The 134,425-nt window shown below is 34.4% G+C and overlaps 11 protein-coding genes and 1 long non-coding RNA gene across 20 annotated transcripts; 5 read left to right on the plus strand and 7 right to left on the minus strand.

Moving 5' to 3' along the window:
- The first annotated feature begins 11,850 nt into the window (after positions 1 to 11,850).
- Positions 11,851 to 15,994, plus strand: LOC110668746 (protein FATTY ACID EXPORT 3, chloroplastic). 3 transcript variants are annotated; one of them, XM_021830107.2, is made up of 7 exons: positions 11,851 to 12,288; positions 12,669 to 13,065; positions 13,354 to 13,524; positions 14,327 to 14,373; positions 14,482 to 14,519; positions 15,010 to 15,114; positions 15,534 to 15,994. In XM_021830107.2, the coding sequence occupies exons 1-6, from the start codon at positions 12,040 to 12,042 to the stop codon at positions 15,098 to 15,100; spliced, it is 993 nt and encodes a 330-aa protein (XP_021685799.2). In that variant the 5' UTR covers positions 11,851 to 12,039; the 3' UTR covers positions 15,101 to 15,114; positions 15,534 to 15,994. The 3 variants fall into 3 exon arrangements, with proteins under 3 accessions (XP_021685799.2, XP_021685800.2, XP_021685801.2); XM_021830108.2 differs by having other exon boundaries at positions 15,568 to 15,994; XM_021830109.2 differs by having other exon boundaries at positions 11,883 to 12,288; positions 12,672 to 13,065.
- Positions 15,995 to 17,689: 1,695 nt separating this feature from the next.
- LOC110668715 (vacuolar-sorting receptor 1) lies at positions 17,690 to 24,715 on the minus strand. The gene is made up of 12 exons (XM_021830040.2): positions 24,024 to 24,715; positions 22,160 to 22,852; positions 21,372 to 21,460; positions 21,201 to 21,270; positions 21,031 to 21,114; positions 20,655 to 20,731; positions 20,475 to 20,556; positions 19,908 to 19,990; positions 19,753 to 19,819; positions 19,107 to 19,235; positions 18,369 to 18,475; positions 17,690 to 18,002 (listed from the first exon to the last, which is right to left on the minus strand). Exons 1-12 carry the CDS (start codon positions 24,316 to 24,318, stop codon positions 17,901 to 17,903), a joined length of 1,878 nt encoding a protein of 625 aa, XP_021685732.2. The 5' UTR covers positions 24,319 to 24,715; the 3' UTR covers positions 17,690 to 17,900.
- A 1,554-nt stretch (positions 24,716 to 26,269) lies between these two features.
- Positions 26,270 to 27,231, minus strand: LOC110668719 (uncharacterized). The gene is made up of 2 exons (XR_002497576.2): positions 26,934 to 27,231; positions 26,270 to 26,805 (listed from the first exon to the last, which is right to left on the minus strand). It is a non-coding gene; the product is annotated as an uncharacterized LOC110668719 (long non-coding RNA).
- Positions 27,232 to 28,631: 1,400 nt separating this feature from the next.
- Positions 28,632 to 33,209, minus strand: LOC110668716 (uncharacterized). Of its 2 annotated transcripts, XM_021830042.2 has the most exons (6): positions 32,659 to 33,034; positions 30,758 to 31,691; positions 30,415 to 30,510; positions 30,130 to 30,266; positions 28,822 to 28,979; positions 28,632 to 28,738 (listed from the first exon to the last, which is right to left on the minus strand). In XM_021830042.2, exons 1-5 carry the CDS (start codon positions 32,910 to 32,912, stop codon positions 28,847 to 28,849), a joined length of 1,554 nt encoding a protein of 517 aa, XP_021685734.2. In that variant the 5' UTR covers positions 32,913 to 33,034; the 3' UTR covers positions 28,632 to 28,738; positions 28,822 to 28,846. The 2 variants fall into 2 exon arrangements, with proteins under 2 accessions (XP_021685734.2, XP_021685733.2); XM_021830041.2 differs by having other exon boundaries at positions 28,632 to 28,979; positions 32,659 to 33,209.
- Positions 33,210 to 33,365: 156 nt separating this feature from the next.
- Positions 33,366 to 34,436, plus strand: LOC110668717 (uncharacterized). Its single transcript, XM_021830043.2, has 2 exons — positions 33,366 to 33,735; positions 33,834 to 34,436. Exons 1-2 carry the CDS (start codon positions 33,571 to 33,573, stop codon positions 34,344 to 34,346), a joined length of 678 nt encoding a protein of 225 aa, XP_021685735.2. The 5' UTR covers positions 33,366 to 33,570; the 3' UTR covers positions 34,347 to 34,436.
- A 1,757-nt stretch (positions 34,437 to 36,193) lies between these two features.
- On the plus strand, positions 36,194 to 38,076 carry LOC110668721 (uncharacterized). Its single transcript, XM_021830046.2, has 5 exons — positions 36,194 to 36,442; positions 36,548 to 36,605; positions 36,709 to 36,744; positions 36,992 to 37,162; positions 37,656 to 38,076. The coding sequence occupies exons 1-5, from the start codon at positions 36,336 to 36,338 to the stop codon at positions 37,872 to 37,874; spliced, it is 591 nt and encodes a 196-aa protein (XP_021685738.2). The 5' UTR covers positions 36,194 to 36,335; the 3' UTR covers positions 37,875 to 38,076.
- LOC110668720 (5'-3' exoribonuclease 2) lies at positions 38,048 to 56,355 on the minus strand. Its single transcript, XM_021830044.2, has 23 exons — positions 56,012 to 56,355; positions 55,823 to 55,925; positions 55,506 to 55,582; positions 55,264 to 55,434; positions 55,072 to 55,191; positions 54,920 to 54,982; positions 54,630 to 54,797; positions 53,924 to 54,088; positions 53,327 to 53,404; positions 49,930 to 50,007; positions 49,508 to 49,618; positions 49,299 to 49,367; positions 49,115 to 49,210; positions 48,775 to 48,845; positions 46,547 to 46,675; positions 46,390 to 46,466; positions 46,262 to 46,302; positions 46,016 to 46,090; positions 44,921 to 45,060; positions 41,987 to 42,091; positions 41,838 to 41,913; positions 41,689 to 41,765; positions 38,048 to 40,965 (listed from the first exon to the last, which is right to left on the minus strand). The coding sequence occupies exons 1-23, from the start codon at positions 56,213 to 56,215 to the stop codon at positions 38,634 to 38,636; spliced, it is 4,626 nt and encodes a 1,541-aa protein (XP_021685736.2). The 5' UTR covers positions 56,216 to 56,355; the 3' UTR covers positions 38,048 to 38,633.
- A 1,985-nt stretch (positions 56,356 to 58,340) lies between these two features.
- LOC110668722 (SWR1 complex subunit 2) lies at positions 58,341 to 64,475 on the minus strand. Of its 3 annotated transcripts, XM_021830050.2 has the most exons (13): positions 64,316 to 64,475; positions 64,077 to 64,193; positions 63,866 to 63,935; positions 63,235 to 63,306; positions 63,066 to 63,109; positions 62,725 to 62,980; positions 62,015 to 62,090; positions 61,783 to 61,902; positions 61,587 to 61,652; positions 60,639 to 60,681; positions 59,419 to 59,484; positions 59,249 to 59,297; positions 58,462 to 58,599 (listed from the first exon to the last, which is right to left on the minus strand). In XM_021830050.2, exons 2-12 carry the CDS (start codon positions 64,145 to 64,147, stop codon positions 59,288 to 59,290), a joined length of 894 nt encoding a protein of 297 aa, XP_021685742.2. In that variant the 5' UTR covers positions 64,148 to 64,193; positions 64,316 to 64,475; the 3' UTR covers positions 58,462 to 58,599; positions 59,249 to 59,287. The 3 variants fall into 3 exon arrangements, with proteins under 3 accessions (XP_021685741.2, XP_058000195.1, XP_021685742.2); XM_021830049.2 differs by lacking the exon at positions 59,249 to 59,297 and having other exon boundaries at positions 58,341 to 58,599; XM_058144212.1 differs by lacking the exon at positions 59,249 to 59,297 and having other exon boundaries at positions 58,341 to 58,599; positions 64,077 to 64,188; positions 64,316 to 64,469.
- Positions 64,476 to 65,870: 1,395 nt separating this feature from the next.
- LOC110668764 (uncharacterized) lies at positions 65,871 to 74,823 on the minus strand. The gene is made up of 4 exons (XM_021830136.2): positions 74,395 to 74,823; positions 73,913 to 73,966; positions 69,534 to 69,659; positions 65,871 to 66,536 (listed from the first exon to the last, which is right to left on the minus strand). Exons 1-4 carry the CDS (start codon positions 74,731 to 74,733, stop codon positions 66,351 to 66,353), a joined length of 705 nt encoding a protein of 234 aa, XP_021685828.2. The 5' UTR covers positions 74,734 to 74,823; the 3' UTR covers positions 65,871 to 66,350.
- A 15,600-nt stretch (positions 74,824 to 90,423) lies between these two features.
- LOC110668723 (leucine-rich repeat receptor protein kinase HPCA1) lies at positions 90,424 to 96,349 on the plus strand. Its single transcript, XM_021830051.2, has 19 exons — positions 90,424 to 91,047; positions 91,409 to 91,529; positions 91,653 to 91,724; positions 91,873 to 91,947; positions 92,059 to 92,130; positions 92,224 to 92,385; positions 92,490 to 92,564; positions 92,732 to 92,803; positions 92,917 to 92,988; positions 93,101 to 93,169; positions 93,266 to 93,340; positions 93,427 to 93,498; positions 93,589 to 93,723; positions 93,802 to 94,271; positions 94,365 to 94,517; positions 94,618 to 94,757; positions 94,845 to 95,064; positions 95,285 to 95,520; positions 95,634 to 96,349. The coding sequence occupies exons 1-19, from the start codon at positions 90,960 to 90,962 to the stop codon at positions 96,138 to 96,140; spliced, it is 2,886 nt and encodes a 961-aa protein (XP_021685743.2). The 5' UTR covers positions 90,424 to 90,959; the 3' UTR covers positions 96,141 to 96,349.
- A 690-nt stretch (positions 96,350 to 97,039) lies between these two features.
- Positions 97,040 to 104,305, plus strand: LOC110668724 (probable galacturonosyltransferase 7). 4 transcript variants are annotated; one of them, XM_021830056.2, is made up of 11 exons: positions 97,042 to 97,497; positions 97,682 to 97,725; positions 97,823 to 97,867; positions 98,069 to 98,131; positions 100,218 to 100,302; positions 100,392 to 100,441; positions 100,554 to 100,855; positions 102,219 to 102,576; positions 102,667 to 102,810; positions 102,952 to 103,212; positions 103,450 to 104,305. In XM_021830056.2, exons 1-11 carry the CDS (start codon positions 97,359 to 97,361, stop codon positions 103,726 to 103,728), a joined length of 1,770 nt encoding a protein of 589 aa, XP_021685748.2. In that variant the 5' UTR covers positions 97,042 to 97,358; the 3' UTR covers positions 103,729 to 104,305. The 4 variants fall into 4 exon arrangements, with proteins under 4 accessions (XP_021685747.2, XP_021685748.2, XP_021685745.2 ...); XM_021830053.2 differs by having other exon boundaries at positions 97,043 to 97,497; positions 102,667 to 103,212; XM_021830058.2 differs by having other exon boundaries at positions 97,395 to 97,497; positions 97,820 to 97,867; positions 102,667 to 103,212.
- A 6,243-nt stretch (positions 104,306 to 110,548) lies between these two features.
- Positions 110,549 to 114,265, minus strand: LOC110668768 (protein SCARECROW). Its single transcript, XM_021830140.2, has 2 exons — positions 111,568 to 114,265; positions 110,549 to 111,227 (listed from the first exon to the last, which is right to left on the minus strand). Exons 1-2 carry the CDS (start codon positions 113,532 to 113,534, stop codon positions 110,720 to 110,722), a joined length of 2,475 nt encoding a protein of 824 aa, XP_021685832.2. The 5' UTR covers positions 113,535 to 114,265; the 3' UTR covers positions 110,549 to 110,719.
- Positions 114,266 to 134,425: the final 20,160 nt, after the last annotated feature.

Consider the following 134,425-nt stretch of genomic DNA (forward strand, 5'->3'; position numbering starts at 1 on the left):
ACACAGAGGAGACCTACACTTTCTTCCATATAGTGCCTCATAGGGTGCCACCCCTATGCTGGAATGGTAACTGTTATTGTAGGCAAACTCCACCAAAGCTAGCTGATCATCCCATTGACCTCCAAAATCCAAGACACTCATGCGAAGCATGTCTTCCAGTGTTTGGATTGTCCTTTCGGACTGTCCGTCTATCTGAGGGTGGAAAGTCGTACTAAAGTTTAATTGTGTGCCAAGTGCCTCCTGCAACTTTCTCTAAAACCGAGAAGTGAACTGGGGCCCTCTGTCAGATATTATGGAAGCTGGAACTCCATGCAATCTGACTATCTCTCGAATGTAGAGTCGGGCATACTGTGCCACAGAATATGTAGTCTTCACAGGCAAGAAGTGAGCTGATTTGGTTAGACGGTCTACAATTACCCATATCGAGTCATATCCTCGCGTGGTACGAGGCAACCCAGTCACAAAATCCATGGTAATCATTTCCCACTTCCATTCTGGGATAGGGAGCTCTTGTAGCTTCCCTGACGGTCTCTGGTGTTCAAACTTCACCTTCTGACAAGTCAAGCACTTGGACACAAAGTCTGCTATGTCTCTCTTCATACCATTCCACCAGTAGCTATCTTTCACATCATGGTACATCTTGGTGGAACCTGGGTGGACACTGTAAAGTGTGTAGTGTGCCTCTCGCATGATTTCATTCCTGAGGTTGTCCACATCGGGCACACATATCCTAGAACCTTGCACTAGGGCGCCATCATTGGCAAATCCAAACTCACCACCTTCACCTTGTTGTACTCTTTCTATGATCTTCATCAATTGTTGGTCTCTGTGCTGGGAAACTCTAACTCTATCTCTCAAGTCTGGCCTCACTGAAAAATGAGCCAACAATACCCCCTCATCTGAAAGATCTAGGATTAAACCTTGATCCATCAACTCATGTACTTCTTGAATCAATGGTCTCTTTTCTGTTGAAATGTGTGCCAAACTGCCAGAAGATTTTCTGCTCAATGCATCTGCCACTACATTAGCCTTCCCAGGGTGGTACTGGATGGTGCAATCATAGTCCTTCTGAAGCTCCATCCATCTCCTCTGTCTCAAGTTTAAATCCCTCTGTTGGAAGATGTACTTCAAACTCTTATGGTCGGTGTATAACTCGCACACTTCACCATACAGGTAGTGTCTCCAGATTTTTAGTGCAAAGATTACAGCCGCCATTTCCAAATCATGGGTGGGGTAGTTCTGTTCATGCCTCTTCAGCTGCCTTGAAGCATAAGCCACTACCTTTCCATTCTGTATCAATACACACCCTAGGCCAACTCTGGAGGCGTCACAGTACACGGTGTATCCTTCACCACTCATAGGTAGTGTCAACACAGGGGCAGTGGTTAGACACTCCTTAAGCTTCTGGAAACTCTCCTCACAATCATCTGTCCAAATGAATGGAACATTCTTCCTGGTCAACTTAGTTAGGGGAGCCGCTATCCTGGAGAAATTTTGCACAAAACGCCTATAGTAGCCAGCTAGACCCAGAAAACTTCGCACCTCAGTGACTGTTGTAGGCCTAAGCCAATCGATTCTGACTTCAATTTTCTTGGGATCCACTTGAATGCCGTCACTAGAAACCACGTGTCCCAAGAATGAGATGCTTTCTAGCCAAAATTCACATTTTGAAAATTTGGCATATAGCTGGTGCTCCCTCAAGGTCTGCAACACCATCCTCAAGTGCCACACATGCTCTTCCTCGGTCTGAGAGTATACCAAAATGTCATCTATGAATACGATGACAAAACGGTCCAAAAATGGCTTGAACACCCTGTTCATCAAGTCCATGAAGGCTGCTGGTGCATTAGTGAGTCCAAAAGACATCACTAAGAACTCATAATAACCATATCTTGTCCTGAATGCCGTTTTGGACACGTCCTCATTCCTGATTCTCAACTGATGGTAGCCTGATCGCAAGTCTATCTTGGAAAAGAATCTAGCTCTTTGGAGCTGATCAAACAAATCATCGATCTGAGGAAGTGGATACTTGTTCTTCACAGTCACCTTGTTCAGCTGTCTGTAGTCGATACACAACCTCAATGACCCATCCTTCTTTCTCACAAATAGAACAGGAGCACCCCAGGGTGAAGTGCTCGGACGTATGAAACCTTTGTCCAATAGCTCCTGTAGTTGCTCCTTTAACTCTTTCAATTATGCTAGTGTCATCCTGTATGGCGGCATTGATATGGGGTTTGTACCCAGCACAACATCAATACAAAACTCTATTTCCCTTCCTGGTGGCAACCCTGGAAGCTCCTCTGGGAAGACATCCATAAATTCTCTGACAACAGGAACATTTTCCATGCTGACACCTTCTACAGATGTATCTCTCACCAATGCCAAATACCCATGGCATCCACGCCTCAACATTTTTCTAGCGCTAATTGCTGACACCAAATTATATGGAGCCACGCTCCTGTCACCATCAAAGCTAAACTCTTCCACACCAGGTATGTGGAAATACACCTTTTTGTTCCTGCAGTCTAAGGTGGCATGATGAGTTGCCAACCAATCTATCCCCAAAATTACATCGAAATCCATTACCGGTAGAGGAACCAAATCTGCTGGGAGGATCTTTCCATCCACTACCACTGGACTACCCAGAAAAACCATATCTACATCTATGTTGTCACTAAGTGGGGTAGCTACCGACAAAGGGCACTATAAAGTTGTAGGGTTTCTACCCAACCTCATGGCAAACACAGGGGAGACAAATGAGTGCGTAGCACCCGAATCTATCAAAACACGAGCTTCATAGGAACAGACCAAAAGAATACCTGCCACAACTGCATTTGAAGCCTGAGCATCCTGGTGGGTCAGGGTGAAAACCTGAGCTTGACCCCTACCCTGAGTGGCGTAACCACGACATCGACTTCTACCTCTGACCGCCTCCAAATCCATGTCCCCCTTGTCCTCGGCCTGTGGCCATCGAATCGATCGCCGCCATGTTGGAAGCACCGGATACAATCGCCGAGGAACATTTGCAATGTAACCTTGTGACCCCATCTGTGGCTCGCTGAACACGGGGCATTCCCTAGCAAAGTGACCTGGTTGGCCACACCTGAAGCATACTCCTGAACCCATCATACAAGGTCTTGAATCTCCTCTTCACACTTGTGCACAACGTGCCAAGGAGGATCTGAACTGCACCAATCGCTGCATTCTGAATCGTTACCACCGCTGGATCCGCACAGTGCAGATCCTCGGATTTGTGTCTGAAACCACTTCTCTTATTCTTGCTTCTTCCTCTGTAATTAGTTTGGCCACCACTGTCTGTAGTAGCCATGTGGGGAACACCTGAAGAACCTCTGCCTCGCTTTTCTTTTCCTTCCATTGTCATCCACGGATAGCAAATCTCTATCTGTCTGCTCGATCAACAACCACGTCAAAAGATCGACGACATCATGGCCAAGTTTGCATACCTCCTGTCAAGCCCCTTTAGGAATCTCTTCACCTTCATAGTTTCTGTAGCTACTGCTGTAGGGGCATATCTGCTCAATTCCAGAAATTCTGTAGCATATTCATCTACAGACCTGCCATTCTATCTTAAGGCCTCAAAGGCCCACTGTTTCTGATCTCTGAAGCTTTCTGGCACAAACCGATTGATAAACAGTTCCACAAACTGAGCCCACGACAAACCCTCCATCCGAGGTAATATGTAGTCATTCATCCATTGTCTAGGCATAGGCCCCATGACATGCTGCATACACTCTATTAGTCTTCTATCAGTCAATCGCACTGCTCTCGCCGTCTCATAGAATCCAAAAACCGATATGCATCGTCTGACACATCATAAGTACCAGGCACCAACTTCTTAAAATTTATGATCTGTTTGTAAGGTTCTCCTCTTGGTGCGGTGGACTGCTGCGCACCAACTTCTTAAAATTTATGATCTGTTTGTAAGGTTCTCCTCTTAGTGCGGTGGACTGCTGCTGCTGTGGAGGGTGGACCATATACTGCGCCATCATATCGATGGTTCTCTGCAGACCAGCTAGAGTAGCTGCCATGGGGTCCATGGGACCCTGTGCCATAAAAGACTGATCCTGTACTGGTGGCAGCTGCTCTTCTACTTGAGCAGCTCTAGGCCTCCTACTCCGCCTCCTAGGGGCAGGCGCCTCATCCTGTGCTGACACCTCGTCAGGCACATCTGGTTCTGGTGCAGTGGCAGCTCTCCTGCTTCTACGCATTTTCCTGAAATTCAGCAGCATTAGCCCACAAAATTCAAAACTGCACATTACACAGCTCTATAGACACATATTTATACACAATATATGGAGCAGAAACTAGAAGCAAAGATGACAATGCAAGACGAATGTGGACCCTATTTTTCCGCATGTGACTCCTAGTAGACTCTTCTCAACACTTAGACAATTATTCCCTAAGAATCTGGAGCCTAAGCTCTGATACCACATTTGTCACTACCCAACCTATGGGCCGGACCGGCACTAGGACCTGGGCCGGCCTAAAGCCCCCGAGGCCCGTAGTAAGCCTAATTGTTCATTAATCCCAACTCTAAGGCCCATTTGGGTCCAAATTCAAGAAACCAAACGGACAGAGTCCGGCCATAAAATGGAATTTCCAACGGGGAGTTTTCGACTCACCCGACTTGTAAACACAATAAATACTCAATTGGGGAGCTCAGCTCACCCTCCACATACTCATCAGCATAAAAATAAATGGGAGCTCAGCTCCCTCATCCAATCCATCAAACATGCATAGAATATTAAGTTTACAGGTCTAAAATAATAATTTAGGTTACAGACCCAAATCAAATAAACATTTCTAACACATGCGGAAATTCTAAGATTTAACAAGTTTATACAAACATTAATAATCGACCTGCGAGGAAGAAAGAAGGTTAACCTAAAAAATATCCTCCTGTGGCCTGGAAAAATATTGAACAGGAGTGAGCGTTCGACTCAGAGAGTAAAATATCAATTTTAACCATAATCTCTATAACTATCTAAAACTAATGCAACCTGTGGAATGAAATGCAACATCAACAATATTTTCACATCATAACAGTAAAAAGGTAATTTGGAGCACTTACACACCCAATAATATCAATCATAATATATGGGAGCTGATCCCCTATACAGCTCTCTTAAATCCAACCTGGTGCCAGCGAAGAACTCAGCTCGGACTTCCACTTAATAACCAAATCGGGGTCCTAGCGAAGAACTCAAGCCGTGTCTACCCCGAAGGACCGGGTCCCAGCGAAGATCTCAAGCCGTGTCTACCCGTCCTATCAATAGTCCACGCCACATCACACGCACGCCAACGCACGCACACTGCTCCAAATTACCACAACAACATCCATGGCACGCTAACAGTTATGAATGCAACATAAATCGTGCCTAGAGTTTATCTACATAGATATATGCATATAAGTGATGCATGGGCATGCTTGAACATATAATAATATCGAAATTACAATTAAAATTAATATTTTACTCACAGACTTAACAACGGTCACTGTGGCGGCTGGGCGGAGGAAGAAGGCTGTCCCGGCTCACCTGACAATTACATTATATTTATTTAATACAAATGACTCAATACAAATCAAGAAAAGACCAATTACGTCCTAAGTCGTATCGAAAATCCGGCAGAGTCTCCCCTATACCTAGGACCTACCCAACCTGCACAAGGGCTCAAAACACACTTCTATACTCACAATCCATATATCCACAACTCAATCACATCACACAGCCCCTCCTGGGCCCATCAAATCAGTCATCCATCACAATATGTAAAATTTTAATTTAGTCCTTATAATTGATCATTTTTGCAAAAACTGCCCAAACAAGTTCTAAAAATTCTAAAACTTTGCCCCGCGGTCCTTAGCAATATTACTAGGCTATTGCAAAAAGAATCATAATTTTCTAAGCTACCACGAATATTTTATGGATTTTTAATCCTATTTAAGCACTAGAAAATTACGAAAAAGCAAGGTTCGGGTTTACCTTTGCCGATTCTGACTTCGGGGATGCGCTCGGGACGTCTGACAATGGGGGGATAGCCAAAACCTCGATCCAATTCGGAGACTTTTCCGGTAACGGGTCTGTCTGGCCGGAAATTCACAAACCCGGACAACTGTTGAATTTCCGCGAATTGAAGATACCTACACGAAGCCCATAACATGGGGGTTAGCACATAAATTTTTCAGAATTTTCTAAGCTCATTTAATGCACGGAAAAATACTGCGAAGTTCCGTGGGACCCACTGAAAAATGGTGTCGGAAAAATTTGAAATTTATGTCGCCGCGAAGCTCTCGACGAGTGGAGCGCGCTGGTACTCTCGGTTTTCTCGTGGGGTTCACGGTTTGTGAGAAATCTAGCCCAAAAGTCGAAATGGGCTAAAACTTCCCGAGCAAAAATTGGACAAACTGCTTGATGGATTTCGGTGTTCTTGGTGTCTATGGAAAGTTCTCGTCGAGTAGATGATTTTAGACACAAGACCCAGTCCAATTGGTGGCCGGATCGGCCGGATTTTGGCCGGGGAAGTCGAAACGTTGCGCGCGCAGGGGAGGGCGTTTCGCGCGCGTTTTCCGGCCGTTTGGGGCGGCGGCCGGCCGGGAGGTCAGGGTCGCGCCGGCGTGGTGGGGAGGCAGGGGGAGGTGGCTGGCCGACGGCAGGGGCAGGAGGAGAGAGAAAAGAGAGAGAGAAGGGAGAGAGGTCGACGCGCGCGGGGAAGGGAAGAAGAAAAAGAAAAAGGCCGGTCCGATTTGACCAGTCCGATCCGGTCTGATTCGATTCGGCCGGTCCGATTCAAGATACAAAATTTTAAATATTTACTCTGCCTCGAGACCGAAAACGAGGTCCAAAAATTTCAAAAAAATTTCAGAAAACTCAGAAAAATACGTAGACTCCAAATATATTTTTAGTTTTGCCACGTGGTCTTTAAATTAATTTTTAAAAATCATCAAAGTTTATATTTTCGAAAAATCGAACCCGATTTTTAAAATCCGAAAAATCTCAAAAAAATTCCTAAAATTTAAATAAAATTAAAATACCAAAAATGCTCATAAAATTTAAAATTTTGGGGTGTTACAAATTAATTTTTTAATTACTTATTAAAAAGTTAAAATATAAATATGTACAATAAGTATATACAAATGCAACAACGGATGTTAAATTTTTTTTCTTTTTTTTTAAAACATGCAAATATTTTGCATTACCAAGGGCAAGATTACAAGTAGGAGTGTGCAAACGGTCGGTTCTGTTCTAAACTGAACCGAACCAATAAAACTGAAAATCAAAAATTAAGAATTTTGAAAATTGAATCAAACCGATAACTAAGAGGGAACCGAACCAAATCAAACTGATAAATATTAGTTCGGTTTGGTTTTAAATCGATCAAATCGAATTTTGTAAGATTTCATATTTTCAACATTAAATCTCAATAACAAAAACATTAAAAAAAAAAACTTAGAAATCAGAACTAAAAAATTTTGGGGTTTCATAGAGATATATATATATATATATATATTTATTTATTTATTTATTTATTAGGTTCAATTTTTTTTATAAAAATAACCGAACCGAACCGATTAAACAAAATTATTAAATTTTATAAACCAGATTGAACTGATTGAATTTTAAAACTGAACCGATTGAACTGAATTGACTTGATTTGGTTTGAACTTTCGATTTAGATCGAAATCTACTCACCCCTAATTACAATAAATGGTTATAGAAATGTCACGACCCAACCCATGGGCCGGACCGACACTAGGACCTGGGCCAGCCTAAAGCCCCCGAGGCCCATAGTAAGCCTATCTATTCATTAATCCAACTCTAAGGCCCATTTGGGCCCAATTTCAAGAAATCAACCGGACAGAGTCCGGCCATAAAATGGACCTTTCAACGGGGAGTTTTTTTTCACTCACCCAACCTGTAAACACAATAAATAATCAACTGGGGAGCTCAGCTCACCCTCCACATACTTATATCATCATAAAATAAATGGGAGCTCAGCTCCCTCATCCAGCTCATCAAACATGCATAAAGTTATGCGTCTACAGGTCCAACATGATAATAATATTACAGACCCAATCAAATAAATATTTCTAATACATGCTGAAATTCTAGAAGTTTATAGAATTGCACAAACATAAATAGATGACCTGCGAGGGAGAAAAGCAGGTTAACCTCAAAAATATCTTCCTGTGGCCTGAAAAAATATTAAACAGGAGTGAGCGTTCGACTCAGAGAATAAAAATCAATTTTAACCATAATCTCTATAACTATCTAAAACTAATGCACCCTGTAGAGTGAAATGCAACATCAGCAATAAATTCATATCATAACAGCAAAAAGGTAATTTGGAGCACTCACACACCCAGTAATATCAATCATAATATATGGGAGCTGATCCCCTATACAGCTCTCTTAAATCCAACCTGTGCTAGCGAAGAACTCAAGCCGGACTTTCGCTTAATATACCAATTCGGGGTCCCAGCGAAGAACTCAAGCCGTGACTACCCCCGAAGGACCGGGTCCTAGCGAAGATCTCAAGCCGTGTCTACCCGTCCTATCCATAGTCCACACCACATCACACGCACGCCAACGCACGCACACTGCTCCAAATTACCACAACAACATCTATGGCACTTTAACAGTTATGAATGCAACATAAATCGTGCCTTGAGTTTAACTACATAGATATATGCATATAAGTGATGCATGGGCATGCTTGAACATATAATAATATCGAAATTACAATTAAAATTAATATTTTACTCACAAACTTGACAGCAATCACTGTGGCAGCTGGGGGGAGGAAGAAGGCTGTCCTGGCTCACATGACAATTACATTACAATTATTTAATACAACTGACTCAATACAAATAAAAAAAAGACCAAATACGTCCTAAGTCGTGCCGAAAATTCGGCAGAGTCTCCCCTATACCTAGGACCTACCCAACCTGCAAAAGGGCTCAAAACGCACTTTTATATTCACAATCCATATATCCACAACTCAATCATATTACACAGCCCCTCCTGGGCCCATCCAAACAGTTATCAATCACAATATGTAAATTTACAGTTTAGTCCTTATATTTGATCATTTTGCAAAAACTGCCCAAATAAGCTCTAAAAATTCTAAAACTTTGCCCCGCAGTCCTTAACAATATTACTAGGCTATTGCAAAAAGAATCATAATTTTCTGAGCTACCACGAATATTTTACGGATTTTTAATCTCATTTAAGCATTAGAAAATTGCGAAAAAGTAAGGTTCGCGTTTACCTATGCCGATTCCGACTTCGAGGACGCGCTCGGGACATTTGATAATGGTGGGGTAGCCAAAATCTCGATTCAATCCGGGGACTTTTTCGGTAACCGGTCTGTTTGGCCTGAAATTCACAGACCCAGACAACTGTCAAATTTCTATGAATTGAAGATACCTACACGAAGCCCACAACACGGGGGTTAGTACATAAATTTTTGAGAATTTTCTAAGCTCATTTAATGCTCGAAAAAATACTGCGAAGTTCTGTGGGACCCACCGAAAAACGGTGTCGAAAAATTTTGAAATTTATATTGCCGCGAAGCTCTCGACGAGTGGAGAGCTCTGGTACTCTCGGTTTTCTCGTGGGGTTCACAGTTTGCGAGAAATCTAGTCCAAAAGTCAAAATGGGCTAAAACTTCCCAGGCAAAAATTGGACAAACCGCTCGATGGATTTCGGTGTTCTTGGTGTTTATGGAAAGCTCTCGACGAGTAGATGGATTTAGACACAAGATCAGGTCCGATTGGTGGCCGGATCGGCCAGATTTCGGCCGGGAAGACGAAGCGGCGTGCTTGCGCGTGCGTCGCCGCGCCTTTTCGGCGTTCGGACTCTGGCCGTGGTGGTGGGACTGGGCCAGTCGGGTGGGGTGCGAGGAGGCGGCGCGCGCAGGGAGGAGGGAGGAGAGAGAAAATGGGAGAGAAGGAGAGGAAGGTCGAGATGCGCGGAAGAAAAAGAGAAGAAGAAGAAGGAGCCGGTCTGATTCGATCGGTCCGATCCGGTCCGGTTCGATTCAGCCGGTTCGATTCGAAATAAAAAATTTTAAATTTTTATTCTGCCTTGGGATCGAAAACGAGGCCCAAAAATTCTGAAAAAAATTCTAGAAAACTCAGAAAAATATGTAGACTACAAATATATTTTTAGTTTTACCACGTGGTCTTTAAATTAATTTTCAAAAATCATCAAAGTTTATATTTTCGAAAAATCGAACCCGATTTCTAAAATCCGAAAAATTTCAAATAATTTCTTAAAATTCAAATAAAATAAAATATCAATATTTACCCAAAAATAATAAAATTTTAAGAATTAGGGGTGTTACAAGAAATATAAAAATACTAGAGGTTCAAAACAAGCTTAGAAACCAACCAATACAGTAACAAACCTAGCCCGTACCCACCTATAAGCCCTAGGGAGAAGGAGAACTAAATCTGTCACTTCATCTCAGTGTTGCCACTCGCCTTTCTACATCAAGCATGAACGATGATATGGAAGACAAAGACTCCAGTGGTCATAGGCTTAAAAAGTATATGCAAACCACCTAAAGACCTCTAGAGCTCTCTCCAAAGCCGATGTCGGACCTCTGGTCATCACTAAACAACACCGTAACAATGTTAGGAGAGTGACATGGTTTTACTCACTAGCCTCTCAATCTCTTTTAGCCACGGGATTAGCCTCAAGCAGACAGGGAAAGGGGCAAAAACCCTGGAGGAATTGATTTCTATACCAAGCTCAACCCTCTCCCACCAAGAAGCAGTAGTTTCTAGACCCATATACCATTAACCTACATAGTTGTAGCAACCTATTTTTATGTTCAAACCCAGACATCTGCATGTCTCCCTTGACAACTAAGCTTCAAGATTGGCTTCTCAAAACCTAAAACTATGAACAAACAAACTCATAGTGGGGAGGGTATCCAAATCTAGGCCGGAGAGGAGAGTCTTCCCTTGCCCTTAAAGCCAATTGAAACACTAAATAAATTTGACTAAATTGAGAGAATTGAAGGACAAAAACCATGAAAAATTGAGAGAAAATTTTCTCTCTAGAGAACTAGAGGGAGAAAAAAATTGCTACATTAACCCTTTGTTTGAGAAGGAGTTTTTTTAAAGTAATTGAAGTTTTTCAAGGTTTAAAAACCTTAAACTTTTCTTTAGGATGATAAATTTTTTTTTAAAGTATAGTTTTTAGAAGTTTTTAAAAACCTCCAAAAATCTTCATTTTCCAACCCACCAATTTGGTGGGTTAAGGAGGTTTTCTCTTTAAAATTTTCAAATACTTTAAAAAACTCTCATTCATTCCAAATACTAAAAAATTATAAATATCTGAAAATTATGAAAAACTTTACTTTATAAAATCTTACTATACTCTACTTTCTCCAAAACGGAGAGTAAGTAGAGTGACCTTAAAAAGAGTATTAATGCTTATAAATATCTGAAAATTATGAAAAACTTTACTTTATAAAATCTTACTATACTCTACTTTCTCCAAAACAGAGAGTAAGTAGAGTGACCTTAAAAAGAGTATTAATGCTTATAATAATATATATTTGAAAGGAAATAATTATATATATATATATAGAATAAAGCCGTATTTAAATATTTTCTTTTAGATTGAATTCCAAAATGAACGATAAAATTGGATGGACATGAAATTAATTGAACTTTCAAGTCTCAAATTTTACTAGTGATTTATTAGAAGTCAAATAAGGTTTGATTTGATACGTATAGCGAACCAACACCATCAATAAGGATTCAGTGGGCTCCCAAGCTTACGTGTCAACAAAGCATTACAAGGTTCCTCTCCTCCTCTACTCCACTTCCCAGGCAAGCGGAAAAGCCAAAGAGTTAGCCGTGCGCACATTACCCATCCGGCGCCATTTAGCAGAACCTATGGCATTTTAATAAACTGAAGCCCTAAACTCTCTCCTCTCGTGAACTTCGCTTCTTTTCTCTCTTTCTCACTTATTGGCTTTCTCTGTGGAAGAAGAAACAGAATGACTGTTGCAGTGGAATTGTTAGCTATTCGAAACCCTAACTATTTGCGGTTAAAGAGGGCTTCTTTATCTTCTACTAAGGCCTTGGGTGGTCCTTCACCTTTGGTTAAATCGAGGGGTTACAAAGTCTCGATTGAGGCTCCTGCAGTTTTTACTTATAAAGGTCTTCGGATTGGCTTTCCTTCTCTGGAGCGAAGGAATTCGTGGAGCCGACCGATTGTTGCATTTGCTGCCTCCCACGAAGAATCGGTATTCTCAAACTTCCGTTATTTGCTTATATGTATACTTTTTTGTGCGTGAAATTACATTAGCCCTTTTGAAATTTCAGGGAGTTCATCAAATTGTTTTGGGGGAAAAGGGTATTGTTTTGACTTTGGACTGAAATTGTGTGGAAGCAACAGTATTGCATAATGAACTTGTGTATCGGCGCAAAATTGATTTTACTCGATTAAACGTGCGAGCCCCTTGGGTTCCTTTGGACCCAAAATATTAAAATTAAATTGTGGTGCAACCAGCTTGTTACTCAACTCTTATGAATAAGCATTTTTAGCTAGAATTTACGTTATTTTCCCCATAATTTTTCTATTGTTTTGTTAAAGTATTTTTTGTGTTTTGAATTAAATTTTTAGAAGCATTCAGAAATTGAAGTGGAGAAGGAAAACAATGGTGTTGAATTGGGGGCTGAAGAATCACAAGAAGCTTGGAAAGAGACTCTGGCTTCTTTCAAAGAACAAGCCTTGAAGGTGCAAAGTGTCTCGCAAGAAGCATACGAGGTATACTCCAAGAAAGCAATGGTCATTTTGAAAGAAACATCGGAGCAGTTAAAAATTCAAGCAGACAAGGCTAAAAGTGATCTGGCTGTGTTAGCAAAGGAGGTGAGTGAGGACGGTAAAGAATTTCTCTCAGTAGCTGCTGAGAATTCTCCTGAACCAGTGAAGGAGGTTGTGGAAACGTTGGCTTCCGCAACTGATGATCTGGCTGATGATTTTTCTCAAATTCGTGACTTCCATGTTGGAATACCTTATGGTATGAAGAACATATTCTAATATCTACTTATACTGGGCTTGCTAATTTATGATTACTCGTTTGTGAGGAATTGGAAGTCATTAGACGTTCTATATATCTGATGTAGATGTGGAATGGCCTGGGCTAGCAGACCGAGTCCCATCTGGTTGAGTCTTACGGCCATATCCAATCTCTTCTGTGGAGATGCTGCTCTAAGTCTAACTTTAAAATGAAAAATATAGGGATCTTTGATTTGTTTTCCCCTCAAATTAATTCAGTATTTTTCATGGCGTTCTTTTCGCTCTGCAGGTTTCTTTCTTTCCGTTGGTGGCTTCCTTTCCTTTATGTTGACGGGCAGCATTTCTGCTGTTAGGTTTGGTATCATTCTTGGTGGTGCTCTTTTGGCTTTAAGTGTATTGAGTTTAAAATCATACAAAAAAGAAGTGCAACCACCTACTTCAATCTTGAAAGGAGAGGCAGGTTAGAAAATGGCTTGTTTCTATTTTAAGACATGAAGGAGAAAACATTTGGGCTATTATTTGCGTTTTTGATGACTGATGACTGGCTTCTAAACTGTTTCTGCTTGGATAGACTAGTTTTGTTTGATCATCTGTCATATATTTTGTGATAGGTTTTTGAATGCCTTGCATTTGCCATTTGATTATACATGTCTTAAGTTAAAAGGTGGTTAATGTTATTAACATGTTCTGTCAGTAGAAAAAAATGCCTGAAGCGCCAATGAAAATTCTGACTAATGCTTAGAATGGCCCTAAAAATAGAATTAGATGTTTATATCCCTTCACAGCTTCGCAATACAGGATGTCCAGCATTAAGTCATGAATTTAAAAGGATGCAATGTGTTTATGCATAGCTGTAGTAATTGTCTAATAATTAGGTTTTTCTATGTAGGTTTTTAGGTCTTTTGTGTATTTATTTACATTACGAATCTCTTACAAGTTTCTGGTGTTATGGAGGTAGGGCAACTATATTTGTCTCTTTTGTGATTATCTGCTTCCCTTGGAACTCCTTTTCGCACATGGAAGAATAGCTATTATTTAGGATCATTACATGATTACCAGAGTATGTGTATTATCATCTACAGTTAGGTAATTTTACGCTTGGATCTGAGACTGATTATCATGTTTTCTAGTTTGAACTAAAATTAAGCTTGGCTTGGTATTATATTTTTATTTGTTTCAGTGATCTCTGTATCTCATTTATTTTTATTTCTTTTATTATAGATTTGACTAAAAGTTCTGTTACTGTTTTCTTTTGTCTACAGGAATAACGGCTATAATCTTTCTTAGGGAGTTACTGTTGCTGTCTCGGGTAAGATTTCTTCATAATTAATTCTATTATTTGTTTCCTTTGGTACTTGATATATTTGTGGCACAGTAGTTTCTTTTAACCTCTGTTTCTTTCTTTCCTTCTTGGCAGAAAGCTTCTTTTTTGACCTTATTCTCAACCGTCATCAGGTTCATAATGTTCTCATGTTTCTTAACTTTTGTATTCTTGTATTCAATTTACTACCTTCAAACAGCGAAGCTCTTGTTTGGTGTTTGGATTGCTGATGGAAAGTGTGGCTTATAGAAGTAGGATGAAGTATGAATTAAAAATAGCTATACCTTGTCTGGTTATAGGGTTTGACGAGGACTTAAGGTGCAGGAGGTTTTAGATCAGGGTTGTAAGAGGAAGATGATCTAGAATTTGCACTCATCGGGCATCCAACATAAAGTTGGGGTTGCAGAAATTGTTTTTGTGATGGATTTTTTGTTCTCTAATAAATAGAACTCATTCATATTTATTCAATTTTGTGATCAATAAATTTTGACTTATTCAGTGTGCATGCGTGTGTTTGTGTATGTTTGCCAAATAGAATCATAATGTTATTGCAATTACATGTTCACAATGGCTTGTTTTAAAATATGTTAGTTTGGGTATCTGATACCTAGCTTTCCTTTGCAGTGGTGCAGTGGTTGCATTCTTTCTATATAGAATAATAGTGAATGGTAAGCTGAACAAAGGATCAGACATGGGACAAGGGGCTGAAAATTGATGCATTTGTTCCAGGTTAGTTGGATTCACATGTACACATACGTGTAAATAGACTTGGGTGCAGTTCGGTTCTGTCTTGGTTTTGTTTCATCTAATTTGATCAAATTTAATGAACAATTTAAAAAAAAAAAAAGAAAAAAGGTGAAAAATCCGGCTTTGATGTGACCTGATTTAATTCAAGACAGTTTCAGTCAAGTCTGGGTTTGTTTGGTTTCAGTCCAAACCTGGACTGGGCCCTATGTATATAAACACTGTAATCTTTCGTCACAAAACACCACAAAAATAACAATAAAGAAAAAGAATAGGAAAAGGGAAGAGAACAACACTTCCTCCTTTTCCTGTATGAAAAGGTAAGAATTGCTCAACTAGCTGTAAATAACAGGCTCTGAACAAAACAATATCATAAATTGGTATTCTATGTTTCCCTATTTCAGCGCAGTCGAATTGACATCTCTGTTCTCCCTCCAGATGAAAGGCTAGAAGATTATGGTAGCTTTGAAGAACAGTGTGAGAATATAGAGTGGTTTTGGAGCATTAGAATATGGAAAGGTTGTTTGTGTATTGGGACGTGGAAAAAGAGTTAGAATAATGTGATGGATATTTCCAGAAATGTGGGCCTAAAATTGATGATGTTTTTGCATTTATATACTGTAGGTGTTCATTTCTTCGAAGGTTGCTTAATCCAGTTTTTGGCTGTTAATTACTAGGAAGTAAATGCAGAAACTCCTTGCTCCACAAGGCCAATAGTTTTCTAATAATTATTATTGTTATTTTCATTACTGTTGTAATAGTTGTTACTAAACCGGATTAAATTTCGGTTTCAAAGTTGCCAACACAATAAAGTATTAAATCTGATTTAGAATTTGCTATAATAATGGTGGATTTTTCATTTTTATAGTGTTCTTTGAGAGGAATTAATACAAAATTATTTTTCGAAGGGTCTGATGGTTACGTTGAAATGGGCAATGCACTAAAAAATAGTGCATCGGTTACTTAAAAAATAAAAAGTATTAACTCCTTGAACTTTGTGCTATGGAATTGATAGTTTTGTAAGTGAAGGTGAACGTATACCTGAAGGCTATTATGTTCGTTGGAAGCTTTTGATTAAGTTTTGAATGGGATTATGGAGAGTAATACGGTCATTGCTGTGTGTCTAGTTGAGTTTAGTCGGTATTGACCATGTAACCGCTGAAATGTTCAATTGAAACTGATCAAATATAGGATGTGGTAAATAGAGGGCCATGCAGCGATTGCTCAATGTGTACCAGTTTGGGAGTCCAACTTGATTCAAGTATCCTTTGAAATCATAGCAGTACGATGAGATTAGGTATCTTCAATAATAACGATGTTTAGTTTCTTATTATAAGATAATCAAAATTATTTTTTTTCACTAATTTTATATTATATTATACTAGCCGAAATCCATACAACGAACCAGATAGTCTGCTTTGGCAGAGGACTTTGCATAATTGAGATCTCACATCTAATGAACCAAATGGAAAGAATGAAAAGTTTTTAAAATATTTAATTAAATATTATAAATAGAAAAAGGACACTAAGAGAATAAAAACCATGAATTTTAGAAAAAGGACATCGGTAAATGATAATAAATCCATCTCTATAAGCTGATTTAATCAAAGAGCACCCAAAGCTAAAGATTTAATTGCAACTCTCTTTACAGTCCAATTCCAATATAAATACCAAGCAAAAAATAAACTGAATAACCTTTCCCATCAGCTAACGGTAGGTTTTGCCCCAGCCATTTACCAGGGGAGCAGACAATAACTAAGAGATTTGCATCTAATTGCACCAAAAGGAAAGGACGAACAGTCTCTAAAATATCTAATTAAATATTAAAAATAGAAAAAACAAAAAAAAACCCCCTCGGCCACGCAGGGCACATAACCTTCTCTTAGCAGCGAAAGGATTCCTGCCTCTTTCTGAGAGACGATAAGAATGTACAGTTAACATGCCGCCAGATGGGAGGCAATGACAAACAAAAAAAAAAAATTGTGGACGGCATCGTTTTTAATTTGGAGTGCGTGCAAAAACATATAGGACAAGGGATAAAAAAAAAAAAAACCAAGTGGACCACCAAGCAAAGAGTGAAACCAAAAAATGTCAAGGAACAAAAACACGTGGCAAAGGATCGATGTATAATTGTAAATTCTCCAAATCAATTGCTAATTTCTTGTTCATTGAGAAGTTAGTTATATTAATTAATATAAAATAAATAATGAATATTAATCAAGACATTTTCTCACTGTGAGTCAAATTCCAACAATTAAATTTGAATATTAACATCTAATTTTCAAGTAATTTCATTTTTTATCATTAAAATAAAAAAAAATTTAATTATGAATCAATTTAATATTAATATAAAAATAAAGATTATAAAAGATTTTTGAACATAGCTTATAATTTATTGTTACATAATTAATTACAATAAAATCAATTACATATATTAATCATTATAACTAATGTGGAGAATCTGACTCAAAACCAAGCAATGCAGAAGCTAAGCACAGCCAGAACCAGTGGGGGTATGTAAAAGTAAAGCAGCATGAAACGATGTTACATGGCACCAAAATTGAACTGAAAAGCTGCGCAAATCCTGAACCATTATTCTGGTTTACATCAGATGGGAAATTTACAGTGGTCCTGGAATTATGCGTGCCACTTATATATAACTTAAATTTACATACAAGTGTGACAGGCTACATGATAAAAACTACCATGTAATCGCTGATTAAATAAGCTACTAAAGCACCTCAGAATTTGAACATTGTTATCTTCTTCCATCAGATGTCGCTGCCGGGAGCATGGTGTACAGGAATATCTCCTTGATTATCCAAGGGCATGTATTGCGCCATGATAGCCCGTATCTCTGAATCCATGTATCCCTGGAAAACAGTTTCATAATAAATGAAATTCAGTACTGTTGCTATATTTAAGGTATGCATGTCTACTTATAAATTTAAAATATTAATTCAATTTATCTGAAACTGGGGAAAAGAATCCTCAAAAATCGATTCAATGCCACCCCAAATCTAATTCACAACAACAATCACATGCTTGATAGATTCTCACCGTCAACTACCCCAGAGTATGGTCCAATTTTTCCCACCCACCCCAAAAGGAAGCGGAACAAAGGAGTGGGACTCTTTCATCATTTCATGCCATTGAGTTGATCATAACGTTGACAGTTGGAAAATTATGATGCCAAATAATTAGAATTTTTTTTAAAAAGGATGTAATATGCATCATACCCGGATTCTGTACTTGTAGATAGCATATCCAGCAACTCCAGCAGCAGCCAAGCCAAGAATAATAATCCAAACAAAGCTCCAACCGACTTCTGTGTTGGCATCTTTACCTGAATTATTACAATAAAGATTCAGTGTGGCACACAAAAGAGAAACAACTTTTTATTAGCAATAACCAAGTAACATCAAAGATCAAAACAGACCAGTAAAAAAGGACTCCTAACTCCAACGTAACATAAAATTAGAACATTTAGATGGGTTCTATCCAAGATAACCATATTGTCAAATGGCATATCCATTAGCAGCATATTATAAAAGGCGTCAGGTGTGAGGAACACTTCTAGTAAAAATTTTCCAATAAAAACTAAATGAGTATGCTTAATTAATAGAGGAGATCTATCTTCATCAAGAATGAAAAAAGAAGTAGTATTCAGAAGATAAGGAAAGAAGCATAGACAACAGAAAACGAAATCAAAACATAAAATAATGCAATTGTATACTCTAATAACCATGCACTTACATCCAAAGCAACCAAATATAATAAGAAAAATTTCTGCCATAGTTTGAAGTTAGAATCACACGATCCACAAAGGAGGTGCAAAATACACGATATTAGTGAGCACATGTCCAGCAGATTTTTAGTTGCACAAGTAACAAGAATGATTAATTTCTATTGGTTGCCAAGAGTTTTCCAGAATGATTTATAAACAAGAGTAATGAAATTGCACTGAGAATACTCACTTATGCATATGTCATGTTCTCGCATGTACAATAAACCACTACCACAGCTGCACTCATAACTGCCCCATATATTCTTGCATTTGCATTCTGGACATTGGCAGGCTGTCTTCTCTTTGCATTCATCCACATCTGAAACACAGCCACAAGTTGAAAGATTTGAAGTCAATCAGTATATAGTCCCATAGGCAAGTGTCTTATTATCTATGTCATTTCACCAAAATTTACACGTGATATTTAAGTACCAGTGTCCTGCTCCCAGATAACTGAGAACCTATTTGTGCTATTTAAAAATATCAAGAAAATTTAAAATATGCAAAAGAAGGCTATACTTCCTCAAAGCATTTTTTTTATTATTTTTTTTAAGTTTGTCAAGAAATTTAGTGATATGAATATTGAATAGGCCAAACAGGTGGATCCAAGAAGAAACCAAGTGCGTGTGTATGAAACATGCTTTCATAAACTTGAAATGGGAATTTTGTTACTGTTCTAGTACTTGTACCAAAAAATGTGTTATCACTGGATTGGTGCAGAAACTCTCACACCAAATAGTATTATGTGTATAATTTGGATTGGTGCAGAAACTCTCACACCAAATAGTATGATGGTTATAACAGCAAGTTTAGAAACCAAGTGGAGAAAAGAGTACCCTCGCAGGAGTTGACCCCATCACCCTTGAATCCTGGAGGACACTTGCAACCTTGTGAATGATCCTCCTAAAAAAATGAGAGGAACTATTAAATGATCCTTCTAAGTGAGCGAGGGATGTAAAGTAGTACATCATATTCAAGCTGGACCACTTACAACACAAGCAGAAAAAGTCCTGCCATCTTGGGCTTTCTTCCAGCATCCACCATTGTTAATTTCACAACGTAAAGAATCTGAAGCTGTTGAATCAAACAAGCAAACATTATATGTATGGAAATGAAACACATATGATTCTCAGGTGTACGTGTGATTATAAAAGCTTGAAAATTTTGAATAACATATATAGCAAACCCATGTACTCAAAAGAGTTGTGTGTGAATGTTCTATCAAGTTCTATCTTAAGAATTCCATAACCCAGTGGCTAAAGCCAGTAGTTTCCTATGTCTTTAGAAAGAAAGAAAGGAAAAGAAATTCATCATATGATGGAAGTTTTTCAGCTAAGCTTGTATTCATAAAAGGACTCGAGTATTTAACTTCCAAAACATATAGATAAAACCTTAAAATCTGCAGTGAAAACACCCATAGCACCCCACACTTTCGATAAAGGGCACAGCATGTACTAAAGGCCCTTTTGCCATGTCACTCCTTGCAGGTTATGTGATTTGAAGGTTCCATGCACTTCTAAGTCAAATTTTAAGTTTTAACTGCATTAAAAGCATTTACCTTCACAACGGGTATAACCATCACCAACAAACTTCATTCCACGTACCACAGGGCATTCACATACTCTTCCCCGAAAAGTATCCTACAACACAGAAGGCCCAAACCAAAAAATAAAAAAAAAGGTGGTATTAACAAATCCCCCGAGCATAATAAATGCCAGTGTTTGAGATATCTATATACCTTGCATGCAGTAAGGTTAGCAGCATTGTCCTGCCAGCACCCACCATTGTTCTCCAAACACTCATTGGTTTCTATGTCTGCAAATAATCATTCAAAATGAAACAATTAAAACCATTTGTACAAAAATCTCCATCCCACAAATCAGCTGTTACATTTTATGTCTGCTCTACAAATTAGTTGACCTAAAACATTCCAAATAGGAAGGCAACTGTTAAAGGGATACACGGCAATGTAATACTTCTGATGTGTTGGAAGAAAATGGGAGAATCCTTTGCCACACTGAAATAGCACAGGTATCAACTGCCAACTCCTTGCATTTATAAACATATTACAAAATTAAACTCAATTGTAAGATCAAAGTCCAAGAGATAATAACCTCCACTTAAACATATGGCTGGCTCTGTGGTCTCTTTGAAACCTGCACAAATAGCCTTAAGAACTGGCCCTCTATCCAAGTTACCTGAAACCAGCAACAAGGACAGATCACAATTGCAAATTCATGCAATTAAATAGATAACTAGAACAGCTTATATATCTGCTTCAAACCTCTATACTGTCTGTTGTTAACGACAAGAGTTGGTAGTATAGTCACATCACCACGAGAGCCTTTCCCAATCTGAAGTCAGAATCATTAAGCCCAAATATACAAAGATTAAAACAGTACCCAAAAGAATCAAACTTATCTTCACAAAGAAAGACAGATCTTCTAAGTGTAACCTGGGCATCTTGTTCAGCTTTTAGAACTGGGTTTTCCACATCTGCCTCAGTGTCACCTATACACTTGTCTATCTTCTTGAGGTCAACACCTAATGTAAAATGAGAAAAACAAATATTACATTCTAATTCAGAAGCTTGCGTGGTCGTAGTATGCATCATAAGTCAATAATTCAGTAATAAATCAAATAACTGCACTTTTCTTATCAAGTACAACATGCAACCAGGCATTGGATAAAATAGAAAATCATGCAATTTTTAGCACAAATAAGAATAAGGAAAATTTGTCATCTATCAGCAAGGACAAAAAGTTGAAATAATTAGTAATGAGAAATAAATAACATCAACAAAGTATGAAAATTATAGCAGTATCATGCATCATGCATGGCCCTCTGGTGTCAGTAAACTTTAAAAAGTTCAATCAAATATTCAGAACAGATAAGCTCATGGTGAGATCTCAAAGGTTATTCAGCATCACCATTGCACAAGAGTCTGAAAATCTAACTAAAATGCTACAAAACAACAACAACAACAACAACAACAACAACAACAACAACAACAACAACAATAATAATAATAATAATAATAATAATCAGTAACAGATATTGAAAAAGTCATAGAAAATCTTTGGGAAAAATGACATAGAGCCCGCCGTGCCCCCTCACCCCAAAAAAACAAAAAAAAAAAAATCTCCTCCCCTCCTTTCCCACATAAAAGAAAAAAAAAGTATTTTCACAACAATTACTAAATGATACATTAACATCCACTAAATGATGGGACCAATGACCTACCAAGAGATTGGATGACTTTATCTGCACATTCTTTAGTGTATTTCTTGTCTTTCATTGGACAACGGATTGCAAAGTCAGTGACATAATCCCACCAAAGCCATGGCTTTCCACTCTCATTGGCCACTTTAAAAAAGCAAGCTTGACGCAGATTTTGAACCACGACATCTTTTCCATCATATCCTATACTAAAGTCCTGCTCAGGATCTGGAGCACAGTACCTACCGTGGTTTATGCACTGGGATTTGCATTGTTTGCTCAGAATGAATGCTTCTGGGCAATACCATGTTATGTAGTGTGGGGTGAATTGAGTGTAACCCTTCTGTTCAAGTATCTGAGCTGCACCTTTGAAATTCCTAATAAACTCCATCTGGCTGTCACACTTTGGTCCACACTCATCATTGCTATTTGTCCAGAACTCATATTCAACACGTTCATCAGGATGTGGAAGAGCCTCTGTCCAATCAAGATTTATGTTAACCATCTCCCCAGCAGACAAAGCCTTCTTGATACTGTCTCCCAAGGACATACTGATAAGGGCTGATGGAATGTTGATCTTTTGCAGATAATCAGCATCTGCATTTTCTTCTTCAGGGCTGTCCATTGTAATCAATGGTTCATCCTTGTCATCTGAAACCAGAATAGCAGCTGCTCCACCATTCTGTGCATTCCAGGCCTTCAGGGTGAAGTAACAATCTACAAAGACAGATATTTCAGAAATATGAGAAGATACATTTAAAAGCAGCCAATAACAATTTAATTAATTCCAGGGATGCCCTCATCCAAATAAATAGCTGGTGCCCTGGAATATCAACTACAGCAGACCGCCCAGAGTCCATGCAATGATGAAAGGTCATACAATTGTGTCATGTTTGATATGTTGCAGTGTAATCAAAGAGAAAGAAATGAGGTGTACAATAGGATGAGCCATTCCATTCCTATGTTAATGTAGTAGAACTGGTTATATTTAAACCGATCAATGAAAACATTAAATGGAAGTTGAATTTTACTTAAATCACTAGAACATGATAATTTTGCATCTATTAGTGAAAACAAGAACAGAGTGAAATAAGAATAACACAAAAGAGGTGAATTGACATTTAGCATCTCGTTGAGAGAACAATCGGCTCTCTGTCTTTTTTTCTCCTCCTAATTGATGATGTCAAAACATTTTTAATGCATTTTTCTTTGTTAACATTTTTCATAATATCTTAAGAAAATTTTCTTTGCAATATAACCAATAATGTCAGCCTTACAGATTTGCCACCGTTACAACTATTAACATAATGGGTATTACAACTATCTTAAGTTCATTTCACACATTTATTACAACCATAATTTCATCAAAATCACTTTGCAACTTTCATTATATCATGTATACTTAAGGTACTTTGAACCTCAATTGAGGTAAAAATTTCACATTTAGGAAGAGAATATCAAGGCAGTAAATTTCATGAACAGAACACCAAAATGAGGGAAAAATCAGTACTCAAATTTAAAGTAGAAGAATATTTAGCTAAATACTTCCTTCCTCTTAGAATTGAAAAATTAAGACAATTTTCTAGAAAATTTCTTAGAAGAGATTTGAGGGTCTAGCAGTCAACTGAATGGCCGCATAATTAAACACTAACTTATAACATGTCATATATGGCCTAATTACACTACCGCTGAAAATCAAATAAATCAGAGCAAATTAACTTATGAGCGCAGATAACATAGAACTACAAAATCCCAAAAAAGGCTATACAAAAGAATCACACATCTCCTGGGAAAAAAAAAAACAAAAAAAAGAATCACACATCTATCCATATGTAGAAAGATTTAAACTTTTAGCATAACCGTCAAATACGAAATTGGATATGCTCACCTCCTCGATCGGCAAGAAGGAAAGTGGGTAGACCTCCAGGCCTTGATTTGAAGGAGATATCAACCTCATCGAATCCCTTGCACGCCTTCTGATTGGCTTTTGGATAAACAACAGTCCCAACTAAAGTCCCTCCATACTGAGGAACCCCAAAATTCCCAATAGCACATTCATACACCCCCTTCACTGAATCTGGCGAAGTAACTTTCAAGCTGTTCTTCTCTACAACAAACCTACCAAAACAAGACCCACACAACAAAAGCCAAACACAGAGGAAAAAACCTAGCTTTTCCCTCATCCTTGCACTAAGCTAACTCTCTCTTCCGATCAAACGCAACCAATCGAAGGAATAAAAAGGCCTAAGTTAGTTTTAACGCCTCTGCCTCGAAAAACGCGAACAATGAAATAATCAATTGGTATAAATATTAACGGAATCTTAAAGATTAAGAAATGAGAAAAAGACAAAGGTGAAAGCGTCAAATTCAATGAAACGAGCTCTTCTAAATAGATAAAAGCTCGATAATTCAAAAACCCAGATAGGAAATACGAAAACTTTGATCAGGGGAAAATCTTTTATTGGGGTCAAAGTTTCTGGGTCTTGCGCTGAATTCTCAACAGAGAATCACTTTAGAGGGCTTTTTCTTATTAGTTCTACAAACTACAAAGCATTGGCTTCTTTCGTGGAGTATGTAGTTAACGACCTGTCTCCTAGTGGTTGATAATTAATAATTAATTAACAGTCCTTTCTGGCGGATCGAGAGATAACACATAACACTAAGGATTTTTGATTTCTATGTCAGTAACCATTTGACGGCTCAGATTGCATCAGATGAAAATGTAGGACCCATTATAGCGATATTTCTGCATGGAATCCACGTGCTCTTAAGAGAAGTGATAGTACACGTGGACCTGCGATGGGCTTTCTCATCACGAGGCCCATAAGAACTTGTAGAAAATACAGGCCCATAAAAATTTTTAATATGCTAAAATAACATATATAGTAATCAAAATGCTAAATACATGTTAGCATAGAAAAAACGTTAAAATGGAATATTAAAATCACATGAAGAAAATTTCAAGCTTTAAATAATAAAAAGGGAAAATCACACGATATTTTACCATATTTTCCTTAAAAAAAAAATCCATCATTTTCTTGTCAAGAAAGGGAAAAAAGTTAAGAAAAATAATGAAAGGATTAATGCATGGGATCTACAATTCAATCCAATTGGAAAGAAGTGATAGGAATTAAGATGATCAAATTAAATTTCCCTTCATATAAATAGTCGCTTATTTTAGGCTAAATATAAAAAAAAAGTAAAACTTTTTTATCAATTATCAATTTTAATTAAAATCTTTAATTTTGTTAATTTGATTATAAACATTTTTAATTATTTTCAATTTTAGTAATGAATTTAATTAAAATCTCATTGATTTATAAAAGCGATTCAAATTTTTTTATTTATTATCAATTTTAATTATATTTTTTAATTTTATTAATCAATAAAATATAATAAATGAATAATATATCTAACACTATTATTTTAATTTTTAATTTTTTCCTTTATGCTTGTACTTTTACTTATTTTTTTATTATTTTATTTTAAATTTACTAAAAAAAATAAAATAATAAATTTTTACACATAATATATGAAAAAATAATATATTCAAAATAAATGTAATTATAATTTTTTAAAATACCAAAATTAATTAAATAATTTTTATTAAAAAATAAAAGAATTAGCTAATATTAATAATATATATAAATATTTAAATTATTTTTATTAATAAAATAATTCAATTAAACTAATTATTGATTTTAAAATTAATGTGAAAGTTTAATATTAAATTAATAATTAAAATATTTGGCTAAAGTTTAAAAGCCTAAATAAGAGTAAATTACTATGAGATCTTATAAGTTGTCAAAAATTAAATATTTAGTCTTTATTTTTTTATACACGTTTGCAAAATCAAACTTTCTGGTCCTTTTATAAAAATAAAAGTTAATAAACTTATTTTAACCTTTAAAATTTATATTGTTCTTGTTTTTAATATTTATATTGTACTATGCTAAAACAAATTGACTTGTATATTCTTTGACCAAAAATCCAACAAAATGACTAATTATTTTGATTTACAAAATACAGACCTTTTAATTGGGTTTTAAGAAATAGAACCAAGTAATTAATTTTAATAAAATTACAGGTACCTAATAATAATTTACCCATAAAATAAATGGCGAAACGTCAGGATAAATGAATGAGATGCTGTAAAATGGAACCCAGATAATGAAAGTTCATCTCGAACTCTCTGAGTCATAGAAAAATTCTATTACATACTACATATTGTTCTTTTGCATGCAACGAAAATAGTCTTTGGAATTTTCTTTCCAATTGAAAGAATTTATGGAAATGGAAAACTAAACAAAAGAGCCTGCACCAGCGGGTGATCAAATCTTATAACCTTAGGATCAATGGAAATGGTGGTGGTGGTGGTGATGGTGGTCTCCCATCTCGTCCAATCCGAAGCACCTCAAAAAAGGGTAACAAGCAGCGTATAAGCATCCTCCAATTCCCCTAAATATGGAAGATACAAGGAAGCAAGGACAGCAACAACACGCCAAGAAGGGATCGTCGTATGGGCTATCTCCATGATGGTGATGGTGATGGTGACGACTCATGTTCGTCTCTTGACTAATTCAAAAAAAAAAAAAAAAGCACACTACTCGAAAAACGGAGGAGAAATCAAATCTATCGCCTAAATACCCATTTAAGGATATATTTTCTTCCTGGAATAATCAATTATGCAGAAAATTTTCAGGAAGAAAGAATTCATATATATTAAAGGCGGATTTTAGAACACTAGAGATGAACAATCAATGAGCATAATCTAATAAGGAAGATCGAAGTTTCGAACCTCGTAAATTTGTAGCGAAAACACCTCTCCGTTGACGATGCTCTCTCTGTCGACAAAGATCTTCTGCTTCGATAAGCAAGGATGAGAACTGAATGGTTTTGTAGGGTTTTTGGTTGGAGAATCCAAAACCCAAAATCAAAAATTTCAATTTGTGGGGGAAGATTTGAGTTTTATTGGAAGAAAGGAGATTAGATAGAAATTAAAAAATACATTTTTTTACCATATTTTATAGTGGGGGATCGGTCCCTAGTAACGGGCTTCCCGTGTGTAGCTGTTCCCTAATCGGGTCGCCGGGTTTTTTTTTTCGTTGACCACATTTTTATTTAGTTATTTAATCATTTTGTTTAAAAATACATTAAATATTCACTATATTTTTATTTTCATTTCGTTGACTCTTTAATTTCTTTGATATTTTTTTTATATTTTAAATATTATTGTGAATTTCATTAATCCTTATACTTTGAAGAACAAATTATACAGTTAAATTATTTTGTCCTCAAAGGTAATTTCTATTAGAAAATTTGATTTAAACTAATGAAGAAATTAAAAAATTAAGCTATGTTTATTTCACAAATTTTTTTTATATTTTTTAGGATTTAGATATTAAAAAAATAAATTAATAAAAAATATTTTTTCAATTAAAAGAAAAATCAAGTAATTTTTTAAAAAAATAACATCCTCATTTAAAAAACAGAAAGTTATTTTTATTCTTCAAATTTTAATAATTTTATTAAAATATAAAAATATTATACATATATAATATAAATATATATCATTAATTTAACATTATAATTAAATAATAAAAAATATTTTCATAAAAAATAATTTTTTAAAAAAATATTTTTCATTCTATATAAATTATTTTTTTTGAAATAAATGAAGTCTAAAATTACAAAAAATATAAATACTAATTAATATATTATTTAAAAAATTAAATAATTAATTTAATTAAAATATAAAACTAAATAATAAAATTTTCATTTTTTTATATGAAAGATCGGCTGTATGAGCTGTGCTACATATAACAAATGGACACGGCAAAATTCTATTCTAACAGAATATATATATATATATATATATATATATAAACAATAATTGTATCAATTATTATTTGGTTTTACAATTTGGAGCTTGACATATCAATTTGAATATAATGGCCATTTTATACATTGTGAACATATATTTATTAGCCCCATTTTGTTGAAAATGAGAAGGAACGGTGACTTAACAAACAAGAATGCTAACTAATAATTATAATAATAATCCTTTGTAACATTTTCCTGCTTTTATTTTATGTCATTATTATTTTTTATGCCTTTCTGTTTTTAATTTATTTCCTTTTCTTTTAGCATTTTATTCCAACCACTACATGTATAATCTATTATATTTTATATAAAAGAAATATTATTGTGATGGCTGACCTGATTAAAGACACATAGTTCCACCAAATTACAGAGTTTTGATTATGTCCATTCGAAGGCTGATGGCAAAGGATTGGCTTGTTATCCTAATTGCAATAAAATTATAGTTTAATGGCTAAGTTACAACAAAATTGCAGTTTTGTGACTACAATTAGGGTAAAGCTTCAATGACCATTTGTATAATTTATCAGAGGTTGGCATGTGAGATTTCTTGCTGAAACAATAATGCAAGTAAAATATGTGCACACCTCATAAGTATTGATAAATTCAAGGCATCTACCATGAGAATCAAAGGACACATTTATTTGTTTCATTGACTAACAGTTAGCTGTAATCTTCAAGTCGCATCAAACTCTTCTATCTAGCAACCTTCCATCCACAAAGCTTTGTACATAAAACACAAATTGCATATGAAATTTGTAGAAAAATTCCTGAATATGCAACTGTAGCTATAGCAGGGAATTCACCTTTGTGCTGGGCGGTGATATTCATCTACTCTCGCTTATCCTCCTCAAGATCTTCTCCCAGTCCCTTCCTTTCTAGCTTAGTTGCAATATCCACACTGCTTGTTAAAGAGATACCCTCCTCCTCGAAGTCCTCTCCTGTCTCCTCCAAATATGCATATCTACAAGCACACAACAAATTAATAGCAGCACATTATTTGATTTTTTTGTATTTTTCTTGGTTCCACCATAGGAAGAACACAAATAGTGTATGATTATCACCATTTGATCACAGCGATTATCTACCCCAAAATGGAAAATGAACAGCAGATATTTGGCCTCAGAAAATAATATAGAGGAATTCTACTACGGTTAATTTGATTGACAGTTCTTTTGCTTAATACTATATTATTTTCAAGAAACAGTATACCATCCATCACTACTTCTAGATAAGTCATGTTCTCTAAAACCTACCTCACAAACTTAGATAATAATTCCATCCTAATATGGCGACTCAAACAACAATGTTGACAATCCAATTATGTTTTCATGTTCTATCCAGATAGATGAAAGCCATATGCCTTCTATTTACTGTAAAAAGCAGAAATTTGCTTTTGTATGACTATAACTGCATAATTGACAGTAATAAAGTGAGAAAGGAAAAATAAAATAACAGAAGGCCAGCTTGTGAGAAGCATGCAAAGATATCACTGTAAATGGAAAACACAACATGTTTCTAGCATCAGCTTGACATTGTGGTTTCATTTTGGAGAAAGTGCAACTCAAATTCGCATGAATATTACTTGTAAGTTCATTAAATAGCATGATTAAAAATTTTGGCCTTCATAGTTCATATGTGAGCATATTTGTCATTTTTTTTTCTTCGACACCAGGAAGTCCATTGGCACTTGAGAAACTTTACAGAGGGCAGGGTCTCTCCCATCCCAATAAATCAATTCTTCCCAACCTGATGGATTTTGAGACTGAGATCCTTAAGTTGGAATCTGAGGTATATTTGTCATTGTTGCTTCTTATAGAGTCCTATACGATTCTCTAAATCCTCTATTAAAGGAGATGGCTTATGCTTCAAATGTTATAAAGGAAATCATTCCATTACAGTTTTTCCCAAAAAAAAAAAAAAAAAAGAAATAGAAGTCACGATATTTGGACAAAGTAGGTAGTGCGATCTCAATTACGGTTTAGAATATCAATAACAATCCAGGCATATCCATTATCATTGAGAAAAGATTTAAGATCTTGTTTGAATCACAAAGAGGCTAAAAAAGTAGAAGCATTAGATGCTAACAGAATAGGTGATGTCAACGCAAGTACCTGGTTGGGTTACGTGAAGGAGCCCAGAGGATACAAATCACCACCAAAAGAGAGTATGCAAGCAGAGTCCAGAAAGCAGGAATGATCCAAGCAACTTGCCATAGCTCACTTAGTGGGTCAGTTGCATTAAAGTAAAGCTATGCAAATATAACCAATAGGAGTATTACTATTTTTTGAAATAGAATATTAATGAAAAATATTCCAATCAATTTCATCTGTCATTGCACATCCAGAAATTGTTAATTCTCAATAAACTAACTGGTGATTGGAATAAGTGAATATCACCTCAAAGCCAATCCAAGCAATGGAAAGCAGAACAGAGACTGCAAGAGAATTGGTAAACTTTCGGTATAGATCTAGTTTAGCTGTGTTTCTCCTCATCTGTACCCACCAAAAAAAAAAACGAGAGAAAGGTTATGGAAAAAGTAAGACCGTTTCAACAGGGAAAGGTTATGGAAAAAGTAAGACCGTTTCAATGTGTAGTGTGAAGATTATTCAATAATAACAAAAGTGTAAACCCACCCACCTACATGCCACATTTGCAAACTTATTTCATTAATCAGACATCACATCAATAAAATAAATACTCCTTTGAAACATTTAGATAATTTTGAAAGAAGATAATTACCTGAAGCTTCTCTAAAGTTTTTGATAGAGATGAGAAGATCCAGACGATAAAGCAGGAATCTAGGAAAGCAACAGGAAGCACTAAAAATAATTCTGTTTTCTTAGACAAGTCATTGATGTTCCCTAGATGTTCAACTAGCTCAAGTGCCTCTGAGGCAATAAAATATATCAGACCAAGAAGAAGTACTCTTGATGTTATACCACCAAGGGTTGGCTTTACTACACCATAACCCATGGAGACAACCAAAAGGAGGAGGCGAGATAAGGTCTTCTTCACAGTCCTAAAGGTGACAGCCCACAGTGTAACACCCATCGGCCTTGATCCAGTTGAATTAAAATTAGCATATTCAAAATACCATACAGCCATTTCACACATTCCAAGTGCAATGACTGCTGTGATGTGGTAGTGCAGCTGTATGACGTCCTTCCAGAATTGAACAAACCTTAAGAACCAGATTAGTCCTAGTGCAAGGTAAGCCAAAGACATGATTCCATAAAATGTCATCAGAGGAGTCATCTTCCCAGGTAAATAACCATTAGGATTCTTCCATACAGTCCTTCCCTTGATCAAGGTTCCCTTAAGTTCTGGATTGCAAAACATGAAATAAAGGTAGTACATTCCAGTAGCATTTATTTCCACAGTTTCAGGTTTCATTATAGCTTCTTCATTTTTTCCCGCAAAGGAGGTTCGAATGCGTTTGGGCCAGTCTTGGTTGTCTTGGTCTTTCTGGATAATTACCTCTCCTAGTGTACAGGACCCAGTCTGAGCAAGAGTAGGGTGACAGCATATCGCATTAGTTTTTAGGAATGCCCCTCCAATCCTTTCTCTGTCTTTCACCTCAAATATGATGGCTTCTACCAATCCAGTGCTCTCCTGCATTTCGTTCTGCTTACTGGCAGCCTCCTTTGTCCTAACAAAGGTGACATCTTCAAACCTGCAATCAATAAATGACAATTTTTTGTCATTTAAAAAGGGAATGGGGCGTAGATGTTAAAATCAAGAGGATTTTACAAGTTAGAATCATTAAAATGAGTCAAAATGTATGTAAAATTGAAATAAAGTAAAATCGAGATAAAATCGTATTTTTAAATAATGAAATCGTATTGAAAAATAACATGATTTCACAAGTTTACGATTCTATAATTTTAGGATTTTATATATATGAAATTTTAAATTTTAAAATATTATCTTTTAATTTATCAAAATATTGTCATTTGTTTATTTTAACATCATTTCTAGATTTTTCTTTTAAGCTTTTAAATATAGTAATAACTAATATTTATGCTACTTCGATTATCACGCATATATATTGTAATTTTTTTTATATTAGTTTTTGAGAAACTTATGTTATATTGTTATTATCATAGATATGATTTAATTTGTATACATTATTCATCGAATGTTTCTATTATTTGTATTTACATTTTTTCAAAGTTGGAAATTTAGAATTATGCTTTCAATAGTAAGTTTGTGTGTGTGTGTGTGTGTGTGTGTGTGTGTGTGTGTGTGTGTGTGTGTGTGTGTGTGTGTTAATTTTTTAAATTATTAAATAATTTTAATTATTCTCGTATTGATAACTTGGTGAAGAAAATATTATATTAAAATTAAAGCATAAATCTTGTGGAACCATACTTATAATTCAAATGTTCTTTAAAAGGAATTCCTATAATTCAAGTGTCATTTATCATCATGATCATAAGTTCACAACTAATTACTAAATCTTACTTTGAGTTTCATTATCCCATACTATCATCAATAACTGGCATTCAAATACTTTATTATCTATTTTATCACAATTTGAAATCGCAACTAACATATTATTAGAACCAATGAACAAATAATATCATGAGAAATTATTAATAATAATAAGCAAAAGGGGAAGAGGGAAAGGAAGAAAATACCTGATGAAGGATTTTCCTTGGAGGGGCTTATCAGAGGAAGAATCAGAGGAATCATGAACCTTAGAAGAGTAGAGGCCTTCACTGCCGCCATGGGAGAAGAAGCCATTGGACCGTGGAATAAACGCTTCGTTTTGGTACTCATGAATCGATGCACTTACCTCTCTGATTGAACAACAAATTGTGCAAAATAACAGTAAGCCTACCAAAAACTTCAGTCTACATCGCCTATAGGACCAGATTTGTCCGTCTTCCATCTCCGATTATTCTATTCTTCTTCTCTCTTTCTTTCTCTGACTCCAGTCTCTTCTTCTATGACGCTAATGGCTGCTAATTGGTAAAAGCTCCAACTTTTTACCTTTTTTTTTTGTTTTTCGGTCACGGGCAACGGCGAAGACAGCAACGCTTGACCAGCAACTACAAGCCTACACGACAAAGATCAATTATCAGGTCCAGTGGACTCCAGGGCCCGTTGCAAAGCCTGATTGCTTATCCAAGTGGGCTGGATGAGCCCGGTCCCAGTTTCACGTTATTAGAAAATTAAAAATCTGAATTATAACTTGGCTCAAGCAAAGTCCACCAATAACTAATTCACAGGACCAAAAAATAAAAAATAAAAAAAGGGGTGTAGCTTTGTTATTGCAGAATGGTGTATATTGGAATGAGTGGATAAACCACTAAAATAGGCTGTTGGCCTTGATGGTCCCTTACACAGATTCCATGATTAGAGTCCTCTCCAATCACGCAAGAGTAAAAGGTATACCTTACATCATGGCCTAAACCTCCACTAACACTCCTTGTATTAGAAGAAACCATTAACCCTCTGCTAAGAACTTTCTACAATTTTACTCTACGTCTTATAAATTATGGGTGACTCCTTCCTTGCAAATCAAACTTCTCTGCCTGAATTAGAAGATGGGTATAATTGTTTATCTGGATACTGTATTGATCCCTTTCAGTCTCTTCCTTATGGTGGGTTACCATGCCTATCTATGGCATAGCTTCAAGAACAAACCCTCTCAAACAACCATTGGAATCAACGCACTGAGGAGGAAAGGTTGGTTTCTTGACATAAAGGAGGTAAACCCATAAGCCAAGAACCTTTATTATTTATTTATTTATTTATCATAGTTAAGCTCTGCTGGTCGATGATAGTTCATTTTCTTTGCCAAAGGCAGGGTGATGATAAGAAGGGTATGTTAGCAGTGCAAAGCTTGAGAAACGCCCAAATGGCAACCATTTTTACTGCTTCAGTAGCCATTCTCATAAACTTATCCGTGGCAGCTTTGACCAACAACACCTACATCTCAAGCCATCTCCTGAGCAATCCATTTTTTGGGTTACAAGTTGGGAGGATCTCTGTTTTAAAGTTCGGCTCAGCTTCATTATTTCTGCTGGTTAGCTTCCTGTGCAGCTCTATGGCACTGGGATTCTTGGTCGAAGCCAATTTCTTGTTAAATATTTTTGATGATTTCTCATCATCACCTACATATGTGCAAACAGTATTTGAACGAGGGTTCTTGCTGTCTCTCATAGGTAACAGAGTCCTCTGCATCACCTTTCCCTTGCTGATATGGCTTTTGGGTCCAGTGCCTGTAGCCTTGTCATCTGTGGCACTTGTCTGGGGGTTGTATGAGCTTGATTTCTATGGCAAGTGTGGGAGAGAAACTTGCATTAATTCCCTTACATGAATATATTGCAGGAAACACTGAAAATGGCTGCTTTTTAGTTTAATGGTCTCATTAGGCGAACCTGAGATTTATTTTCAGGACTTCTTCCCACTCAAATTCTCTGCTGAGTAGATATTCCTGATAGATGGAAAGTGGAAAGAAAAGTTGAACTTTCCACTAAAAGAAACTCAGTTGCGTATACCTAATAAACTTGAAAACTTTTTCATTAAAACTTGGTTCAACGTCTAGTGCATTTAGCTAAAAATTTATTATTTTGTAATGATTTTATATATTATTTAATATTTTATAAAATTTAATCATTTGTCATAAATCAAGCATTTGCTTTTGTAAGAATATCAGCCTTCATTTCAAGAAGCATATTCTCTGGGATGAATGAGATGAAGGCTGAGGGCTTCTGAATATTATTATTGTTAAACAAAAACCTAACGGCTTCCTCTTCTCTCTTTCCTTTTTTTTTTTTTTTCTTCTTCTGTTTTTCAATTTTGTTTTAGGGTTAATGTCCATGTTTTCACAAGTTGGCAACTTTGTGTTATCCACTTCTTTTATTTATTGTTTTTCTTTTCAATTAAAAAAAAACCTTCTAGATAGTTTAATCTGTCTTTTTAGGCATATAGCTTTTTTTTTTTTAATTTTCATTTATGAGATTTATGGAATCTTACTTTATGAAAGTATTGCGTTCTTCCTTTTATAAAAATTACGTCTTCTTTTAATTAATTGGACGATCATCCTTCTCGTCTCGTTCAATTTCCTTCACTTTTACATGATATTAGTTGTGTGCATTGTTGTGCTTTATAGGCTTTTTCCTTAGATCTTCTTTTAATAATAATAATAATAACAATAATAATTATGCTAGTGGCATCAAGGACGTAAATAAATCAACATAAAGCTCAACTTAAATGATCAACTCAGTTCAACTCAATTCAGTTTGTTAAGTTTTTAAGTTAGTTCATTTATAAGTTTGTAATCAACTCTTTGAATATGATCACGAGTTGACTAATTTAATAGTTTCATAAATTAATAATCAGGATTTAGATTTAACTTATTTAAAATTATTCTATAAAGACTGAATATACCAATTAATATCTAAATTTTATTTATAAAAAAAAATCTTTTACATCTACTTTTAAAATGTTTCATGACACATTTCAATTCTTGTAAAGTAAAATTAAGATATATTTAAAATACCTAAAGTGTAAACTCTAATTGCATTGACATGATAATCTGCTGACTAAAATGCAAATAATATTTAAATTCTATTTTTACAATAATTGATATTTGTTATGAGACATTTACAGGAGTTGAAGTGTATTATGAGATATTTTAAAAATTCAGAGTGTCATGAGATTTTTAAAATAAAATTCATGGATATATTAATAATTATTATTTAAAATTATGATACATTAAATTCCAACTAATCATAAACTCATTACATACTTGCCTGAATTTATTCTATTAAAATTTAATTGGATTGAATACCCAAAAATATCTCATCCATTCTCTAAGTTCCACTGTATGTTTGAGAAAAAGGAGATTTACGCGTTAAGATATTAGGCCTGCTTAGCATTGCTGTTGAGAAAATCACTTTTTTAAATATACTAGTTAGAGAGCGTTAAAAAATAATTAAAAATTAAATTTAATCAGTTTTAGTCATAAAAAAATTAAAATAATAAAATAATTTTTTTTAAATTATTTTTTTCAATAATATTTAAAATGATACTTTTATTTAAAAAAATAATTTCAGATTCTAAAATTCAATGTCAAACATGATTATTGTCTTTGAAATTGATAAGATGTCATCACAGATAGAAATAGGAAATATAGTAGCAATGGGTAAAGGCCTGCCTGCATAGTTTTGTGGGCTGGGCTGCAGATACAGGGTCTGGCAAATGGGCCTTTACTACTTTTCTTTTATAAATAATTTATTTATTAAAATTTAATTATAACTCGATCTTGTCCTAGTAGTATGATAGAGCACTGTAAGAGGTAAAGATGCTTCCATGGAGATGGAGTCCTTGTACCCAGATGCTTTTCAGCCACAATACCAGCTCCAGGAGCATGATCAAGAATAGCACTGCCACTGCCTCATCCTCATTGTGGTATAATTTGAATAGTATTGTATGTCATAATTATCTTGGAATTGGAATTCAACCTCGCTTTCACTTCCCATACTATTTCCATCCCAAATAAACTTTGTCTATTAGCTGCTCTCTCAATCAAGGAGCTGCTGGAGAAAATCTCCCTCCAGAGCAACAATTACAGGTGCTTCTCTCTCTCTCTCTCTCTCTCTCTCTCGCACTCGCTATATAAAGACTATTATGCCTCGATGCTTATTTGAGGACGTGCTATGCTATTTTGTGGATAGAGTCAGCAGAGCAACGGATTCTGGAGGAAATGGGAGGTGAGGTTATACTTCTTGATTTCTACCTTAATGCTTAGAATCCCGACTTGAAATAGCTGTTTGGTTTACAAGAAAATGTGACATTTTAATAGAAATTTGAATTTTTTTCACTGATTCTTAAAGAACAGGAAGAGCACAGAGAAAAAAAGGACAATTGCTTGACGGTGATTATTAAAGTAAAAAAAAAAAAAAAAAAAAGCAAGAAGAGGCCCATTTGGACGTATAATCTTGTTTGCATTTATGTCAGGCTAATTCTGCTGAAATGAGTTCAAAACTTGCAAAGCTTGGGCTTGCAGCTGTACTTGCGTGTGGGTTGTTTGATGCCATCACCTATACCACTATCTTTGTGCTTGCTTTCCTTGGGTATGAAAAGAGCACAGAAAAGAATCCTGCCGCCAATCTCCAAGCACTTTTAGGGGTAATATTCTTAATTTTCATTGATGTGTTTCTATAATATTCTGTTTAATTTCATTGCTGCGAGATGAAAATGGTAATCTCCAAGCCTTTAATTCTTTTCACTTATAATTCTAAGAATGCATGGTGCATAGTTTGGTATGTTTGGTCCAATACTAAATCAGAAATCATTGATGTGGGAACAACGGAATAAGAAGAGGGGCGGGGTGGGGAGGAGGGATTGGTGCAGGATATAATGTAACGATTCAGAGTTACATATAACCTTGGTTGTGTTCTTCTCAGACCATTAACTTGAATATATTAGTGAAGGTGTTAATATTATCATTTTGGTGAAAAGTGTTGCAGAAATTGTTGATTAATTGATATGCCTGAGTTCTAATCCATCATTTCATTTGTTATTGTATGCTTTTGCAATGATCTTCAAATTTCTCCTAAGAGCAAGGAAGATAAGTTATCTTCTTTGCTATTAGTTAATAAGGTTTTCTTGAAAACCTCAGATTGTAATTTTGATGTGGACTGGGAAAAACATCACCAGGCCGTTTCGAGTAGCTGGAGCTGCAGCCTTAGCACCACTTATCGACAGGGGAATGAAGCAGATTCAAAACTATTTCAGGTTTCCAAATCTTGCGTATGCATTTGTGCTTGTCGTTTCAGTAGTAGCTGCTTCATGTCTGACAATTGTTGGCTTGCTTATCCTTTCTCGATGGGGAAGGTGAGACTAAATAAGCTGTTTTGCTTCCACTTGGAATTCTCTCTAAATCAACTAGTACAACAGAGCAGCACACGTAGTTTTTCTTTTTATTTTTATTTTTTTCCCCTAAATGAAGATAGACGAGAGAACAAGAAATGACTTCAAAGAAAATTGTAGCCTACAATCATGCGCGTAATATGATGCAACTGCGAATTGCTTGAAAATCATTCAGTTCACTGAGTTTAAAACTTTTCAAATGAAAAGTTTTCTTTTCCAGTTTTCTTTCTAATAAAGAGCAAAACCAGAATCCAACAAATGAATCTATAAGCTTTCGAGGTGCACCCGGAGGCACACTCGCAATATTAGAATACAGATTTGGCTTCCCACATCATTTAAGTGCAACACAAATTTGGTTCCACTCAGATTATCTGCTTTTAAAAAAATCAGACCTCATTTCTGCTGCCAAACTTTCTTTGTAATGACAATGCCCTACAGTGCAGAGCCACGTCTATAATTCAACAAGCAATCCAGCTATCAAATTCTCAAAATTGTAATAGATGGGATCACTTTCTCTGCTCACAAAGACGAGACCATCCAATTTCTAGATGCCATTTGGGAGAGGCACCATCTTCAATCCTCCTTTTCTTGGATCTCTCTTTCCTCTTCCTGGATTGGGCTTCTTTACCAATTTCTGCTGCTGCACCTACACCAACGTGGTCAACAAAGCCACCTCCCTCTTTCCTGACAACACCAGCCTCCACTTCCTAGATCATTCAGGATACCATCAAGTTTCTTTTTCTCCGTATTGAAGGTGGCCAGCTGGTCCGCTTGCATCTACAATATGACCATCACACCCAACATGCTTGCTAAGAACACCAGATTCCATTATGGGGAGAGCATGATCCTCACTTCTCCTTTTCTTGGATCTCGGTTTCCTTTTCTTGGATTTGATTTGTGTATTAATTTCCACTGTTGCACCTACGCCAAAATGGTCACCAGAACCACCTCCCTGTTCCCTGAAAACACCAGCTTCCACTTCCTCAAGACCGTTATTTGGGATGCCATCGAGTTGTTTCTTTTCCGGCCACTTGGAGGCCACCAGTCCACTTACACCCACAATGTTACCATCACAGCATACCTGCTTGCTCAGAACACCAGAATCCAACATGGGGAGAGCATGATCTTCAATTTTTTTCCTCCTCTTGGATTTCGACTTCCTCTTCCTGGATTTGACCTCTCTATTAATTTCTGCTGCTGAACCTACACCAACATGGTCTCCAGAACCACCTCCCCGTTCCCTGAAAACAACAGCCTCCACTTCCACAGGACTGTTATTCGGGATGCTATCTAGTTGTTTCTCTTCCAACCTCTCGGAGAGGGCCACCAGTCCACTTGCACCTACAACGTTACCATCACAGCCAACCGGCTTGCTCAGAGCATTATCTTCAATTTTTCTCCTTCTCTTAGATCTCGGTTTCCTCTTCCTGGATTTGACATTGGTATTAGTTTCTGCTGCAACACCTACACCACCATGGTCACAGGAACCACCTCCCTGTACCCCGAAAACACCAGCCCGAACTTGCTCAAGACTCTTAGTTGGGATGCCATCGAGTTGTTCTTTTTCCAACCCATTGGAGGGGGCCACCAGTCCACTTGCACCTAAAATGTTACCATCACAGCCAACCCGCTTGCCCAGAACACCAGAATCCAATATGGGGAGTGCATGATCTTCAATTTTTCTCCTTTTCTTGGATCTCGGTTTCCTCTTCCTGGTTTTGATATCTGTATTAATTTCTGCTGCTGCAATTACACCAACATGGTCACCAGAACCACCTTCCTGTTCCCTGAAAACACCAACCCCAACTTTCTCAAGACTCTTCTTATTGGGGAGGCCATCAAGTTGTTTCTTTTCCGAGCCCTCGGAGGGGGACACCAGTCCACTTGCACCTACAATGTTACCATCACAGCTGCTCAGAACACTAGACTCCAACATGGGGAGAGCATGATCTTCAGTTTTTCTCCTTTTCTTGGATCTCGGTTTCCTCTTCCTGGATTTGACTGCTGTATTAATTTCTGCAGCTGCACCCACACCAACATGGTCACTAGAACCACCTCCTGGTTCCTCTAAAACACCAACATCCACTTTGTCAAGACTGTTATTTGGGCTGCCATCAATCTGTTTCTTTTCCTTTCCATTGGAGAGGGCCACCAGTCCACTTGCACCTACAACATTACCATCACAGCCAACTTGCTTGCTCAGAACACAAGACTCCAATTGCTCCAGACTGTTGTTTAGGATGTTTCTTGCTTTTGATCTCCGTTTCTTCTTCTTGGATTTGATTTGTGCTTGTGCTTCCAGTTCAATTGAAGGCTGTATTTCTAGTCCATTAGCTCCTACCTTATGAGCATTGCCATCTATCTGCTTTCCAAGCTGGTCACTTGCATGGCTTCTTTGTTCCCTAAAAGCATAGATATCATCAGCTTCAATCTGTCTCCTTCTACTAGACCTTCGTTTTCTTTTCTTGGATTTCACCTGTTTCTTTATTTCCACTTCCCCTTCTGTGCCTACATGAACATCATAACCTTGCCTCTTCTCCCCGACAATGCAACTCCCTAGCTTCTCAACATTGGTGCATTTATCCATTTTCTGAGTCTCACATTTTGAGTGATTCCTATGAATGGAATGCTCCAACTCCACAACATTGTTATCTGGGACACCAAAACCTTCACTCCGTTTTCTTTTCCTTAATCTCCTTTTCGCTTTTTTAGATTGAATTTCTATTCTTATTTCCTTAACTCCATCATCACCTGCATGGTTACCATCTCTCCGTTCACTAAGAATGCTCTGCTTCAATTTCTCTGTGTTGTGTGGAACACCTTCACCTTCACTTCTTCTTTCTTTAAATCTGTCATCAATGAAGTTCTTATTATCTTTGCTCCATTTCTTTTTCCAGGCATTAACTTTTGTTCGGATTCCCCCCAATCTATATGCATCTACACGGAAACCAGGTCCCTTGTATCCACAGATATCTTCTTGTTTGGCGGGATAACACGAAGACACAAGTCGATGAGCCAAATTTGCCAGATGGGGACCTGAAATGGACTTTGGGATTGGCCTACCAAAAAGGAAAATACACCAACATTTAGCAAGAAATGAGCAATACAGAAACTAATAAAATAACAAAATGTTCCACAAACCAATTAATATCAGCAAATGGAACTCCAAAACCTTTATCCAATCTTAGGACAGATCTTCTATTTATTTAACTTTTTAAGTGCAGTAGAACAGCACTATGGCTCAGGCCTATGATCTCTATCCGGACTACCACAATCTCCATCCCCACTTGAACTAGCCCAAAGTGGCAAAGAACAGAATTTAGTTATTTTCACAAATATACATGCAAGTTGGAAAACACCTTTCTTCTTAAAAAATATGAACCATCTATAAATGCATTGAAGTGACGTGTGCTTATGAAAGTTCCAATATGTCCCACCTATGTTTACCCAGACATGGGTATAAGTATCAAATGCAGGAACTTGTACAGGTGTCAACTCACATATCTTCTAAAATTTTCGTAGTTTTCCTCATTAATCTTAATTAGCAAAGTGAAGTATTTGTGTCCAGATATCCTCATCTAACATGATTACTTTAGGGAAAAAGGAAAAGATCAAAAAAAAAACTATTGAGCTCAAGTGCTCAACAACAAATGAAACTACAAAAAGGGAATATAATATAGTATATTCATCAAGTTCTTTCTAAACTTGGCTATGTTTCATCATGAACCAAGAGAATTTTTGACTAGTTAATATTCTTTCTTTATACGATTGAAACTACATACCTTCTAGAAGATACCCCTTTGGAAACAACTGTCTCATGCCAAATATGTGGTGGTGAAATTTCCTGTTCGCCCACAGACTGGCAGGGAAAAAACAATCAAGTTAAAATTTATTCATGAAATTTCAGGCAAAAAAAAAATGAATCACATACCTTGCCAGGCAAGATCACTTCCTCTGGTAGTTTTGAGATATGACAATGAAACACTGGGTACTTGTATGAGATAGATCTGCAAACAATAGTTCCTAAAAAAATAAGGATAGCTCTGCAGGAAAGCAAAAGTACCAAATCCAGAAACTTACATGACTTCATTATTTGCAATCATCTGCATGCTTTCAATTGGTGAATATACTTCCGCAGGCCACACAGATTTATCAGAATTACAAATAAATCCATTCATTCCACCGCTTCATAATTATGAGAACAGATTCTAGTCAGTAATACAGTTTTGAAATACCATCAAAATTGAAAATCATGTCACATTTTTCATCAAGAAGCAAATAATTTCCCAGGAAAAAAATACTACTAGGAAATAGAACTATAAGCACTTTTCATAAAAACATAACAAAAAAAATTCCAGGAACAGTAGGCACTGCTATAAGCTAAATGTAATATTTGGCAGAATGAGGAAGCTTGAAATTACTGAATCATACATCATACAATTTGAGGAACTCAAGAAGAAACTCAAAGATCTTGTTTCTTGAATCCCAACAATTGTATTAAAATAATGTTGCATACTCTATTATAGGAATTCTCCAAGAAAATAGAAAGTTGGAAATATGTCAATGTCTCAATGGCTTTATGGCACAATGCCACATTTTCTTTGTCAAAAAAGTGAGAGGATGCAGCTATGGAGTATGGGTGCAGTTATCAGGTGGGGTAGATGAACCAGGGAGGGAAAAAAAAAAAAAAACTGAATCTAATTTGAAATTTGACAAGAAAATAAAAAAGAATATTAAAAAAAAAAAAGTGGTAATAAGAATATTATGGTGTCAAGAGTTTCTTTCTTGCTAATAAAAAAACTGAAAATCCTGGTAGATGAAACTAGTGAAGAAGTTAATCAAAAGTTAGAGTTGTGAAGAACATGTGAGAGTAAAAATTTTAGACTAAGTAGAAGTAAGATGGACAAAACAAAGTAGAATGACAAAAAAAAAAATCCATATAACCAACCTCAACTAGTTTGGGGGCTTAATCGTTGTGTATAAATATATTTGTCTAAACCTCAATGATGGAAACTATATAGTATATTCGCAACAATTGTCATACATAGTCTTATTGAGCAAGACGGTTTTATTAGTAATGTGTCTAAATTTTTTTATAAGAAAATCATTTTATAATTTTATATTATTCACTGAAAAAAAACTGTATTAAGCATATAATTACATAATTAATTTAAAATTTATTATTAATCAAGATATAACATTATTAAACATGTGAATTTGGAAAATCTAGTAGATATATATTTTATATTGATGAGATAATTATATACATCATTAATATATTAAAATTTCAAATTATTGATAAATAAGAGTTGATATTTCATATAAAACACATCAATTATGGTCCATTTTATTACAATATACATTGTAAAATAAAAATATTAATAAATATTCATGGAAGTACATCCATGCGTTTAATATTACTAAGAATATGAGTGGAAGGTATAACCTTTAATTTAAATAGACAAAATATAACTAAATTTTAATGGATGGATAAAAGACAATTTATCTTAATGCCCATACTTCCATCAATAGTCATTTTTATCTGAAAAAAAATGGAAACATTGTTTCATTATTGGCAATTAATGTATATATGCATTCTCTTAAAAAAAAAGTGTAATTCTACTTGCAATACGCATGCAAAAGCAACTAGTATACATTCATGCATACAGTATCAAAGCTTTAAACCTAAATCTTTGTATTCAGGAATAGTTGTTCATTCAGTCAACCACCCCACCCCAACCCATCTTTCTCTTTGTGTGTCTCCACAACTACAGGCTACTCATTACCCCCACTCCTAGTTTTTGGTATGTTAAATAATGCTAGTTATTATAGGTGTGGTTGGTGAAATTTAAATTTAAAATTATTAATATTTTGAATAAATTAAATTCTCAACTTAAAAGAGAATGCAAAATTTTTTTTAATATATACATTATCATTAGTTTAAATGGAGTGGTACTGTCCCAAAGTAATCACTTTAAATATCTAGGCTCAATACTTCAAGTAGATGGGGGATGTGAGGAGGATGTTAGTCATAGGATTAAAGCCGGATGGTTGAAGTGGAGACGTGCCACGGGAGTTTTATGTGATCGTAAGATTCCCAATAAATTAAAAGGAAAATTTTACCGTACAGCCATACGACCGGCTATGTTATATGGTAGTGAGTGTTGGGCACTGAAAGAGTCGTATGCATCTAAGATAAGAGTTGCAGAGATGAGAATGTTAAGGTGGATGAGTGGCCATACTAGACTAAATAAAGTCCGTAATGAAAGTATTAGAGAAAAGGTAGGAGTAGTGCCAATTGAATATAAGTTGAGAGAAGGGAGATTAAGGTGGTTTGGTCATGTGAAGCGTAGACATACGGAGGCTCCAGTTAGACAAGTAGAGCACATTAGGTTAGAGGATAGAAAGAAAAAAAGGGGTAGACCTAAATTGACTTGGAGGAGAGTAGTACAACATGACTTAGAAGCATTACACATTTCTGAGGATTTAACCCAAAATCGTTCAGAGTGGAAAAAGCGAATCCATATAGCCGACCCCAAATTTTTGGGATAAAGGCTTAGTTGAGTTGAGTTTAGTTGAGTATACATTATCATTAGTTTGGATTCCCAAAGTTCTTGATCCAATAGTTTTAGATAAGGTACAAAATAAAAGCTATTGGTTCAAACTTCCAATTTGTGACCACCCTATAATCAGAGACAATAACACTCCAGTTCTCCCTCGCTCTCTCTCTCTCAGTGTTCATATTCCACTTTATTGCTAATTGAATCAGAGCATACTTTCACCTGTGAATAACTCGACTGTCCATATAATCATCTGTTGTTTAATCATGAACAAAAGGCTAATATTCTTACATAGGCGACAGAATTGGATACATCAAAATGATGTGGCAAATGATGATAATGATGACGTTGATGGTACTAATGAAGAATACCAAAAACAAACAAAAATATTTTTACATAATGGTGATGATGATGATAATCATAAAAACAAATTTCATAGGCCCAAATTACACACCTGATTTTTGGGTCAATTTTCTGTAACACATTAGGATGACAATTCTGCTTAGAAAATTGAATTATAATATCGGCCAGAGGATGTGAAATATGAACAAATAGGATATCCAAATCCAAACTGTTTCTCTGTCTTTCATCATCCTGTTAAGATGAAAAAATATTCTCAGAAACTTTCATCGAACACGAATAGGGTGTAGTAATTTGAGTCCATATTATTTTAAATTAAATCTATGCTATATAACATGGACAACACTTGAAAGATATGTCTATTCATCAAATCGAGAACAAGCGTGTCTAACAAATGTGAAAGGAGTTTTAATGTTACTTTACCTAGTGGTGGCAACTTAGGCTAGTATGTCATGTTAGTGCTATGTTGATAGTCGACTATAAGAATATTGGAAACAATACTAGCATAACAAGATTGATTATTTGCATAAAAATCAAAGAATATAACACAGACCATATATACCAAACAAGCAACACAAAACACCATGTGTAACTTGTTTAACTAGTTAACTTGCCAAGGCCCACCTAACAAGGATGACTAAAATATAAATTTAGCCTTTTTCATTTTCTCTTTTTTTTTTTAATTTTCTATCTTTTAAAGTGACAACCATATCCTCAATATCTTTTGCAATACACACACACACACACACACAAAAGGGGGGGAAAAGTTACAAATGGATCTATCACAGTTAACCATGTCATAAATACATTAATTCTGCATGGCCACGTAATCCGTGACACACATGATTATCTTATCAAAATTGTCACATTATTATAATACAAACATGATTAAGGCACGAACTCTTAAACAGCATGTTCCATTTCAATTGTTTAATCGGATTCAATATAATCATCTCCACCTGCAAGTTTACCATGCATTTGTCTTACTTATTTTGGGCCACGCATGTACATTTAGGAACAAGGTCAGATCCCAATCTTAAACACTAATAATTATATGCATTAAAAGGATGAAATTCTAAGGAGTAAATGGAATAACTCTTCATTTATCTATCTCTCATACACACAAAAATACCAAAAGATGCCACACAGGACTTGTGGTAAAAAAAACTACAGGTAACATTGGTATTACCGTCAATTCGTGCTCCACTTGAGCAACTGCTGAAAGAAGACGGGACTCTTCAATGAATGGCAATATGCAAACTGCCTGAGAATCAGAAGAAAAAGACATCATTGAAAGAAAAATCATTCAACCCAAAGAAGCATTTATGAGGGAGAAAAAAACCCATTTTTATACATTTAAACCATATTTTGATCATAAGAAAACACAATCAATAGTTTATTCATGTTGACAGAGGAATCGGGAATCAACAACTACCTGCCATTTACGACGTTTTCCATTCAAATCAAGCCTAAAATCTGCCAGTAAATTTAATGATCAGATACCATCAAAAAAATGAACAGACAATGTCCATGCAGAAGTTACAAGTCTGATTATAATTGTACCAGAAGGATAAAAGTCCAGTATAGGAGACGATGCATCTGTCATGAATTTCCTGTAAGATAAGGGAAGAGCACATGCGCTGCATGCACACCAATCAGGTCAATCTTTATTTTAACAAAGATCTTCATGAAGGAACAGGAAGAAGTTCAGAAAGAAAACCTTGCAGCAGGCAATACAGCCATTAATTGGTCAAATGGCTTGAAAGGTTCTCCAAGTGTGAAGTGAATTTCCAACTGATCAAGACCGTAAAAATCTGACGCAAATGGTGCATAATGATAAGGGTAGAACCTACACATAAAATATCAATACAATTAACAGCAATCCAGTATACATGTTATGGAAAAAGAAGACCTAGACCCATGAGTGCAACAATGAAGTGCTCATTTTGATAAATAACCAAAGCTGATCTATGGTGAACAAGGAACACACAGTTATCACAATTCAAAATAGCATGCTTTTTATCATCTACCATGCAAATAAGACCTAAAAGCAAAGGAAATTTTAATTATAACATCAGCATTTTAATCCAAACAAAATAACAGTTGACCTCAAGTGAGATTTTGAAAATTATGTTGATAAGAATTTCAGAAGGGAATTTTAGAAACTTGAGGCAACCAGGTTATGATAATGCCCATTGAACATAGGAAAGGTGTGCGCAAACACGCGCACACGCACACACACACACACACACAGTAGATGTACAAAATAAATTTAAATCTTCATTCTAATGACACCTTCAACAGTCCACTCTTTCCCCTGAACATTATTAAAACATTTCAAGAATGTGAACAAACCTAGATTCCTGTCAACTAGAAGTCTAGAAACTAAAACTTCTATTCAAAGTTGACAACCATATTTACATGCTGGCAGACAACAACACAATCTTAGAATCCTTTTCAACTCCCCTCTTACAATTTGTTCAAAAAATAAATCTCTGAAGAATCCTCCAGAAAAGAGTTGAGATTTCAATTTTCAAAGAAGCCATTTCTGTTGTTTTTGTTTCAGTTTTGCAAACAAATGGAAATAAAGATAACTTTGCAATGACATAGCTCTTGACCTGTTGGAATTGATGAGATTTTCCCTTAATTCATGAGATATGTCTCATATTGAAAAATCTCATGATTATGAGAACATTATATAATTGATTAACAAAATCAATGCCTTGATTAAAGCTTATATAAATGAGTGATTTATGGTTTACTGATAAGATGCCATGTATATCCTATATTTTCCATTATAAATATGTAGTCCTATATATTATGTTAACACATAAGTGAATGAAATATAACACTTTGAGGCTTTGTGTCCATGGACAGACTCTCAATAGCCAAATCGCGTAAATCTTTCTCTTGTTATTTTCTCTTATATTACTATCATTCTAAATTTCAACATGGTATCAAAGCATAGAGTTTGATTCCCAAAGTTCTTTTTTCCGTCAAATTCTCCATCTTAATGTATCAGAACCTGTGTATCGAGTCCCTTCTCTAAAAATTCTCTTTTCTATTTTTCTCCTCTATTTTTTGAAAAGAAACAGATCCAAAAGTATAAATATTCAAACCATCATCAAAGGAAATCATTCAAGTCTCATTGCCCAAGACAGAAGCACCAGTCGCTGAAGAGGTTCACACGCCATCTCTTTCTTTCCACCTTGAATCCACGTGCAGGCACATGACATCACATCCAACCACCATTTCTTGCCGGAGTTTCTCCTACTGAGGTCACCTAAGTCTAGCGACTCCCCCCAGCTAATCAACTCCACTTGAATCTTAAGACAAGGGAATCCCTTCTCCTTACAATAGTTGTTTCCCTGTCTCTCTATTTCTAAGTTTCTATTTTAAATTTACAGCCCACTTATAAAAAAGAGAAAAAAAAAAAAAAAAAAAAAAAGATAAAAAGAAAAGGGAATCTTGATGATAGATTCATAAGTTTAGCAAAAAATCTCATCAAGGGGAAGCGTTAAAATAGATGAGATTTTCCTTTAATTCATGGGATATGTCTCGTATTGAAGAATCTCATGATTATGAGAAAATCATGTAATTAATTAACAAAATTAATGGCTTGATTAAAGCTTATAAAGGAGTGATTTATGGTTGTTGATAGGATGCCACATATATATTGTATCTTCCCTTATTAACATGAAGTCTTAGGTATTATGTCAACACACAAGTGAATGAAGAAACACTTTGAGGTTTTGTGTCTGTGAATGCAAGCTTTCCGTAGTTGAACCAAGTAAATCATTCTCTATTTTCTCCTACCTTTCTATCATTCTAAATTTCAACACCAAGCAAGACTAAACACCAATATCAAGTATGGTTCCCTTGACTCGTCAGTCCATCTATCAGAATGTTGACAATGTTTAGAGATGATAAGCACAAAGGAGCACATACCACTGCCAAGAGCACACTTCATGGTAGTAGTACCTCATGACCCAACAAATCCCTTCTATATATTTTAAAACCTGCATAAAATTGCAACAAAGAGACATTAATATCTTATAAAGTACTTAATTACAATGAATTAACCTTTATGTAGGTTTATTCAAAGGCCATAAAAACTTCTAAATGCCATTTGGTATTATTACATTCATTTTTTTATAATGTCGGACAGACAAGTAAAATTTAGCTTACAGATTTTTAACTAATACATAAGAGAGAAGTATTCAAGTGCTAAACAACATATCCGAGCCATATTGTTCAGATAAGAAAAATTATAAGTACACATCCTCACCACATGCCTCCGAACTCTCTCTTGCTCATCTTTGGTCTTGGCCTCAAACTTTTTTGCATAATATCTTTCTTTCCAATCATCTTCTCCCAGTTTCATCTGTAAAAAGTGCAGAGTTCACAATAGAATAATCAGGAATTTCACCTTGAATGCTAAAGATAAGATATGAATAAGCCTGATAACAAACCTTGTCAGCTAAAATATCTGCTTCCTTGGATAAACGGTGGATTGAGTCTTCAAAATTCATGCCTCCAGACTAGTTAAATGATGATAAAAATCCATAAAATCCCAGTTCCTTATTAAAAACATGTTTGACTAGAATTACACTGAAATTACCAAATAAAGTTTGACCATATAAAAAGTACTAAGATTTTGTGCATGTTGACAGAGACGTACTTCTTCCACTGAAGGTGAAGATCCATGACTTGTGGAATGTGAATTACGATCATTCTGCAGCAATTTTGCGAGCTTCCTATTTAAAAAGCGCTGTTTCTTCTCTTTCATTATCTGAGAAACAATAGATGATACTTACAGGTGTTATCCCAAGATCCAACCCATCAAGCACACAACAACTGCTCTGAATCAAGCTAGACGATCTCCTATCACTAGGCTCACCAGCCAACCACTACCACTGTGGTCTAACTACACTAACTCTTATAGCTCTTATTACCATTTAAAATGACAAACAACAGAAGGGAAATTCCAGAAATGAAAATGAAGTGACCAAGGAACGCGCAACAAATTAAGGCAAACAAGATGGAAGCCAATATAAGAAACTTAGTTCAAATCATACAAGAATGCAGTATGTCATAGGATACCTGGCTCCTTTTCCTAAAGATTGCGCCTTCATATGAACTCACAGCTTGTATAAAATGCTCCACACGTGCCAAATTTATCTGCCCATTAAATGAGAAAAACAACGTAAGACAGAAAAACCACTACTCTAGAAATTAGAAATACTTCCCAATTATGCAGAAGATGCAAATAAAATATAGATATTGCAACTACATACACACACATGAACATACAAAGAGACATATCTAGGAATCATCGTTTTAAACAACATTGGAAAGTGTAATAGAATCATCCATTATATGAGTTGTTTTACAAAATAAGCAAAAATAATAAAAAAAGGAAGAATTTAACTAAATATCAATATATTTTTGTGTCTAATAATTTTTAAAACTCAACTCAACTCAACTAAGCCTTTATCCCAAAAATTTATTGGGGTCGGCTATATGGATTCTCTCTCTCCACTCTAAATGATTTTGGGTTAAATCCTCGAAAATGTATAATGCTTCTAGGTCATGTTGTACTACTCTCCTCCAAATCTGTTTAAGTCTACCCCTTCTTTTCTTTCTATCCTCTAACCCAATGTGCTCTACTTGTCTAACTGGTGCCTTTGTATATCTACGCTTCACATGACCAAACCACCTCAATCTCCCTTCTCTCAACTTATCTTCAATTGGCACCACTCTTACCTTTTCTCTAATACTCTCATTACGGACTTTATTTAGTCTAGTATGATCACTCATCCACCTTAACATTCTCATCTCTGCAACTCTCATCTTAGAAACATACGGCTCCTTCATTGCCCAACACTCACTACCATGTAACATAGCCGGTAGTATGGCTGTGCAGTAAAATTTTCCTTTCAACTTATTGGGAATCTTGCGATCAAAGAAGGGTCAAAGAAATAATTTAGTACAAAAAGTATTTTTTTTTATAATAAATGTTTATATGAATGGGTTATGATACTAAATTATTATATATAAATATACAAGAAAGTAACAGATGGTCCAAATAAAAAATTAAAAGATAATTTTTCAAACAGTTTGTATTAAAAACTATTATCTTTATTTATATATACAGTTAAAATTGACAATTCAAATACAAGTTTAAATGGAAAGTTGAAAACTGACTATGTAGGGCCCTTAAAAGATAAAAATCACGTTTAGACATTAGAGCTCATTTTTTTTAGGGTGGGAGGTTGGAGAATTCACAGAACCAATATAACATTTTATATCCAACATCATCGCTCCTTTTTCTCCCCTTCAGAAATCCAGATGGCACTGCCCTCCCCTCTATACACGATTGCAGGCACACAACTCACACCTTTTCTTTCTTCCACTCCCCTGCTCATCCTCCTCCTCCTTTGGGGAATCAGAGCTGTCGATGGGTAAAATGAGAGGAGATGGTCTACCTGCAGGTAAATTCTCCTCTTTCAAAGTGATACAGCTGTTTCAGCCATGTCACACTGTTTTGGTACCATTTCAAATTTCAATGTGAATTCTGACTTACAGTAGATGTAACAGTAAATCATATTGGCTTGCCATTGTGATGCATATCTGTGAATATGGTATATTATTAGATATTAAAAACCAGCGAGCAATGCAGAGCATAGACTAAAATAGTTACTACACTTATGTTTCCTTAACAGTAATATGTATTTTACAAGCTCAAAGGCAGGTTTAATAATGAAGTGCCAACATGATTGATAACCCATCGATTGAGTACCCCGCTCAAAGTACAAGTTGTTAGGAGTTCAAAACCTGCCATCCTCACCCAAATCCTGCAACCTCCCCACCTCAACCCCATTTATTCCCCAAAAAACAAGAAAAGAAAATAATAGAGAGAACAGGGATGCTAAAGTAATTGGAGGTCCAGTACTTAAGAATAGTGTGAGAAGTTATGACAATTATATTTTTATATATTTAAATATAATTTATATAATTATTTGAATATCAAATAAATATTTTAGTTATATTTATTTATATATATAATAATATATATAATATTTATTTATCTAAATTTTAATTATATTATACAAATATTATAGAAAATATATTAAATATATTTAAATTTGAAATATATAAAATATTTAAATATACAAAACCCATTTCCAATGTCCATCAGTGGTAAGGAAGGGCTGTGGGCCTGTGGCAACTCCTCGGAGCATAATAAGGCTAATGGTGGCAACGGATGGTCGAGGAGATGATGGAAAGAGATTTTTCAGGCAATTAGGGTTTGCAGGTTCAGTTCGGGTCTTCCTCAAACCAATGCCGATCTACAAGCCACAGGCATCAATGACTGCGGCTGATCATTGAAATGGGGTCTTCAGTGGCCAATAAGCTGATTGGGACCGGTTTCAGGCTTTCAGCCCTTGTCAGATGGCAAAGATCCAACTACTGGAAGCTCTCGTCTATTGGAAGATCCAGTCGGCCAATTTTAAATAAAATGTTTATTACTGTATTTAAAATAGTTATTATATTGAAAATATATTTATTATATAAAATATTTTAAAAATATATAAATATATTATACAAACTATATTTATATTATATCTACTAATTATAACATATATTAACTATTTAAAAAAAAAGTTTAAATGAGGGGACTATTTTGTTAATAAAACAAAATGTTTGGGACTAAATTGTTTCAAATTGAAAATAGAGTTAAGGGCATGTCAGTCATTTTTACTATAATTAATAGTAAATTGCAGAGAGGGACTAATCTGTATATATAATAAAAAGTAAGGACTAAATTGTTTGATTTTGAAAATGCAAAGACTAAGTTGTAGGTTTCGCTAAACCTCAGGGACTAAATTGTAATTTATCCAACTATCTTCATTCTACTAGTGAAATCTATCCTAATAATTAAATTTAAATAATATCTGCAGTAGCTCAAATTCAAAAATAATGGAAGAATAGAATGCCTATAGTAAAATCCTCCTTTTTTTGTGAAGGCTTAAATTTTTTGTAGTTCAGTGAAAGAAGTAGAGGCCTCTAGACTTTGGGCGTGAAAAGAAAAATCCATCCAGAGGCCTTCATGAACATTTCTGGGAAAATGGTGTTCTTTACTTTAAAGCTTCCATTGACATTTTGTTCATTTCATAAATTTCCTGAATTCTTTCACATAGGAACTGATTTTTATTTTCTTTCTTTCATTTCTTTACTTAGCTTTGGTATACTTCCCATTTAGTTAGGTTTCTGTCACCTATAGGGATTTTAATAACAATTAACACAAAGAACAAATGATCTTTTTTCTTTTCAGAATTTACTTGTACAAATGACATTATAATAAAGATTCATTACTTTAAGTACAAAATATAAGATATCTATTATAAAGTAAAGACTAAATAGAAGACAAAAGGCTGTGCATTTTTACACCAGTCAACATGTCACATGAAACAAATAGAATAGTTCAATTACTCACCTGAAAAGAATCTGTCAAGTAACCACCCATTTTCACAAATTCCTTCTTGTACACCATCATGAGCAAATCAATAGCGCCCTTCAAAATCAGGAATGGATAAACTCATAAACATTAGATTCACAGCCGTTAACTAACATTATGTAACAGTATGGAATATGACATGAGAATAGAAACTTAGTATTTAATCATATTCCTGATTAAATAAAACTCAAAGAAAATTCAACCACACTCTGAAGAACTATCCTAGGGATTAATTGGCAATATTTAGAATAAATGAGTTCGCTTTCCAGTGTGGTGATCAGAAGTCAAACATTTGAATTCCCAATTACATTGACAGAGAAACAACATGCTTACTGTAGTAAACACTAAAATTAATCTTTCTCATCAATGTGAAAGAATAGAGTGGACATTGGGAGTGGGAGAAACCATATTTGGAGTAGATCAAATACCATAAAAGCATAGATGAATTCACATTCAACATAAATATAGCAACAGAAAGAGAGCAATGGCAATAGATGTTTGTTTCTCAGGGAGATTTATATAAACATGGATGAAGTGTTTCAATATTAGAATATATGTATACATATAAACATCCACCTCAGATATTGCCAGAGTTGGTAAGTGTGGCAGAAAATCATTTCCAACAAACAAGCACATTAAGACAAAATCATCAATCAGCCGCTCCAGCTCTGTCTCAAATGTCAAGCCTGGGATGCTCATATCATACTCTAAATACTCCCTCAAAACCCATATGTTTAGAAACTGCAAAAGTAGAACGTTAAAAAGTTAATTTTCTGAAACTAACAGGTAAATTGCAAATTTGTCTCCAGATCACAGTACATATCATTAGGTTAAGTGGATTGGATATTTAGCTCATCAAGTAGACACCATTAAAAAAAAAAAAGCCACATTAACAAACTTGCTAGTAGCATACTTTTTTGGCCATTAAATTTGTATAAATTCAACAACCCCATGCAGATCCAGCTAATATTATCCACACACAGATTGATTTGCAACATATAAACAAGAGTAAAATCAACAAAATAGAAAAGGAATTTCAAAATTTTATAAGAATGAATATCAACAGTTGAAAAATTATCATAGAACAGATTGTGATCAATATATATATAAGGGGAACAAGAACATTGTGATCAATCGTATTATTTTCTTGTTCAATACTAAATTATAACTGAATTAGTAACTCTCCACAGCTAAGTCAACTGCAGAGATAATGGATAAAATCATCATGTTCGTGAAAGAACCATTGAAATTGTAAAAAAAAATAAAAAAAAGGGAAAATTACCTCAAAATTCAGCCCCAAGATGTAATCATCTAAATTCTCAGCAATCCTCCCCTTCTTTGCTAAATTTGCATTTCCTTTTTTCCAAGTTTGATTTGCATTTCCTTTCTTGGATTTACCCTTTTTCCCTTTACTCAAAGAACTGACCTTTTCTCTTCTTCTGTAAACATACTGTGCATCCAAGGAAAAAAAGAGGAGAGATAACTTACAGACAGAACGTTCTAGTTCACATGATTGCAACTGACTAACTAAGCTTTGATCAAGAAGCTAAATTATAGTCCCTGTGTACAAACCTCTCTTAGAATTGAGAAATGGACTTCATGTGCAGCCAATGCAAGCATGATCAGATCAGCATCCTAATATAACATATTTATCAAAACATTATAAGACTAACCATATCTGGATTAGAACTCACGTAAGAACACAAAAAGGCAATGGCACTTACCATTCCATACAAGCAATGCCGTGTATTTGGATTGTATCCAGGCAAATCTCTTTGCAATCGGATGTAAGACAATACCTTGTGCTCCCCTTCACCAGGTACATTGGCATCAGAGAGAATGACCTAAGAAAACCCACGTACAAACATTAAAAAATAGGGAAAGGGAAGATCCATGCTCCAGATTTATCAATTTACCTTTATTCCCCGCCAGGCTGAATCCCCATTCATCCTCAACCGTATGTAATACCTAAGTGCCGATGACAATAAAGCCATGAACTCAGTTCCAGGTGTGATTACATTTGAGTCCATCTTCTTTAGTTGCTCTGAAAGGGCAGGTTTTTCTTCAGATTTTTCCATTTTCAAGGCCTGAGAACACTCAAAATCTCAATCTTCTTTTTATCTTCATATGAAAAAACAATAGAATCTGTAAGACTCACTTTCTCAGCTGCTTCTTTAGCAGCCATGAAACGCCTTGATCGTTGTTGATTCATCTTAGCTCGCGGAGCAACACCATCTGTGAAAAATTAATCCAAAAAACGAAAGACAACAAAAGAAAGAACAAAAAAAAAAAAGAAGTTAACTTCACCAACTAATGCCCAATGCGCTGACACTTCCAAGCAAGTCATTTAGTATTTCTATAAACAGCCCATAAATCGCCAGTTCCCAAATATCTCGGGTTCCATATTTCATAAGAAAGAGATACAAACAGTTAAATATATACAAAAAAGGTTCAAAAAAAATAGTACAAACTCACCGATTGCCAAGTATAAAAGCTTGCGAGGCCTAACTATGGAGAAGATCCTATCAATGTACTTGAAAATGTATTTGAAAACCTCGTCATAGGTCGTGGGGGCCGGCTGTTACATGAAACTACAAAAACTCAGCGAAGACTTGCTCAATAATCAATCAAAATCAGAAATTAAACAAAAAAAAAAAGTCACACCAAATCTTCAGGGTGGAAGCAAGGGTGGATAATGCCATTCATGTCGAGATAGAGGTTATCGAATTCGAAGCCATTTGGATTGGGAAGAGACACGTCGACTGGAAGAGCAACGCCGTTCACCACCCTCGGACGTTCTTCGATGACGTCCACCGCCATACGCGGATACTTATCCGTCAACCATTTGTAGAAAGACGGAATTCCCATTTTCTAATCTATGATATCTATTATGATTATGGAGTCCAGTATGACTAGGTGCAAGTGTTGCAGAATTAGCTGGAAGCAGCGTGCGGCTAGGTTGCTAGGGTTCTCGGAACAAACGATTTCCAAAAGAGGGAGACGGTAAAGACTTGCCGTGTGTTAAATAGAGTGGTACTGCAAAGCTGACGTGTCAGCTCGCGGTGAACTATTTGTTTTATTTTTTTGAAAAATTCTTTTTTTTATTACTTGATTTAATAAAAAAACTTTATTTTAAAAAATAAAAACTAATTTAATATAAATTTACAATTCATTTCATAAAATATTTTAAAATAATATTTTTCCATAAATTAATTGATTATAAAAAAAATATCAATTTATCGAAAAATAAAATTTCATTAAAAAAATAAATATACTATTTTTAATAATATAAATAATTTTAATTATAAATAACACTAAATAAAATATATTCATTAACATTTCATATTTAAAATATATTATCTTATTTAAAATTAAGATAAAAAAATATAGTTGGCCTCGTAATATTTTTATAAAATAATATTCTTTTATATAAATTAATTAATTATAAAAATTTTATTAATTTAACAGAAAATTATTTAAAAACAACCACATGTAATAATTTTATGGAAAAATTTAAAATATTGTAAAAAAATATTTTAACACAATATTATTATTTATTTTACAATATTTAAGTTTAGATCTCCAAACTTTAGCACGAGTCCCTAACTTCTCTAAATCAAAATAATTATCTTTAATACTTTTAAAATTATGAAAATATTTTTGAAGGTTCTCTACATTGTCCTTATATTAATTAAATTCATTTTAATTAATTTCACTAATCTAATAATATTTTACAAATTAATTAGCTAGCTAATAACTAGATAAAAACTACATAAATTAAGTTTGAATTTACCTTTGTAAAATGTAGGAATTGATTGTAAACATTACCACATTCTGGAACAGATCATTGGGCGTGTGAATCAAGCCGAAAACGCAGTCTCGAGCACTGGTGAGTTATCACTAATTCAATTGCACTTAAAAGAAACTAATAAAGTATTAATAATTATCATATAATTACATCTAATTTACAATAAAAAAAAACTCTAAAATCTCATTGATTAATATATGTAATCCGATAATCGCTTTTTTCAAATAATGTTTAATCAAAGTGAAGTCGATCACATCTTAAAAGTTTCAGCGTGTTGAATTTAACGGTGGTCATTATCGATCCTATCCGATCCGATGATTGAATCATCTGAAAAATGGTAGAAAAGTTCGTTGCCATTTATTTCTCTCTCCTCTTTTTCTCTCTGCATCTCCTTCCTCCAGCACCATTTGAGGCGAGGTTGATCCATTTGGAAAGCTTGTTTCACTGGGAGTCCAATGCCACCAAGAATGCCTCCATCCATTGTCTAAATCCACTGGAATCACGCTTGGAAGTTCACGGCATAATTCCTTCTCTCTCCCCCAAAATTGCATCGGATCTTCGCTCGGATGGGATGTTGTAGCTCGCTGTTTGGGGTCCTAGGTGGCTGCCGATGTGCACTGGTCAAGTTGTTATATCGCCGATCGATGGGTTGTTAGCTAACCAAGAGGGAGTAGTGAGAGTTTTTTTTGGGGGGGGGGCGCTATTGCGGGCGAAAGGGGATGCCGTCATGCGGTTCACGACACTAATTTTATGATATTATTTCGATAAAAATTTATATATTGTATAATACATTTTTAAAAAATTATCCCTATTTTTTATAAGCCAACTTTAATTCATAAATTTAATTTAAACTCAAATCTTTTTGCCAAAACATTAATAATAGTAACCTTTTAATAAAAATTTATTATCATTATAGTAATCAAACCATCTTTAGAAATAACAAGGAAGATCACACCCACCCACCGACCCACCCACAAAACTACAGCCATCAATCCAAATACTCTTTTACACGCACACACAAAACGACAGCCATCAATCCAAATACCATTTTACCTCCGCGGAATCGATATGAGCAACTACCTGTGCATTAAATGACTAACAAAATCGGGGGCAGCCATTTTGAAGTATGCCCTCTTCCATCCAGGAGTTTAATGTGATAATATCATCATCCCATTAATCAATCCATGAAAAGTTTAAATTTATTAAAAATTTACCCTTTTTCTAAGAGAATGATGTACAAGGCTATAGATTCATATCCTATTCCGAAGAGTCAATTTCTATAGTAGAAATCCTGCCAAATTGAGCCAAGTAGGAGAAATTCGACATTTTGCCTCTATTGGAGATGGGGGATCTCTTCCTTCTACCCAGGAATCCTTTCCCATTAAGTGAATCAAATAAAGCTCCCATGTCCATTTCCTTTTTGATGTTATTTTCGTCCTCTAAGCTGCAATATCAGACAAACATAGAGACATTAGGTTTAACATTTTCTTTTGTTTCTTTCTTTTTTTTTTTTTATTAGAGAAAAAAAATGATAAAAAAAAGCATAAGAATGTTATCTATGTAAATATCTTGTACACTTCATATTGTACGTTTAACTGATTATAATGTGAAGTCACAGTAACAACCTACCCCGGGCCGCCCCCCCCCCCTTTTCTTCTCTGTCCTCTCTCTCTCTCCTTTCTTCCCCAAAACAACAAAATAAATAAATGTTGCACCAATAACCAATTGGAAATTTTCAAGAACATCTAATAATTTTTGAAGGTTGAATACACGAGCTGAGCAAAGAACATAAAAACTTATCAAGATTGGAACCTAGAACCTAAAGGAAATTTCAAGCATCCAGCACTGTTGGAATGCCCCCTTGAAGACCTATCAAGTGGAACTACCCTCGCCATAACATTATTACTCTTTCTTTCTCCCTTCTGGCCAGGGAAAGAAGAGAGCAAGAAACCTCTTATTGACTAAACCATCAAATAAAGATTTTACTCCAGATGGCACAAATGCAAACAGATGAATAAACAATTGATTTGAACCAATAAAAGATTGAGAAAGGGAACAGCTCAAATTCCTAGGACAAAGATGAAATGACGAACCTACTAGATAGATGTGCTGCCCCTGAACACCAATGACCTTTATACAAATCTTGAAAATAAACACGAAACAGATAGAGGGGATAATATAGATGTGACCCAAATGTATGTAAAATGTCTAATCAATTCCCAAGATGCCAGCCATGAAGGACAAAGAGGAAAAGAAACCATACCGCTGGCGAATAATTTTGAAAGCTTCTTTTGTTGCATAAGGTAGCCCTGTCTCTGGATCACGATACCTACAGCATGAATTAATAATTTAAACACAAAGGTTATCCATAAAGCATAGTTGTGTTAGTGCAAGTATACTTGTCTATCAGCCATCAAATTGATATGAAAAACAAATTTGCAAAGGCTGCTTAGCATGTCAGCGCATCAGCTTGCCTGCACACAAGTTGATGAGATGTCATAGGTCTTTGCACAGCAAGAAACCAATTCCAGAAACTTTGTTTAGTTGAATCTTGCTTAATGCTTATTAGTGCATTAGCAAGAAATAATGCCTAAATGACCAGTTTTTCTTTTCTAAATGTTGCACAAAATAAAAAACACACAGTAACAACTAACAACCACTCAATTACTGTAAAGATTTATTTTCTTAAGAAAAGAATTCTGGATCAACCACTCATAAATTGATCCTTCTATGAGGTGCTGTTTTCATTGAACTCCACTCAATCAGTGGCCATCATTAAAAAGCTCTTTGCCTACCACTACTACCATTCCATTCAAATTCAAAGTGAATGGTGATGTGGCCACAAGCATTCAACTTATCGAGGTAGTATGCAAATGCAGAATGTTCAAAGACTGACCACAAGATAGATCATTAGTTAACTTTATCAACTCTTCATTTTTGTCCATTTTATTTAATTTTTTGAATTGATTAGCGTACACATAACCAAAACTCAAGGGGATATGCACCAACAGAAAACCACATACTCACAAACTACAATTGCTTATAAAATATCATCTCAATTCAAAAGGTTGCAATCACATTAATGCAGTCAAGGAAAACTAGATTTAGAAATTATTTTTATTTGATTCTTAATTGGGAAATTAAGACCCTTAATTCAAATTTTTTAGTACAATTAGGAAGTTTAGGTTTATATTATTTAGGAATTCTGTTATTATTAGGAATATTTAAATTGTTATAGTGGGTTTAGAATTTTCCACTTTGCAATTCCTAACCTTAGTAGTAGTAGGATTAGTTATTAGTTTATAAACACATAAGTAATCTAGGTGTTTTCCTAAAGTTTTATTATATGACAATTGAGAATTAATAAATATGAGACCTTTGTTTCTTCTTTGAGAGTGTTCTGGTTCTACATCACATGCTAGCTTAAACTGATATTTCAAACATACAATGACTAATCACCACCAACATGAAAATGAGCCTTACTTGGCAGGCAAACCTGTTACAGCACACACGGCCTTCTCTGGATCTGAAATAGATCAATATGAAAATTCAAAATCAAAGTAGTAAAGAACATAATATCAATAAAACTCTCCAGATTCGAAAGAAAAAATGTTAAGCATATATAAATGCCTAAACCAGCAAAAAAAAAAAAAATTTTTTTACCTCATTCCAACTTGTCTAAACCTGAAGCCTATAACATTTAAGGAGGTAAAGGTTTTGAAGACCATAAAACTAGGGCAAAAATCTAAATCCCAATGATATCTCCTTCATTTTCCAAACACAAATAAATGGCCAGGCTCTAAGGAATCATCTATAAAGGAACAGATTAAAAAGGGTGGTACTGAACTCTTCATTTGCACCTTGATCATAGAAGGCAGTTCTCTTGAACTGCTAAGTTCAAACCTTATATTCCGAGTAGAAAAAGTCAATTCAAAACTAACAGGCCATGTTTCTCCTTATTTTTATATAAATTCAGAAAGATGTTCAAACCAGTTATATAGAAATCCTCCATATCATGCACAAAAATTGTGCCACTCTGCCAGACAATGCACACATGCACTAAATGCTGTGTAAAGAAAAATATTGATGTAGCATTCTCTCCATATCCAATAGAAGACCAGCTGTCTACGTCATGAAATCTTCATCTTTCAACTGATTATGCTCATGCATACCAGATCAAGTAAATATTATGGCATGGGGTACAAAGGTTAAATGCAGAGGCTCTGACAAAATGTATCAAGAGCAAGAGGCTCTTCACTAATGCATTGAGACAAAATTTAAAACAATGACAAAAGAAAATAGCTCCATTGACCATCAACTTATAGGGTGGTGATTGTGTGAAACTTTGAACTGGTTTCTGTTTTCTCCAGAAACCATCACCATTGTCACTGACACAAAGCTTGAAAGCACAATACTTAAAGCTTAACTTACATGGAACAGATGCAGTTGAAATCTCTGACTGAAATGATACTCCTCTGAATTCTAGATATGACAAACCTGCAAGAAACTTAAGCATTAACATCTATAGTTCCGAACAACAATGAATACTGTTATAGATCTTAACAGTTGTAGATTCATCCATGGGGGTCTAAAAGATGACTTGGATCACTAATGAACAATAGTTTACCATCTTTAGAGAAATATCGTATCTGTGGGCCGCTGTAGACAGCTTTATGCACAATTGCTCTTTTCTTAACTTCTTCTTCCCTTGCCAAAACACGCTCTAAATTCCTCAAATTCATGATTTCTGCACAATGATAACATGTAGCAATTAATTTGGGATCAAGTGAGACGTAGGAAACAGCAGTGTAACTTTGAACAACCATAATAACAGTTTCAGTCAACACATCAGCTGAAACCTGTTTGAGCAGCTTCCAGAAGCATTTCTTCTTGTGTCATCCTCTTCTCTTCACCTTCCTTTTTTCGTTTTATAGGCTGATGAAAAGATCAAATGAATATTTGACTAAATTAGAGAACTGAATGTTTTAAATTTGAATGGTTGCTACTTGCTATTCAGTTGAAATTTTCTACTTTCATTTTGGAGGTTTTACTGTTAGCATGTCATACAAATACAAAGTAGCAAAATTTTGAAAGGAATCAAAGACTAAGATGGCTAGATACCACAAGTAGGGCAATGTAGACATATTACAATTATAAAATTATCTATAAGTCATAACAGAGTTTGTAACAGAGGTAATTTAATTAGTTTAGGTTTTATTTCCTTGTATTTAAAGTACTATTACTTTTAATAAACTTTTCCATGTATAATTAGGATTTGCAATCCGATAAATAGGTACTTAATGTACTATGTAGAAAGGAGATAGTCAACCAAAAACTAAAAGACTCCTTCAATTGCATGTTCTGGAGAGTCCTCGAGGACAAGATCAAGTCAATCAAGCTTCCCAGTGTTCCTGTCCTCAAAACAGTATAACTATCCAAATTATGAAGTCCTCAAATCTAATCTTTCTTTACTGATATGAATCTGAATCATATGATAACTCAAAATGAATGATAAGCAGCAAAATACCAGATTATGTTCTCACTGCAATAACAATAACCAAGAACTAACCTTTATTGTAGCCTGCAGAGCTGCACGTATTGCATCTCTCTCAGCTTGTCTAACAATAACTGATGTTCTTGTAGATTTCCTTACTATTCTCTCAACTTCACCATCATCAGGGGTATCATGTTGTTCTGGGGCAGTAGACTGCTCAGCTGATTTTTCATCCTTGGAAGCCCTATCTATCTTGGAAAGGACTTTCTTCTTCTTTTTCTTCTTTGTTGAAGGCTTTCCAGGAAATATAAGCCGTTTCTTTGTCTGTGTCCTAAAAAAACAGCTGAATAATTAGAAAAGGAAAAAAAAAAAAAAAAAAAGCTTATAGAGTTTGGTTGAGCTAAGAGATGCTAAACCTTTCATCAGCAACATTTTCTGCTTCTTCATCTGGTTCAGGCTCCTAGCACCAACAGAAGGTGGTATTCATGCTTACTAAAGTTGGAAATAGTAATCATCACATTAAAAAGATGATCATAAGATGGAGGTATAAACAAAAAAGTAAATACAAATGGCAAAAATACTCACATCATCATCAAAATCACTATCAAACTCATCCGCGACTTCTGGCTCTTCTTCATAATTAGTATCATTTTCTTCCTAGAAAGATATAAACAAGAACAGAAGATAAAGATCATGAGTATAATCTTATTTAACAATCTGTTTTATTACTCCAGATACAATTTGAGCCACATTATTCTCCTAAGCAAAGGGAATCTTAAAAAACAAATGCATAATAAACAAAGCACAAACTTTGAACCAAAAGGGTATATCTTAAGAAAATGGACTGGACCTAACTCACCTCCAAAAGTTAGCTCAGGGGGGAGGAATGTCCAAGGCCATATAAGGGCACATTACCCTATCGCAAATCAATGTGAGATCTTAACACGCCCCCTCATGCCCATGACCAAACACCGAAGCATGAAATGCTTACAGGAGGCCCCAACATTGGTTGGGAGCCTCTAATACAGTCTTAAGAAAATGGACCGGGCCTAACTCCCTCCAAAGTTAGCTCAAGGGTGCAAGGCCATATAAGGCGGTAATTATATTACCCTATCCCTATCCCAAACCAATGGGATCTTAACAGTATATACAGAGCATTAGAATTAAAAATGTAAATAACAAACAGAAATGAAAAACAGGCTATTAAAGTAGGAACCTCTTTTAGAGCATCCTGATTCCAGAACAACTCGTCCTCTTCAATTTCCTCATCAAGCAACTTGTTCATCCTATAAGAGGTAGGGTACAAAATGATGTTTCTTATGTACATGAAAAATTGTCACTGTAACCAAAAGTTCAATGTTCTATAAACGTCATTAAAAATACATATAAATTAAGACAAAATCAACTATCACATTCAACATTCTTACCGTTTTCCTCTGGATGCCCTAGAAAGTCGATCCAGAATCACAACCGGCGCGTCTTCTTTAGGGCTCTCCATGGCAGCTACTTTCGCTCTTCTGAAACTGAAACGCCTAGCCGCTTCCCTTTGCCAAGGAAATTAACAATAGATAATCACATGCTTATGACTAAAATCGAAACCCTAATTTTCCACATAAAGAAAAATTGAAGGAAAAAATGTTGAAATCAGGTAACAAAGCTCACTCACTTATCGTCTTCTCGGCGTCAGCATTATAAGCGTCTAAGACAGAAAGAATCCGCAAGAAACCCTAATTTAGAAAAGGAGAGACGCACAACAGCAAACAGGTCGAGAGACTGAATGGATTAAATGAAATGCAGAAGTTCGGACGTTGGACATGGAGGGAAAAACAAAATAAAATTTTGCAATTTACCTATAATAATAACGACAAAGAATTACTAAGTTGGTAACATAATTCTAACTTTGAATTAAAATATATATTTTTTAATTTGTAAATTAATTTAAATATAAATATTATTTTAATTATTTAGTTAATATGTATTTAAAAATAGTTAATTTATTAAAATAATTAAAATAATATATAATATTTTTAATTAATTGAGAGTTTATTAAAATAAGAGTATTATTTATATTTTTAATTATTATTATTTGGATTGACACATTTGAAGGCTCATAAAACACAATTGTTTAATAATTTCTCGAGTTAACTCATTAAATATATTCATTAAGGGGTTTGTTAAATAAATTTATAAATTGACTCATTTATAAATTTATTTTTATTAATTATTATATTTTGTAAATATATTAATTTTATTTATGCTTACTTTATAAAACTATATATTAGGAACTATTATTTGAAATGATTATAAATTATTATATAATTAAGATATATACAATATAATTATTTATAAGTTGTATGAAAATCAATATATTTTTATAGAAAAAATAAGATTAAAATGTTAGAAGATATTTTCAATATATACTTGGATTATAAGAATATACTTAAATTCCTATTAATTTTTAAAAAATGCTAAATTGCATTTCAAGGCCAAAGATATATATAAAACTTGAATACAAATATTTAATCATAAAGTGATATATGACATATATTTATGTTTAATGATTAATCAAAGTATAATATATCACTAAAAGGCCTATATTATTTATTATAAATAATAAATTTATAATTATATAAAAAAAATTAATAAATTAATATAATAATTAAATGTATAGAATAATAAATAATAATTAAATTAAATTTTCCCTATAAAATTCATTTTATGATTTATCCTCATTAAATTATTAAATAAATCAAAACTAAGTAATTTTTAAAAGTGAAATATTTAAACATTTTTTATATTTAAACTAACATTATTACCATTACTATTTCTCGTTCTCAATCCATCAACCCTCCTTTCTTCTCTCGTTCCTTCTAAATTTTAAATCTTTAAGGTAGATTTAAATTTATCACTAATATATCGCATCGTCACCGCTGCTTTATCTCTAATAGACCTTGAAGTTTGAATTAACCACTTATATTTCTCTCCATTTCTCGCTTTCGATCTCTCGTTTAAAGTTACAATTTGAATTATATAATATACATTATAATTCTTAATTATAGAAATTTTAATAACTAATTAAACTATTATTTCATAAAAAATAACTAATTAAATTATATAGAAATATCTTAATAAATAATGTAAAATGTATAAATTGTATGATTTTTAATTATTTAATTCTTAATAACTAATTAAACTATATAGATATTAAGTGTTACGATAAATTGTATAATGCTTTCTCAAAGTAAAATAAGTATATCATTTAGAGGAACCCAAAAAATAAATGGACCTTAATGTCATACAGATACTAGCATACAATGAATGAACGTCCATGGTTTACTCCCTCGAGACACAGCATGTTGATCACGAAAAATTGCTCCTAGCTAATTTTTGCCACACATTGTACCGTGAGAAAAAGATTATTCTGTAATGATCTATGAACAAGGGTATTGTACATTTCCAAAGTCTCTCTCAACCGGGTGGAATAAAGATAGTGTACAAGCTGAAATAATTCAACTATTCCTAGAGGAGCACTTGGAAGATGAGAAAACTAACTTGAACAACGAAGCTTTAGGTCTAAACATCACATGCATGGAATCCCCAACCCAAAAAGAAAATAATAATAATAATAATCTACTTTAGTATTCGCATGCCATGCAGAGTCTGCATGAAGTGAACCATCACTTTCAACCAAGCATCTAGGGTTATTTCTCCTCAAACTCAACATCAATTATATCACCATCAGATTTCGATGGAGAGGTCCCTCTACCTCTACCACCTCTTGAAAAGAAGTCTCCTTCTGGCTGCCACACAATGTTACCACAGCTAGCACATCGAATTACTTGGTTTTTGTAACCAACAAACTGCCTCTTACATGCTGGACAAGCCCCCTGCCAAATTTCAATATAAAAGGCCAATGGACCAGTATGGTTATTTGTTTCGGTAACAATAAGTTGTCAATAAGAAATTAATGGAAGTTGATGCATAAAGCATCCCGACAGAACATATGAACATAAATTGGAGGACAAGTTCAGTTAGGATATATAGATTATCAACATATTAATAATTTAGCAAACAATCCATCAATGATCAAATTAAGCCATCTGATTCAGAAATAAGTACTAGGTGAATATTTCCACGAGATATATCAGTCTCAAAAGCATCATTTGGTATGCACGTGCTTTTAGGACACACCATATCACATGACTACAATTCACGATCTCAAGATAAAGAAAGGGGGAGAGAAAGAAGGCGAGTTTGGTAGGTTGTGCTACAACTTAAAATCTTTCTTCTTAGTTGCTACACAATTCAAAATTTGTGGGCATTTCCCAATATAATTAATATATCTTATTCAGCTTCTCCATTCAATAAACAAATATGTTCAAAATTTATGGTGATTTCTTATTTAGCTTCACGTAATTCTCCTTAATTTCCAAATAGAACTATAACCCTTCTCCTGTGGATTCTATCTCTATCTTGTCTCAAATTAAAGCTCTTGCCATCTTCTGTAATCTACTCAAGACAGCTCATTCTTGAAACAAAAATAGAAAACCAAATAATTTCAGCCTAAACTTGCCTAAGGGAACATTTTGAAAAACAAATCCGAAGCTCATCAAATTCTGATGATGGTAATTGGGTGTGTGTGTGTGTGTGTGTGCATGAGAGAGAAAGAGAAAGAGAGAGAGCGAGAGCGCATCTTAGAAGAGAGAGAGAGAATTAAAAGCTTGCCCACTTCTATATAGGGTTCATTTGGAATAAATCATTTACAAGAAAAAAAATTCAAAAGTTGTATATAAGAAAGAACTCATATGGCCAAATCAAATGCATAATTCATAAGCATCGGAAAGTAAGAAACTAATTTTCCATGAAAAAGAAGAGAAAGAAACACAAAAATCAGCTTCCAGTTTCATCTACTTTCATTTGAAGTTCAAGAGAGAGAGAGAGGAGTAACAGTCCGCACTTATCAAAAGTAAACAAGACAAATAGGAAAATAATAAGAGAAAAAAAGTTTTCAGAACTCAAGAAAATGAGCAAGCTGATATCAGCATATGGAACAAAGATTGATTAAAACCCACAAGTATACATCACATCAACCATCATCTTTAAAATGAGTGAAACCTTTGAGCTAGACAAATTGTAACCATGATCATTTTGTCTACATGACTCTTAGCTCATGGCCTAATGACACAGCCAAGGAATTCAACAAATTTCATAGTCAAATAGACAAATACCTGAGAAGCTTAGGGTTATGGTTCAGTTTTACTGAAGCGTTCACTGGGAAAATTATATGGTACTTTCTAGTTCTTTTTTTATTTTTACTTATTTGTCCATTTATAACACTAGATATTTTTGTAATTCCATATTTGCTGGAAAGATCTAGATTTCTATAGAAGTCCTTATTTAGAGTCCTTGTTGCTTAAGAATCACTTTTTTGATTACTTAAAGGGGACGATTGGTAGTCGGAATCTGCCAAGAGAATAACCAGGAACGTTAAATTCCAGTCTTTGGTTTATATGGGGACGTAACATTCCTAGGAAAGTTTAATTTCTAAATTCTAAATCAATGGGTACCACCTCTACTTTTCTGTGTATATGGAAAAGTACTTTCCCATCTCAAAGGGTGGGAAAGTTACTTTCCCATGGTGTGAAAATTTAAAAATATATATATATATATACATATGGACATTAAGCCATCATTTATAATAACACTTAAAAAATAATTACATAAATCTTTTCTAAAATCCCTATTGACAGGAGATTTCAAATGCAAGAGGTTATAGTCTCTTAGTTGATTTTTAATAATTGACTCCTCTTTTTTAAACTTTTTCACTTCACTTTTCTATTTTAATCATATATTTTTTATTGTTCAAAATATTTTTTGAAATAATAGCTATATTTTGTGCAAGTGTGATTATTATGGCAAACTTCATTGTGTAAGTACATATTTATATGATAAATTTAAACTAGGGATATTGTGGTAATCTACTTCACTTTATTTTACTTTCTCACAACCTAATCAAACTTAAGAATTATACATTCCAATGGAAATTGAAATTATAACTGAACATGATAATGTTAAATTCTAAATATCATTTTCCCACTTTCCCAGGAAAATTAATTCCAAATAGTAATGTTGAATTTCGGTAACCAAAAGCCCCAAAGGTTAAGTTTTACTTTTTAGAATCTAAGTCTTTAAAAGTTAAGGATTAATTTTAGTCTACAAGTACCAATAATTGTAACGTTGTTTCATAGTTTTGATCAATACAAATTCCATCAGTTATGTTCTAAGTGTGTGATGCAATTCAAGCATAGGTGTGATGCCTATGGAAGTTTATATATGAAGCCTCAACCTTTCATTTTACTGTTCAAAGCCTACAAATTTCTTTCTTGTTTAAATTCACTTCCCAATTCCATCCTTTAACAAACCCTAACTCTCCACCTAAGTTCCTGCTCATTTTTAGCCTTCACAAAGCCCAAATTTCAACACTAATTCTAAGACCTGCATGCTGTCCTGCATCACCTAAAGAAGCATCCACACAAAACGAAACAGGCCTAACTCAGTTGGTCTTCCCACTTTTGTGGACTATGGAGAGTGGGGGATCTCAAGTTTGAGTCCCCACATAGCCAGATATTGGTGGAATTATTGGACAAGATCAGGTTAGAGAAAAGGGCTGGCCTACAATCCATTGTGTAACCCAAGCCCATACCCATTCTGCCCCCAAACAGAAAAAAAAAAAAAAAAAAAAAAAAAAAAAAATTTACGATGTAGTCAAATACTTAAATGTCATACAGCTGACATCCACTTGCAATGTAAATAAATAGAATAAGTTAAACTAATAAAACAAATAAAGTAAAAAAATATATGAAAGTACAAATAAAAAGGTATACCTTAATAACAAGATTATTTGCCACGGTCCCAATGAGAAGAGGTGCAGCAAATGGCAGAACCCATGTAGCAAATATCAAGGAGCGAAACAGCCACCCAGATAATGCAAACCAGAGGAAGAAAATAGTCTACAAAGACAATATAAAATAAACAGATAACTGAAACTGCAAGACAGGTGCTTAAAGAAGCAACTACCACAAAAAGACCGAAGAAAAATCAATATGAACGCTGGCCACTAAAGCTACTCATCACTAACTTTGTCAATAAAACATTTCGCATTGCATCGTCCTAAAGATACTAAAAATACTGTATTCATAAAGAAAAGTGGCTAACGAGTAAAGAGTGAAACAAATATCATTTTAGATTATGAGAAGCATTGTTCCACCCATGAAAGGAAGGTCATAATATTCCTGAGTCTTACTGTCTTAGCACGTCAATATCAACTGAAGATATGGATGGAATTTCAGTCATGTGACTGTCTGTATCTCAGTGAACTTTTTTTTTTTTTCTAAACCCAGTTACATTCTGACACTCACTAGTCAAATTCCAAATAAAATACAACTGTTCATGTAGGATTGGGAGAGCATGATCTTATTAATCCACACAAGCAATCTCAGACCCATTCATTAGCCCTCCATCCTAAAATTTCATAATAGAGTGACTCATTCTTTGACCTATGATGCATCTATGAACTGACAAAAATTTACCAAGCAAACTGTAATTTTGACTTGTGATGTCAGCACTTAGGCCCTTAATTTTCTCATCTACGATCATTCTCCTTATCTTCAAGGTCATAAAGAATGCAATGCATCAAATCCAAAATCTTTATGGGTACTTTAACTTCATTAGCATTCCGAAAACGCATTTTTGCAAACTGCCTTTCTGATTTGGTGTTGGAGTACCAAAATGGGAGAAAAAAGGAGTGATTGTTGAAAGATTATATTCTCTCTCTTATGAGAAAGCCTAAGATTCCAAATATCTAAAATGTTGCAACTCATACATAATTTCATCAACAAAATCGTTGTCTTAAATGTGCGATATATTTGTTGACATGAGGATTAGCTACTGTAAAGTATCAGCTAGAACAGAACAAGAATGAGACTGGATGAGAAGAGAAAAGAATGAGGTGAGAAGAGAATAGAGATTTAGAGAAGAGAGAGAATATTATTGAATATTGATTAGATTCTGGAATGAATCCGTACAGCTATCAGTTCACCCTATATATTCTCAGCAATAACTGCTTCCTAACAGATCTGAGCCACCTCTAGAAATTCCCTCCAAAAGCTGTTACAGCAGTCACAAGCTGTTACAAGCAATTCCCTCCTAATTGCCCAGCTAACTAACTATTAACAACCACTACTGATAAACATTCTTCTTCCTCCTTCCATAATATTCTTCCTTCTTCTATAATATGTAACAATACCCTCCCCAAGAGAATCTTCTTGTCCCCAAGAAGATAAAAATTCTGGAAATTGAGCTAGTTACACAAATTATCTCTCATCCATTGACAGGATTGTATTTTCTTCCTCTGTCTCCTTCAAATTTCAAATTCATTTTCTTTGAGCAGTAAATGATAGTAGTATCTTAAAGGACACATTTTCTTCCTCTGTCTACTCCAAATTTCAAATTCATTCTCTTTAAGGATTATATGACTATAAGATGTCAACTCAAATTTTACTATCCCCAAAGTTCAATGAAGGCTAAACTGGTAATAGGGAAGGAGTTAGTTTGGATGGAGTGGTACTGTCCCAAAGTAATCACTTTAAATATCTCGGCTCAGTCCTTCAAGTAGATGGGGGATGTAAGGAGGATGTTAGTCATAGGATTAAAGCCGGATGGTTGAAGTGAAGACGTGCCACGGGAGTTTTATGTGATCGTAAGATTCCCAATAAGTTGAAAAGAAAATTTTACCGTACAACCATACAACCGGCTATGTTATATGGTAGTAATTGTTGGGCACTGAAGGAGTCGTATGTGTCTAAGATAAGAGTTGCAGAGATGATAATGTTAAGATGGACGAGTGGCCATACTAGACTAGATAAAGTCCGTAATGAGAGTATTAGAGAAAAGGTAGGAGTAGTGCCAATTGAGGATAAATTGAGAGAAGGGAGATTGAAGTGGTTTGGTCATGTGAAGCATAGATATACGGAGGCTCCAGTTAGACAAGTAGAGCACAATAGGTTAGAGGATAGAAAGGAAAAAAGGGGTAGACCTAAATTGACTTGGAGGAGAGTAGTACAACATGACCTAGAAGCATTACACATTTCTGAAGATTTAACCCAAAATCGTTTAGAGTGGAGAAAGCGAATCCATATAGTCGATCCCAAATTTTTTGGATAAAGGCTTAGTTGAGTTGAATTGAGTTGAGTTAATATCCAGCAGCATATTCCCCTGGAAAAGTCTTGCTAAAACTAAAAAGGAATCTATGGTCTGTCTTCACAACAAAGACATGTTCAAGATTCTTCAAAATTCACTTCAAATTCACCTCCTATTTTCTCCATTGCAAACTCTGGTTGTCCATTATCCTCTTCTCCATCATTTTCCTCCTTAGAATCTTCATTCATACCAAATATATCAGCAAGAAAATCTGGCTCTTGCTCAGTGCCCTTATCATTTTTAAAAACTTCATTGGAAGCATTTTGGTCTTCATTTAATTTGTCATAATTTTCAAGAAGTTGATCTTCATCAATTATATGTTTATCTTCATTCTCAGCAGCTGATCTATAGCTAATAATTCCTCATTGCTGCTGGTTGACTTTCTCCTTTGGATTAGGGAGAATACCCTTACACCCAAGGACAACAACATAGATTCCCACTTCTTCATTTACTCCAGGACCACTTCCTTTGCTTACATCAGGCAAAGATTCCCAAAAATGGCTCGCAACTCCTCTCTCAAATCATCCCTATCCTTCTTGAATTCTGCCTGCAAAACCATAACTAATTCCTCCAACTTAGAGATCCTTGAGTCTTGAGTAACTACCCCAGATCTAGTCATTCTTGTGATACCAGTGGAATGGATTGGAAGCAAAACTCACACGTGACGAAACTTCAAGAAGCAAAGAAAATCAAGAAAGGTAAAAAATTTGATTATCGGAAAACAGAATAAGAACTCAGGGAAAGGAAATTTTGAGAGAAAGTCAAGAAAATAGGAAGAAGAAATTAGAGAAAAAGCAGGCGAAGAAACAGGTTTCTTGAAATGTAGCATGTGAAAAATTAAAGAAGAAAAACAAAATAAAGAACCAGAAATTAACAGAAGAAGAAAGAAATGTAATTCAAGAATTTCAAGAAAGACAGAAGAAGGAGAAATATAGGTGAGAAAGGGAAGAAATTTCAAGGAGAGAAGAAAGGGAAGAAATTTCAAGGAAGAAGAGAAGAAGGAATAGAGGGAAAGAAGAGAGAGAGAAAAGCAGAGAAAATCCTGGAATTCTGGAATTTTAGAAGACTACCATGAATCTGCACAGGGTTGTGACTCCCGCAGAAAATATTGGAAGCAAACCCAGCTCAGATCAAGGCTCTGATACCAATTTGCAAAGTATCAACTAGAACAGAACAAGAATGAGACTGGATGAGAAGAGAAAAGAATGAGATGAGGAAAAAAATGGAGATTTAGAGAAGAGAGAGAATATTATTGATTAGATTCTGGAATGAATCTGTACAGGCATCAGTCCTCCCTATATATTCTCAGCAATAACTGCTTCTTACCAAATCTGAGCTACTTCTAGAAATTCCCTCCAAAAGCTGTTACAAGCAATTCCCTCCAAATTCCCCAGCTAACTAACTACTAACAGCCACTACTGATTAACATTCTTCTTCCTTATTCTATAATATTCGTCCTTCTTCTATAATATGTAACAGCTACCTGCAACATGGGAAATATCTTACTCCAACTTTCTCAATTTTGTGGGCTTCTTGATTTATCTTATAGGTGCAAGACAGCAGCCATTTCATAGGATGTCATTTTAAATATCAAACTCCTCCCCATTGGCCTTCTATAGTTTCCCTGTCATCTCCCCTAAGAATTTTAATTTATCCATAATCTTATACACCCTTTATGCACGGTTTCCACACTGAAACCGAAATAATTTATATGAAATTCATATAACAGAAGATGCAACATTACTCATATCTATATTCAATATGATCCCATCTTGAAATTCATACAAACTAGTTAAACTCATCTAACAGATACCACATAACTGTGAATAAGCTGCTGAGGTTGTTTGTTAACATATCGTTTAACAAATAGCTCGTACAGTCATTAGAACAATTCAGAAATGAGAGTACAACAGATCATCCACAATAATGATTGGGAGATACTAATGGCCATTAATAGCAATTTCATTCTTCAGAAGTATTTCAGGTATAGAGGGATTATACTCACAGCAAAACTTCTTCCCAATGGTGTATCCAGAAAATTATTAAGCTGCCTCCTGTACTGCAAGAATAACAACAATGATGGTAAGATAACCAACGGCTCTTGCCAAAGTCTATACAGTATTAAATCTGTTCAAGCAGAGAGTATTAACTCTGTTTTTGCTGTCAATTGGTGGTGAAAGGTACCTTCCAATAAATTGGTAACACCCAGATTGAGAAGCAAAATAAATAAATAAATAAATAAATAAAAATGAAACCAAATTTGAAGTTTTCTGGAGTCAGCAAAGCATTGAGGGATGAATTACTGGGATAAAATAGAAATTCCCAATAATAAGCCACAAAGAATGAGTTTTACATAGACACTGGATGAGAATGAACTTCCTTTCTCAGCAAAGAAGAAAACCTTGTAATCCCCAGTAAAACTCGACATTTTGGACAATTTAGAGAATTAATATTAAAACCAAAAGCATAGAACAGAAAGGAACAAACCCTAGGCCAATTTCTAACAAAATCCATGGAAAATGTGCGCCACCGAACACGAATCTCCAGCTCTCTATCAATCTCACGGAAGCGGTCAGCGGCAGATTGGGCGACAGAATTAAGACGGCGGGAGACGGAGTATCTGCGGTCAATACGCTCTGCGGTCTTCTTGGTCTCAAATATCAGCTGCTCAAAGCCATCGTTAGCAGTGCGCCAGGCATCCCTAGCGAACCTGTCGAAGTCGCTGCGCTGGAAGGCACGCACAGTGACTGCGTTATGAAAGGGGATTGGGCGCCTGTGCAGGCGCAACGGAGGCGGTGGATGCCGCCATGGCAGAGTTGTAGCCATGACCACAGAGGAAGTTGGAGCATACAACTGAGGTATCGAAAGGCTTAACAATTCTATTTGGAATGATATCGCTAAGGCGTGTTTGGAGCAAGTTAATAAGGGCAATTAATGTGATTTGAATTTAAATATTAACTTAAATTAATAATTATTCTTTTTAAAATTTATAAATTATAACGTTTTGATTTTTTAATTTTTTATAAACACACCTTAAAAAAAAATCTCCGTCTTGATTTATGACCAATTTATATTCGACCCGGTTTATGATTGTGGTCATCTAAATGCTTAATCGGATCCAAGGCCAACCCGCTCCTCTGAACTGTCTGGACTATTTGGAGCGGGCCTGGGTCTGGCTCCAGCCATGAAATTTTCCATTAAATTGTGTATTTGTCTTCGTACGGGACGCTTGATCCAAGCACCACTCAGAATACACGAAATTTTCCTGGAAAATGATCACAGAAATCGTTTATTCTTCAATCTCTTTCGAGTGCATAGTCTATAAAAGATAAGGAAGGCTTGTGAAATTCTTGCAAGTTTCCTTAATAAATTTCTTGAAGCCGTCGTGCAAAGTAATGAATATGAGGTGGAGGAAGATGAGCCCATTATTGCTTCTCTACCCACTGGATTAATCATCTACAGCCATTTTGTAATAATTTGAAAACTCCAATAGGCGGGCAGTGACATTAATATTCCAGTCCTTTGAAATCCTACATCAATTATAGATAGGTGTGGATGTTGAGTTATATGAGAATAAGAATTATCTTAAAAATGCCATAATTTTGAAGTGCGGTTCTTTCCTATCACTGACTTGGATGCATATGTCTATTTTTATTCAGAAAAAACAAAAATAAAAAACAACGGCATTAGGCTTAGGATAATGAGCTCCGGTGTGACCCAAATGATTAAGGTCCTCTTCTACATAGGGCATGTCCATTTGGGATGATTTTTCGAGATCTCACATCAGTTGTGAATGAGTGTGTGTATGTTTGATCATATGAAAACAAAGATCTCCTAAAAATTGTCATGATTTTAAGGTGTAATCTATTCTCATCATTGACCTGAGTGCATGTGTTCATTTCTATTTGGCAAAATAAAAATACATTAATGTCCTCGACTCAAATATCAATTTTTATCCCAAAACCTCAATGTTACCTGTCACGACCCAACCTATGGGCCGGACCGGCACTAGGACCTGGGCCAGCCTAAAGCCCCCGAGGCCCGTAGTAAGCCTTAACTATTCATTAACCCAACTCTAAGGCCCATTTGGGCCCAATATCAAGAAAACAAACGGACAGAGTCCGGCCATAAAATGGACTTTCCAACGGGGAGTTTTCGACTCACCCGACCTGTAAACACAATAAACAATCCATTGGGGAGCTCAGCTCACCCTCCACATACTCATCAACATAATAATAAATGGGAGCTCAGCTCTCTCATCCAATCCATCAAACAGACTTAAAATATTAAGTTTACAGGTCCAACATGAATATAATATTACAGAACAAATTTAATAAATTACTTCTAACACATGCGGAAATTCTAGGAGTAATTAAAATTACACAATATTGATAAACAACCTGCGAGGTAAAAAGGCAGGTTAACCCAGAACAAAATATCCTCCTGTGGCCTGTAAAAATTTTTGAACAGGAGTGAGCGTTCGACTCAGAGAGTAAAATATCAATCTTAACTATAATCTCTATAACTATCTGAAACTAATGCAACTTTGTAGAGTGAAATGCTAGATACACTTCATTTTCACATCATAATATCATAATGGTATTTTGTAGCACTCACACACCCTGTAGTATCAATCATAACATATGGGGTGATCCCTATCGACTCTCTTAAATCCAACGTGTCGTGAATTACTCAAGCTCGGACTTCCACTTAATAACCAAATCGAGGGTCCCAATTACTCAAGCCGTGACTACCCCTCGAAGGATCGGGTCCCAAATTACTCAAGCCGTGATCGCCTGGCCCTATCCATAGTCCACACCACATCACACGCCCGCACACTGCTCCAAATTACCACAACAACGTTCATGGCACATTAACAGTTATGAATGCAACATAATTCGTGCCTAGAGTTTAACTAAATAAATATATGCATATAAGTGATGCATGGGCATGCTGAACATATAATAATATCAAAATTACAATTAAAATTAATATTTTACTTACAGACTTGACGACAAATTACTGTGGCGGCTGGGCGGAGGAAGAAAGGCTGCTCACGACAATCATATTACATTTATTTAATACAATCGACTCAATACAAATAAAGAAAAGACCAATTACGTCTAAGTCGTAGAAAATCCAGTCTCCCCTATACCTAGGACCTACCCAACTGCAAAAGGGCTAAAAACGCACTTCTATACTCACAATCCATACATCAACAGTTCAATCATATCACACAGCCCTCTCAGGCCCATCAAATCAATCATCCATCACAATACGCAAAATTTTAATTTAGTCCTTATTATTGATCATTTTTGCAAAAACGCCCAAACAAGCTCTAAAAATTATAAAACTTTGCCCGCGTCCTTAGCAATATTACTAAGCTATTGCAAAAGAATGGTAATTTTCTAAGCTATCACGAATATTTTATGGATTTTTAATCCTATTTAAGCACTAGAAAATTACGTAAAAACTAGGTTCGGGTTTACCTTTGCGATTCCGACTTGAGGACGCTCGGGGCGTCGACAATGGGGCTAGCCAAAACCTCGGCCCAATTCGGAAACTTTTCCGGTCCGTTCGGCGAAATTTGCGCGAATTTCCGCGAATCGAGGATACCTACACGAAGCCCATAACACGGGGTTAGCACATAAATTTTTCGAATTTTCTAAGCTCATTTAATGCTCGAAATTACACTGCGGTTCCGTGGGACCCACCGAAAAACGGTGTCGGAAAAATTCGAAATTTATGTCGTTGCGAAGCTCTCGACGAATGGAGCGTGCCGGTGGCCTCGGTTTCCTCGTGGGATTCACGGTTTTCGAGAAATCTAGCCCAAAAGTCGAAATGGGCTAAAATCTTCCCGAGCAAAAATCGGACAAACCGCTCGATGGATTTCGGCGTTCTTGGTGTCTATGGAAAGCTCTCGCCGAGTAGATGATTTTAGACACAAGACCCGGTCCAATCGGTGGCCGAATCGGCCGGATTTGGCCGGAGAAATCTGGGCGGCAGCGAGGGAGGAGGAGAGAGAAAAGAAAGAGAAAAGAGAGGGACGACGCGCGCGGGAGAAGAAAAAGGAAAGGGAGCCGGTTCGATTCGACCGGTCCGATCCGATCGGGTTCGATTCGGTCGGTTCGATTCGAAATACAAAATTTTGAATTTTTACTCTGCCTCGGGACCGAAAACGAGGTCCAAAAATTCCGAAAAAATTCCGTAAAACTCAGAAAAATACGTAGACTCCAAATATATTTTTAGTTTTGCCACGTGGTCTTTAAATTAATTTTTAAAAATCATCAAAGTTTATATTTTCGGAAAATCGAACCTGATTTTTAAAATCCGAAAAATCTCAAAAAAATTCCTAAAATTTAAATAAAATTAAAATATCAAAAATACTCATAAATAATAAAATTTGGGGTGTTACATTCTTCCCCCCTTACAGAAAATTCGTCCTCGAATTTTTTACACAAGGCAGAATAAAACACATGATTATGCATTGAACAAGTAAGGGTACTTGCTACGCATGTCCCGCCTCGACTCAGTGCACTTTTCCACCGATCGACTCCTCCACAAAACCTTAACCATAGGGATCTGTTTGGATCTCACTGTCTCACTTGGTAGTCCACTATGGCTCAGTCGCTCCTCAAATGTCAAGTTCTCTTTTAGCTCTATCACATCCATGAGAAGGATCAGAATGTATTTCTGAGCATGGAGATGTGAAACACGGGATGAACGTGAGAAAGGTTGGGTGGTAGCTCCAACCGGTGAGCAATCGCCTCTATCGGTAACCTCAAAAGGTCCGATATACCGAGGTGCCAACTTGCCCTTCTTTCCAAATCTCATGACTCCTTCATTGGAGAAACCTTCAGAATACATACGTCCATCGCAAACTCCACATCCCTCCGTCTGGTGCATAACTCTTACGCCATCGAAAAGGTCCTCGATCGTTCCCTGATTAAAGGAACTACCTCTGAAGTGTACTGCACTAGGTCTACATCATGCACTTTCGCTTCCCCCATTTCTGTCCAACACAGAGGAGACCTACACTTTCTTCCATATAATGCCTCATAGGGTGCCAACCCTATCTTTGGAGTGATAACTGTTGTTGTAGACAAACTCCACCAGAGCTAGCTGCTCATCCCACTGACCTCCAAAATCCAAGACACTCATGCGAAGCATGTCTTCCAGTGTTTGGATCGTCCTTTCGGACTTTCCGTCTGTCTGAGGGTGGAAGGCTGTACTGAAGTTCAACTGTGTGCCAAGTGCCTCCTGCAACTTTCTCCAAAACCAGAAGTGAAGGGCCCTCTGTCGATATTATGGAAGCCGGAACTCCATGCAATCTGACTATTTCTCGAATGTAGAGCCGGGCATACTGTGCCACAGAGTATGTAGTCTTTACAGGTAAGAAGTGAGCTGATTTGGTCAAGCGGTTTACAATTACCCATATCGAGTCATATCCTCGCGTGGTACGAGGCAACCACAAAATCCATAGTAATCATTTCCCACTTCCATTCGGATAGGGAGCTCTTGCAGCTTCACGACGGTCTCTAGTGTTCAAACTTCACCTTCGACAAGTCAAGCACTTGGACACAAAGTCTGCTATGTCTCTCTTCATGCCATTCCACCAAGAGCTATCTTTCACATCATGGTACATCTTGGTGGAACTCGTGGATAGTATAGTGTGCCTCTTGCATGATTTCATTCTGAGGTTGTCCACATCGAGCACACATATCCTAGAACCTTGCACTAGGGCGCTATCATTGGCAAATCCAAACTCACCACCTTCACCTTGCTGTACTCTTTCTATGATCTTCATCAATTGTTGGTCTCTGTGCGGAGAAACTCTAACTCTGTCCCTCAAGTCTGGCCTCACAAAAGTGAGCCAACAATACCCCTCATCCGAAAGATCTAGGATTAGACCTTGATCCATCAACTCATGTACTTCTGAATCAATGGTCTTTTCTCTGTGAAATGTGCGCCAAACGCGTAAGATTTTCTGCTCAAGGCATCTGCCACAACATTGGCCTTCCCAGGGTGGTACTGGATGGTGCAATCATAGTCTTTCAGAAGCTCCATCCATCTCCTCTGTCTCAAGTTTAAATCCCTCTGTTGGAAGACGTACTTTAAACTCTTGTGGTCGTGTATATCTCGCACACTTCACCGCATGTAGTGTCTCAGATTTTAAGTGCAAAGACTACACCGCCATTTCCAAATCATGGGTGGGGTAGTTCTGCTCATGCCTCTTCAACGCCTTGAAGCATAAGCCACTACCTTTCCATTACGCATCAAAACACACCCTAGGCCAACTCTGGGCGTCACGACACGGCGTATCCTTCACCACTCACGGTAGTGTCAACACGAGGCGTGGTTAGACACTCCTTGAGCTTACGAAACTCACCTCACGATCATCTGTCCAAATGAATGGAACATTCTTCTGGTCAACTTAGTTAGGGAGCCGCTATCTGGAGAAATCTTGCACAAAACGCTGTAGCCACTAAACCCGTAAAACTTCGCACCTCGTTGTAGGCCTAAGCCAATCAGTTACAGCTTCAATTTTCTTGGGATCCACTTGAATACCGTCACTTGAAACCACGTGTCCCAAGAATGAGATGCTTTCTAGCCAAAATTCACATTTCAAAAATTTGGCGTATAGCTGGTGCTCCCTCAAAGTCTGCAACACCATCCTCAAGTGCCACACGTGATCTTCCTCGGTCGAGAGTATACAATAATGTCATCTATGAATACGATGACAAAACGGTCCAAAAATGGCTTGAACACCCTGTTCATCAAGTCCATGAAGGCTGCTGGTGCATTAGTGAGTCCAAAAGACATCACCAAGAACTCATAATGACCATATCTTGTCCTGAAAGCCGTTTTGGACACGTCCTCATTCCTGATTCTCAACTGATGGTAGCCTGATCGCAGGTCTATCTTGGAAAAGAATCTAGCTCCTTGGTGATCAAACAAATCATCGATCGAGGAAGTGGATACTTGTTCTTCACACCACCTTGTTCAAATGCGTAGTCGATACACAACCTCAATGACCCATCCTTCTTTCTCACAAATAGAACAGGAGCACCCCAGGGTGAAGTGCTCGGACGTATGAAACCCTTGTCCAAGAGCTCCTGTAGTTGCTCCTTCAGCTCTTTCACGTGCCATCCTGTAAGGTGGCATCGATATGGGGTTTGTACCGGAATAACATCAATGCAGAACTCTATTCCCCTTTGTGGCAACCACGAAGCTCTTCAGGAAGACATCCATGAATTCTCTGACAACAGGAACATTTTCCATGCTGACACCTTCTACAGATGTATCTCTCACCAATGCCAAATACCCTTGGCATCCACGCCTCAACATTTTTCTGGCACTAATTGCTGACACCAAATTATATGGAGCCACGCTCCTGTCACCATCAAAGCTAAACTCTTCCACACCAGGTATGTGGAAGTATACCTTTTTGTTCCTGCAGTCTAAGGTGGCATAATGAGTTGCCAACCAGTCCATCCCCAGGATTACATCGAAATCCATTACTGGTAGAGGAACCAAGTATGCTTCGAGGATCTTTCCATCCACTACCACTGGGCTGTCCGGAAATACCATGTCTACATCTATGTTGTCACTAAGTGGGGTAGCTACCGACAAAGGGCATTCTAAGGTTGTAGGGTTTCTACCCAACCTCATGGCAAACACAGGGGAGACAAATGAGTGCGTAGCACCCGGATCTATCAAAACACGAGCCTCATAAGAATAGAATACCGCCGCATTTGAAGCTTGAGCATCCTGGTGGGTCAGGGTGAAAACCCGAGCTTGACCCCTACCCTGAGTGGCAGAACCCTGATACTGACTTCTACCTCCTGATCTGCCTCCAAATCCACGTCCCCCTTGTCCTCGGCCCTGTTGGCCACTGAACTGACTGCCTGCCATGTTGGAAGCACCCGGATACAACTGTCGAGGAACATTCGCAACAGAACCCTGTGACCCCATCTGTGGCTCGCTGAACATGGGGCATTCTCTAGCAAAGTGACCCGGTTGGCCACACCTGAAGCATACTCCTGATCCCATCAAACAAGGTCCTGAATGTCCTCTTCCACACTGTGCACAAGGTGCCAAGGAGGATCCTGAACTGCACCAGAACTCAGATCCAGATCCTCGTGGTAAACCACTTCTCTTGCTCCTACCCTTTCCTCTGTAATTACCACACCACCGTCAGGAGTACGCATGGAAGTGACAACTGAGGAACCCTCTGCTCTGTTTTTCTTTGCTCTTCCGCTGTCATCCACAGCATAGCTAATCTCAATCTGTCTGGCTCGATCAACCACCACATCAAAAGACTGATCCGACATCATGGCCAGGTTCGCATACCTCCTGTCAAGCCCCTTTAGGAATCTTTTCACCTTCATAGTCTCTGTAGATACGGGCATATCTGCTCAATTCCAGCATATTCATCTGGACACTGCCATTCTGTCTTAAGGCCTCAAAGGCCCACTGCTTCTGATCTCTGAAGTTTTCTGGCACAAACCGATTGATAAAAAGTTCCACAAACTGAGCCCATGTCAAACCCTCCATTCGGGGTAACACGTAGTCATTCATCCATTGTCTAGGCATGGGCCCCATGACGTGCTGCATACATTCTATCAATCTTCTATCACCAATCAGACTGCTCTGCCGAATCCAAAAATCGATATGCATCGTCTGACACATCATTGGTACCAGGCACCAACTTCTTAAAATTTATGATCTGTTTGTAAGGTTCCCCTCTTGGTGCGGTGGACTGCTGCTGCTGTGGAGGGTGGACCATATACTGCGCCATCATATCGATGGTTCTCTGCACTAGAGTAGTGCCATGGGGTCCATGGGACCTGTGCCATGAAAGACTGTTCTTGAAGTAGTCGCTCTTCTACTTGAGCTCTAGGCCTCCTACCCCGCCTCCTGGCAGCGCCTCATCTGTCTTGACACCTCGTCGAGCACATCCGCTCTGTGCGATGGCGCCTCTCCTGCTTCTACGCATTTTCTTGAAATTCAGCAGCATTAGCCCACAAAATTCAAAACTGCTCATTACACAGCTCTATAGACTCATATTTATACATAACATATGGAGCAGAAACTAGAAGCAAAGATGACAATGCAAGACGAATATGGACCCTATTTTTCCGCATGTGACTCCTATTAGACTTTTCCCAACACTTTAGACAACTTTTCCCTAGGAATCTGGAGCCTAAGCTCTGATACCACATTTGTCACGACCCAACCTATGGGCCGGACCGGCACTAGGACCTGGGCCAGCCTAAAGCCCCCGAGGCCCGTAGTAAGCCTTAACTATTCATTAACCCAACTCTAAGGCCCATTTGGGCCCAATATCAAGAAAACAAACGGACAGAGTCCGGCCATAAAATGGACTTTCCAACGGGGAGTTTTCGACTCACCCGACCTGTAAACACAATAAACAATCCATTGGGGAGCTCAGCTCACCCTCCACATACTCATCAACATAATAATAAATGGGAGCTCAGCTCCCTCATCCAATCCATCAAACAGACTTAAAATATTAATTTTAGATGTACAACATTAATATATTATTACTTAGCAATTTAAAATAATTACTGCTAACACATGCGGAAATTCTAGGAGTAATTAAAATTACACAATATTGATAAACAACTGCGAGGTAAAAAGGCGAGTTAACCTGCAACAAAATATCCTCCTGGCTGTAAAAATTTTTGAACAGAGTGAGCGTTCGACTCGAGAGTAAAATATCAATCTTAACTATAATCTCTATAACTATCTGAAACTAATGCAACTGTAGAGTGAAATGCAACATACACAACATTTTCACATCATAACATCAAAAGGTAATTTGGAGCACTCACACCCTGTAGTATCAATCATAACATATGGGAGCCGATCCCCTATACACTCTCTTAAATCCAACTGGTGCGGTAATTACTCAAGCTCGGACTTCCACTTAATAACCAAATCGAGGGTCCCGAATTACTCAAGCCGTGACTACCCCTCGAAGGATCGGGTCCCATGAATTACTCAAGCCGTGGATCGCCTGGCCCTATCCATAGTCCACACCACATCACACGCACGCCAACGCACGCACACCGCTGCTCCAAATTACCACAACAACATTCATGGCACATTAATTATGAATGCAACATACTTAGTGTCTAGATTTTTACTAAATAATTATAGTCATATAAGTGATGCATGTGCATGATGAACATATAATAATATCGAAATTACAATTAAAATTAATTTTTTAATCACAGACTTGACGACTAATTACGGCGGAGGAAGAAGGTCACTCACCGACAATCATATTACATTTATTTAATACAATCGACTCAATACAAATAAAGAAAAAGACCAATTACGTCCTAAGTCGTAAATCCAGTCTCCTATACATAGGACCTACCCAAGCAAAAGGGCTAAAAACGCACTTCTATACTCACAATCCATACATCAACAGTTCAATCATATCACACAGCCCCTCCGCCCATCAAATCAATCATCCATCACAATACGCAAAATTTCAATTTAGTCCTTATTATTGATCATTTTTGCAAAATCGCCAAACAAGCTCTAAAAATTATAAAACTTTGCCCATGGTCCTTAGCAATATTACTAAGCTATTGCAAAAAGAATCGTAATTTTCTAAGCTACCACGAATATTTTATGGATTTTTAATCCTATTTAAGCACTAGAAAATTACGTAAAAACTAGGTTCGGGTTTACCTTTGCCGATTCCGACTTCGGGGACGCGCTCGGGACGTCTGACAATGGGGGGCTAGCCAAAACCTCGGCCCAATTCGGAGACTTTTTCGGTCACGGGTCTGTCTGGCCCGAAATTTGCAGACCCGGTCAACTGTCGAATTTCCGCGAATCGAGGATACCTACACGAAGCCCATAACACGGGGGTTAGCACATAAATTTTTCAGAATTTTCTAAGCTCATTTAATGCTCGAAATTACACTGCGAAGTTTCGTGGGACCCACCGAAAAACGGTGTCGGAAAAATTCGAAATTTATGTCGTTGCGAAGCTCTCGACGAATGGAGCGTGCTGGTGGCCTCGGTTTCCTCGTGGGATTCACGGTTTTCGAGAAATCTAGCCCAAAAGTCGAAATGGGCTAAAATCTTCCCGAGCAAAAATCGGACAAACCGCTCGATGGATTTCGGCGTTCTTGGTGTCTATGGAAAGCTCTCGCCGAGTAGATGATTTTAGACACAAGACCAGGTCCAATCGGTGGCGGATTGGCCGGAGGGAGGAGGAGAGAGAAAGAAAGAGAAAAGAGAGGGACGACGCGCGCGGGAGAAGAAAAAGGAAAGGGAGCCGGTTCGATTCGACCGGTCCGATCCGGTCCGGTTCGATTCGGCCGGTTCGATTCGAAATACAAAATTTTGAATTTTTACTCTGCCTCGGGACCGAAAACGATGTCCAAAAATTCCGAAAAAATTCCGTAAAACTCAGAAAAATACGTAGACTCCAAATATATTTTTAGTTTTGCCACGTGGTCTTTAAATTAATTTTTAAAAATCATCAAAGTTTATATTTTCGGAAAATCGAACCCGATTTTTAAAATCCGAAAAATCTCAAAAAAATTCCTAAAATTTAAATAAAATTAAAATATCAAAAATACTCATAAATAATAAAATTTGGGGTGTTACATTACCATTTTGGCCAACGTATTGTTAGCAGCCATTTGCAACTATTGATACTTGCATATTGCGGGAAAAAGTAATAAAGAAGATTTTCATTGTATATTAAAATATTTTTAATTTTAACCAATGAGCTGTATTTGTGTTGTCTTGAGATTTTGAGTTTCAGTCTCAATTAAAGTCAATTGTATAAAAAAAATTTATTTTATTTTCTTTATATACACAAATTTTTAATAGAATATAACTACTTGTAAAATTTAAGCTTAGGATAAAATATATTTCTGTACTCTGTACTTTAGTTTTTTTAGCATTAAGGGCATATACCTTGTTTTGTATCAATTACGGACAAAAACTTTAGTACCATTTTTACCGTAATAATAAATTACTAAAAGTATTAAATGACGCTACCGTGGCATGCTGGCATAGAACCCATGTATAATGTGAATGTGGCATTGATGTGGCCACGTCATCCAATTTTGTCTCATAATTCATTTTTGTTACGTAAGTGTCAAAAGGTAAAAATACATGTCATAAATTATAAAAATGTAAAAGTACATATCCTAAATTATATATATATATATATTATATATATATATATATATATATATATATATATATATATATATAATGAAAGATAGAGAGAGAGAATAAAAGATATGGGGAGAGATAAAGATAGATTGACTCTCCCATGTCTCTCTCTTCATCCCCCCTCTCCCTCTTTCTCTATTATATCTCCCCTCTCTCTCTCTATCTCTCCTTATATTTTTCATGTGCGTTTAAAAGTGCAAAAGTTTTAAGTAGTGAGAGAGAGAGAGAGAGAGAGAGATTGACTCTCCCATGCTTCTCTTTTCTTCCTCCTTCTCCCTCTTTCTCTAGGAAGAGAGAAAGAGAGAGACATAAGGAGGAGAGACAGAGAGGAGAGATATGGAGAGAGAAGGAGACATGATCTCTTTTCTCTGTGCCTTTCTCTCTCCCTCTCTCTCTCTCTCTCTCTCTGTCTCTCTCTCTCTCTTCTTATATTTTTCATGTGCGTTTAAAAGGGCAAAAGTTTTAAGTAGTGAGAGAGAGAGAGAGAGAGAGAGAGAGAGAGAGAGAGAGAGAGAGAGAGAGAGATTGACTCTCCCATGCGTCTCTTTTCATCCTCCTTATCCCTCTTTCTCTAGGAAGAGAGAAAGAGAGAGACATAGGGAGGAGAGAGAGAGAGAGAGGAGAGATATAGAGAGAGAAGGAGACATGAACTCTTTTCGCTATGCCTTGCTCTCCCTCTCTCTCTCTCCTTATATTTTTCATGTGTGTTTAAAAGTGCAAAAGTTTTAAGTAGTGAGTGAGAGAGAGAGAGAGAGAGAGATTGACTCTCCCATGCGTCTCTTTTCATCCTCCTTCTCCCTCTTTCTCTGGGAAGAGAGAAAGAGAGAGACATAGGGAGGAGAGAGGGAGAGAGAGGAGAGATATGGAGAGAGAAGGAGACACGACTCGTTATTTTTACATTTTTAACATTTAGAGCTTTGAGCTTTGCCTTTTTTTTTTTTACGACATGTACTTTCACATTTTTACAATTTAAAATATGTACTTTTACCTTTTTATAGTTAGGTGACAAAATGAAGTATGGCATAAACTTTAATAACGTGACATGCCACATCATCTTCATATCATATATGTTGCCACATCATATATGGTGCTATGTCAACATGCCACGTCAGCATCATTTAACATTGTTAACAATTTGTCATTGTGATGAAAATGAAACTAAAGTTTATGTCCTTAATTGATATAAAACAAAGTATAACTCTCAATGCTAAAAAGACCATACAGGGTATTAAAGTATACTTTGCCCTTAAACTTATAAACCCATGTACTACTTAGATATGTACTCGACGACTCAATTACTAGCTATAGATGTGGATTTTGAAAAATAATTTTTCAATAAAACTCTATATGTTTAGCAGAAAATAATTAGTAGAATATATTTATATTATATATGTATAAGTGTTTTCATATTATTATCAAAATTTAAAAATAAAAAAAAATAATTTTTTCTTTGATTAAAAAATATTTTTTATTAACTTATTTTTATAACTCTCTTAAACGTTAAAAAAATTTGAAAAATTATTTTTTAATAATTTTTTTTAACAAAATGAGCCTAAAGGGTGCATTAATTATCTGAAAACATTTTCTTAATTTTTTATTATTTTGTCTTTCTCCACTAATGAGCAGTGAAAGTTACATTTGCATACTTCGAAAGAAAAAGAAACATTCCAGACACGATGATAGCTTGAAGATGAGTCAAGGAGAAGCAACCAGCACTTGTGCTTTGCTTACGTACACATTCATCAAAATTGAAGTTATCCCATCGTTGTCACACTTTGTTTCCAAGTGCTTCTGCTTCTCGCAATTTGTGGCGAAGCCTCTCCCTACCGACCAGCCTATATCAACATTGTTCTCTTGCCTTTTTTAATCATTGATGCATATAATTCAGAGGGGCACAAAAAAAAAAAAAAAAATCAGACCATGATCTTGTGACAGAGACATTCAGTGGGGTTTTGAGTCAATTTTTTTTTTCATTTAATTTCTTACTGAAATTTAAAATTAGAATCTTAAAATTTTTGAGATAACTTCAGTATTACTAGTGGAAGAAAGCTCACTTCGTCCCCTGCATATTTTGTGATGTGCCAAATGTTGATTTCTCTTTGTTCTAAATGCAGGAAAGGGTTTGTAATTCTTCAAACAGCATGACCTAGATTTCCATGGATGGACTAAGGTCACTATCAATGAGCAAAGGAGTGAAATTGCAAGGTTGCAAAATTATATGTGTAGTCTAAAAGATGGATATGAGAATTTGAGACGAGAATGAGGAGTTGCAAGGCCACACAGGTGAGAGGAAGAACATGTCAAGGACTGAAACAGTGAATTTAGAATGTGATTTGGTTGAGCTGAAATCATGCTTAGTGCAACATGGGCGATGATTGTTAGTGTTTTCTTTGACTATTTACCAAGGTCTTTAAAGTTACAATCAATTGAGCTAAGTTAACAGTTATATATTTTTATTCCAAAAAATATATATATCCTTTATTTCATAATATAATTATTTTGTTATAGAATTTTCATATAAAATTATTTTATTTCAATTAAATTATCATATACAAAATATAATAAAATTAATTTTATTTTTTCAAGAAAGGATTTTTTTTTTATGGTAAGTAAAGTTAATTGACTATTTGTTATATATAATATAACTTAATAAATATTAAAAATATAATTTATAGAAATTTTTTTATATATCACCCATAAATTGGAAAAAAAATAAATGACAATATTTAAAATTAAATATTTTTATATAAAATTTAAAAATATTATTGTAAATATTAAAATCTCAATTTTAAGTTATTAAATTTTAATCAATTACATTTATTTATTTTAATAAATAATATAGTTTAATTAATTCTTAATAATTTGCGAATTTATTTATCAATTGGTTGAACTACTAACCCATAAATGTAATTCCTTCATCATGTTAACCTTCAAAACCAGATTTAATAACACTGTTTTGATGGATTCGGCAAAAACGAGTAAGAGATGGAACAAAAGAATTTGGTTGGTTTGCTTGGTTGGATTAGCCATTCATTTTTGTCATGGCCTGCATCCTGAATTTCAAAAATACGCTTTTTATTAATTATTACGTTTTAATTTATTTATGTGTGGAACACGTGTACAACATGCCTATTTGGTAAATGGTAATATTATTTTTAGTGCATCCAATTTTTTTTAAAAGAAGAGGTTACTGTTATCATTTTAATTTTTAATCTTGAGATCTTCTTTATAAGATTGGCATTCAATACACACATATGTATAGTACATTTCTTAATTTTAGATTTATTTATTGAGGACTGGAATTAATAAAGTATATTTATGTTTTGTATTTTTATTTAAAAAAATAACATAATTATTTTATTTGTATTTTTTAAATTTTTTAATAAAAAATTAAGGGAATAAAAATTTGAATATAAATATATCAAATCAATTATGTGCTTTAACTATTCAATATGTCAAAATATATAATTTTTTTATTAGTATCTAACTGTAGATATTTCTGCTTTTTGGCATTATAGACCAATTTCACACATCATACAAAGTTTACTTTTGGAATTAGGCAAGGGATATTGTAATTTAATGAAATTTAAATATAGGTTTTTTTTAGATAAACTCATATTTATTATTAAATTAAAGGATTAATTTATGCTTAACTTGACTTTATCCAGTGATTAAAGATATATTACTCATATAAGATGTGTTAGGTTCGAATCCCCACTTCAAAAAAAAAAAAATATTATTCACATTAGATTGAGAAATTCATAAAGAATCCATGAAAATAATTTTTTTTATCAAGTGAGAGGTAAATTATTACTTAATAATCAAATTGATCATCAAATTTATGGTGGAATATCTCTAAATATGTGTGGCTGAGATGTTCACAATTTAAGATAATCTCCTATCACATTTTTTACTACTCTCCTATCACATTTTTTACCACTAAAAGAATTTCCTCAATTCAAGCAGCAAAGTTGTATTTTTTAGCAAAGACAATGTTAAAGTGGGATTGTATCATAACATGATGGACAGCAATGATTATAATGGTATGGTTGTGATAATAACAAAAAATGAGTATCTTAAAATATATTCAATAAGAAAAATTGTTTTCATCAGCCTGCTTCAGCTCCGTAATACTATTGAAGTCGTTTCTAGGACTGTGAATTCTCGAATTTAAGTATCAGTTTTTGTTATCATAGTTAATTATATAAAAACATTCACCAATGAGTTTTAATTCAATGATATCAAGTCGTTTTTAGAACTGCTAGATTGAATAAATTTAAAAAAAAGCCCCTCTCATTGGCTGGTTCTAAAAGATGCTTTGTGGTTTACTTACAAAGCAAAGATTATTGTTGTTGTTAGGCGGGCGGAGGGAACTGTAAAACGTACAAATTTTGTTATAATGATTATAAATGAGGCGTGAGAAGGAAGCACATGAAAGAGAAGAAGAAGAAGAAGAGATTAGATGATAATAATTAATAATAATGGTGGCGGGTTTGCTAATAGCGACTTTAGTGGTGATGCTTGGCTATTAGAGTCGCCTCTAAGACAGGAAAAAATCGATTGGAATAGGCTAAAGGAGGTCAAATCAAGACTTGAATTGATTTTGGTTTGTTCTCTTTTTTCTGTTTAATACAAAGACAAATTCATCACCCTGCAATTCTTCTTCCTCATTCCTTCTTTACCCGCCTAAACCTTCCAGCAAAATGAGGTCGGCTGGCACTTCTTGTTCTAGTCTTTGACTAAAGGGTCCTTTGGCTTTTCTATCTGTAGCTTGGTGAGTGCCTAGTTTAACATTCTGCAGCTAACCTGCTGCCATGGCTGCAGCTTTCCAGTTGCTCTTCTTTCTGGTTTTCTTTAGTGCAGGGTTCCATCTCATCTTTTCCTTTACAGACCCTCGTGATGGTAATTGATCTATATTCTTTGTCTTGATCAAATGCAGATTTCTTTTTTGAACTGGGAATTTACCATTGTTATTATTATCATTGTATGATTGCATTTTTCTTGGAAGGTTTAATAGGTGAACTTTATTGATAAATAGCACTCCATCCATTACCAAATTGGTTTGGTGAATGTGTGATGGAGTGATAGTCTATTATGGTGGTCTTTCATGTTTTATGAGAACTGTCATCCAAATCAAAATCTATTTCTGTTTTCACAGAGCATCTTCAGACCTGGTGCACATTCAAAATGGATATTGTATATGGAGTATAAATTTTCCGATATTTTGAGAATCTACATTTTTTTTTTCTTTCTGGTGATGCAGCTGCAGCTCTCCAGTCCCTGAAAGATGCCTGGAAAAATGCTCCACCGAGCTGGGAAACTGGAGATCCATGTGGAACACACTGGGAAGGAGTTACATGCAAGGATTCAAGGATAACTGCATTGTGAGTTTTAAGGAATTCAAATCCTGATCTCATCGATAATGATGAGTTATTCATGTTCTTTCTTATATCATTTTAGGCACCTTCATGTTAATCATCATGTTTTCTTTTTTCCTCCTCTCTCAGGGGGTTATCAACCATGGGCCTCAAAGGAAAGCTAACTGGTGATATTGGGGGATTGACTGAGTTGATGTCATTGTAATTTCGTTTCTCCTTTTTCCTTGAACTGAAAAAGTACTTGACAAGAGCAAGTTTGAAACATTCCAAGTTGTAGTTTAATTAGATTCCTATATAATTAAGCAATGTTCCATCTCAAAATTCAAGTTGTGAGTCTATTTTATTACAGGGACCTGTCCTTTAACCCAGACCTCACTGGACCTCTAACTCCGCGGCTAGGAGATCTGCAAAATTTGAACATCCTGTAAGATCCATTAAGTTACAACTCTCCATGACTCCATTGATCTAATTTTCCACATACCTCAATTTTCCCATGACAAAAACTGCTGTATGCATCTTTGCTTTCATCTTTCAGAATCCTTGCTGGCTGTGGCTTCACCGGCAGTATTCCACCTGAGCTGGGCAATCTTGCTGAGTTATCCTTCTTGTAAGAGTCGCAAAAATAGTAAAACAATTATATGAATCAAGAGGGAATGTTTTCTACTTTGTTCATGTTATTCAACACCATCCATCTTTGCAGGGCCCTCAACTCAAACAACTTGACAGGCAACATCCCTCCCTCTTTGGGAAAACTCTCCAATGTCTACTGGCTAGACTTGGCAGCTAATCAATTGACAGGACCTATCCCAGTTTCAACATTCTTCGCCCCAGGCTTGGACCTCCTTCGAAAGGCTAAGCACTTGTGAGTATGCTTTTCCAACCCCCTTCCAGTATGAAAGTTTAGTGAAGATCAATCCACTTTGCTCACATGCACCATATGAATAACTAAATTTCATGAACTTGCAGCCATTTCAACAAGAACCAGCTTTCAGGTCCCATTCCCTCCAAACTTTTCAGCTATGAAATGGTACTAATACATGTGTAAGTTTGACAACCACCTAGAGGTTTTTGTTTCTCTCTCTCTCTCTCTCTCTCTTTTTTTTTTTGGCCCGGGGGGGGGGGGGGGGTGGGTGGGGGTTGTTGGGTGGTTGTTGTGGGGGCTGGTGGTTATTCTAATCTTCAAATTTTTTGTGATTCTCTCATGACAGATTATTTGATGGAAATCAACTTAATGGAACTATCCCAGATTCATTAGGAGAAGTTCAGACCCTTGAGGTTCTGTGAGTGAAATAAGCCTGCCTCAGTTTCATCTTTAATTGCCTAAACGTTTTCTCCAAGTAATTGTCCTTGCCATAGATTTTACTGGGATTCTGACTAGTCTGATTTACTGCAGTCGACTTGATAGAAATGCTTTAACAGGAAAAGTCCCATCAAATTTAAACAACCTTACAAACGTGGTCGAATTGTGAGTACTTATACACAAGTGCATACACATATTTTCACATGACATAGATGTAAGTTGGTTTGAACTTTAAGTGTGTAATTAACTTCTCCCTCGAAATACTATTTTCTTTCAGGAATTTAGCACATAATCAGTTGACAGGCCCTTTGCCAAACTTAACTGGAATGACTAGTCTTAATTATGTGTAAGTAAATTCCGTAGAGTTTACCCTCCAGTTCATTTGTCTTCAACTTGTTCCTTGTCATGTTAATGAATCCTGATCGATGCACTATCTTCACAGGGACCTTAGCAGCAACTCATTTGTCACATCAGAAGCTCCTGCATGGTTCTCAACCTTACCATTGCTGACCACATTGTAAGTCCTCATTAGGTCAGAAATGAAACATAAAGAGGATTTTGTTTAGTCTCATTTAGAAATTCCGCGGTCAAAATGTTGTGCAGGGTTATAGAACACGGACCTCTTCAAGGGCCTTTACCATCCGTAATCTTCAGTTACCAGCAGATAGAGCAAGTGTGAGTTTAATTCTGAGTACAGAATACTGATTGAGCATATAAAACAAAATTTCAGGATTGCAAAATAAATTTATCTTAATATCTTCTCAGGTTGCTGAAAAACAATGCCTTCAGTGGCCAACTGGACATGGGTGAAAGCCTCGGGCCAAAACTTCAACTTGTTGATCTGCAGAACAATGACATTTCCTCTGTGACACTAACTGCTCAATACACAAGTACACTAATGTAAGAAGGTTCATGTACCTAAAATTTGCATTAAATTGTATTGTTTGTCTCTTCCACTTACCAAGATCATGTAATCAGACTTGAAGGAAATCCTGTGTGCTCTGCTCTCTCAAATACTAATTACTGTCATCTCCAGCGGTCAACTGCTAAGGCTTATTCCACTAGCCTGGCTAAATGTGGAAGTACACAATGTCCTAATGGACAGAAGCTTAGCCCTCAGAGATGTGAATGCGCCTATCCCTATGAAGGGACATTTTACTTCAGAGCACCCTACTTCAAGGACTCAACTGATGTGAAGCGGTTTCAATCACTAGAAATGAGCCTTTGGGTAAAATTGGACCTGACTCCTGGTTCGGTTTTTCTTCAGGACCCCGTTTTCAATGCTGATGACTATCTTCAGGTGCAGCTTGCACTATTTCCCCCCAGTGGAAAATACTTTAATAGGACAGAAATTATGAGGATTGGGTTTGACTTGAGTAATCAAACCTACAAGCCTCCAAAAGATTTTGGACCCTATTTTTTTATTGCATCTCCTTACCCTTTCCCAGGTAACTTATACATCGCTTCTTTAGTTATGAATGTAGTTTATATGCTACCATTTGGGATGATAAATTGATAAGAACAACATGAACATTTATCAGGTGGAGACAAAGGAACTTCTATTAGCTCTAGTGCAGTTGCTGGGATAGGAATTGGCTGTGCCCTTCTAGTTCTGGGCCTTGTTGGAGTAGGGATATATGCCATTCGGCAAAAGAAACGCGCAGAAAAGGCGATCGGATTAAGTAGACCTTTCGGTAAGTAATACATGAGACCTTATTATTGCTTTCAATAAAGTAGGCATACTTGCCAAGGGCAGCATCATAAATATTTTGGCTTATATATTGTGGATTCCAGCATCCTGGGTTTCAAGTGGAAAGGACAGTGGAGGAGCACCGCAATTGAAGGGAGCAAGATGGTTCTCTTATGACGAACTTAAGAAGTGCACTAACAACTTCTCTGAAAGTAATGAGATAGGTTCTGGAGGCTATGGCAAGGTATATCTCCAAGATTTTGGTCATGGCTAGTGAAAATTTGCTCCAATTTACCGTAGCTGGTTTACCTATCATATACTTCCTCTCCAGGTTTATAGAGGAATGCTTTCTGAAGGACAAGTAGTGGCAATCAAAAGGGCTCAGCAAGGATCAATGCAAGGCGGGCTTGAGTTCAAGACTGAAATTGAGTTGCTATCAAGATTACATCACAAGAATCTTGTTGGCCTTGTGGGTTTTTGTTTTGAACAAGGAGAACAGATGCTGGTGTATGAATTTATGGCCAATGGAACACTCAGGGAAAGCCTGTCAGGTATGTCCGCTTCTATTCAACTGTGCCTCCAAAATGAGAATATTTATCTACACATTCAGTATTTTAGTAGTTCATAGACCATATTTTTATGTGATGTGGAAAAGAAAAAGAAATGGCGTTTTCGTATCCAGGAAAGTTCCTTTAGTAATCACATATACACTGAATTGATAATAACATTTCCATATCTAACAGGAAATTATTTGCATAAAATGCATTGCAGGGAGGTCTGGCATTCATCTTGATTGGAAGAGGAGATTGCGCATTGCTCTCTGTTCAGCTAGAGGACTAACATACCTACATGAGCTTGCAGATCCTCCGATAATCCACAGAGATATCAAGTCCTCCAACATTCTGCTGGATGAAAATTTAATGGCAAAGGTTGCAGACTTTGGCCTGTCAAAGCTCGTATCAGACAGTACAAAAGGGCATGTTTCAACACAAGTTAAGGGCACCCTGGTGTGTAATTGCAACATCTCCTTGCATCCATCCACATCAACATTTTCAAATAAATAAGATTATATAACATTTGGTTTGATAATTTTCTTATGCAAAATGGTGTTTATTTGCAGGGCTATCTGGACCCTGAATATTACATGACCCAGCGATTAACAGAAAAGAGTGATGTCTACAGTTTTGGTGTGTTAATGCTTGAGCTAGTAACTGCTAAGCAACCAATTGAGAAAGGAAAATACATTGTTCGTGAAGTACGAATGGCAATGGACAAGAATGACGAACAACACTATGGGTTGAGGGAAATAATGGATCGAGCCATTAGAAACTCTGGAAATCTTGTTGGGTTTGGGAGGTTCATAGAGTTGGCAATGCAATGTGTGGAAGAATCAGCAGCAGAACGTCCAACAATGAGTGAAGTGGTTAAGGCAATAGAGACTATATTACAAAATGATGGGATGAACACTAACTCAACCTCAGCTTCTTCATCTGCGACTGATTTTGGAACTTCAAGAGGAGTTACAAGACACCCTTACAATGATGTTCCTAAGAAGGATGTTAATGACTTCAATGCCTTTGATTACAGCGGAGGTTACTTACTTCCAGCAAAAGTAGAGCCCAAGTAGCATCATATGCTTTGCCACTGGGACTTTCCCTTTTTTCCGCCTTTCTATATATATGTATATATATGCGCGCGTGTGTGCGTGCTGGGTTAAAACTATTTGACATTGTTATTAGGTCTCTTTTCAGTAGAGATTTTCTGTCAGGCTTTGCTAATTAAAATTGGTTTTGTGTTGTACCTTTTTTTATAAAAATAGTGAACTTTATTTTTTTTTCTTGTGATTTTCATTAATTATGTCTTTTTTTTGGTAAATTGATGAGGCTTAGATAATGTACAGCGGATAAACCACCCTCATCATTTATTTTATGTTGTAATTAATTATTTAATCAATTTAGTATTTATATAAATAATATTACATTATTTTTCTATTTTTCTTTGGAGAGAAAGTAACTATTCAACATATTTACAAACTTTATATTATATCACTAAATATTTTTTATTTAATTACGAATAAAATTTAAATTTAAAATTTATATTTTTGAAAAGAATTAAAATTTGTTATTTAAATATGTAATAAATAAAAAAAAGAGATAAAAACAATATTTTCTTATTTTATTTAAAAAAAAAAAACTAAAAAAAGTTGTAGGATAATTCATGAAAGAGGATCATCATTAATCAACAAGTTGATATTAAAATTAATAAATTTTAATTGCGCCGCAAAAAAAGGTTGAGACCTGTGTCGGCTAAACCACGTCAAGGCTAAATCTGAAAATTGCAAAATAACTAAGAAAAGTCAAAATTTAATTAAAAAAAGGGTTGATTAACACTAATTTATTGGCTTAAAAAAAATGAAGGGGCTCACATGGTAAGTACGGTGCAATGGGCCTCAAAGAAGGAAAGGAAAGCAGAAGTGGTGCGCAAAGCACAAAATACCAACGAATATCAGGTTTTCTCTTTTTTTTTTTTTGTTTTTTTCCTTAAAATAAATAAAAAAGAAAGATTGTTTAATTTTGGCGTCATCTGCAAATCTTTCCCAACTGTATCTGTATCGTTCTGAGAAAGTAGAAAGAGAGAGTTAGAGTGTGTGTAGGCAATGAAAAGCAAAGATTAAGATTCCTATGGCGGAATGCAATTTTTATAATAATAATTACTAAATGTACCACACCACCACTACTCTACCCTGACACACACCCCCACAGCATTCGGCGGAGTTGCTCAATACTAAGGTGTAGGAGAAGGGAGGAGTCAGAGCCGGAGGCGGAGGCGGAGGCGGAGGAGGGAAATGAAAGGTGGAGGCGGGGGTTATCCCGGGAAAAGGCGATGGAGGTGTCTGGTTATAGGCGTACTTTTCCTCGTCGTCCTTTCTATGCTTGTTCCCCTCGTCTTCTTGCTCGGCCTTTACAACGGTTTTCACTCTTCTGGTAACTTTCTATTTTTTCCTAGATTTAGATCCGCTCCTCAATTGCTCTTGCTTTTCTCGTCGAAACTCCTTAGATCCTGACGTAATTACATTGGGATGCAAATCTTCGCTTGAATGTACTTCAGATTTCTGAAGTATTTGTAATCATTCATCTTATATTGTTGATCTTTTTTCCACTTTTGCAGGATACGTCTCTGATTGGTCAAGTTCTAGTTCTGATTCGGATTCAGTGCGTGCTTAAATCTTTTTAGTTATTTCTAACTGAGAAAATTGATACTATAGCAACTTTCTTCACACCTTTTTTTTTCTTTTTGATTCGAAAGTAGAATGGAGCTAGAGTTGATCACGGCACTCATCTGATCCATCATAAGGTAACTCATGTCTGAATCGAATGAATGCCTTGCTAACAACTTTGAACTTTTTCTGAAACTTCCATTCCATTTTCCTTTTCTTTTTCGTGTTTCTTCACTCCTACTAACAGAAGGAAACAAGTCCTATTTTTCATTTTAGTTTGTTGTTCAAAGGAAGTTGTTATGCTAATCCTTTTATTCATTTATTTTATTTACCTGTAGAGTGACCAATCAAATATACAGGAAATTATAGATCATTTTGCGCCAACCCTTCCAAGTCTAGAGGTTTGCAAGTGAATTCTCTCTGTCTTTATTATTATTATTATTATTATTATTATTATTATTATTATTATTATTATTTTAAGGTGATTGACTGAATTATCATGTACTTCAATTTGTGGATAACTAGATAGAATGTTTCAACGTTTCTGGCCATATTCTTACACCCATCTAGTTGAAAACTTATTTAGGTATGAAAAACTGTTAAGATTGATAGTCGTTCAGGAAATTTTAAGATTGATAAGAAATCCTTCTACATATAAAGAAACAAACAAGAAAAACTTGAAGTGTTATCAAAGAGGTTTTGAATACTTCTGCATGTCTGCTACGCAAGTTCAAAACTGTTAAAGAAACGAAATGCTTTCTTATCCTATATTAATGGTGGCAAGAATGATGTTTCTTAAACATTTTTGCTTTATGCTTCAAACAAAACACACCATACCAAAAAGAGCAGAATACCTAAGACCTTTTGCTTTCTTACTACCCTTGACTATCCTTTACCGTTGGGCAATGCAAACACAAAGAAATTCTTTGTCTACAATTCTGAAAACACAAAGCAAATATTAGGATATAGAGCCTTATGTGGTTAAGAGTTTGTGGACTTGAAAGTAGAACAAAAAAAATACTAGCATAATCTATAATGGGTTTTTGAATCTGTTGATTTGCAGATAATGGCTAGGGTTTACTTTACATAGCATTTAGGTTATTTGAATCCACAGAGAAAGCTTGATCATGTCTTGAAGAAGGATTAAAGTGTCTGTTCTGGCGAGTGACTGGCCAATAAACTCAAAAAGGAATGCAACCCCTGTATAAGAAATGCAAACAAGAATAAGAACATAACGTTTTGTTTCAAGAAAAAAATTATCAAAACACTTCGAAAGGTGAGCCTTTCCTTTTTCTATCAATGCACCATATCATACATCATGGGATGAAACCCCAATCAATATTTTTCTTGGCTAAGATAATCGATTAAAATAAGGTGTATTTCTTTTTCTGTTCATCATTCAATCTAATGATCATTGATGTGATGCATAGCATCTTTTAAATTTGAAGTGTTGATATTGCACATTGTAAAATTGTATAGGTATGATATCTATCGGAATTTGTTCTCTACAGTCTATTCTCATTCACTGCTCTTAGTGTGAAAAACAACGATTGTCTGATATAATATGTGACACTTCATGTTACTAGGTTATTCATGCTGAATATGACTTGATATATAACACTTTAAGGCAGACCACCAATTCTTATAAAATCTTGCATTTGCTGGAATAGTTTAGCCATTGGTGCGAAGGAATTGGAAAGAGGACATCCACCAAAAAAAAAAAAAAAAAAGAGAGTAAAAGCAATAAGCATTTTGTTACTCTTAAAAATAATTTTGGGGAAAAGAAGGTACTTTGGCTAAGACTTCTAACATGGAAAACTCAAACTCATCTACAGGATAAGGCTTCTTTTTAAGTTTTATGTGATGATCCTGTACCATACTCATCCTAGCAACCTATGGTAGCATTCCCTTCCCTCGCTCTTCTCTTTGTTTCTTCTTCTTTTGAAGTGCTTTACAAATGTTAGTGATGCTTCCATTTTGTGCCCCATTTCATGTACTATCAAGAGATAAAGGATGTAAACTTTCAATGTTCTTCTTTAGTTTTATAATCTTGGTAGTTGCTTTCTCAATTGTTGGTGTAAAAAATATCGTTGCCTTTCATTTTGCGGAATGTGGGCTTATGATGATTGGTTTGATGCGAATTTTGAACCCTTATCTGCAGCCAGCTATAAGGGATCCAATAGAAATCTCTAATTAAATATGCAATTGGCTTTTCTAATTCCATGAGAAGTGCAAGTGCAACATTTTCCGCTGTTGTATTAGACTTATGAATTTACATTATCCAACTCTTCTAATGGGTATGCATTATTTTTCAATCTTGAAGGAGTGTCTCCCATTTCATTCTTACTTTTTTCAGAAGGAAGTGAGACACATCAATTTGCGAGAAGCTTATGCCTTATGATACCTTTTCATGATTTTTTCTGAGTCTAAAGTAAAGGCATCTAAGATTGTGCTTAATCTGGCGTGTTTTCTTATATTTTTTGCCAGGGTGCTTTAAGAAATCATATAAATGAAGTGAGAAATGTAAGTAGCACTACAAGCGTAAAGAATGATGGCGAACAACAACAGAAAGGTCTTCTCAAGTTCATTTTCTTAAAGTGTTGTTTAGATAATTGTGGAGCACTATGAGACTTACCTTTTTTTTTCCCAAACAATTTATAGGCACCCCAATGCCACATCATTCTTTGCCACGACCACTTTCTGTTGGAAATGTATGTTGCATTTAAGTGGGATTTAAGTGTTTTACTGAAAAGTTTGTTTGATAATTAATTGTGATGCTTTTAAAGTCTCTAACCTTTTTTTTTTCTTATAAATATTTTGCAGCATAATGATAAAGCTGGTACAACAAAAGTAACTAAATCCACTAAAAATGTAGGCGAGGACAATGAAAAATTATGTGAGCTGAGATTCGGCAGTTATTGCAAATGGCGCAAAGAACATAGAGAAGACATGAAGGATTCTGTGGTGAAGAAATTAAAGGACCGGCTTTTTGTTGCTAGAGCATATTTTCCAAGTATTGCCAAACTTCCTGCACAGAACAAGTTGTCTCAAGAATTGAAACAAAATATTCAAGAATTTGAACGTATTCTTAGTGAAAGTACAACAGATGCTGATCTTCCATCACAGTAAGTACTGCAAGTTTGTGTGATGTCTCTGTCCTTTAAGCATGCAACCTGTTGATCATTGCTTTTGCTCTAGGTAGCAACACAATAAGTATGGTGGGATTATGATTGTAGAATCAATGCTCCTTATAGATATCATGCATTTGTTTGTTTCACGGAGTTTAATTTTTTTTTTTAAATAAAATAAAATAAAATCAATCCATGTGTGCTGCAAAAGTCACCATAATTTGTCTTTATTGTGTTTTGCTTGAGATAACAACCAACAAAAAAATGAAAACTCATCATGAGTTCTGTTGTTTGTTCTCTTTTTTTAACAAGTGAGAAATTTTATTCAGATACAACAACAATTGAGCCTTAATCCCAAACTAGTTTGTGTCGGTTATATGGATCACTTTTTGTCATTCGGTTTTGTTTGAAACCAATTCCTATCTATGAAGCTAAACAGAAAATTTTATTTAGATAAATTTTATTCAGATAGTGAACCTCCTGTATGCTGGGCATTTGATTCTGTAACTTCATGATGCAGTGGTTTATCAGCTATAAATTGTAGTGCCATTGGTAAATTTTTGCCATGCGCATATGCATGGAGTTTAAGCCTTTAAAAGCCCTTTGTTGAAAAATTGCGAAGGAATGGACTATATCTTGACTTCCATTTTCTGGGCACTCTTTAGTTAGGACCAGCATTGGGCGTTGTGTTTACACTGCTGCTGATAATGGAAAATAGATAAGAGTTTGAACATGTTTTCATTATATTTTCATTTTCCCAAAAGCCTGTTCTATTTTTGCTATGACCATTGCACATGACAAAGCTATTTTAACCATATGTAGTTGTGTACTTATATAGACTTTATGTTGGCAATTAAAGGTTTCATCCTAGTTTGTGTTTGTGTGTGTGTATTGTTCTTTTTGGGGTTTTGGTTTTATCACATCAAGAAGCTTATTTTTCATTTTACCTGCTATAAAAAGAGAGGTTAAAAATGTCTCTGTGTATACGTGTATTTTTCCCTTTGGGGTTTGGTTTCACACCTTGAGAAGCTTATTTTTCACGCTACCTGCTATGAAAAGAAACATTAAAGACATCTTGATGTAAAACAATCCATATTCCCCAAGCACAAAGGGGAAAGATCCTGTACAGCAAACCTTAAATAGGGTAATATAATCTCTTTCCTGAAGATCTTTAGTAGATTATTTTATTTCAAATTTATTTACAAATTACCTAGGTTCTTATACTTGTTATGTTGGCTCTCTCTTGTGGTAGATTTATTGAAGTTATGACTGTTGATTTGTCTGATTTATCTAATACCTGCAGAATAAGATGCTGTAGTTTTTGCCCCAGCTGACTAAACATTATTGCCTGTTTGATCAGAATTGAGATGAAGTTACAGAAGATGGAAGTTGCAATAGCCAAAGCCAAAAAATTCCCTGTGGAATGTCATAATGTTGACAAGAAATTGAGACAAATACTTGATATGACTGAGGATGAAGCTAACTTTCACATGAGGCAGAGTGCATTTCTCTATCAGCTTGCAGTTCAAACCATGCCAAAGGGTCTTCACTGTCTGTCCATGAAACTGACCGTTGGATATTTCAATTCTTCTTTATATGATAGGGCACCCCTTCCATCTGAGAAATTTTTGGATCCTAACTTGCATCACTATGTTATATTCTCCAATAATATACTTGCTTCTTCAGTTGTTATCAACTCAACTGTTACACATGCAAGAGTATGTTCTATTAGTCTTCTGTTTTCTTTTCACTATTAAATGGCTGCAAATTCAGATATTAATACTAATGGGTTATTCTGCATGCTGCAGGATAGTGGCAATCTGGTTTTTCATGTGCTGACGGATAAACAAAATTATTTTGCAATTAAGTTATGGTTCTTCAGGAATGCTTATAGAGAAGCCGCCATTCAAGTGTTGAACATTGAACATCTTGACCTAAACTATCATGATAAGGCATCTTTGTTAAGCATGTCCTTGCCTGTAGAATTTCATGTTTCTTTTCTAGGTGTTGATAGTCCATCTGCAACTCATTTAAAAACAGAATACATATCTGTTTTTTCTCATGCTCACTATCTTCTTCCATATATATTCCAGAACTTGAAGAAAGTTGTGGTTCTGGATGATGATGTTGTTGTGCAGCAAGACTTGTCCAATTTGTGGAATCTCAACATGGGAGGGAAAGTAAATGGTGCTGTGCAATTGTGTTCAGTGCGGTTGGGTCAGCTCACCAGTTATTTGGGTGAAAATAGTTTTGATAAAAATTCTTGTGTTTGGATGTCTGGATTAAATGTAATTGATCTTGCTAGGTGGAGAGAGCTGGATCTTACTGAAACTTACCGGAAATTGGGACAACAGGTGACAGATTAATTCTACTATTTTTTTTTTTTAATTTATAATTACATTTTTTATATTTTGTTACATTTTGTATCATCTATGACAACTATTTGCACATCTCTAATCAAAACATCTCTTTTTAGATGAAGACATTTTGGTCCCTATTTTTCAGCTTGCTTTCTGTTTCTTAAATGATAAGAGATTAACTAGCCATTTGCAATTCTCATTGGTTTTCTTCATCTCTTCTATGGAAAGCAGGTTAGCAAGATGACACAATCAATTGAAGCTTCTGCATTGAGTGCAAGCTTGCTTACCTTTCAGGACCAAATTTATGCTCTTGATAACATGTGGGCTTTGTCAGGAATGGGGCATGATTATGCACTTGATGTGCAAGTCATTAAGAATGCTGCAGTATTGCACTATAATGGAATGATGAAACCTTGGCTGGAGCTAGGAATCCCAAAGTATAGACGCTATTGGAGAAGTTTTCTAAACCGTGATGATCATTTCTTGAGGGAGTGCAATGTACATCAATGACAGTCATTGGTCAGGTTGCCGTGTTTTCCGGAAAATATAGGCTCGAGAAGGATGAATGTGTAGATGTTTATTTTTTTGGTACTGAGAATTTTTCTTTGAGCTGGGTTACCAAAGGGCAACCGGCAATACGGTATAACACCCTTCTGAATTTTTGATAAATAGAAAAAGGAAGAATGTTTTCTGTTTTCTAGCAAAGCAGAAGGGATTTGTGACTGCTAGCCAAGCCTGGAGGATTTGATGTATGAAATGCGAGTTATTGGTTCAACAGGTGAGGGGAAACTTCATTCTCTGGTTCTTATTTTGGTAAATCTAGAGAGACCCGAATGCTTGACGCTAACAATAATCATGTGCAAGGAAAGGTGTGCCTTTACATTTATATGAAGAAGTTTGAGTTGGCATTCATGATGTAAATGATGGATGGGAAATCAAGTAGTCTTTTGACAGTCATACTAAATTAATTCTTTTCAGGTTCTATTATTTGAATTAGAATTCCTTTTTTTTTTTTTTTTTTTTAGAAAGTCACTGGCTAATCTTTACTTTTTGTGTCAGTCTAATGATAAGTTTCTTCTTTTATTAATTGAATTTGTTGTATATTTGCCTAAAATATGGCTTTTCTATTTTACCCTGATGCAATTTGACTAGCAGTTGCTATATTGTATTGTTGATAGGAATGTGGTTTGGCAACCTTTTGGTTAATAGACTCTTTCTTTAAACCTGATGCCATTTAACTGAATGCGTTCTTGGTCTCTGCGGTTTAGACTGTTTCTCCTGTTGGTGTTGCGGCCTTTCTCTGCCCCTTTCGAGCAGAGGTGGCTTCCTCCTAACCTGGAGAGTGGGTCACCCCCTCCTCACTTCTGGGTTAGGATGTAAATAGTATATTTTCTTTCGTGGATTTGTTACAGATCTAGGGAAGTCTTTGTGAGGGATTGTTTGTTGATCTGCTAGCCTTAGTCGATTCTTTAGAGATGTCGTATAGGTTGTGTCTGTTATTGAGTTTGGGCTTTGTGGATGGTGCATCTGTAAAGTCGGTGCATGTCAACTTTGGGGCCTTTATGCTCACCCTGTAGTGGTGGCCGCCCCTAAGACTAAATGAGAGTGAGAAGTCGTGAGTTAATGGCCGTGGGTTATGGAGATGGTTATGGAAATTGGAGGTCCAAGCAACAGGGGAAGAAGGTTTGATTTCTGGTCAAAATGCTTTGCTTCCATCTTACGAGTTCTTGTGCTAAACACTTCTGGGACCTTTCTGCTTGTCAAGGGTGGCTGTCTTGGCTCTAGAGATTAGATGGTGGGATTTTTGGCCGATCAAAAGGAGCACAGGCAATGGATTAACTTTGGCTACGTTCTTCTTTCCTCAACCTAGGGTTTCAAGTTTGTGGGCCATGGGCCTTTTGTATTGACTTATAGCTGCTTGCCTTTGTTTTCAATTGTGGTTCAAGCCTGAAAGCTTGTTGGCTAATTCCTGTAATGGGCCTTGTGCCCTGATCGGCTTTATTTAGTGGAGACTTCTTTTGCCTTTCGAGAAAAAAAAAAAAAAAAATTAATAGTAATAACTGAGCAAAAGTAAATAAATAAATTTTGTTTAGACAACATATTGCTTTTTTTTAATGATATAAACTTCTGTTGCATTTGCTTTTTATTTTCTCATGTAAAGTTAAAGTTGCATATTTATTTTCGCTTTGGATGTCATTTTCCCGAATAATACGGGGAATGTAATTCCTTTGACATGCTAATTTAACGTTGACTCGTGTTTAGGGATGTATAAAAAATCGACAAATTGATAAATTTGAATAAATTTAAATATATATTTAAATATTAATTATGATTTAAAAATAATTAAAAATTAAATTTTTTATTTGAGTTTTGAGTTGAAATGATTAAAATATATATATGAGAAATATGTAAATAATTTTATTTTATTTTTTATTTTCATTAAATAAATATATCTTAAATTAATATTTTATTTTTCAATTAATGTATAATAGCATATATATGATAAAGATTTAACAAAAATTAAATTATAAAAATTAAAAAAATATTAAAACAAATAAAAATCATTTAAACTAAATTCAATTCGCTTATTGAAAAAATCAAACATATTTAATTTTGTAATTTAATTTGTTGGTAAAGAATGAAAATTTAGCCTTAATAAGAAAATCGTTTTCATTCTTTTATTATGTGAATAAGATTCTTTAATTTATAGAAATGAGATTGAAACGAAAAATTTTAAACACCCACAAAAGAAATCATTCATATTTTTAAACTTTTTTTTTTAACCAAATGGACCTTAACATGGTAACTGAGCTAACGAAAATGACCGCAACATCCTTCATATAGAAACCTCATCAGATACCAGTAGGAGTGTATGTGTGTTAGTTTGGGTGAGTTCGATATATTTTGTCGAACCAAATTGATGAAACAAATTAAATTATAAAATATAGTATTAAATTACCTAATTATAATGAAAAATAGTAAAAATATAATTTTTGTATTTTCACATAATTAATTAAGATAATAAATTTTGAATATAATTAACTTTAATTATTTAAAGTAAAGAGATAAAAAAATATTATTTTTATTATTATAAATTTAAATATTATAAATATAATTATAATTAATTAAAATTAAAAGAAATTATTTTTATATTTTCATATAATAATTAAAATTAAAAAATAAGATATAAAAATAAAAAAATATAATTTTAAGTTATGTTTATTCGAGTACAAAATAGATTTTATTATATATACAAACCAAATAGTTTTAAAAGCAATCTGACTTTAATTTATTAATAAACTAAATGTAAATAAAAAATAACTATTTATTTTTTATTACACTCAATTTCGATTCTAATATTAATTTCTATTTTAAACTGGAAATCAAAGCGTCTCTGATATAATTTGAAGAAAAAAAAAAAATCAAACTGATTAAATCAAATCAATTTATATATATATTTCATTTTTCTTTATATTTTTGTTCATAATTTAACATGTGATTATTTGTAATTTTTTATTTAATAATACTTTAAAAATCTTTTTCTGATTTCGCGTATTTCCAAATAGGATTATAAGATTAATTTTTCGATAAAAAAAGTGTCTTGAACTTGCGTGCTATTAATAAGAAGAGGAAATTGTCTAGACGTCATAAAAAAAATAAAGATAAATTATAATTAGGTAATTGTTAAAAAAAATTTTGAAGTTTAGTAATTTTTATAATTAAACTCTAAAATTTATATAATTATTAATTAAGTTGTCATATTTGATTGATATTTTAAATTGATCTGATTATCAAAAAATCTTTAATATACTTAAAGGGAGTCCTATGTCAGTTACCATATCATCATTATAGAAGTCACATAAAAAACCTTAAATTAGGGTTACTTGCCAAAAAAAAAAATTATGAAATTTGTTCATTATTGTAATTAAACTCTAAATTTTATATAATTATCAATTAAGCCCTCACATTTAATTACTGTCTCAAATTGACCCGACCATTACAAGAAATTACAAGTTAAATTGTATTATACTTTTTGTCTTTATCAACACTTCAACTCTACTTTACAACTTATTAATTATTGTGTTATTTTAATCACACTATTTACTAAAGTTACATCTATTTTTTAGTGATTTTGTTATTAATTTTCTCAAACCCTATAACTTTTTCCTTGAGAGTATTTTTTTGATGAAGCAAATGTATCGATAGCTCATTCTCCGAGCCATTGTAAGATGGATCAAATTACTAGAAGAAATAAAAGTCATTCTCTTTAATCAATTATCTTATCAACTATCAACAAACTTATAAAATATAGCTTCCAACAAAAATAGTCAAAACAAAAGTCATTACAATTATCTTCCAAGAACCATATACCAATGATTTATTGATAGTCGGGTCAATTTGAGACATCAATCAAATATGAAGATTTAATTAGTAATTATACAAATTTAGAGTTTAATTGTAAAAATTGCCAAACTTCAGGATTTTTTTAGCTATTAACCCATTATAATTTAATCCTAATGTTTAGTGAAACTACATATTAATCTTTATATTTTTTAAAATCTATCTATTTAATTTTTAACATTTTAATAAATCCATCTATTCAAAATTCCATCAAATTTACTGTTAATTATATCAAAAATTACAAAAATGCACTTAACTCTATTTTCAATATAAAACAATTTAAACATTAACAGAAAATCTATCATTTATCTTTTTACAATAATGCTAACATTTGATGATGGCACTAATGTTTATATCAACTCTATGAATTGCTTTGTGAATAAAATTAAAAGATTAATTAAGATTTTTTTTTTAAATTATTTACAGTAATATTTTTATATCAAGGACAATTATAATTTTAAAATTACAATGAGAAATTATTATTTTATGAAATTATTTTTTTTTTCTTTATAATTATTATATACTAAAAATAAATATCTTTTTTACCCTACTTATCTAATTTTCTGGCTTCACCCTTGATGACTTGGCCAATGTGATGCTTTCTCACTAATGAAATACCTACATCTTTAGAGGAAAAAACAATAATGCAAATTGCTGCTAGTGGAAGGTTAAATGATCAAAATAACCTTAGTTCCCCCTCTCTTTATCTCTATCTTCTCCCTCCATCTCTCTCTCTCTCTCTCTCTTGCACATAAATAAACACAAACACACATATACTGATCGAGTAATTCTTACCTACCCTCGAGTGTATACACCCAATCAATTAATAATTGTCATTTTAGTTAAAAATATGGTAACTTCTACTTAAAAATATATGTAGATAATTTTCTATTAGTTGGGTGTTTATACACCTTAGTGCATGTAAGAAATTTCATCTTTTTGTCTAAGCTAGGCTATTTCATAAATTTAATGCACAAAATATGCAGTGCAGTGGAATGAACTTATTAAATACATAAATTTTATATATTTATATCTTAAATTCATAATGAACCAAATTTAAGCAAAAAGTATATCATTCATCTTTTTACAATAATGTTAATAGGTGATTATAGCACTAATGTTCATATCGGCTCTATGAATTACTTTGAGAAGAAAATTATAAGATTAATCAAGAATTTTTTTTTAAAATTATTTACAATAATATTTTTATATCAAGGATAATTATAAATTTAAAATTATAATGAGGAATTATTATTTTATGAAATTATTTTTCTTTACTTTATAATTATTATATATTGAAAAATAAAATTTTTGACCCCACTTATCTAATTTTCTAGCTTCGACCCTGTTGGCTTAGCCAGTGTAATGCTTTCTCACTAATGAAATACCTACATCTTTCCAAATAATAATAATAATGCAAATTGCTGCTGGTGGAAGGTTAAATAATCAAAATAACCTTAGTTTCCCCTCTCTTTGTTTCTATCTTCTCCCTCCATCTCTCTCGCTCTCTCTCACACATAAACAAACACAAATACACACATGCTGATTGAGTAATTCTTACCTGCAACCGAGTATATACATCTAACCAATTAATAATTATCATTTTTGTTAAAAATATGATAGATTCTACTTAAAAATACATGTAGATAATTTTCTATTAGTTGGGTATTTATACACCTTAGTGTTCGTAAGAAATTTCCTCTTTTTGTCTAAGTTAGGCTATTTCATAAATTCAATATGCAAGATATGCAGTGCAGTGAAATGAACTTATTAAATATATAAATTCTATATATTTATATATCTTAAATTCATAACGAATTAGATTTAAGCAAAAACATGTATACATTCTACTTCTTCCTATATTTATATCCCAAAATCAAACATCTAAAAACACACGACTGACACCAAACAAATTTGCACAAACCAATAGAAATACATCAAAAAATGCGCAAATTAAACAAAAAAAAAATTACACAAATATTTTTTGTTTTTTCATAAACATTACATAGATTCAAATATATATAGAGAGAGAAGAAATCCAACATTCACATGTTTCTTGAGTGGGCTACCACTTTCCGCATTCTTCTTCAAAGCTAGAAGCAAAGACACATGATGGACTCGATTGAAGATGAGTATTTCAACAGGAATCACAAACAGAAAATGATATGGATTACAAACTAACCCACCAACACATAAATTAATCCACCACGACAAATTCAAATTCAATTACTGAGAAGCATTACCATAGGAATCTCGAACAGGTCATCCAATGTGATGTTCTTCATCTTCTTCATGCTAAGCTCAGGCTGTTTCAGTACCTTGATAATAAAGAGCAGCGATGAAAAGGAACCACTGAAATGGGAAGGATGGTGAGGGAGGGGGAAAGAGGGTAAGGCTAATTTAAGAAATAAAATTTTATTTTTTGGGTTGACTAACATAATATGAGATTATTTATAATAATCATTGGTTGTTCAAGTTATCAAGTTTTCTGTTGAGGAATGTAAAAGTTAAAAGATCAGTTGAAATCTTTTACCCATTGAACTTGAAAAAGATGACAATAATAACGACATGCTAGTAAAGTAACAAACAGGAAAGAAAGCAGCAGCTGCAGCAGAAGAAGAAGATGATGAAAAAAGGAAGAAAGAAAGTATTCACGTGATCATCTAAAAAGGACATGGATGACACACAGACACACATCCTTGCTACATGAATCTGAAGTGAAGTACCTCAACCATGTTTTCTGAGATCTTTGTCTCATTCATTTCTCTTTCTTTCCCTCACCTTGTGGTAATTGAAACTTCTTTAGTCATGCTTTGAAACCTTCTTCAACGCCAATGCATGCCTGACCCTACAATTATCTCATTTTGAACTCCCATTTTTTCATCAAGAAACAAAATTCAAAAACGAGATTTTCTTGTACTTTACATGCTAAATCAAAATTCCTCAGAAAATTCACATTCAACATCCATTAATGAAGGCGACAAATCATATAACAAGCACAAAGAACAACTATTCAATTAAATTGGTATTGTCTACAACAAATCTTAACTCATACCACCATCCACCATCCATACTCTCTCAGCCTACTGATCCACAGCTACTACACAGTAGCAAACCGCTGATTAAGGTATTGATGATGGATGCTGGTGGCTGACGCGGCCATTGCAGTGGTGGTCGTAACATGAAACGGCCGCCAAGCCGAAGCTGTAAGCAAGCAAAGGTCTTTCCAACCAAGTTTGAGAGTGCCATTGTCCTCCACCAAGGTGTAACCATCGGAGGGGAACATACCGAGAAGAAGAGTGGCCTGAGTGGCAGCATTTCCGGCGAGAGAAATGCCCTTGAACCCAGACTGTCGTAGCTTCTCCCTCCAGTTATAGAACTTCAACTCTCCACTTCGCGAAGGCCCTCCCACAGCCAACACATTACGTATTTCTCTGGACAGCAACTGCTGCTCCACCACATGCCTCTCCTCGCTCTCCTCCCCGTAGCTCGCTCCCAGCGAGTCGAACAGCGCCGAGTAATAGTGTATGGCCTCCACGAACCTACCCAGAAAGGACCCAGCATGGCTCAGGTCCTGCTCTACTACTGTCACCACTTTCGGTGCCAATCTGCAACAAAAAAGCTCAAAAGGTTGAACCTATTGACCCACAAGAATCTAAACCTTATTACATATAATAATATCGATTCTTGCATACAATTTTATAGAAAAAAAAATATTAATTAAATGCAAAATTAAGAAACAACGAACGGATAAAATGGTGGCAGTGTTGTTTGAACTTTAAACCATCATGACAAGCATTGAAAATGATGTTGAAAATAGATAAAGAAATAAGTAAAAGCGGAAAAAAAAAAAAGGAAAGTAGGGAAAAGGAGATTTTGTCCTGGGATCTAGTGTTCATTATATAGGAACTAGTATTCTAAATATGAAAATGAATACTCATCTTTTACCTCTGCAACAGCCAGAGCGTATTGGTATCGGAACCAGTGACGTCGTAGAGGGAGTGCTGCAACCAGTGCACCGCCACGGCCTCCCTCTTGCTGACATTTAGCCTTTCTGGGTCTAAATTTCCAACTTTTTCGGCCACCGGAAAGAACTCAAAAGGGAGGCCCAGTTTCTGGGCAAAATCAGACAAACGCTTCCCAGTTGCTTCCAGAGCTTCCATGGAGGTCCCCAGCCCTGTAAGGCGCACGTAAGGAGGTCCACCAGGCCTTGATGCTAGTATGTGAAATAGCCCCGGCCACTGTAACCCTTGCATGATATCCAGATCTATTATGTGCACCCTTTCCTCCCTGTCGAATGCTTCTTGTATGGCCTGATTCGCCGTGAAATGGGAGAACTTCACGAAAGGGCTGATTCCATTAAATACCTGAAATGCTGAGGCCATCTTCTGGGTGTGGCTCAGCGGCATTGATGGTAGCGTCGCGTATATTCCCAAGCAAGAATTCACCAGCCTCGCGGACATTGCCTCGGAGAAATAAGCTGCCACCCGCTGCGCCGACGTCCCGTAAGGGGTGGACAGCTCCGAGATCTCTAACAGCATCTTGTTTGCCTCCTCGAAATTATCTGCGGAGACGGCCTCCGCGCATTGGAGGAGTAAGGTTAGAAGATGCAATCCTTCTTCGTCCCTCTTCTGCTGCCGCAACTCTTCCTTTTTCTCTCTGGCGCTAGTACCAGCAGCAGCAGCTACTGAAGTTGGCGTCGTCACTATACCGGTAGTGGCCACTTGTTCCGTTTCCGCTGATGAAGATTTTTCCTGTTCATGTTGTTGTGGATGCCCTTGATTCAATGCAAGAAGAGGTGGTGTAACCGAAGTAGAAGAGGGGCTTCCTTGTTGCTGTTGCTGATCATGAAGAAGCTGAACTTGATGATGTGGCTGCTGGTTGATCCCTTGGCAGAGAAGTGATGGCGTGGATCCCCAGCCAGAGTACTGATTGACAACAGGAGGAACCGGAGCCACAGCCGCAGTAGAATCTGGTAGCGAAGAATAACTAGTAACATTTTCAAGATTGAGAGTGAGCCCAGAAGAGGCTTGCCCTTGATTACTATAGTCCCGTGGGGGAAGGGCTTCCTTCCTCATCCTATCCACCGGATAATTGGGCATCGGCTCAGCTAGAGAACGAAGCCTGTACTCGAGAAGAGAAGCGAGGCTGGGGTTGCAAGGGAAGATAATCTCCCTGACATTCTGAATAAGCTGAGGAATGGAAACGTTGGTAGAGCTATGTATGAGGTCCTTAATGATACCATCAATCCAAGCGGTGGCAGAGGCGTCTTCCATGGAAGGAGTAGGAGTAGTAGCAGCACCAGTAGTGGTACCAGTAGTAGTAATGACGAGTGGAACGGCAGCGTTTCGGTTTCTCTCTCTTTCAGAAGGAAACAAGGGTAAACCAGAGAAGCCACAAACGGCTGGGGCCTGGGGCTGAGGTGATGATGAAAGGGTGTCATTGGAAGAAAAGTTGGGTGTCCCTGTAGAGGATAGAAACCCACACAAAGACACAGATACAGACCCGCCTGACGTCATAGGGGTCAAGTTTGTGGAAGAAGGTAGCATAGTCATAGTGGAGTAGTTGAGCACTGGTGGGTATGGGTTCGGGTTTGGGTTTTGGTTAGGGTTAATAACATTAGTCAAAGAAGAGGTGCAGAAGCCAATAATATTGGCTTCTGGAAGAGCGCTGATCCTGCGATAGCACCTCTGGTTTTGGTTCCCTGTTTGCACCTCCATCATCTCACAGGCCATCCTCTTCCTCACCATCTTTCCTTTCCCTTGTATTGCTCTTATGGGTTCTTCTTTTCTGCTGGCGCTGCTATGGCTATTACTGTTGCTAATTGACAATGGGCTGTTGCTATTGTTCTTGCTGCCGCTTTCCTTCAAATTAGTATCGCCACCATTTTCAGGAAACAAACCAGAGGCAGCCATGAAAATGGGTACAAGCAGTAGAAGCAGAAACAAGCAAAAACGCAAACAACAGAGATCCAGAAATTGCACCGAGTCCTTGATATTTGATCCTCATAGTAAAAAGGAGATTCTGCTGCTTCTGCCAATGATATATGGAAAAGGGAAGGAGAGGGCATATCCAAAGCAGAAAACTGCGTGAAGATTAAGACAGAGCGCGCGGCGTTGGGATTCTTCTCTCTCTCTCTCTCTCTCTCTCTCTCTCAACCACAACACGACCTCCTATGAACCTATCTCTCCTCCTTTTTCTTAATTAACTAATTACTATACTATAAAAGACGCTGTTGTAGCCATGGATTTTGGATGCTTATGAATCTTGATAACAAGAAGAGAAGGAAAATAAAGAAAAGGGTAGTGAGTGGTGATGGTAGTAGTAGCAGCAGTGGTGGATGGACGGTGAGTAGTAGAGGGTTATGCTGGTGGCGGTTAGCTATGCGTCTTTAGTGAAGGAGGAAAGCATGCTAATTTGTTAATAATATCAAATGCTAATTAGAAAGAGAAAAGCAAAAACAATGCAAAGAGAGAAGAAACATGAAAGGTGATGAGCAGAGAAGTGGCATGTTGGAGATGGAGACGATGGGTTGGGTTTTTTTTTTTTTTTTTAGAGCTCGTGGTTCGTCGTGCTTGTTCGACGTCCTCAAACAACGGCCATTTCTATGATCTCTTCCCTGTGTTGTGTACATATACACTTTCTCTGTGCCTTGCCTAACCCTTTTGCCTTTGTTTTATTTACAGTATTTAATACTCTCTCTCTTATTCATTATACCTTGCTTCTCTGCGCATTTATTATTTTTTATAATTATGTTAAATTTATTTTTTATATTATAAAAAAAATTATTTTTTTTGAGACCCTTATTTTTAATATTTTCAATATAACTAGTAATTAATCTTCTGTTTCTCTTATTGATAATCGCCTTTCAGAGATTTTCTGATTTCTTTTTATATTTCAGTTTCTCCTTTCATACTTGGCATTTTTACTCATTAAATTTTTTTTTTATATAATTAATTTTGAGTGAGACTTGAACTTGGGGTGTTATTGTTCTAAGTGTAACTCAATATCACTAAGCTAAAACTAAGAAAGTATTGATGGTTGGATTTAACATGCATAGATTATGATTTTTTTATGGCATATCTCTTTCATACTAGTTATCATTCTCTATATGTATCTATTTGGCATTAAGATTAGAGAATTAAAATTTTTTTGAAGAAAAAATTTATTTTAGATACAATTGAAAAAATTTATTATTTTTTATAATTAAAACTTATTAAAATTTATATATATATATATATATATATATATATTATTTTAAATTATATAAATAATATAATTTTTTTATATTATTTGAATCATCTTTAAAATTATGATTTCTTAAATTTAAATTTTAATTAAAATAAAATAAAATAAATAAATATACAAGCAATGAAAAAAAATGATATTTAATAGTTATTTCCAATTAAAAATAATAACAAAAGACTATTGAACTAATAACTTAATCTTTGAATGACTATTTCATTAAATAAAAAAAAAATGTTAATTTCAATCACAACATGCAAGTTTTCTCTATGAAAAAAAAAAATCATAAATTTCTTTTAATTGGATATTGCCGTGGATTTCCTGGATATTAGACTTTGATCAGATTGAGGGTCTATTGAAAATTAAATTAAAGAATAAATGAGGGTCGATAATGGTTGACAACTACTCGACGCTCAAGTCAATAAGAAGATTATGAATCGAATATTCAGTATAATAGAAGTAAGTGTTTTGTTTGCATATCTATTTCTGAAACTTTATCTTATTTATAAGGTGTTTGATTGAGAAGAAATCTTGACAGATCTTTGCCAAATCCCTATTTCAGTTATAACGATAATCATTCTCAGATTTATGCTAGAAATTTAGGTGCGATCAGTAGCGTGATCTTCGTTTAATCCAAACTCAAAAAGTATTGATCTCTTCGACTTGTCTGATATCTCAAAACAAGTCGAAACGCTTTCAGAAATCTCCACAAATCTCAATTCTTTAGGTATTGGGTTTTTAAGTTTGGATGGACAAGCTCTGTCCGTTCTGAATTTGGATGGGTGGACTTTATCTGATTCTAAGTTTGGATGAGCGAGTTTCAACTGGGTCGATTTATTAGCCTTTTATATGATAAATATTATGATATTAAAATTAAAAGATGATATGATTACCATTAAACCAACTAATGCATTATTTATCAAATTTTGAAGTTTTAGAAACACCAAAACACAAGAAGTTAACACAACTAATGAGGACAACATCAACAAGCCACATCCCTCCAACAACAACGTGTTGAAATATAAACACATTGAGCTTAAAATTAATGAGTTAATTAATTTTACCTAGAAATTTCAATTTAATAAAATATTTGCATAACACAGTTTTGAATCTGATGATACCTCAACCTGTCTGTCTTTGTGTCAGCTTAAATAATTTTGCCACAAAATCTATGTCTATTGCCATTTTCTTGTTTTTTGTCCCTTCTTTTTAGGAAAAAGGAAAATCAAGAATAAAGTTGGTATAATTAAAAAATAATACTAATAACTATAAGATAATGTGAATTTCGTTGTATAAAATTTTACTTTTTTAAAATTATTTACTTATTGTATAGTACATCAACCGTAATTGACCCTTATTGCATAATTTTTTTTATTTTAACTTATTAAAACTTAAATTATAAGTTAATATAAGTTTCAAACATAATTTTAATAATATATATAATTAATTTTTTTTAATAAAAAATAATATATTATTGAGACCTGAGATTTTCCGATCATTTTACACTATGCAATATCCAAAATGAGATGAAATTGAAAAAAAAATTAGCAACAGTTTCGTGCATCAGTCTCACTTACCAGAAAAAAAAATTTTACATTTTAATTTTAAAAAAACGATAAAAATTATAGTTTAATTTTTTTATGAGAATTAAATTAGTTTATAAAATATATTTTCATAAATAAAATACTTATGTTGTTAAAAATTTATTGTTAGTGAATTAAAAATATAATAATTTAGTTTATCATATTTTATTTTTTATAATAATTTTATCTATATAATTTTCATATTTGTAATAATTTAGTTTTCTAGATATAGATTAATTATTTTGATTATAATTAATTAGTGATAAACTTTAATAGAAAAAATTATTTTATTACCAAAAATAGGCCTCGAAACTATTTTTTTTATAAAATAAGGTGATTAAATTATAATTTTTATCATATTTTAATAATTAAATTATAAAATATAAAAAAAATTACTATATGAAATAAAATATCCTAGTAATTTTTATTTATTTAATTTTTGAAGTAGGTAGATAAATGTTATTAAATGTTATTAAATATTGGTTGGAAGAAACGAGGCGTAAATTAAGTGGACTGAAATGTGGTTGGCTGAGGCAGAGGCTGAGGCTGAGGCTGAGCTGTGAGGATCACTTTTCAGAGTAAATTTCCACATGGGTAAACGTTCTTTTTTTTTTTTAATAAAAAAAATTAGAATCTGCAAATATGTCATCCAATTTCGAGACTGCCTTCGCTTTTCTTCGCTAACGACAAGCTAAGGGATTTACAAAACATAAACGCCGTTATACTTTTGACGATTGCCTCTATAATTAACTTTAGCTTTTTTTAACCGCAGTTCCAAAAAATGAACCCATAGCTGTTGACATTTTGCTTTGCAGAGGCATCATTACTCATCAATCTTTAACCCTTTTTCCCATTTCTTTAATGTTTTCTTTTTTAAAAAAAAAACCAGTTCGTGTACTTGCCAGGTTTCCCTTCGCTTTTAAAAAATGTTGGTCTTGTTTGACCCCAAAGGCAAAGCCCCACCCCCAGACCCCAAAAAAAACAAAAAATAAAAGAAAAAGTTACACTTAACACAGGAGGGTTAAAAATCTAAAATAAAAAGCGAAGTGGCTTTTGGGATTTTGGTTCTCAAATGCCAAGGCCTAAGCCAAGGGCAACGAAAGTCTTCCCTAAAAGACCACAGCACGTGAGAGGGCACAAACATCGATACAAGCCAAATATTATCAAAGGCGGAGTCCTCATCCGTTCTTTTCAATGCCAGAGATAGAGAGAGAGAAAGAGAGAGAATGATTTCTCTTCTCTGCTGTCTCTTCTCGTAGACGATGGTCCCCATTCCTTCTCTCTCCCACACACGCCTAACTGGTAAGCGAGAAAAAGGATATTTATTCCTAGACTGACTGACATTGATCGAGCTTGATTGCATCGATAATCATGTGATTATGAGGTCATTTACTTTCAATTATTGTTTCAATTATCATTTCTTAGTCCTAATTATGCTGTTTTTATCCCACTAATTTCTTCCTTATTTCTTATTTATAATTTTAATTCTAAAAAATACTCAATGTAAATATTATTCATACATAACATTACTTTAAATTAATCTAATAAATTTATAATATTAAATAAAGAGATTGAATTGTAATTAATAGAATTGATATAAGTAGTAAAATATTTTATATTTTTTAAATAAAATTAAATATTTAATTTTTATAAATAGAAAAAAAATTTTATTGGGAGTATTTTATCTTTATAATAAATTCAAGATTTTTAATTTTTATATTTTTAAAAATAAAAAAATAATTAAATGATATAAAAATTTTATGAATAAAAATGTGAGTTTTTAAATTAATTTTGTATTTTTTATTTGAATATAACTTTAAATATATGTAATTTCAAATACAATTTTTTTAAATAAAATTAATTAAAAAATTATATTATTTTACTTAAAATTTATATCTTCAACAGTCTGCAATTAAATGTTTCACTGACACATCATAAATGTGAAAGGGATGTGTCAGTGAAACATGCCTGCGTATAATAATAGATGCTGTTTGTCTAACAAACGTGGAAATCTATTAAAGTGTAGGCTTTTTTTTTAATTTTTCAAATTTTGTTTACTTAATTTTAAAGTTCTAGATTAAAATGTCAAAAACAAATTCTGAGTTTTATTAATTTTTATAATTATATCTTAAATTAAAATTTTTTATAATTACACCCTAAATTTTGACTCACAGATTAATTACACTCTGTCATTAGTATTAACCGTTAACCATTAATAGAAGTTGCCACATCAAATGGAAATTGTAATAAGGTGTAATTGTAAAAATTTTTAATTTGAAGTGTAATTATAAAGAAACGCAAAGTTCATTTATATTTTTTAACTATTTTCTAAAATTAAATTACAAGTAAATTATTGCCATTGTAATTTTATTATTATTATTTGTTTTAAAGATAAAAAAAAAAACTAAAATTCTGATAAGTAAATTTAACTAAACACGGGACTTGCCTTCTCTCTTCAAACGTTTCCTTTTTTTTTTTTTTTTTTTTTTTTTTTTTTTTTTTCATTTCTCCTTTTTTGCCTTTCGTTCTCCTCTTTGGGTGACCATTGGTGGCTACCTAGATTAGTTTTTTTTTTAATTATTTTTTTAATAAATTTTAAATTCACATCTCTTTAAAATAGATATAGATTTATTTTTTTATATCTATGTGAACGGATATGATATTCTCCTCTTAATATTAGAGTCTTATCTCTTATTATTAATAATCTTATCTATCCTTAATGAAGTTTTATTTTATTTTTATTTCTTGTGATATTTGATGTGTGTTTTAACAGTTAAAAATTCAATGTGAATTATTGATTTCTTTTAGTTGAAAACTTGAGTGATGATCTTTTATTAATGAAATTTGATAGTATTACTTATTCCTCTATTAAAGTTAAAATTTAGTAATTTAAGCTCTTTTATGAATCATAAAAGTAGCAAGTTTCTAATATTGTAATATTATAAAAAATTTCTTTTATCATATAAAATAAAAAAGCATAATTTACTATTTATAATGTTATTCTCCTTTATATAAATTATTTTTGAATAAAAGTATTAATTTTATATGTTTATTTTTTTTAGAATATTATGATGTATTTATATATGATAGTTCTTAATGAATTATCAAATTAAAATAAAAAAAGGAAGTAATTTAAAGATAGAAAATGGTAGTGATTTCGAGCTAATCATGGTCTATCTCTAAGTGTAAAGGGTACTTCCAAGTAGGGGAGAGCAATTTAAGGGTTAAACCGATTAACTGAACCGAACCGAACCAAATCGAAATTAGTGGTTCAGTTCGGTTAATCGGTTTAACCGGTCCGATTCGATTAGTACTTTCAAAAATTTTCGATTATCGGTTATTTCGATTCGGTTATCGGTTATATCCGAAGAACCCAATAAAACCGAAATCAACACAGGCCTTTATTGATTTAAGCCCAATCCTTTCACACAATCCAGCCCATAATTGATTCTCTAACCTAAAACTAAAACTAAAATCCCTAACCTTTCTTTCCATCTGCCTACTGCCGTCTGCCGCCGCTCAACTTTTCTCCCTCTTAAAACTAAAATCCCAAGCTTCCTCTTCGTCTCTCTTCTTCCTTGCTTGTGTGTGTGGTGTGCATCTTCTTCAATCTTCATTCGAGGTGAGCATTCGTCTCTCAAAATGATTTTCTCCTGTATCCTAATTTTTATGTTAAGCTTGAATTCCATTAATCTATTCCCCTTTTCTCAACATGACATTTACAAAATGATCATGTAGCCAAAGGATAAGGGGAAAACATCTTCATTGAAGGAGCAAGGCCTAAGATATTTTACCCCTAAGGAGGTATGTAGATTTTGCTGACATGCTTTTTTGAAATATTTTTTCAAGTTGACAAATTTCTATTTATGTATATTATCCTAATGACTAGGTTGCTAATTTGCATTCTTTCCCTGAGGATTTTCATTTTCCACAACACATAAGCCTTAGACAACGGTATGTTATTATTTTCTCAGTATCAATATAGTTATATCAGGAAAATAAGGTTGGCAGCTACCGTTATCAGTAGTCACTGGTGATCAACCAGTTTATAACTTGCTAACTAAGGTTAAGCATTCTGATTACCTTCATATGTGTGCAATTGTGTATTCAATTTCTTACATGTTAATCAAAAATAGGTTTTGTTATCTATTTAATTTGGTGGTTTTTCGTTTAATTTTTAAGTCAATTTGGTATTATTGGTTTTCTTTGCTAGGATTTTTGGGTAATAGTGGCTATTAGGACTCGTTCATAGGATTAGTTTTCTGAGTGCGTGTTGCTTCTTTTAGATGTTGGACTGTTAGTTATCTTCACCAAATTGCCAGATAACCTTACCTAAGTTTGTATATAAATATTGCAGCATCTAAGTTTGCATATAAATATTGCAGCATCACCTCTAATTTTTCTTTTGTCTTTCACACTAACACATCATAACTGCAACACTAAAAAATGAATTTAATTAATTCATGTTTTTTTTTTCTTGCACTGTCTGCTATGATGAAGATTGTTAGTTGAGTTTGCATTTTTATCTATTGATTTATTTTTCATCCTATGTTGCTTAACTATTGGGCTCTATTTTTGCTTCTCAGCAGGGAAAAAAAGTGGAAAGAAAAATAAAAAAGATGATTTTTATCTAGGAGTTCATAATTATCAATATATTATTATTTTGAAAAGTATTTTATTTTAGAAAAATAAAACTATCCTCAATATATTATTAATTTTTTTCTTCTAAGAGACGAGTGTAGTGGGCCTTTTTCAATTTCAGGTCCTTGGGTGTGATTATAGTGGGCTCTCAGGGGTGGGGATATGCGTTTCGAAAACTTAAAAATCGCATTGAGGTTTCAAAAAACAACACTAGGCATTGGTTGAAGGAATGGATGGGTTATCAATTCTTACAACTTTTGTAATATTTACGAGTCTACCTAAATTAACAAGTTATTTGATTTTGAGTGAAAGGGTTCACATTTGAGCTACTTGCTTAGCTAAAGAATTAACTTAGATGCTGCTATTATATGGAAACATGGATATGCAACACAACATTGTTTTATACATGGTGTGGCCAAGTTGGCCCCTTTACATCTGAGAAATAACCTATTATGATGGAAGAGGTCCCTCGCAGATTCAGGATCTCCTTTTCCGGGATGTAACAGCGTTTTTTAGTATCTTTTTTTGTCTTAGATTTCAAGATCAAAATTGTTTTTCAAAAAATAAAAGCAAGATGCTAAACAGTTAGAAAAATATAGTTTTATTATTTTAATATTTTAATAACTAAAATTTATCAAAAATAATTTTAAATTATATTTTAATATTATCTAACTAACATCTTTAAAAAAATGTTAGGCTAAGTAGGCCACGCAGATTGAGCATCATCTTTATTGGACACATGTATAAATCAAGATAACAATATACGTGAGTAGATAAAATTGAAACCCTCTCCCAACAAAAAAAAAAAATATTATTGAAATTGATTTGATATAAAAGCAATCTAGAATCTCTTTGTGTTTATATGACACGTATATCAAGTAAAGGTTGAAGCATTGGATTAAAAACCAAGGATATGTTGGTAGGGTATGTATATGTCTTGGCAACCTGTGAAGGCTCATGGTATTTTAATTTTCTATTGTTTCCAGAAAAAGATAAACTAATAATCAAAATTTGGCTACCATTTTGTGTTGTATTGTCATTTTTCCCCCTTTTCCTGAATTTAAATTAAAATAGGATAATGGAATGGCATTGCCTTACCTGTGTGACAGTTTGATTGTTGTGAACATTAATTCTGCAGTTGATTTTCTGAATCATTTAACACTCAGCATACTAATCATGGAGTTGACTCTTTTAGTTAGGCTCTTATTTGTTATTTTGCTGTCTTCAATTAGAGTTTCGTCCTATTAAGTTAATCAAATCACCTAAGAAATAATAAAATTCATCCGAGCTCAATTAGAAGGATAATAGTAGGGTTAGTGGCACAAGAAGTTGAAATCTGAAACCACATGCATTTCCCTTTTTCTGATATGGAACCCACTACAAAAAGCTTAGAAAAAAAGTACTAGTTAATTAGTTGGCCCATAATCTATACTTTGAATTGTTTGTTATCATCTGACATGTGATGTTGGCTTAATTTTATTTTATGGACTTCTCATAACTCAAAGTTAACTTCTGCAGCTTGCTATGATGAGTGTCTAACTACTAACTGTCTCTTGCTTATTATAGCTGAATGTTATAATTAACTGATTATTCCACAATTTGGTCACTTTCTTGCATTTAATGCTTTTGACAGAAGCAATGGTTATAAAAAGTTGCTTCTTTTGGATAAAAGCTGGCCATGAATCAAATTTTGATCTTTATGAAAACCTAAATTCTTAATACTTATTAAAAGAAATTATAAATCAGTCATTGATATATATGAAAATTCATTAATAAATTACATATACTAATAATTTATATTATTAATGTGAATTGAAATTGCTCATTCTATGGTAGCTTGTGCTCCACAATAATATTGATTAGAGTTCTAATGTTAATTATTTGTGTACTCTTGTAGCAGCTGAACATGGATTCTAGTTCTAGCGGGCAAAATGATCCAACAAATACAACTGATTCCAATCAAAGTGAACAAGAAACTGCAACAAGTTCAAAATCAAAAGTGAAAAGAAAGCCAGTCATGCCAAGGTCTACAGTTTGGGATCATTTCACCAAGTTTAAAACTGATAATGGTGACACCAAAGGCAAGTGTAATTATTGTAATAAAGAATTTTGTTGTGATCCCAAGAGAAATGGAACCACTACACTTAGGAATCATATGAATATTTGCAAAAAGCATCCACATGCCATTGAGACTAGGCAAGCGCTATTGGATTTGCAACCAAATTCAAACAATGTAGAGGGTGAAGTAGGCACACTTAGTACTTGGAAATATGATGAAAATGCAATTAGGGAGGCTCTTGTTTCCATGATTATCATTAATGAGTTGACATTTAAATTTGTAGAAGGTGAGGGATTTTGAAAATTTATGAGAGCTATATATCCCAAGTTTAAGATTCCCTCTCGTTGGACTATTTCATGAGATTGTTATTTAGTGTATGTTGAGGAGAGGTCAAAATTGAAGTCTTATTTGAAGAGAAATTGTCAAAGGGTGAGTCTTACTACGGATACATGGACATCATTACAACGAATTAATTATATGTGTATCACTACTCATTTCATTGATAATGATTGGAAGTTACATAAGAAAATCATTAATTTTTGTTCTATTACAAGTCATAAAGGTGATGCAATTGGTAGAGCTATTGAAACTTGTTTCTAGAGTGGGGGCTAGATAAGATATTCACCATTATAGTTGACAATGCTAGTTCAAATGATATAGCCATTTCTTATTTGAAAAAAAAGCTTGCAAATTTGGGTGTCACTGTTTATAATTCTGATTACCTTCATATGAGATGTATGGCACACATAGTTAATTTGGTTGTCATGGATGGCTTAAAAGATGTTGGTGAGTCAGTGCTGAAAGTAAGGAATGCAGTGAGATACATTAGGAGTTCTCCAGCTAGGTTGAAAAAGTTTAAGGAGTGTGTTGAATATGAAAAAATTGATGGCAAGTCTTCTTTGTGTTTAGATGTGTCAACTAGGTAGAATTCAACTTACTTGATGTTGAATATAGCTCAAACATATGAAAGGGCATTCGAGAGGTATGAGTCACAAGAACCTATGTTTAGGCTTGAATTGGGAGAGAATGGAGTGCCTGATTTTCATGATTGGTCTAAATGTAGGAAAATGGCTGAAATGTTATCTCATTTTTATGAGCTTACTTTGCGTATTTTTGGTTCTCGGTATATCACATCTAACATGTTTTTTGGTGAGATAAGTGACTTAGCTTTTATTTTAAATCAATGGGTGGATAGTACTAATATTGAGGTGAAAAATATGAGGGACAGAATGAAGAAAAAATTTGACAAGTACTGGGGGGATATAGATAAAATGAAAAAATTGATTTATTTTGTTACCGTTCTTGACCCTCGTGGTAAGTTTGAATATATGGAGTTTCAATATTGCCAAATGCATGGTGAAGAAAAGGGTGAGCAGTTGTTCCAGAAGGTGAAGTCATCTTTGATTGACTTATTTAATGAGTATAAGAAAATGTATCAAACTGGTTGTGAGCAAAAAAGTGATAACACTAGCTCACAGCTCTCAAGTGGTAGTGATAGTACAATAAATCTAAAGCTCAAATTGTACTTGAAGCATTACTACAAGAAGCAAAAGTTAGAAAAAAATGGAGGTTTAGATTCAAAAACAGAGTTGGAAGTGTATCTCAATGAGGCAATTCAAGAGGACAAGGAAGATTTTGATCTCTTAAAATGGTGGAAAATCAATTCTGAGAGATTTCCTATCCTTGGAAAAATGGCAAGAGATATATTGGCAGTCCCAGTTTCAACTGTTGCATCAGAGAATGCTTTTAGTACTGGTGGGAGAGTACTAGATCCCTTTAGGAGTTCTTTAACTCCCAGAATTGTGAAAGCTTTGATATGTGCACAAGATTGGACACGTTCCTCAAATTGTCCAATAGATGTTGAGGAAGATTTAGAGGAACTTGAAAAGTTTGAAGAGGGTATGTAATAAATACATGTATTTAGATAATTTTTATCTTTTAATATTTTCATTTCAATATGGATTGATTTTTTTTTCCCATTATATAATTCAATTTTCAGTACCGCCAAGTGTTGGCCTAACTCAATTAGGGGGATCAAGTTGTTCAACCCCTACCCTTAACTCTTAGATGTAAGTTTGATTGTTTAAAGTTTTACATTATTTTATGCTTTTATTAATTATTATATATCAATTGTCTTTTTTTTTATTATTTTGTTTGTGTAGGTTTCCAAAAGCTATTTCCTGTTGTCTCTTCATTTGAGGATGTTTTTGGATTTGGTTGGACTGCACAAAATCAAATTATTGGAGATTTGATGGATTTTAATATTATGTTTAATTCTGTTGTTATTTGACGGATTTTAATATGGACTGTATTTAGCTTTTATCTTGTTGGAGATTTGGTATTTTATTATTATGTTGTTTTATGGATTTTAATAATAACTGAACTGGATTGTATTTAGAGTATGGTTGTGGTTATTTTAGCTTTTATTTCAATTATGTTTTGTTTTATGGTTTGGCATTTGATGCTTGGATTATTATTTGGTTTAGTGGTTTTATACTTTTATTTATTTTATGGTTTATTTGGCATAGTGACATTTTATTAAATTGATTGTTTATTTGATGCTACACAATTGATTTTATATGAATTGTATACTATGAAGTGTGAACAAATGCAAATATGCAATTTACAAGTCAAGCAGGTTTGGCATTTGAAAAAAATTGAAATTTCGGTTTTTGTTAATCGAACCAAACCGAACCGATAATGATTGGTTCGGTTCGGTTCGATTTTTCTCCAATAAACGGTTCAGTTCGATTTATAATTTATGAGATTTTTGGTTATCGGTTATTTTGGTTCGGAACTGAACCGACCGAATGCTCACTCCTACTTCCAAGCTCCTAATAGCAGGGCGTTACCATTATTGGCTGTTATGTTGTATGCCTCTATCGGCAACGATGCATGGGGCTTACACGAAAAGATAGAAAAAATATGTTTTGACCTGAAATTTTATTTTTAATATTATTTAAATTATACAAATTATTTTAAACACCTTTAATTCTTGAATTATTTTTAAATAAAAATAAATTAAGTGTTAATTTTTATGCATTTTTAAATTTAAATAGCATGGTTTTAGATTTTTAATTTAATTTAAATTTAGTGGTAATCTTCGTTAGTGGCTAACAGTTAACACTAATGATGAGGTGCAATTAGTCTGTGAGTCAAAATACATATGATGTAATTGTAAAAATTTTTAATTTAGGATATAAAAAAAATGTAAATTTCAGGTTTCTTTTTGGCTATTATTTGAAAATTTATTTAATAATATAAAATTTTGAGATATTTATTATTTGTTAATGACGGATTAAAAAATTTTTCAAACATTATATTGCCTTTCTTTTATGAAAATTAATCAGACTTATTGTTGTAATTTTATCTATTAAGTAGTTTATTTTTTAAAAAGATTTTTTTTTTTCAAGCTTCGGTTGAGGCTTAAAATTGAAATCTCATAATATTAGAAATGATTCACCAACTCTCACACCGCTCACACCTGATGATAAGTGAATATGTATGGACTTAAGAGAGCTGGAGTTAGCTCTCATATGTATATATGATGAATTGTGGGTATGTGCTTGGATTCCAAGCATTTTTCTTGTGCAAAATGTTTGAATATTTGATGGAATGTTTGGCGCATTCCACTTTTAGGAATTACACTAATGTCTAGATAGTTGTAGAGGTTATAGAGGATATATCTACTTATTCAATATCAAACTCTATGAACCGAATACTCATTTATGTTTAATTTTTTTTTCAAGTGTCAGGAAGAGTTGTTTTGTTGGAATCTAACCTATATTCTTCTTCATAAAGCTATTTACTTAATATTTTATTGTATTTATTTTTTAGAACTCCACAATAGTATTAGTTGCGTTATGCAATATTTATGTACTTGTGGATGATTGTATGGAATGAATTGAGTTGAGCTCCCCTGATTAAATAATTATTAAGTATAATAATAATAATAATAATAATAATAATAATAATAATAATAATAATAATAATAATAATAATAATAATAATAATAATAATACAGGTTAGGTTGAGATGGACTATCTAATTGGTCATGTTGAGTCTAAGTCCTTTGGTTTGACTTTGATTTAGGGTGTGTATAGTTAGACTTGTTACAAATTTTGAAGGTTTTATGCTAATCCAAATCCTAGTATAAATCTAGACCCATGAGATTGAGTCAAGACAATTATAAAAAATAGAGACTTTGAGTTTGGGGTATCATTTGTTGGAAAGGAAACTTGGAATGTGTTTGAAGCATTCAAAAATACAAAAATGACTATAATATTGATCCCTTTGAGGCGGGTCCTTATCATTGCATGTCTAGATTGAAAATGCATTCCCAAGCGATGGTGGAATTTTTTTTTGCAACGAGGGTATCTACGTGAAGCACACAACTCTATGAGTTGGTGTATATGATAGGATAGGTATGACACTATTCTTGCTAACTCTTGTATGGATATGGATGTGAGAGGTGGGTATAACATTGTATTCTTTAACTCTTACAAATGGTATAAGAGAATATGCATGGACTTAAAAAGAGTTGAGATAAGGTCCAGCTGTCATATGTATATATGTTGGATTATGAGTGCGTTTGTGGGTTTCAAGTGTTTCCCTTGTGCAAAATGTTTAAATCTTGGCTATGATGTAAGTGTATGGTGCATTCCAAATTTAGGATTACACTATAATCAAAATAGTTATAGAAGCTATCTACTTGTTCAATATCGAATTCTATGAGTTGAATGCTCATTCCTATTAGAATATTTTTTGAGGTTACAAAAAGAGTTGTTTTGTTACAATATAACCTGCATTTTGTTGTTTTGTTGCAGTATAACCTACATTTTTCTCAAAGAGTTATTACTTAATTTAGGTATGTATCTATATTTTATATATTTATTTTTTAGAACATTGCAATAGAATTAGTTGGGCTATATAATATTTATATACTTGTAAATGACTGTATGGAAAGAGTTGAGTTGGGCTTCCCTAATTACGGTGTTGTTAATCATGATGATAGATATCAAGATGAAGCTGAGCAAAATTTGACTCAAATTAAAAAAAAAAAAAAATTGACCACCTGGTTTAATTCAAAATTTTGATTCTTTATTTGAAGAAATTCAATTTATTTAGATTGATTAAATTTCTCAAGAAAAAAAATCAATTGAATCAAAACAAATCAAATATTTTACTTTTTTTAAAAAAATTAATTATCACTAGGCCTCATATTAGGGTAAAAAATAGGTAATATGATTGAAATTAAATTTGAAATGAGTCAAAAGAAAGCCAAGATGAAGTTTAAATCAATCAAATTGAATTGCACTAGTTTAGTTCAATTTTGTTTGATTTACTGAAAATTTTGGTTTGCTTAGTTTAGTTCAATCTATTTTCTTCCTTATTTGAATCAATTCAATTTGATTTGCTAAAAATTTTGGTTTCTCTGATTTTTTGATTTTTCAAACTGAACTAACCTATGCTCACCCCTGTCTTAGGGATGAACAAGGCTTCCCCACTAAATATATTCATACATGTATATACATATGTTTGTAGTAATACAAGCAAAGGTGAAATGGGCTATCCGATTAGTCATATTGAATTTGGACCCTCTAATTAGGCCTTGATATAAGTTATGCATAATTAGACCTGCTACGACTTTAAGAGCTTTAAACCAATCTAAATCTTAGCTTGGTCTAGACCCACGAGATTGAGTCGTGAGAATTATCAAATTTCAAATTTTATTGAAATAAAAGTAAATTATAGAAAATAAAATAACCTATTAATTAATTGATCTCGTCATTTACTTCAATAATTATTGTAAAAAAACACACACATACGTAGAGGAAAATTGAAAGGGTGATTCTATTTGCTGCTGGAAAGGGGAGTTTTCTTAATCATAAGGGCAATGATCAGTACTACTCAAAGCAATGAATGGATGAATCAAATGACGAGATAGAGAGCTGGATTCTTTTCTAATAATATAAATAGAAACAAGGTGAAAAAAAATACAATCAAACACTCGCAAACTTTTAAGCATAAGTATCCAATAATGAGCAAATTATTGAAAACCTTCTTTTCCCAAAATTTGGTCGTTTCTTTACTGTTTATACAGCAAGAAAGCAGAGACTGCAGTGGACATTGTATTTGGGAGAGAAGGGGGCAGCCCAAGAACACTGCCTCGACAGGACAAGGCCATGCATGTCTTCTATGACATGATTTGAAATCCATGGCTTATGCATATATCTTTCTTTTTCCTTCTCTTTCTTCTTTAATTCTCTTTACGTTAAAATACTTTCATGCACAAAAGATAAACAAATATATTTGATAGCAAAACAAAGACGAATGCATAACAATCAGTACCAAACATTCGAGCCTTTGCATCCAAACAAAGGCATAGCTTTCAAATTTTATACAGAAAAGTGGATACGGCTCTTAGCTATAGGTCAAAAACTCTCTGCTTTGCCAATAATATTATTATTTTAATGTTCTAAAAAGACTACCTAGCTTGGCTAGCATATATATGCTTCCATCCATTTGTGTCTAAACTTCCCAACACTATGTAGGAGTTGAACTTTTCATTCGAGGTCGACACAATTTACGATTCATTATTTTAATCATCTTATGCATATTAATATTAATAATCTCCAAGGGTAGCTCGTATATAACGAATTTTTATCTTAATTTGATTTATTATCCTGAATTCATAATTACTCAAGTCTTATATATATATATATAGAGAGAGAGAGAGAGAGAGAGAGAGAGGGAGAGAGAGAGAAGGGTTACTTTTCTTGCTCTGATGTCATGGAAAATCTTGCTACTTGAGCCCTTGAAGTTGACTTCACTTCAACCCAAGCTAGTAGTTTCATATATATTATATTTGATTCTTTCCAACCCTATTTGTCACTTGATTCCATTTATATATGACAACTCCCCATCTCTTACAAACAATTATGCATCTTCTTTTATCTATTAGAATAAGTTTGCATTTGAAATGAATGTATTTGTGTTTCAAATTGACAAATTAAACTTAAATATCATTTATTTCAGATTTTTTCGATCCAAAATAAAACTGAAAACTGCAAATTCAGGGTTTCAAATAATAACCTCCTATTTCACCATTTCTTTCTTATTCCAAGCCTATCTATACTAATCTAATTAAGGGCTATATTGGACATATTCAACCAACTTAACTTATATGCATTAAATTATATAGTATATATCTAGGCTTTGCTCTTCACATGCAAAGATATGAATTTTTCTGTGTTGGTCAGTAATGGGGGCTGATGCTGCCGCGGACAAGCTACTTTAGTGTAGTTAGCCACTGGTGGGTCTTGGCAATCCCACACCCACAACATCACTCAGACAGCGCAAAATCTATCTCACTATTTAGGATTTATATATGAAGAGATTCCACAACAGAAAAATCCCAAATAAGAACTTACGCAGAAAAACTTGCCAAGGAATCAGCATGTAATCTTACTACTAGTGCACATGCCAGATCTCTTCCTGTCACAATATATGTACAATCTTGATCATATTAGGGGAAAAAAATAACAACATAGGATTCGAATCCTGGAGCTAGATCATAAAATTTAGATGGCTTAAATCCCACTTTTAATATTATCTCTTTATATCATAACATATATATGATAATATCAAACACATTAAAATAAAATAATAATATAAGCACACAATCTTTTGCAACACAATCTTTTGCATTTCCCTCCCTCATGCTAATAATACGGCAATGCCTTGCCTCTGGCCAAGTCTTTTTTCTATGGTACTTCACAGTTTTGAAGATGATTTTAATATTCTCTTTTTCGATAAATTTGTTAAGAGCCTAGAGCCAAAATCTTGGAATTGCATGAAGGTTATTTACTTGTGCTTTGATTAATCAACTGTTTGGTTATTTTGTACACTAAGATTATGGATTTATTTCAGACGACACTCAATAATGATTTCTTTTTATTTCACATATTTTGTATATGGAATAACTGATTTAATTAGTTTTTTCATATAATTAATTGGATTTAATTAGAGTTTGTTCCAAAACTTTATAAGTATAGCTTAAAAACCGATTTTAACATCACTAAATCAAAACTATTTGATTTTTCTGTAGTCTAACGAAATTAACTTATGTCTTAATTATATTATGCCTTCTGTTTCCATTATAGTTTTGCTTTTGCAGCTTCCTTTAATGTTTATTTTTCTAAATTACACATTACTTTGGAAATTAGTTTATATGTATAATCACTTTTGTTATGCTCTGATCACTACAAAAAATATAGGTTTAACAACATTTTTTTAACATCATTTTATAAATGATGTTAAAGTAATAAATGACATCAGGTAATGTATTTTGACATCAAAATAACATATAATATAATAAATAATATATAAAACATCATGTATAATAGTGTTGTAAATTAGTATAAAAATGTTATTAAAAACTTTAAGTCACGAGGCTTATGGACATTACTATATTTTTACTGATAATTCTTATTAACAATATATTTTAAATTTTTAACAGTACATAAGGTGTGTTGTTAAAGCCTAAATTTATTGTAATGGATTATCATTCCTTAATATAGAGATGACCTTAATTCTCATTTTTAGAGATGATTATTGTTCTAAAAATTAGAGATGATTCTCGTCCCTAAAAATGGGGATGATTATAGGCCTCATATCAGGTGATAATAATCATCCTCAAATAAGGGGAAGAATATTGCCCCTTAATATTTTTGAGATGATTTTTGTCCTAAAAAATGAGTATGACGCTCTAGAGTCGTCCCTTAAAGAATAAGGGATACTTTCTAAAATTTAGGGGATGATTTTTAAGATTTTAGAGGACGATTTTCATGGTTTCCCAATTTTTTTTTTTTTTTTAATTTTTAGAATAGGGTTGTGATTAGCTCTTGAAAAGGTACTAGAAACTGAAAGCTAATAATATCAAATTTCGATATTAATTAATGTAGTTATTATTTTAAATAATTAATGATTAAAATTTTAAAAACTACTAGTTAATCACTATGTTTATCACACATCCAAATTATCGTTAATTTAAATACCAAGAATTAGCCCTAACAGCTAAATCAAACATGTACAAAGAAAGAATATACATGACAAGAAGATAAAGAAAAACTTCGTGGATCATTTGCTATGTGATTTGAACAAATAAAAAATAAAAATTTGTTTTATCTAGTTGAAGGATTTTTTAAAATAATACTGATAAGAAAACTTATGTCTACTTGTGGAGTACAGATCGCCCTAGATTTTAACTACACTGCACATTTTGATCACCTTGTGGAGACATGGCTAAATCATGTCTCCCTATGCCATATGTGTATTTTGTAATCACATACATTATCTATCAACAATTTCATTAATAATCAAACTGTTAGGTGCAATGGAAGGTCCATTGCACTCTTACATTATGTTCGAATTATGATGCCTTCTCTCGTTGTTTGTTTTGATTGTCCCCTGAAAAAGATGGTTTTATATTATAAAATGATGGTATTTTAATCATCAATTTATCATAGACTTTCAAAATATCAAATCGGTTGTTTCATGTGGCTTAAAATTTTTAATTTATATTTCATTTTTACATAATTTATAAAATTTCAATTATATCATGTTTTTTAAACTATTTATATATTCAAAATATTAATAAAGATATTTTAATAATTTTTATATTTATTATACCATATCATTTAACTAATTATTACCATACAATCTTTTCAAACATATTAATAATAAAAATTATATCATATAATACAATACGATGCCATATATTAATAAATCATGCTGCACTCAATCCAAACGGGGTGTTAAGGGAAAAACTCATGTTTTATTCTCAGAGATAGTATTATTTGTGCACAATAAAACGGTTATAGAAAGATATCTTAGTAAATTAAAAAAAAAAATCATTAATGGTTGGCTTCACAACCTATCATCAACCCAATTTTGCTTTTTTGTTTTTTAACAAAAATTTCTTAAAAGAAAGGAATGAGAAAGTTTAAATTTTTAACTTCCTACATTACGATGCTGATATTCAATTTTAAAATTATTAATTTAATGGCATGAAAAGATTATTTTATAAATTATGATGAAATTTAATTATTAGAGTGAAGTAAATGCATTAAACTCAAATTACTTTTAATGTGAAATTCACCCTTCACTAATATAGTTCTCATTCAACTCTTAATTTCTCCTTCTATATAATAGCATTTTGTAATTATTTGTTGAAAGGATTTTTTTTTTATCAAATATTTTTTTTTATATACACATAATTAATCAAATAAAGGTACCAAAATAAATGTGTATTTTTTAATATATTAAAAATGTAAAAATAATGAAAGTGTTAGTACTTAAATCTCTAATTTTCTGTATTTCCAGGCATGCAGTGGATTATTAAGCCATAAGATATGATGATATGGAGCTTATTTTTGAACTGTAATGTAATTAAATTTTTTAATAAAATTTGATAAAAAATTCAATTGCATTACATTATATTATGACCTATCATAATCTTAACTTTTGTTTGCTTTGAGAAAAATGGAGAGAAGGTAAAAGAAAAGAAACATGATTTCTCAAATTGTCTTTGTTTAGATAGCAAATAGAGAAAAGAAATGAGAAGAAATTAAGAGAAATTAAGGGAAATTATATTTCCAATTTCCCTTCATTAATTCAAAATATTTCTCTTTAATTTGGAGTGAAATGGAGGAAAATATAGAGAATTAGACTCCATTTATATAAAAGAACGGAGATAAGGATGGAAAGGAAAGGAAGCCTTTGGCAAAAAGTTATTTTAAACATTTAATGATTATTCTTAGAGTTGAATAAGTCTTTGTTAATTTAATTGATCCTTTTAAGTTTTTGTAATTACTCTTATAGTTAAATAAACACTTGTCAATTTAGTTTATCATTTTAAGGTCCCTAATAATTAATTTAATCGATTCATTTTAAGTCCCTATAAATAAAAAATTTGCTTTTATAAACTCCCCACTTGACACTGTGTGTGCTCTACTAAATGCGAGTTCAGCGTGCCTAATGCTATTGGGTCATGCAATACCTGAAACTCCTCTACTGCATTCAGCATATGGTACATTGAAAAGCATAGAATTTAATATTGGATATACTAAAGGAAATATCAGTGCACAATGCTCGTATTTTCAATCATTTATCTTCTATTGATGGAATTAAGTTGTAAAGAGAGAGAGTGAGAGAGTAGTAGAGAGTTTAGCTCTTAGTTTATGTAACAAAAATAAATGTCAACTAAATGTCTGTT

This window comes from Hevea brasiliensis, chromosome 3 (genome assembly GCF_030052815.1).
Source record: "Hevea brasiliensis isolate MT/VB/25A 57/8 chromosome 3, ASM3005281v1, whole genome shotgun sequence".
NCBI classification, from domain to species: Eukaryota; Viridiplantae; Streptophyta; class Magnoliopsida; order Malpighiales; family Euphorbiaceae; genus Hevea; species Hevea brasiliensis.

What these genes read in the sequence shown, in the direction of transcription:
- LOC110668746 (XM_021830107.2), top strand. Translation starts at nt 12,040, where the DNA reads ATGACTGTTGCAGTGGAATTGTTAGCTATTCGAAACCCTAACTATTTG. An exon ending in CTGCCTCCCACGAAGAATCG is followed by an intron (nt 12,289 to 12,668) that starts GTATTCTCAAAC and finishes TTAAATTTTTAG; the next exon opens with AAGCATTCAGAAATTGAAGT. An exon ending in TTATTCTCAACCGTCATCAG is followed by an intron (nt 14,520 to 15,009) that starts GTTCATAATGTT and finishes TTTCCTTTGCAG; the next exon opens with TGGTGCAGTGGTTGCATTCT.
- LOC110668715 (XM_021830040.2), bottom strand. Translation starts at nt 24,318, where the DNA reads ATGAGGGAAAAGCTAGGTTTTTTCCTCTGTGTTTGGCTTTTGTTGTGT. An exon ending in CCTTCTTGCCGATCGAGGAG is followed by an intron (nt 22,853 to 24,023) that starts GTGAGCATATCC and finishes CTGTCTTTGTAG; the next exon opens with ATTGTTACTTCACCCTGAAG. An exon ending in AGAACATGACATATGCATAA is followed by an intron (nt 18,476 to 19,106) that starts GTGAGTATTCTC and finishes GTAATAATTCAG; the next exon opens with GTAAAGATGCCAACACAGAA.
- LOC110668716 (XM_021830041.2), bottom strand. Translation starts at nt 32,912, where the DNA reads ATGGAAGACGGACAAATCTGGTCCTATAGGCGATGTAGACTGAAGTTT. An exon ending in CAAGGAAAATCCTTCATCAG is followed by an intron (nt 31,692 to 32,658) that starts GTATTTTCTTCC and finishes TATTGATTGCAG; the next exon opens with GTTTGAAGATGTCACCTTTG. An exon ending in AAACTTTAGAGAAGCTTCAG is followed by an intron (nt 30,511 to 30,757) that starts GTAATTATCTTC and finishes TGGTGGGTACAG; the next exon opens with ATGAGGAGAAACACAGCTAA.
- LOC110668717 (XM_021830043.2), top strand. Translation starts at nt 33,571, where the DNA reads ATGGGTATAATTGTTTATCTGGATACTGTATTGATCCCTTTCAGTCTC. An exon ending in GGTTTCTTGACATAAAGGAG is followed by an intron (nt 33,736 to 33,833) that starts GTAAACCCATAA and finishes TGCCAAAGGCAG; the next exon opens with GGTGATGATAAGAAGGGTAT.
- LOC110668721 (XM_021830046.2), top strand. Translation starts at nt 36,336, where the DNA reads ATGCTTCCATGGAGATGGAGTCCTTGTACCCAGATGCTTTTCAGCCAC. An exon ending in ACTGCCTCATCCTCATTGTG is followed by an intron (nt 36,443 to 36,547) that starts GTATAATTTGAA and finishes TTTGTCTATTAG; the next exon opens with CTGCTCTCTCAATCAAGGAG. An exon ending in ATCTCCAAGCACTTTTAGGG is followed by an intron (nt 37,163 to 37,655) that starts GTAATATTCTTA and finishes TGAAAACCTCAG; the next exon opens with ATTGTAATTTTGATGTGGAC.
- LOC110668720 (XM_021830044.2), bottom strand. Translation starts at nt 56,215, where the DNA reads ATGGGAATTCCGTCTTTCTACAAATGGTTGACGGATAAGTATCCGCGT. An exon ending in AAAATTGACCCAAAAATCAG is followed by an intron (nt 42,092 to 44,920) that starts GTGTGTAATTTG and finishes ATAATTATGAAG; the next exon opens with CGGTGGAATGAATGGATTTA. An exon ending in AAGTGATCTTGCCTGGCAAG is followed by an intron (nt 41,766 to 41,837) that starts GTATGTGATTCA and finishes TTTCCCTGCCAG; the next exon opens with TCTGTGGGCGAACAGGAAAT.
- LOC110668722 (XM_021830049.2), bottom strand. Translation starts at nt 64,147, where the DNA reads ATGGAGAGCCCTAAAGAAGACGCGCCGGTTGTGATTCTGGATCGACTT. An exon ending in GTAACAGGTTTGCCTGCCAA is followed by an intron (nt 59,485 to 60,638) that starts GTAAGGCTCATT and finishes TTCATGCTGTAG; the next exon opens with GTATCGTGATCCAGAGACAG. An exon ending in TTCAAAATTATTCGCCAGCG is followed by an intron (nt 58,600 to 59,418) that starts GTATGGTTTCTT and finishes CTGATATTGCAG; the next exon opens with CTTAGAGGACGAAAATAACA.
- LOC110668764 (XM_021830136.2), bottom strand. Translation starts at nt 74,733, where the DNA reads ATGGCTACAACTCTGCCATGGCGGCATCCACCGCCTCCGTTGCGCCTG. An exon ending in TTGTTAGAAATTGGCCTAGG is followed by an intron (nt 73,967 to 74,394) that starts GTTTGTTCCTTT and finishes TTATTCTTGCAG; the next exon opens with TACAGGAGGCAGCTTAATAA. An exon ending in CAAATAATCTTGTTATTAAG is followed by an intron (nt 66,537 to 69,533) that starts GTATACCTTTTT and finishes GAAATTTGGCAG; the next exon opens with GGGGCTTGTCCAGCATGTAA.
- LOC110668723 (XM_021830051.2), top strand. Translation starts at nt 90,960, where the DNA reads ATGGCTGCAGCTTTCCAGTTGCTCTTCTTTCTGGTTTTCTTTAGTGCA. An exon ending in CAATACACAAGTACACTAAT is followed by an intron (nt 93,724 to 93,801) that starts GTAAGAAGGTTC and finishes TCATGTAATCAG; the next exon opens with ACTTGAAGGAAATCCTGTGT. An exon ending in CGGATTAAGTAGACCTTTCG is followed by an intron (nt 94,518 to 94,617) that starts GTAAGTAATACA and finishes TGTGGATTCCAG; the next exon opens with CATCCTGGGTTTCAAGTGGA.
- LOC110668724 (XM_021830053.2), top strand. Translation starts at nt 97,359, where the DNA reads ATGAAAGGTGGAGGCGGGGGTTATCCCGGGAAAAGGCGATGGAGGTGT. An exon ending in CTAGTTCTGATTCGGATTCA is followed by an intron (nt 97,726 to 97,822) that starts GTGCGTGCTTAA and finishes ATTCGAAAGTAG; the next exon opens with AATGGAGCTAGAGTTGATCA. An exon ending in CTCATCTGATCCATCATAAG is followed by an intron (nt 97,868 to 98,068) that starts GTAACTCATGTC and finishes ATTTACCTGTAG; the next exon opens with AGTGACCAATCAAATATACA.
- LOC110668768 (XM_021830140.2), bottom strand. Translation starts at nt 113,534, where the DNA reads ATGGCTGCCTCTGGTTTGTTTCCTGAAAATGGTGGCGATACTAATTTG. An exon ending in ACGCTCTGGCTGTTGCAGAG is followed by an intron (nt 111,228 to 111,567) that starts GTAAAAGATGAG and finishes TTTTTGTTGCAG; the next exon opens with ATTGGCACCGAAAGTGGTGA.